The following is a 142,921-nucleotide window of genomic DNA, read 5'->3' as shown; positions in this document are numbered from 1 at the left end:
CAGGACTCCGAATGAGGAATGGCCTGGGGATGGGCTTTGTGTTCCCGCTGATTGAGGGATAAGTCCTGCGATCGCACACACGCAGCCTGCCCTCGGTCTGTGATGATTGGCTCCATGTGATCTCCAGCTTTAGTGCTAATGAAAAGGATGTGCATTAAAACTGACAGCAGCATATGGCCACTCCCAGGATTTCAGTCTGTTTCCTGACTGGATGGGGTATTTTTTAAGCCGAGCGATGGAAGTTGTGATTGTCATAGTAAAAAGAGACCGGAAAAGTGAATAAAGGATATGGGAGAAAATTAGGGCTTCAGTATCTTCCACAGTAAACCAGAAATCAGTCTCTGGGCACCTCTGCCACATTATAAGGTAGGGCACAATCAAAACAGAGTGACTGAGCCATTGCCTTTTGACAAACATCAAAAGAAAGTTTCCAGCCTTCTTTCATTTGCAAAACACAACTATGTCAAACTGCCTAGGACGCAGAGATTATACGAGCTTACAACATCTCCATTGGAAAGCAAAAAAAATGCATATACGGGGTTCTACCAGCCATGGTGATCCGGCGGTCTCCAGAGTTCAATAAAACGATGGACTGGGGGAAAAAAAAAATAGAAATGCTGTGATGAGGCCGGAGCTCTTGAGGACGTTCCTGCTGGAAAGGGTGGTCTTCCAGCACTGGACACCATCTCCGGGAGTTTCCCATTTGTTGCCTCAGTATAATTGTGCCTATTCTGAAGTACTAAAACCTTGATTTTAGGAAGAGGAAAGTTTGGTATTTAACTGTCCCACCTGAGCTTTGGATGATGTCTGACTTAGAGAGAGTAATAACCATCTGCTAAGAAGTCATTTTAAAAAATAAAGGCTGCGACTTTCAAAAGGGCTGATGAGGTGTTTGCCTCAGACCGTGGACTCCCAAGAATTAAAAAAAAACAAACAAACATTTTAAGTGTTCGGTTTATCTGTTAAGTTTTTAAACATAGATCTCTGTAGTGTTGTCTCAGAGTTTCACATGGAGCTTTGGAAGTTCCTGGCTTCTGTCTCCTGGTGCTGCTTTTATAGAAGCACGTATTTCCCCTGATGTTGGCCCAGCCTTTTCCCTCTATGGTGTTACACGATGCGCTTTGGGTAGTGGCAGATTCAGCTCTGGTCTTTTCATCTCCAAAAGCAGCTGATTTTCTTTAGGTACTGCAAGAAGAGACTTTGGGGCTCCTCTGGAGGGGAGGGACTGCTAGGGCAAACTCTGCTCTGTGTTCACAGCTAGAACGAACAGCCTAAGGTAAAGGGAATCCTCCTCTGCTCCAGAAGGTTTATTCCCCTGACCCCAGGCCATGGCAATAAAGAAGTCATTTGAAATTATTGCACAGTCCATGATAACCTTTGTAAATCCCACATCAGGAAGGGATTTGGCAGAGTTATAGTTGCTGGCGGTGCCATTATTCTTTCTTTGACCCTTATCCAAAGCATGTTTGTGTTGCCGAAGACAGAGTGAGTTTTCCCTGAATGCCTGTACGCAGCGTGGCTGGGGAAAGGCTGTGAATCATAGAATAGCCTAGACTGGAAGGGACCTTTCAGATCATCGAGTTCAACCACCAACCTAACTCTGACAAAAACCATCACTGATCGAAACTACATCTCTAAGCACTATGTCTACCTGTCTGTTAAATACCTCCAGGGATGGTGCCTCAACCACTTCCCTGGGCAGCCTGCTCCAATGCTTGATAACCCTTTCAGTGTACAAATTTTTCCTAATATCCAGTCTAAACCCTCCTCTCTCTTCTCTCTTCTCCTTGCTGCTGTGCTGGGCTCCGGTAAGGGTAAAAGCCAATTTTCATGCGATAGTATCGTAATTATTATTAGTCTTGGATGATATCCCAAAATGACATCAAGCTCACTAGAACATATAATAAGTCATTAAGAGGATTAAACCGAACTTAAGCTCTTTCTTGCTGTCAATATCTACTGCCTACATAACTGCATCTGAAACCGAGGAGAGGAGTCTCTGTCAGCCAGAGCCTGTTTTTCATTTCCACTGAAGGCATTTCACAGAGGCAAGTCCATCAGCTTCAGGAGAGAAGCTCTTGGTTTGAACGAGTATAAGAAAGATGAGTTATCAGGCCCCTAATATTTATATATTAACATTCTGCTTGGCTGCCCACCATCGTTCCTTCTCCCTGCCAGAGAGACATTGATGCTGGTGTGATTTCTGGATGTAGTTAAACGAGGGCCCACTCAAGGGATTTTTCTGGGTGGAAACTGGTAGCGTACTGCTCTGTGCCTGCAGTTGGCATAACCGAAGGCTCATCAGTGCCCTATTCTACTTTTTCTATATATTGTCTTTGGCGTACACCTGATAGTGGCTGAGCACTTCAAAAGCATGCAGGGGTTCAACCTCATGATGGCCTTGTGCGATGGGATGGTATCCCATTTTACAGGGGATTACATATTCACACAGACAACCTTTAAGCTTCTGGCTTGGCACGTAGGAGCCTTATGCTCCTTATAGAGTCAGTTGAGTCCCCCACCGCCTAAATTATCGCACAGAGAATAAAAACCCGACTTTCAAGCATGGGTTCTAATTTGGGGATATGCCATTTCTGGTTGTTCCGTGAGCATCTTGAGCTTGATTTGCACATGGTAAAAACAGCGGGTCCCACAGACTTCAGATGGAGTTGGAGGCATTAAGGCCGGGATTCCAACTGGGCAAAGAAAACCAAACACACAAAAAAATCAGAAGTTTTTGAAAATAAGCCCTACAGCTGTCTGCCAAAGGAGGCCTGGGATAACCTGTAGGGAATTGCCCCCTACATTTTGAGCCCAAATGCCGTACCTTAACCACAATACTATTCTTCCCTCTGAATGAGAGAAGTTACAGAAAAGTCTAGAAGTTTTGGGTCAAGCCAAAGTGTTTCATATGGTTTCTTCAAGCAATAATGCAAACCTCAGGAAAAGAATGCATGGTAGATATGGACAGGTACTTGTCAGGCTGGGAAGCTGCCGGCCATTTAAATAGGGTCAAAATAATTTATTGGGAGGAGGGGAATGTGTTTGGCTTCTTCCTACAAATATATCGCTTGTTTGTAATGACCAAGTTATGAATAAGCATGTTATTTCTTGATCTGTAATTATTGAATTTTTTCTGTAAATGTTCTTGTGGTTGCCCTGGCTGTCTCTGAGAAGTGCAGGGTTTTATTGATCGTTATGGAGTTGTTAACTACGTAGCATTGATTTGGTCTTTTACCTTTTCTCTCCTCTTTTTTTCTTGCTAGTGTTTTCTCTTGCTTTCCCAGCAATTCTGCCTGTCTGCTTAACATTGTGTTCTGCTTTTCCTACAGTGAAATATATTTCTCAAATACTATAAGCTATAACACATGCTGGGCCGTGCCAGTAATGTACCTCACGTATATTCACTGCATACATTTGGTGCACCGAGCATCAAGCACTGCTGGAAACTTGCACAGTCTAAAAGGAGCTTCTTGTAATGAAAGAGTAGGCAGAAAGTTAAATTTTAAGGCCACGATCTGCCATGTGTGGCCAGAATAGAAGGAAAACAGGATTCAGAGAGTAAAATACCGTGTAACTGCAGTAGTCAATAGTGCTGGATCCATGTGTAGAACTGAGCTCTAACTGGCAATGCAGGTGAAACACCATAAAAAGCCAGAAAGTAAAAGCCATGCGGCTTGCCGCGGTAAAACAAATGTGAGACCACCTTTTTTGATCTTTTTTTTGTTCCAGTCTCTTCCAGTTACTTTACTCTCAGACATTGCTACAAAGAATGGAAGGATAAAAATAGACAAAATCATGGCATTTTCTTAAGACATTGAATTATTTATAGAACAGCAAAATAATAACATTGATATTAAGCTGTATGAAGCACCTCTTGACATAAACAAAACAAAAGCAAAACCAGTGGGGAATTCTGAGATTGCCAGTCTGAACTACTTGATGATGTAGAAACAAAAGCCCTTTGAAAAGTCTTCTACAAATCCTCAGTAAGTCCTTATGTCTTAGGTAATCCTGAGTTGACTAACTGAACAATAAAAATGTAAACTTTCACAGTGAGGGTCAAAGATGAAAAAAAGTCTTCAAATAACCCTCAAGTTTTCTTGTGAATCTGGTCCAATTTCCTTAATCTCTGCTTCCTGACCAAGCAGAAAACTACATGGGTTACGAGCCTAGGGACAGAAGAAGAAGATTTCACAAGTCTCAAATCAGTAGGTTTCTTCTCTCTATTTTTAAGGTCGTCTGTCTCAAAAGTAGGCAGATTTAGGCAAAATTTTAAACTGAGTTGTCCTTCCTCTCTCCCTTTCCCTCTTTATGAAGTTGAAAGGCGGCCTGAAAAGATTTAAGCTCTAAATCATGTTACCTTGCTTTCCTTTTACCTCATATCGTCTGGATTGTCAATTCTGGGTCTTCACTAGTTTTGCACGAACATCTGCTGGCATCCTGTAAGGATGCGTGTCGCTACTTCTCCCGCGTCAGTGAAAATGGCCAGGAGGAGGTGATGCGAAGGGAAAGATATGCTCAGTGCTGGATGGCTCAGTAGCAGAGGCTTCCTTCCTCCAACACGCTAATTCATTTAAAATCCAAATAGTACAGTGCTTTTTAGGAGAGCGTATGGATGGAAACACAGAGCCGGCGTCGCTCCTTGTAAGCTCCCACCACCAAGTGAATGCTGATGTCACGCGGTCGAGTGACGCAAGATCAAGTGCAGTCGCCTTGTTTATGCTGGGGCTGAATTAGGGCAGCAAGTTAGAGAGCACATTTCAGGTATTCACAAATCAGAAAGAACTAAAAAAAATTAATATCTGTCTTTCAATGTTTACCACATGGCAGGTCATTTTCAGCTGGTGTTCTCTGGTGGCACTGTCGCTTATCCTGCATGCTCGCCTTCAGACTTATTTGGACGTTTTGAAGAAGGCTGTGCTGCTCCTGTCTGTCATCGCTTGTTGGCGTAACTTTTTAATTAAAACCTGACAAGACCAAGACGACTGCCTATGCAGTTGTCAGTGATTGATTTACAAGGAGTTTCTTGAAAGATCTCTTTATGAATGGAAGTTCTTTGTTATTCAACCAAAAGGAGAGCACGCAAGCCATGGACATGTTCTCAGAATCTGAGAAGGCATTAGTCATGACCGAGCGAGAGTATTCATTTGAAGTGCTCGGGAAATTTGGCACAATAGGTCCCATTTTAAAATCAATCCATTTTCTCAGCCTGAGGGCACGAAGCGAGACCCAGAGGAGAAATTTGACATCATCCTGTTGTCTGACAAATCAGACGACTAGGAGAGTTGTTGTTTGAACAAAACCTTGGGATGGGCAAGTGATTCATAACACTATCCAGGGAATGATCTATGTGGAGTCTCTGGAATGTGAAGTTAGTCAGCGGTATTTTTAAGAGACTGATACGTTGCTTACCTCTAGCAGTAATTGCCTATATTTGTCTTAACTTCTGTTAAAATTGTCTACATGAAGTGGTTGGAAGAGATCAACAGCACTTGTAAATGATGTTTCTAATATATTCCTATGATGAATTCTAAATTCTAAAAATTAAGAATGATTCTAAATCATTCCCGTGATGATTTTTTCAGCTTCCTAATTAACCCTTTTCCACTGTGTTAGTCATCTGGCAAAAGATTTTTGTTCCTATAACTCTGCATATTCATCAAATTCCTTCATCAAATGATAATCAGAGTTCATTTTTGCAGAAGAGATCGAAATGTCCCTTTTACGGGTGCTAAAATGAAATTAGGTGTTCCTATGTACTGGTATTCTATCGCTTCCAGCTCGAGAATGCAAAATAGGCCACTGTTGCAGGCAAGGGTGGATGATGCGGTGGTAGAAACCTCATTACCAGCTCCCACCAATCTCCGTATAGCTGGCGCAGTAGAGCTGCATGAGTGGTTTTAAAGGAAAGCATAGTGTGTACAGGTCACTTGTGATTTTAAAAAAAACAGCAAAGTTCTGCCTTTTGGATTGGAATAGGAGATGCTTGCGTTGATCCCATAGCTTCAAGACTCCAGACAACACTCAGCATGTGTATAGCTGTATGGAAGATTACAGGACCTGTATTTCGTCACAGAGAGGGAGGGAGCAGGCTGCTATAAACATGCAAATATTCAGCCTGAAGAAATCAGAACCAGCCGCTCTTTTAACAGAAAAGTGTGGACTACAAAATTGCAGTGTACGGCCAGCGACTGTCACAAGTAGCAATAGGAAATGATAGATTGCAGTGCTGCAAGGGCGCTAAGGAGCAAAGCTGAATTGTCTCCTGATGTCTTAGAGCTTGAAATCAATTTTCAGAGGTAAAATGAAAACTAGCAGAGCAGCAAGCAGAAGCGTCGTGCAAGGTTTATAAGAAAGTTACCATCAGGAGCAACTTAGCAAAAGAAGGCAAATCTTAACGGTCTTGCAGCATCTCTATATTCAGAACCACATCTTCCATACCTCTACTTCCTACAACTGTTGCTGCAGCTCATGGGCTCAAACGTGGGCCACAGTCACTGCCACCTCGCACCACGCAGCTCCGCGGTACCTAAGCGTTGGCAAGCTCCGGTTAGGGCTGGGACTCGCCAAGTTTCCCAGGCTAGGTTTAGATTAAGAACTAGAGGATCTGGGGTCAGCACTTCATATGGGGCTAGCTTTGGGGTCTATAAAGACCCCAGGTTGGAATATTATGTGTGAATTTGCTACTATTTGATATTTTAAAGAGAAGTAACTACCAGCACTGTAGCAACCATGCCGTAGCACGTCTTTTCTGAGAAAGTTTTCCTGGCACTCATACAGACCTTTGTGGTCTGTCTCAGAAGACCCACCAGAATGCAGACACCTTTAGAGAACACTTTCAAGACAGAGAGGGAATCACGAGTACCCTGCGCTGGCTGCTCTACCAAGGCAAAGCTAGAGAGCTCCAGGTGAATTACCCATGGACAAGCTGGACCACCTTTTTGCAAGCATTGCAGGCCGAGGCTCTGAACATTACGTGGTGGTTATCTATTTGCAAAGCACCCAAGGCTGCAGCCCAGGCGCTGGGGACAGCCAAACAAATGACATAAAACCCACTGTGAGCTCCTTTGATCTTGCGTATGCATTGGGATTCACTCCGGAGATTTGTGAGAGCAGCCAGCGCTGCACAAACCAGCGGGGCTGAAAATTGCACAAGAGCCCGGCAGAGAGAGGAATACTGAAGCCAGTGGGCCACTGTCGTGACAAAGTCCTTTCTCTTGCACAAGACCCCTGCAAGGCTCTCTCTGGTTCCTGAGGCTGTAATATCTTTCTGTACAAAGAGAACCGGGGCTACAACGGAATGGCTACCCTGCTGACTGATATCCTCTATTTACATGAGCCACCACAGCCCCCCCCGCCCCATCTAATTGCCCCCTGTGTTGCCATATTCCCGAACATTTCATCTCTCCTACATGAAGACCTAAAGCGAACAAAACCAATTTGGATTACACTTTACTGCCTCGTCTGGGCTCCAGAGTGTGAACTGAAGATGGGGTAGTGTTAAAGGGGGCAGTTTTGCTGCATTTAGCTCGAGGACTGACATTAAGAAAGTATAATTTTAAAACCCTTCCTCTTTTTTTAAAAATCTGCCTTAGGTTTTTTGATGCCACGGCTCCCTCGAAGCAGTAAATAGTGCACACAGATGGATTGGCCAACATGTCGCTCAAAAAGAAAAAGGAGTGAGAGAGGGATCTGTTCCAGGAACTACTGGACCTAACCCAAGAGAAGGCCCTAAAGCATTTCTCAGAGAATCCTCAGAGGACTGAAATGGAGCTCATTGCCCTGGAAAGAGCCCTGACACAGGCATTGCAGGGGAGGAATGTCATGGATTAACAGCTTTTGTGATCGGCGCTAATGACTGCATGCTGGAGTACTGCACTCTGGAGAAGATACACCATTCAGGGATAATTGGAGCACGCCATGTGCCACCTCCCAGAAGATGGACGAGAAAAAATGCATTACCTACATTGGTCATTCTTAACCTGTGGTCTGTGGTTTGCAGACCTCTAGCACTTTTCTTTTCCAGTGGAGGTCCTGATTTGTATTCAATTAGCTTACCCCGTCTGCTTGCTTTATTACTTACCCACCTAATTACCAACAGGCCAGTTTACCAGGGGCTTGTTGAAACAAGAAAGAATGCGCTACCTGTATTTCTACATTTATTTTCTGTCATTATTTAACACAAAATAAACTTATTCTGATACCACTCCATTGCAAAATTTCATTGCAGTACCACCTATAAATAGCGTAATAGCCTTCCTTGTCGTTAACTCCCAAGTATGAGTAAATGCAAACACACATTCTTGGTTACATGACATTCCTTCCCTCTAACTATTTTCTGGTCTCTGAATGAGAGCATAATGCCTGCCCGATCCTGTTTCCCTGACCACAGCGGGCAGCTTGCCAACAGACCCTCTTTGGCTTACGCATGTCCAGCGGATCCTCACCTCCTGCTCCCCACGGTCCTTCAGCATCTTTTCTCTTACACTTACAGGTGCGCAAAAACCACCAGGCACATTCTCACGACGCTGAGAAACATCAGCTTTTACACAGGCGTTGCCACCAACTTCAGCTATTTCAGCGCATATTCACAGCGCTCCGCAAACACGTAGTTTAGAATTAGGCCCCTGTTTTCTCCTGTACGACCAACAGGTAAAAAGTTTTAGAAAGCGGAGAAGCATATGGTGAAGTATCTTTTCTATAATGATACGGGGCACTGAACTGACATCTGTCAAAATCCACTAAGAAATAACCATTCTCACTGATGATGTCTTTGCATGAAAGGTGCGAAAGGAATCTAGGTTTGCGTAAATAACCTGTTCACCAAAGAAAGAACTTTGTGACTTGGGGTCCGTTAATTGAGTTTGTGTGGTCATCTTATTTTTACGTTATTGTTAGTAATCAAAGGATTAATGTGTCACCTGCTAAAGGTATTTGATAAAGCCCACTTGTCTGTCAGCAAAGACTTTTTCTAAACTGTTCAAAATGCAGTGCAACTAATAAGTTCCTACACATCGCTGTGTCTTATGAAGTGCTACAGCAACAACCTTCTCACAAAATCACAAATGCCTGTATCATGACAACCTCCACGGCTGACCCATCATTGAAAAACTGGCTTGCTACAGTCATTAGCAGTCCGGAGTGGCAACTGGAGAGGAGCTCTGTGTGTGTGCCTGTTGCTGATGTGGGTATGAGTGGGGCTTTTCGCTCCCCTGTGGAATAGTCCCTCTCATTGGGTACCCCAGGATGGCATCTGTACCATGATTCACCCACCACTGCGCCCACAGAGCTGTTGCGGCTAAATGCTCTGCTGAACCACTTGCTGGGGTTCGTTGTAACCAACACCTAGAGAAGAAGCAGAGACATCTATTTCCAAGCCCCCAGCCCCTATACTTTGTGGTGTCCATCTCATGGTGAACCCCCAGAGAAACCACCGGGTACAGAACCAAGGGGCATAACATCTTACTGGGGGCTGTCTTCACAGAACGCCATGCCATTCGGTGAAACAAGGTCATAGCAAAGTCAACACAGAGGGCAACAAAGGAGGATGTTATAAACCAGCATTGTGGCTTGGGAATGTTTAAACTCCACGTAGTTTAACGAGGTTTGAGCAAACAAAGTAACGCAACACAATATCTATGTGTAAACTCGTAGTTATCATAGGAAATAATGCAACGTTAGTTCTACAGAGGGGACCTCTGCTTTATGCACTTCGGGAGAGGATTACAAGCCAGCCCAGCAGCTCTCCTGCAAATCATCCTCCCATTAGAAAGAACTGTATGAATGCAGAGGCAATATTCATGAAGATGTAGCCCATGGAAAATGTTTCAGAAGCCCTTTTGGCTGAGAACCAGCCTGGGGACAGCTGAGTGCCTGTGGGAGCGCCGGGCTCCTCACTGGAAGCATTGTCTTTGGGCTGACAGCATCACAGCTGTGAAAAAGCACACCAAGGAGCCTTGGCAGAACACTCCACATTACTCAGTAGGTGCAAACTATTGGTGCAACATATGATGTTTTGGAGTAACTATCTGAGTTATCACTAAAACTCTATAAATGCGATGATATTCCTCCACTGCTGAAGGCTCACAGAACCATCTGCTTATCAGATATGAATGCAAGGGACTGGATCACACTCCAGAATTTTTTCATATTGTCCTAGTACAGCCTGCCTTAAGAAAAAGAGAAATTGAAAAGGAAATTCCTGAATAAAGGCAAAAAGTTCATACCATATATGGCTAGGAATATCTGAGGAAGACTTGCTAATAGAAACAAAATAATAAAGATTTGAGCTACAGAAGAGTTTTGCCAATTTGTTCTGACGAACACTTTTGGCACATCTCATCTGATGGTGTCCAGTACTCCTCCTCATGCACTAAAAAGAACCGTTGTAGATACAATTAAAATAAATGGAATCTGTCTTGTGACTCCATCGGGATTTGGAATTTAAGTGCCAGAACACTATCAGCATTTTATCACAAGCTTACGCACTTCCTAGTGGTCTCTCTGTCCATTGGATTTGAAGATCACACCTCTTCAACAGATCACAGGAGCTCGAGAAAGAGGCAGGCAGGGAAACCTTTGTAATTATATAGTAAGGGAAATGGATAGATCCGATAGACTAAAAGCATGACAAGCATGGGCATGAATAAAGATGATATAATTACTGTACGGTCAGAACGACAGTTTTTTTTTTTTTTTTTTTTGTAGTTAACCTCTAAACTGCAAAGGGTGACATTCTTGCCCCACTGAAACCAGTGGGATTTGTGCCATTGACTTCAAGACAGCTGGGATATTGCCCCATGTAATTAGCTATGAAACGAAGCCAAAAACTCAAGTCCTTCTTGAACTCTTGACTGACTGGAAATCCAGTTTCAAACTTCAGAGCTCACGTTCAGCTTTGTATGGAACAGACGCAAGGCAGGGGCTGTCATCTGGAGAAATACATCCGTAGGGGAGCTTGTCCCACAGACAACTTTGGGGAAAAAGAAAACCACAAGCAAGAAATCTGTTTTTCATGTTGGTCTTGCTACTGCAGCTAACTGTGTTGGAGTCGGCACGCCTCTCCAGTTCCTTCCAATCCAAATGTCTTTTACCCCGTTTTCTTGAAGGAAAGTATTTTGAGGCACCAAAAGCTATTGCCAAAAATTTGCCTGTTAATGTCCCAAACTAATCAGGGGAATTTTTACTAACAAAAAGGAAAAGGTGATTTATGACCATATTTAGAAGATAACTGGGTTCATGATCATTTTTATGGTATATGGGAGTTCCCCGTGGAGAATTTTCCCATATCCAAGTCCCCTTTAATAGAAGAAAGAGATTACTCTGTTAATGATTCTGTAACACAGGAGAACTTGGGGTTTAAAGATCACATTTATAATATGATATATGTGACTTTGCTTGCAAGTGTGACACCTAGCTGTACAGAAAGACAGGGCTGTATCGCTTCATTGGCAGTTTATAATAAATTATCGATATAAGGAGTACGTGCCCAGTGGTTGCAAATTCCTTTCTAGAGAGAATCTGGAAGTTTCTGGAGGAAATCCCCAAGTGCAATAATTAGTAGGCTGGTTTCACTGTCCAATCTCTATTCCATCATTAATCTGTCCTCGTATGTCCACATTCTCATTGTACGTTGATCTCAGTGGGCTTTGGACTCAAATGAAGAGCTGAGAGCCGTGGAATGAGACTCTACTACTGAGGACAGAAAAATACACTGCAATCAGAAATTAATAATGGATTTGGGGGCTTGCCTTCCCCTATTTCCTTCTCCTACGTCTCCTACAAGGGAGATTTTACATCTCCCTTGAGTGGACATTAGCATCATGGAGAATCTCTGCCTCAGAGTAAACCAATGTGTGGAAAAATAAGCCAGAGCTGGCCCGGGGCACGGTTGATGTGGCGCAAGAGGGCTGCCCACCCCACAGACTCGTCTGTCTTTCTATGTGACTAACTGCAAGGAGCCATCGGAAAGTTGGGATGCATCCTGGATGCGTTCCTCACTGAGATTATGGAGAAACACAAACAGCCAGGGAGAAGGAGACTTGCAGAAGGCTCTCCACCCGATTTCCTGACCAAAGTTAGGAAACCTTGTTGTAGTCAGGCCCTGACAGCAACATCATGAAAACATTTAGCAATAATATGTTTCCATTGTATTCACAATATGTTTTAAGACTGCTGTCCACACACTTTTGCCCATCAGCAGCATGACATTATCAATATCCTTTCCCCCCACAACCAGACTAAAGACAGCAACTTTCACCGAAATGTCAGCCCTTTAGCTTTTCAGCAGCTGTATGTTTCTGTTTAGTCTTTTTCTGGATTTTATTAAAATCGCAGTGATACAAGCGCTCCGTGAAATTTTTATTCTGTACTAGACAGCTTGACAAAGTATTTTGCAAGCAGGGAAATACAAGTGAGATTTTAATGGAAGCGCAAAGCTGTCTCCTGGATACAGTATGGTCCATTTACCTGTATCAAGAAGAAATGTCACACTGCAATGCGTGTGTGTGTTACCATGAGATAACACATGCCTTCTGGGAATTAGGAAACACTTTGCCTTGCTTGTGCCTTCAGCCGACTGGCAGGAATTATCTTATGGTAATAAGTAAACCAAAATGTCTAATTCCTGCAACAAAATGGCAAGAAAACAATAAACAATTACTTCATTGTTATGAAAGATCACATTCCTTCCCACTGACAAAAATATTAGTAATTGAAGATGCCTTGAGAATGTAGCTGAGCTATCTACATGCCTGTACCTAGTGTATCTGCGGGTGTGCAGTTTATTATGCATACAGGTATAAATACGCAGTGACAAGTACCATTTTCAGATGTGCATAGACATTTGAAAAGAAATATGCCTCTAGCTAATAAACTATGCACATATATTTAACTTTATAACTCTTTAACATGATGTTTCCCTTTAATTGGAATTTGGAATTGATTTGAACATGTGGCACTATTGCAACTTGCAAAATGCTCTAAATGTTACTGCTGTGAGATGAAAACAGAGCTTTTGCTACGAGGACTTACGTACAGGTTCATGACTCGGGTTTGGAAACATTTAGCAATATTTAATTTTGACAATAACTAAATAAGCATATTTTAAGGGTTATATCAATTGAAATGTTTCTATGAATGACAACTACTATTATTTTTTTACAGACTTTTAGAAAGAAGCATCTTTATTCCAGAGAATACCTTTTGTCCTAAAAAATTCTTGTTTTATAGGTACTGGGTATTGAACCTTCTCTTGATTAGAGCTTCCTGCAGGATTCCGACACACGGTAAAGCACCTGCCTCCATACTTAACTTTTGAGTTTACTGTGGACTTACATGCTTGAAATCTGTCACAGACAGGCAGGTACAGGACTGTCTCATTATTATCGTCTGGGCAATATTCTACCACTCTCGGCCTTGGGTTCTTTGGGAATTTGCCAGAAGTCAAAAAAAAAGAAGAAGAAGAAAAGAAACAAAAGAAGGGAGGATGTTAATATTTGACTTTAGGATTGGGAAGGTTTTATGTTAATTATTGATTTGTGCCCTTTAATGTATATGATGTGCCCCTTGAGACTGAGGAGATAGCTATAGAATACTAACAACCTTTCCCTAGACTAACGTTAAGCAAAATATTAACAACAAAAATTGCATTCCTTTAGTCTTATTATTGGGAAGAGATCAAAGAACAAATTTGTAGCTCCGTAAACATGGGCCTCGAGACACATTCCTCATACCAAGGTGGAGGAATTGGCCCTATTCATCCATTTACAGGATCTAGCCTTCGGTGCTCGTTATTGTTTGATAAATGACTAACATAAATACATTGCAGCCAATGCCTGGCTCATGAACTATGCATTAGGACGACTGCTTAGAATACCAGCTGCCTACAGTTTGGCCTGATTTGTCAGATGGCACTGTTTCTAATCCCTGTCTGCACGACTCTCCAAACCATAGGAAGGTTTCAAGATGGTCAAATCACGCAGTTTGTGAACCGATGAACATTTGCACAAATATTTGCAAAACTTTTCTTCCTACCTAGGTATGCTTGCAAGTGAAATTCTGTTGAACAACATTTTCAGAGGGAGCAAACCCACATTCTTACTGAACTCAAGACACAAAAATATGAGAAAAAGAAAACAGAAGCCTGGATTAACATGTAGAAAATAGGGCTCCACAAAAAGAAAGTCTCGCTTGCTAGGGTAAGAGCCTGCATGTGAGAAGGTTCATTTTTTGGGTGTCTTTCTATCGTAGACTTTCTGGATAGCCTCGTTTGTTCTTTCCATGTTTCGGTTCCCGTTACTATGAAGGGCATAAGATTTCCCAAGAATCCCAAAATAGATGGGTAAAAGTGAATTTTGTAGTTGCATTGAGCAGGTCTGAAGGAAGGAGGACTGGTAAGATCAGTGAAATGCAGATGGGGATAGGAAGAGTAAGAGTTTACTTTCTTTCCCTCTACAAAAAGCAACTGCTCTCTCCTTTCTCCTGAGAAGCAGCAGTCCCAACCTTCTCTTCTGTATCTCCCTTGCTGGTGTGAATAGAGGGAAAGAAGATCGAGATCGTGGCGTAGTCCTGCTGCAGGGAAACCAAGAGCAAAGATGAAGAGAAGGATGGCATGGCATGGCATGGCATGAGACAAGGTGGAATGGGTTGAGACAAGGTGGGATGGGATGGGGAAGGCTTGAAAAGCTGCTACTAGGTGATGGCACCAGTAGCTGTGCTAGTAGGAGGCAGGGATTAGGCTAGGACAACCCACCCCTGGCAGCCTGCCCCCTCCCAGGAATGCCTACTGCTGTGGGCCTGCTCTAAAGCTTCCCAATTGCATGGGATATGAGGACAATTATAAAAAAGATGCTCAGGTGACATGGTAAAAGAGGCTGTATAAGTACCAGAGATAGGATTATATCCCCTTTCACCGTGTTAAGGAATCCCTATGTTCACTGATGGCATTGTTTTGAATCTATATTAAGGGGCCCAGTCAGTACATTTCTCTAGCCATTCATGAGTGGTTTTCTTATTGCTGGTCAGAATAAACAACTCTACAGTGAGTATGTGATTGTTAACTATTACTCAAGTTTTTTGGACAGTCTTCCCTAAACCGAACAATGATTTCCTTGGCTTTGTCCCTCGGTATTCCATTCTTGTCCCGCTAATTACTTGTGCCCATTTATTGCACCACTTGGATTTCAGACTGCTCTTCCATTTGTTCTCCACCTCTTGGCATGCTATGTACTGGTAATGATAATAACAACCTAGATCCATATTCTGAGCCTGTTAACAGACGAATAAACTTCAGGCTTCTGGGTTGGCTTCAGCAGAAGTCTAGAGAGCTTGCAAGGATGTTGATCTTGACACTGAAGTCGTGTATATGCATGGCTTTTAGCGCAGATCTTGTTGTAACACCACGGCTTTTGTTTCTATGAAGCCTTAAATACACTAGGCTCCTGATTTCTCTTGGAGTACGAAAACAAATGAGTGTTAAAAAGAATAAGTAGCACTTGTAATTAGTAACGCAATTAGAACGAGAGTGGAAACTATTGCCATGCACTATTTTTATAGTATTACCATGCATTAATGTTTGCTTTGGCCCATAAGATAAGTCACCCGGAGGACTGTCTGCATTAACGATGATGGGGACCAGATTGTCTGCTAGTATATACTGGGATAGCCCCAGTGGGGTCAACAGAGAGGAGCTGGCTTACAGCCCTGGGGATTATGGCCTTGGGAGCTCCACGGTGAGCCTCACTGGGAGCTGGAGCCAGTCTCCAGCATGTTTTCTCTAGGAGGTAAATAACATGAATAGCTAACTAGGAATGAAAATTAGGGAAAGAAAAAAAATACTCGCACAAATATGCGGTTCCCTTTCAGTGATTCAAATTTACTGTACATGCTACATCAAAACAAATCCTTGCAATTACATTTTTCTTGGGGGAAGGGAGGTTTTCTTTTCTGAACTCCTACACCCTGGTTAAAAGCTTAAAACAGGCTGAGTTGTGCAAGGCCGTGTTGAGACTGATCAGGCAGGAAAGCGTGCTGTGACACTCCCATCCGTGTGAAAGAAGAACGGACCAGCTCCTGAAGTCCGTCCTCGCTGGAGCTTGATCTTCCTCCCACTTGCTCATGCCAGCAGCCCTGACGCAGGAGCAGGAGAGGCATCCATCCAGTCCTTACTCAGCAACCACTGCTATGGAAATCAGAGGGAAGGGCGCCTGCTCAGCTGCTTTTTATCCATTAGGATTTGAACTACTGTGAGTTCCGTTTCTAGGAAGACCTCCATAAAAACTGACCAGAAGGCCTTAAGGTTTGCTTCCGTGGATTTTCAATGTACTTCTGCGGGGCAAATATTGGCAGTGCAGGAGAAGTGCCAAAAGTTAGGCTTGAGACACAAACCTAACCTGAAAAATTTATATACATATTTCAGTTTTGCAACTGAAATAAACTTCAGCGTTCTCAAAGATGGACTTGCAAACCATACTGGAAAATGTTTTGGTACTCCAGTGAGATCTTCTGTCCCGTACTTCATTGCAACCATATCAGATCGCTGTAAAAAAAAAGAAACTATTATCTTAAGTAAACCATTAGCTTACTAAACTTCTTTTCAGATATTTTAGTTAGCTTTTTAGTGCTACTAAAAGGTGCTGGGCTTTACACTATTTTAGCTGTATGTCCTTAATTCATTTTATATCACTATCACCGGCACGGTGTCGCTGACTTTTGAATAGGTTATCCCAGAATAAAGACTGGCATTTTCTTCCAGCACTGTAAGCGCTGGCATCATCACAGAGTGTTTTCACTGGCTTGAAACTAAGTTGATGAGTTACAGAGAGGAACAACTTTTCCTGTAGCAGCAGAAGCATACCAGGTAGGAATGACTGGCCATGGTTAACCCCTGACAGATTTGAACAGTGACCTAGATATCAGAAGCAGCAGATCACCTAACAACATGAAATACAAACATAGTCCATAACCTTTATTAAATATAGTGTTGCACTTCATCCCACTGCAGGTACGTCATCATCGTGCTGTGGGCAAAGATGAAAATAGCATGCCTGATATTATGCATTTATATAACGCATAATAATGCTTAGCATACGCATAGCACCGTTCATTCTCAAAACACTTAAAATCGTTTAAACCTCAAAAAAGCTGTGAGGTAGAACAGTACGTTGCTTCTATTTTTTTTTTAATAATTATTTTTCCCCTAAAACTTATGTGTAAGTGCATCACATCAAGGAACAATAGATCTATTGCCAAATTCTGATCAAATTACTTTGGTGAAACTATTAATTGTCTTTGAAGCCAATGGAAAACTTCCAGCAACATAACCAAAATCAGAATCTGGATCCTATTCCTACATGCCGTAAAGCTGAGCTGTTATTGGATAGCTTGGTACATCTAAAAATAAACACTTTGGTTTATTTTTAGCTCATTCTGGAAATCGGGTTGACATTGTTTCTTACTTCTCTGGCTAGCTGAAAAAGTAAAATCCGACAGCGTGCATCTTTTCTTGTTTGCCGTGTTCTCCCCTCTGTTTACAGGCACCCTCCCTCCACAGGCTGGGAAAGCAAGATGATGCGGTTTTGCAAGATGGTGCTGGTGGTAGGCTACAGCCCCGTACAGTCAGTTATCGCATCTCGGGGGCGACCAGGTAACCCAGAGTAAGGTCCTCTTTCCTCTGCCTGCACCTGACTTCGGGGCGTTGTTTCTGCGCAGTCATTTTAGTCAAGCGAACCCTGCTGCCTGTCATTCTCACCTGGACATTTTACACCCTCTTAGGACTCTTTAAAGCAGAGCCCGGCCTCTTTTAAATCCACTGCTGAAGCTATTGCAGCCAAGGTTATTACCAGCTCCAGCTCAGGGGCTGTTACAGGAGGTCCAGATGGCCTTTCTTTGCTCCTGATAACCTTGGAGAAGGCAGGATGGATTTCAGCTTAGTCTTTGGTTCGCTGCGAGACGCTGCCCGTATGACTCGCAGCAGCAAGCGGTTGTTTGCCATTTTGTTCCGCGTACACATTCTGGGAGGGATAAAATTTACTTTCTCTTGTGGGAGTAACACGTTCATTTGAACAGGCCGTTGTGGTTTAACTGCTAAAAAGTCCAGGAATGCCTGTGTCAGTTCTTCCCTTCCAACATTTTATTCTATCCTGTCATTTTGTCAATTATCTTTAAGGCTATTCTGCCAGTTCAGTGCAGTCAGCAGAAAACAAAACAGGGAGACTGCTTTTTTCTGCCCTTTTTTTTTTTTTTGGTGGGGGGGCGGAGATGGGGAAGAAAAAAAGTTCCCAACATCCGAAGCCATTCTAAGCCTCTAAAGTGGTAGAATGACTCAGTAAAAAAATGAAACCCAGCCCACTCAACAAGGTATCTTAACTGAAAAAAAGATATTATAAAAATATGAAATAAAAGTTGTCCTGAATAAGTAAAAAAATATTCTCTCACACAGACACACACACACACATGCTTAAATCCTGCAGTCAGTAGTTTAGCTCAAATCTTTCTTTCCTTGGTCACCTTAAAATGGGGGCGAGGAAAGACTACTGGAACTGACCCCGCACTCACTGAGGGCTACGTAGGGTCTTTGCAACAGTTAGAGACTTCGCTGCTACAGAATCATTTATTGGATTAGCTCATATCAAAACTTGAAATCATCCCTGGATCAAAAGCTGTTCTAGTTTGGATCGGAATTCGCACTGCTGCTGCAGGATAGCTTTGCATCTTTCTGCATCAACAAGCTCTTGTTGCGCTACTGTAGGACGTGTCTTTGGGAAAAATCATATCCTGCCAGGGACAGCAGCTCCATTTAGCAGAGAGTTTCTGTTTCCACAGAAACCACACCACTGAAGTCTGCAGAGGGCAGATGTAGAGTGAGAACATCTGCGACCACTTAGGTTAATTGCATTTCCCAACTCTTCCCCCACTTCTGGTCTCTGATGGCCCTCTGAAGATCAATGGCAGATCACCCGGCATCTTGTTGCAGGCTTTCTGCCATCCTGCCCCATCTCCGGGGGTTATCTAAAGCTGGTTTTAAATCTGTACCCAGAAGTTCCCAAAGGACTACTTATAGAGAGTCTGCTGTCGCCTTTGTCCCTGGCTTCCTCCCTGTTCCTGGGCAGACCATTTAGGCCCTCCGTTCCCCAGATCTACAGCTGAGCAACAGCTCGGGAAGCTTCACAGGCCTAATGCAGTGGTGCGTTGTGTCCTATGTGATAGTTCAGAAACAGCTGTGATAGGAAACGTGTAAGTACCTGTTTTAAATAGTTATTTTACCCTTTAACGTGCTTTCATAACAAATACGTATTTTCAGGTAAAAGGGATACGAAGATATTGCATTATGTTACAGACATTTCCAACACTGATACTCTCTGATACATAGTGTTTTCTAAGAATGTTAATATTTCCCAAAAAAATGAATATCGGAAAAGATAGTGACAGTGCTGAGGCATGAAAATGATGCAAGCCTTACCTCCTCTGCCAATATACTTAAATCTAAACTCAAGCTACAAAAAGGAAAGAAAGAAAGAAAGAAAATGAGATTTTCAAAACGCAAGTTTGAAACCACTACTGAAAGCCACAACAGTCACAAAAAGAACTGCAGCAAAACGAAAACAAGGGCTGAAATTCACGCAGTTGCCATTGCCCCAGGTTTCATTGTGGTTCTACCTCGGTGCTACCGCGGCTTGCTAGTTTCCTTTTTGAAACTCTTCAGATGTGGGAAGAAGTTGGCTGTGGCTGCAGAGACTGGGGGCGTCAAAAGAAAGATGAGATATCAAAGCTGAAGGAAACAATTGAAACCAGTTATTTTTAGCGATGATTACCAAGAGCCAGTAGAGAGATCTTTAGCAATGTAGGACCAATTTATAACGCCCTTCTGGTTTTTTGGGGACATCAGAGGCATGCCCAGGGACAGAGCAAACGTCCTCACGATCTTCTTCAGACCATTGGCAACCCCCATGTTTTAGAAGTGGTCTTTCTTCTGTGAAATAGATCTGCTGATACTGTTTTAGAGGCCTTGGGGACGTGCAAGAAAGCTCTGTAACCACGAAGTTGTACTATGGCTTTATTCTACTCCTCTCAGAGATCCAGGCTGATCAGGGACAAATGCTGCTTTTATTTACTGTTTTCATATGAAGTTCTTATGGCAGTTCCTCATAATGGCATCAAAACTAATCTTCAGTTACCCAGAAAACGTGAAGACACAAACTTAACTGCATTTAGGGACAAAATACAGTACAACTGACCCCGAGACAAATTCTGGCCTGTTAAATGTATTTAAACCTTTGCACATACATGATAAGAGTATTCTCAAGAGGTATGTGCTCCTATTAAAATGGGGAAAAAAATGTTAATTTGTTTGGATGCGTAAAGTATTTAGGGCAAATTACATGTTATTTAACTTTTCACCAAAATTGTACTTCCTAATGATTCTTATGGCAAAATTGGAATCCTGACTGTGACTGATACATTTACAAAGTGTAGATATATTCAGACTACATATAATTTTGTCCGGTGTCCCTTGTGAAAGTAAGTAATCCATGGATCCCTGTATCTGTTGTTTGTGATGACCTCAGGACTCCTTAATGCTATTGCAGTCTTATTACATACAGCTGGAGGTATATTACTCTCACATTTTTGCCAGGTCTTACACTTTGCTTTCCACACTGTAGTGGATGTCCTGGTGCGATGAGAGGCGATAAAGACCAAGATTTTGCTCTATTTTATTCACATCTCAGTGGTCACTTGTTCCTGTGTTATTTCTGCACCTCTCACCCTTTTGCTGTTGAGAATGAGATGTGAAAATTGTGGGAAAAGGTTTCATTCAAGTTAGCGTTTGAAATCGCTACTACAGCGGTGGGTGGGATTCAGGTGCTGTTAAGGTGGTGGAACATCCACCCTTCCAGCAACTGAAGTTCAAACCAGACACTAAACAAATCACAGGCCATCCGAGGTGGGTCTGGAGGGAGTGCTGGAGCTGGGAAGCCGGGCTGGAGGGACTGGCCGTTTCTGTGCTCGCCTGGCTCTGCTGCTCCCATCCGGCACATCCCTGCAAGCAAAAAGAAAAGCGGGCCTGAGCACCAGCCAGCTGGCTTCGTGGAGGAGGCGGCACGTGGGCTTGGCTTCCACGAGGCACAAAGGAACGAGTCCGATGTGCCTGCGTGCTGGGAAGCTGCAGCTGACTCACTGCTGGAGCTCCCCTTGGGAGGGACGAGTGCCTACAAAGCCGACTGACACCTTAGTTTCCTCGCTAAACAAAGGTGTCTAGTCATAAATAAACATGTAATTTCTGGCAAAAAAAATGTTATTCTGAAATGCACTCATTCTCCACAATGGTGTCAGAGATTAAGTCTTGCGCTCTGCATCCTCTCTCCTTGGCTGAACAACCAGCCAGGAACAAAACAACCGGGTACTTGGGCAGGGGCCTGGGCAGGTGTCTCAGAGCCCCGGGTAAAAGATCACAACCACTACCCAGAGCTTTCTGTTGACACAAGTCGGTCCTTTTCAATTCTGATGTGAGGAGCCAAGGCTTCCTCCTGCCCCTCAAAACGTGAATCCCAAGCAAAACATTCCAGCTGGCTCCTGTCTTCCCAAAATGACAGCTTTCTCCTGGCTGCCTGCTGTTTGCACCCCTCCGAAGCTGCAGAGGCTGTGCTGCTGCCACCATCCAAGCCCAGCTTGTCCGTGACTCACGCTGGGCACCAAGCGGGACTAATGCCACATGGAGCAGCAATAACTTTCTGCATATTTTAGTGCAGGTCTCAGGAAGTTTAGAGCACATGTCTTCCAGGCCGTTTTTGTGCTCAGCCCATTGCCCATCCTCTGTTTTGTCTCTTTGGAGAGCAGCTGGGGAACGATGGGACCATCTCTGTGGTCACCTTCTCCTCCACGCAGCTGCTCAGTTGTTGTCCTTGCATTTTCGCACCTGGGGGAGATGAGAGGCCTGTAGTGATAATCAATCAGAATTAAACCGAGCTATTAAATGAACCAGTGACCTTATTTACGTGAAAGAAGATGATAACAGTAACAACCATGTCCAAAACAACTGCAAAGCAGATCTTCAGATAATAAGAATTATTACATTATTACACTTTTAATTTCTGATGAAACAACATTTTCCTACGAACTACTGACTGAAACAGATTCAAATTCTAAGGCAGGAAGTCTTTTTAAGCTTTCCCTTAGTCAGTGGTGCCATTAAACACATTTAGAACACGTTTGAGTCTACAGTCCTTTCTGCTCCGACCACAAGCGTGCACGCAAATCCATACCATGAGAGGCTTGCATCAGTGGGACCAAGTAAGGGTTGCAGAGTCAGGCCCCACGCAGAGCCCTAGACACAGCCTTGTTCTTATTTGGGATAAAAGTGAATGCATTTTGATGAGCTAAGCAACCAAACTGGGTTAATATCCAGTTTGTCAACAAACATGTTTTGGCATGCTGGCTAGACCATGGATGTTCACCCCGAGTAAACCCAATCTTGGATTATTTTGTTCCTGGAAAAATGAAGGATCCTGAAATTTCCCTTGCAGTCGGCAGTGCCAGCTATGTGAGGAGAGAGCCAGGAGCTCACAGAGGCCCTTGCAAGGATTTGGGCAGCGCTGGGCTGAGGACTAGCTGGGAACTTCTGTCATTGCGGACAGACAAATCATGCACGCTTAGAGCGACGTGATGCTGAATGTGCAGAGAGCGAGGCCAGTCTCTCTGCTCGTACGTCGTGGGATGTTCTCTGCCCGCGCCTGCGTCACTACAGAGGAAGAGTTGTTTTCACAAACATCTGGAAAACTCCACTCGGCTGACCAGAGGTGGGGGCACCTCTTGAATCACACCAGAATTAACATAGCCAGAACTAAATATACTCTATTTAGTGTGTTTACCTATAGATATAGGTGCATATATATATAACCTATAAATATATAGGTAATAAATAGCAATCCATGATCTTCCACAAGCACATCAGGGCTTCCTGGAGATAGACATGCAACCCATCAAGTGCCTTCCAAAGTATTTTTCATAAGGAAGGTCTTTCAGAACCAGGCTTTTGTTTACGGCATTTATGAAGATGTCTACAGCCTCAGCTATAAAAATCTGTCGAAATATTGCAATGGAAATTCAGGCACATTGTTTTTCTTTTGGTTTTGGTGCAGGGGAGGTTATTTTTTTTATTATTTTATTTTTACTGATTATTTTTAGAGTTCGGTGAAGGGTTTGGCTGGTTTTATAGCTGCTGTCATGTAAACACTAGTAACTTCTCAAACACAAAAATGCGTGTATGGTTCTAATTTTAAGCACATGAGGTCATCGGTTAAGTGTTGGAGGACCGCGTGCCGGTCGGACACAAGCGGATGGATGGGTCGCACTGAGTCTTCTTGATCCGATTTCAGCTTCAAGTGGGTGAATGAGGCCGGCTGGCTCAGGCGCCCAAATAAATGGCTTGATTTACACAAGATGCTGACACAGGGTTTTCCGAGCCTCCAGAAAGTCCACGCCTTGTGGGCTTGGAGCTGCGCGGGAGGCGGGCAGGGTTTCCACCGGGGCTTACCCATGGACAGGGCGAGTGGGTCATGGCAACCCACTCGCCAGGCCGCAGCAGTCCTCGTCCCTCACGCACAGCGCGGGGGCTGGGGACTACCGGGGCGACTGACTCCCCGAGCCCCGTTGGCCCTCCTCCTTGGGCTCCCTCTGCATCCCGGCGGGATGAAGGATGCGCCCGGCCGCGCCGGCGGGCCCTGACCCAGCGCGACGCCCCCCTCCCCTCACGAATCACCACACCTGCCCCGGCCCACTTCACCCCGGGCCGGGCCCGGCGCCACCCGTGACGGCTGCCACGGCGGGGCGGGACGGTGGCGCCGGCGGAGCTCGCCCGCCCGCTCGCGTTTGCCGCGCCCGCCCGCACCGCCCAGCGCTTCCTGCGGCGCGGGGCGGCGGAGGCCGGGCGGGGGCGGGGAGGAGGAGGAGGGGAGAGACGGGCAAGGGAGCGGCGGGGCAGTGGGAGGAGGAGTCGGTGCTGCCGCCGGATGCTGCGAGGACGCGCCGCGGCCCCCCTGCGCTGCCGGCCGCTCACCTGAGCGGGGAGGAGGAGGAGGAGCCGGCGGCCGAGCTGCGCGGAGCCCGGCGGCGGCGAGGCGGGCGGAGGGTCGGCCGGGCGGGCTGCGCCATGGCGCCGGGCGCTTAGCGGGGCCGGCAGCGCGGCAGGAGGCCCGCGTCCCGCCGTGTGCGCCCGGCTGGCGGCGGGAGGGCCGAGCCGGCGGCCTCTGCCGCGGCCTAGGAGAGCAGGCGGCCTTCCCCTCAGCGCGCCGGGCGCGGCGGCGCCGTCGCGGCCCACAAGATGTCCACTCGGACGCCGCTGCCCACCGTCAACGAGCGGGACACGGAGAACGTGAGTGCCGCGCCGGGATCCTTCCCCTGCCCGCCGCCGGCTCTCCCCGGCACCTGGCGGCGGCCCGGCCTGTCCTGCCGCCCAGGCCAGGTGCCCGAGGGGTGGGCGGGCGGGCCGCGGCCGTCCCCCGGCCCGCCGTCTGCCCCCGCCCCAGGCTCTTCCATGCGGCGCTGCCGGGGCGGGTCCGGCGCGATGGGCTCCACGTCGCCCCAGCCCGTCGTCGGCCCCGGGCCTCCCCGCAGGATCGGCGGGCGGCTGCCGCCCGCAGGGCGGCCGGACAATCCCTTCCACGCGTTGTTGGGCCGGGCCGGGCCGGGCTGGGCTGCCCTTATATGTACTTGGCTGGAGCCGGCGGCTGTCGGCGCGGACGGGCGGTTGGCTTCGGTTCCCCGCCGGGGAGAGGCCTCCGGCCCCCGGCGGTCTGCAGGCCGGGCTGCCCCGCCTTCAGGCGTCTCCCACAGTGGGCACCCCCCATCCCTGGGTCGGGGCACCCACTCGTGGGCTTTCGAACTGCCGGGCGCTCGGCCCTGTCTCGCCTTTTGGGATCCAGCCGTACTTGCTCTTTGTTTGGTTTGCACCTCAAAGGTGGTCCCCGGCGTTGCTGCTGCTCGTATTCCTCCCTCTGTTTTGCTTTGTGTTGCGTCTGGGAGAGGCTGTCGTCTCATCGTGTCCTTGGTGCCTCCCGAGTTGATTGTTTGTATCTTCCTTTGTGCTCTGTTTAAACATCTTTGAGCTCTTCCTCTGCTCCGCCCGGACTTGATGGACTAGAAGTGTAGCGTTATTCTCCGTTGTGGTCGTCTTCCTGCAGAAAATAGCCAGTCTTGGTTACCACAGATGGTGGACCTGAGAAATCTTAAAATCCTGGACCGTGGCTGGTCCTGTCCATTGGTGGTGATTATTTAAATAGGCGGTAGTTTGGGAGGTGTGAAATTTTCATCTTAGGTGAGGGGACCAATGTTAAAAGAGGTATGTTTGGTATGTGTGTTAGATATCATTAGTTGCCTTTGGAAAGGTGGCAGAAGGCGTAGGAGGGGAAAAAGGAGTCAGGAAATTTAACACATGCAGTCATCGCACCCAACTTCTAGTTGCGTGGAAAGTGATCAGCAGGAAGTGAGGGAAGATGGCCTGGTGGGTTGAAATGGGTTGAAGAAGATACTTGTTTGTATTGCATCAATCCATAGAGGTTCTGGGCAACGCTAGGAGCTCTTTATGTTGTTACCGTACAAGCTAAAGCAGCAGTGTCTGCTGAATAGATTGCTGAATTATATGAAATGAAAAGTGCATATGAGAAGAGGATTTGGAAGACAAAGGTAACAGAAATGAGATAATATAGTTAAAGAAGCAAAACCCTCGCTTTGTATCTTATTATAATGAGCTTTTAGTATCAGTTGCTCAGTGGAAGTTTAACTGACAACAATATCAGCCTGGTTACTAGATAAAGCTTAAAGTGAGTAGATGCATTTGGTGTCTCCTTACTCATCGTGGACTGATGATTCTGTATTACTGTCAGAACGAAAGCAAATCCTTGAGATGGAAATGAAAGTTTAGTTAGATTTAATTAAATGATGAAGTCCAGGTTTGAGTGATACAGGTTACTCATGAATCTCCATTTCAAATGTGTATAGGAATGTAGATGAGAGATGACAGGAAGGGATAAGAAATATTTACGCATATACCCAGTAATATAGTGCTTAAGACTTAGAGAGTACATTTACGTGGGGCAAATGGAAATATTCTTAAACGTCATCAAATGCTATAGAATGAAAACTTCAATTAAAGTGTTAGTAGTTAATTTAGAAAATACTATGTTAATTTTGGATGCTCTATTTTGACACCTAGAGATAAGCAAGGATTATTTATAATTATTATTATTATTTCAGAGAGTACATTGAGTATCTAAAAAAAAAAAAAGGTTTGTACAGGATATTGAAATACTCAAAATCATACACTTGCTCCTGAAAAGCTTGGTACAAGTCTGTAACTTAATACTAATGAGTATACTCCTCCAGTCAGATAAAGAGTAAAGAGCTGTGCAGCAGTAAGTTCCCAAATCTGTACAAAGTAATTCTAGTGCTGTCATTAGTATGGCATCTGCTGGGTTTTGGAGCAGAGATCTCAAGGAGGTTGTCGCTTCTGCCCTCTGGGGAGCCTTGGGAAGCCCTCTCTGGTACCTGTGGTCTCACCTACCTAAGACCTTCTGCTAAAGTGGCAAATGTGGGATGAAGGAGGAGGTGGTCGGTTGCTGACTTCCCGAAGAGCAGCATTCCTTGATTTAAAATGGACTCTGTCAGGGTGAGGTGAGACTCTTAATTTACTTTTAATGTGCATCCTCCTGCTAATAAACACTAATGGACTGGGGATGTGTTTATGTTGATGGGTCTCGATGCGCAAAGTTTAGCTAGTAAGCTCTGGGTAACTGAGGTGATGAGAAGTTGTTGGAAAGAGTGAGGAGTTAGAGAGCAACGTAAGTATAAGTGGTTTTGGCTTGGTAAATAAATCCATCTTTGTAGTGCGTATTTCCAGTTCCCGAGTACCTATATTAGCGAAGCTCTCCCAAGCTCTGCAGCTAATGGTGGTCTTCAGGAGAGCACTCTTTTCTTCCATCTCATCCGCATGGCCATCTCGGCGATGTTGCTCCATTGTGTGACTCCCAAGGGACAGACTGTAGCTCTGTATGCCGGAGAGAGCTGATTGATGGTGCTGAGTACAAACCTACGTATGTGTCCAGCTGTGCTTTGCACGTGGTGTGAGGTCGTTGCATGAAATCATGGGGAGCTACCCTACCACCCCCCCCACCCCCCCCGTCTCTGGGTAGCTGTTTTCAGTGCTCTTTAAAACAGGAAATATTAATAAAATTTCAATGTGTGCTCATCTCAGTAAGTATGCGTGCACGTGTTCTGTCATTTGGAAAAAACAAAATGATTATAATAATCGGATATAGCACCTACCACAAGAATATACATTCCTTGAGGAATTATAGGTGTTCCTGGTGGGATGGGTGAAAAATGTGCATATTTCCGTAATTCTTTGTGTCTTTTATCTCACAGTGCCCTTTGAAAATAGTCTAGAAGGGATAAGACCATGCAGCAGATTACTTGATAAGGTCTTATCAGGAAGCTGGAGTGAAAGGTACAGGGACTGCCGACAACGGACAAACAACAGGTGGAGGGAAATGGTGGTTGTGAAACAGTGTGTGTATAACTGATAGGTCTGCTTTATAGAAATTCACACCCTTTTTTTTTTTTTTCTTCTTTTCCTTTTTTGCTATTCTTTGTCTCCCAGTGCTATGTTTAACTTTTCTAGCATGTGTCCATAAATATTTTTCACTGGAAATGTTATTTCTCTTTCATGAAAGCTATGTTTAAGGAAACAAAATAGAATATGATTGTCAAACAGTTATTCCTATTGAATGGCTTATTGGGAAACTTGGGGAAATTAATGGGTGGAGGCAGTACAGTAAAGATTATTTTCATGCCTATTATCAGATTTATTTCTTTCAAGTGATGGCTAAGAGTAGTATTCAAAATAATAATCTGCCTGTGTTTTGATTTTGTACGTGTAACTATTTACAGCTTCCTCTTGATGCATTTTACGTGGGCTGCAGTAGGTAATGTTTCAGTGTATTCAAACGCTTGCAGTTGGGGTTAGTTTGGGTGAACTGATTTTTCCCATCTCTGCTGAGGCTGGAGGAGGAGAGGGACAGGAATCGAAAGCTCTGAGCTAGAGTAGCTCTTTTGTTTTCACTGAGTTGGTATTAATTGAGGAAAGGGAGGCTTTTATGTTTTCCCCTTCATATTGTATTGTATCATGCAATTAAATTGGGGAATGGTTTTCCTGAATACAACACTAATATGTTCTCTTACATATTTTTGGGAAGCTCTGTATAAGAAGACTCGTAGAGATTCAGCACTTGCATTGGTAAAATTAATAAAAATGAGAATGCTGTAGTTTGTTTTTTCTGACATAAGGACCTCTTGGTCTGGCATAAGAATACATTATTTTTTTGTATAGTAAGCATAATTTAATCTTTTGAAGGTATTACTGTTATTTGTGAATGTATTGCTATTTACTTGTGTTGTGGTGCCACCCATCTAGCTAAGTTTTAAGGTATTATTTTGCTTTGTACTCTTCAGACACATAAAAGTTGGTGTATTCTGCTGCAGAGATCTTGCATGTTTACAGCGGAAGAAGGAACAAACAAGGCAGGAGTGCTGGATGATAACACTGGCCAGAGTTGAGGAAGAATGTGGGAATTGTGGTTTGTCTTACCTAGCCAGTGCCGTAGCAGAATGATTAAGAGATGTCATGGTGGAGGGAGTTTTAAAGGAAGGATAATCCAGTGATGTATGATCATGTGATTTGCTTCATTATCATACAAATAATTATAATTTTGACACACACACACCCACCCATTTGCAGTCTAGTGAGGGAAGGGTGATGCCAGCTAAAGTAGGTGTGGTTAAGGATGACTTTCCAATAGTGGAGGCTACTAGAGAGCTTCGTTTTAAAGAGAAAAAAAATTGATCAGGGCAAGAGATAAGAGGATGGAATGGAGTGGTCAGGTTGGGGTAGTAGTAATTATACCGTTTTTCATTTCTTTCTGGTTTTTGTTGTTTTTTTTTTTCCTTCTGGATTTGCTTTTGCACAATAAGAACACATGGTTTTGATTTGGATGGAGGGGGCGTGGGAGAAAGTATCTGACAAGAATTCTTTCGTTCAGTGCCTTAAGCAGAGGAATGGCCTAGTTTCCAACCCTTATGGGTTCAAGAGTACAGCTGTATCTTTCTTATCCACAGGAGATGGGCTTTAGCAAAGTGGAGAATGCCTGTGTTTTTTCCTTGCAAGATTATTTCTCTTGATCATAAATATACCATTAGGTCGTATGTTTCTTTGGCTGGTAAGAACAGGGCATGTTCTCCTGATCTTATTTTGAGGGTTTGTGTTTTCTCTATGCAGACTTTTGTTTGTTTGTTTGTTTTGGTTCGGGTCTTGAGCAAGCTCCTATGTTGTGGGGAAAAACACTACGTTTAGCTAGAGCATTATGCATGGAGGGAGCAAGGTTCATTTTGTTATGATGTATGTTATCCATTTTGAAATTAACCCTCCGTGAGAATCATAGGGAGCCATGGGACAGATGATACAGATGTTTAGTTTGATTTTCCTTCTGTAAAGAGAAATATTTTGGAACAAACAAATGAAAAGGTAGCTTCACTCTTCAGTGTTCTTTCTAGGCATCGTAAAAGAGTATATAGTGTTAAAGTTCAGAAAGAGTTAAGGCAGTTTGATTGTACTACTTGTTTTATTTCATACTTCATGGGGTTTTTGAGGTTCATAGGTAAACATAAAGTTAGATTGTTTGTGGTTGGTGTTCTGAAAACTGTACTTACACGGTCAGTGGAGTTAAACACTCAATTAGAACAAGGAGATTATGTTTCATGGAGCCTTCTTATCAGTGGGGTCTCTACCATCATATTTTTCTGATCACACGGATTTACTGTTTATATTAATTTTTTTTTAAATTTTATAACTCTGCAATTAATGTTTTAATCATCAGTAAAGGCAGGATTTTTTCTTCCTCATGACATCCAATTATATTTAGAAATTAATGTTTCTACTATAAATATGGTAAGTTTCTACCATCACAATTGCTGCTGTTCAGCAGAGGCAGCTCCTGCCAACTTCTAATTGATATCAATAGTTTAAACACAGAAAAAGTTGTAATTTTACGTAAATCACTGTATCTGCACTTAAAAGAAAAATTAAATTACTTTCTCAGCGATTTGTATTTTCATTTGCAGAGGTTTTCTTCTTGTTCTTAGAATTCAGTATAGACTAGCCTTAATATCTTACTGATGTTTGACAGAGAACTTTAAACACCGTTTTCCAGTAGAGCAGGCTCATTGAGAAACTATCCTGTAAAAAGGAGAGACGATTTTATTGTTAATGCAGAGCTAGAAATCTGTGGTGCAGTTAATGCCCTAAGACAGATTTCTTACAAATTGGCCTACTAACAACTTGAGAGTTTGAGCAAACTTTTCAACTGTTGTGATATCGGAGAGAAAGCGTTTTATTGCTTCTGTTTAGATATTATCTTTTAGTAGCTTCAACCTTTTTTTTTTTCCCCCCCTTTTTTTAAAATAACATACGATTAGGCTCTCTGCTGCCCTCCAGGTTAAATATACTACTTGTAAGTTGCTGCAGACAGTGACATGTTTCAAACTTAGCTTATTTGTTTTGTGGTCATGACACAATCTATTAATATTTTTTTGTTGTTGTTGGAAACACAATGCTTGCTTTTTGTGGTTTGCTCTTTTTTTTTTTTTTAATCTTTCTGGAATTTCAGAATCACCAAAAATATTTTTATTCTTTTTTATTACTTTACAATTTTTTCTGTGTCTTCATTCTCAAATGTTTACTCACCTCTAGGTAGTGGTAAATTAAGAAGAAATGTTCTCCACAGTTGAATGTTTCTGAAAACAATTATGAAAGCAGGAAAGTTCCATCGAAACATTCACATTGTTCAGTGTAATGAATATAATGAGTATATAATGAATATAATGCAACTGAATCTGAATTTTAATAATAAGCTCTGTCTCCACATCAACTACCAAGCCTGCTTAATTGTTAACATTTTTCTACTTTTCTCACATTCTGAATTAACATTTTTTTGTGTTCTGTCTGCTCAGTGCTAAACTGAGCTTTAAATTAGGCCAGTTGTATTTCATCTAAGAAAGAAAATTTCTCCTTTTTTTTTTTTTTGCTTTTCTGTGAATAACTTTGTAAAATAGTAAAATCAAAGGATTGCTGAGATCTCAATGTCAGTTTTAAGACTTCATAGCTGTATGTTATGATGCAGTTTTGCTGAGCATCCTAGCGAACCTAAGGTTAAAAATTCCAAGAGGATAAGATTGTCCTTGTTCTTAACGCTAGTTTCCCTGTGCGTGTTTCATCTCATTTTTTTCTAGAGTAGCGACCAAGCATGCTATAGCTATAATGGTAAAATAGTTTAGGGCAGAAGTACTGGAAAGTATTCTCTGTGCTTATCGTAATCCTGCTTCTTTTTGAATGGAGATGGCAGTTGGAAAAAAAGTTTGGTTGTTTGCTTTTTGCTTTTGGTTGGTTTTTTTTGTTTGTTTTTTTTTTTTTTTTCAGATGAGTGTTTTGTCAGGAGTTTCTTTAGGTATGCTTTCAAAGAAAACACCAACTTATGCTGAAAGACATATGTTCACAGTTGTAGTAAGATGGCTGCACAGTTAAATTCAGCTGGGCTACAATTAACCTTTACAGCAATGAACCGGACGTGCTCATGAAGCAGTGCCATGGCTTAGGCTGTAATGATTGATCAATAGAGTGTATTTATGTAAAACCCAAAAGCGCAGGTTTTCTGGGCATTTCTGTAGAATGGAAGATCATTATGTTATTCTAAAATTCTCAGTCTTATCAGGACAGCTTATTGACAGTCACTTTACATCACTTAAATCATCGTGGAAAGCAGGCTCTTTTCTGCTGGAATGAATGTGTTGTCTGCCTATGTTCAAGTTCTCGTATTCTGTTGTTTGTTGTATGTGGATTCAGGAAAAAGTAATTTTCCTTGTTTTATCTTGCTGTTGCTCTGCTTGTGAGACACCTTAGGTGTAGGCTGTGGGTGTCACAATGGGAAGTGGTCTGCACTCCAGTTGTTTGGTGAGCTTATGATCAAGGTGCCTTTTGTGAAGGCTCCTGCGGAGCTGTTGGAGATTTAAGTGCTCGGTACCAATGACTCCTGGCCCTTTGTGTGCAAGCTAGTTCAAGTTTACAATGTTTTATAAAAATGTAAGATGTGTTATAGAAACCTGTATTCATAATACAGTAATACAACACGTTTTGAAAGAAAAGGATTATTTTTTTCTTCACACTTGCATTCTTCAAAAGAGTGGCAATATATGAGAAAGAGGAATCTTGGTTACTGTAAGCTTAATCCAGTTCCACTGTTTTAATTTCTAAGCTGTATACCAAATCTAAAGAAGCAATTGCAAAAAACCAAAAAGCAGTAAAACATTCTTTAAATTGTTCAGTCATTTTGAATACCCAGTAAGTATAATACCCTGATATGTCTGTTCCTAGTCCTAATGATTTCTCGGGCAAGGATTGATAAACATAGTTGAGTTACACTGAGGAGAGAATGAAATACGTTTGTGACCTCAGGTCAGTGTTTGCCTTGCTCACCGTCACCCTAGTGGTGTGTTAGCAGCCCGTAGAATAATAATCCTGTTTTACGTTTAAACATGTGGCCTGTAGAATTCACTAAATAGAAAAACGTTAATAGGAGCAGAGAATTATATCCAGACTTACGATATATTTTAATAAGTCAACATTAGGAGCTCTGTCCAGTTGTATTGCAGAACTGTATTTTAAACATACGTAGTTGTGATATGGAGAGCCTGAATAAAAAGACAAAACTTTATTTCACCTCTGAGGAAAGCACCTGTGTAGTACATCGATGTTCACATAGCTGAACATACAGAGTTACTGGATAGCCTATGGCAGTCTTTTGCAAGAGCAGATAATGATAATATTACTGGTGACAAAGTCTAATTGTTTTTGTGTTATAAAGTAATAATACTGCATGATAACTTTTAAAATCTCAGGCAGAGACAAAATTAGGCAAGGTTGTTAGAGAGAAGCAGTATCTTTCATTAGACAAATGTGACTGGAGAAAATAGATTAGATTTGGATAGATTAGGCTCTAGCAGGGCTTGGTGTAAAGGCTCCTGCCCGAGGCTAAGCTCACGGTAAAACCTGTAGTGCCTCTGCTCCACTGTGCTTCTCTAGAAGGACCCATGCTTTACTCATGATGCAGTAAAACACGCACCTTCTTGTAAGTGAAGGCACAGCCTTAGTCACTGGGATAGAGCGCTATTTTCGGCTCCCTTGGAAGCTTTCCTCCTGGCTTCCTCTTTTCCCACTGCTGGTTCTTATCTTTTGCATCTTAACCCAATACTTATGAAGAAAATAGAAGAAAAATAAAATAAAACACCTTTTTTTACTTGTCTCCAAGCAGCCTGCTTTTTTAGAGGGGAAAAGGCTATTTATTTGTAATCTTAAAGGTTGTCACGTAGGCCACTTCTTATTTTGTCCCTCACGTATTTGACCAATTTCATTTTAGACTGGGTGATAGTTTATAACCTGGCATCACAGCAGCTTTATCCTTATGTACTTCCCAATATCTGTCTTCCTGAGATTCCATTTACCCATCAATAAGTTGCTGGTCACTTAATACCTATTAATTCCTATCTTACCACATTCTTGCCCCCCCACCTTGTTTTCCCCCACATTTTGCTTACTAATGTGCTTTTGTGCTTGAGCTTGCCTACTGGTTGCCAACTTCCTTATGCTTCTCACTGTTTCTGGGACCTTTTCCAGTTTTGCTCATTTAATGACACAAGCAAAACCAATACAGAGCTTTGCTAAAGCTACGTAACTGTAGCTCCTGTTTATCCTTCAAGTAATATCTTTTTGTATGAATCCCAAGGATTATTTTAGTATGGGAATAATCTGAATAGTAAAGTGAAAAGGAGTGAAGAAATTCTTTGCTGTGGGTGGCTGGGAGGAGTTGTTTTGGGGCTCTTCTTGAAATTATTAGCAAAAAGGATTGTTACAACTTTACATACTTGTCGGTTAGGCTGTATTTCCTCACTCTACATTTCCTTCCCTCCCCCCTACTAAAGTTACCATGCTTTCTTCTCTCGGATAACAGCAGAGAGTAACCAAAGCTTTATAATGGTGACTTAGGACATCACAATTTTATAATGTTCTTTGTAGAGAGAGATTTTCTTCATGAACTCAGTAGATACGTCAGGAATTTAATGTGCGAGAGTTGCAGAGTTAGGGAAGCAAATTGTAGGGCAAGCTGAGGTACGTGTAGCAGCAATGTAAATTACTTGTGCTTAAACAGTAAATATCTGAAATTCCTTTTGAGAGTGCATGCTTGGCTTCAGTTATATATAAGTATCTTTCTAATTCTTAGATATTTCTGTCATTACTTAAAATAAGCAGAGGCATAGCTCAAAAATTCAGAGAATCTCGTGTGTTAAGAGGAGTCTGATTTTTGCTGTGGAAATTACCTTAGCCCGTTAAATGCTACGTTGAGCTCTTACAGAGGATATGGTTGTTTTCCACAAATGGATTATGTGTGTAATGTATTTACTCATATCTCTATCCCAGATAGTATTATCGATTGAAGGTAATAGAATTCTTTAAAGTATTTGAGTTTTTATTTAGCAATTTTTTTCCAACAGTAATCAGATTTTCTTCCCGCTGCAATTATTACAGTAAGGACTGTCTACCAGTGGTTAAAAAGAATCAGGAAAATGTAATTTCTTGGTAAAGGACTAAAATAGTATTTTCTGCTTAAGATCACACTCTAGAAGGAATAACAATTGTAATCGTTCAATACAATGAGTTGTATACAGAAAAAAGTAATACTGTCTCTGAGTAGTCTTTACCAGGCATACCTGTATATAATAGCTTTTCAAATTTGCTTTTCCTAATTTGATATTAAATGAACAAGTCTGGCTGCTTTTTAGGCTTCTTTCTTCCAGTGATGGAGGAACAGAAGATGAACATGAACAAAGAAAATTCATGAAAGCACTTCACAATGAAACTCTTGCTCCATCTACTGCATAGTCTAGAGAAATCTTATCTACAGAAAGTTGGTATGAGCAATGAGGGTCGATCTGATATAGATGCCGGAATTAGTCAAGAGAAGACATAATTATTACCAGAGAACGTATGCCTACAGCAGTCTTCATAGACAGGCTAAGGGAAATCTAATCCCTCAACCTGTGCAAGGCAAAGTGGACTGATAAAATAAAAACTGCATTTAAAGGTCCTTTTTAAGAAAGCTATTCTTGCTTAACCAGTGATTACAGAAGTATAGTGCTGATATCAAAATCAAATTCAATGTTTTCTAAATACTACAAGACAAAATATTGATTGCTGTTGTTATTTTTTGTGTGACCTTTTGTAAAACTGTATTTTGGTAGTGTACAAGCTTTTTCACTTTTACTTGTTAAATCCATTTCCTAGTGGTGTATTATACTTTGTTTAAATAGAATTATTTTCAAAATGAGTGGTGTCAGGCCTTCTGGAGTAGCATAGAAGGCTCAAACTGGACTCCTGTATCCATCTGTTTGTTTTCATTCCCTTTGCATAATAATTACTAACCTGAAGAAGCAGAATTAAATATAGCACTTGACAATTAGACTAAAGTTACTATGACAAAGTGAAATATTAATGGTGCGTGAGCCATTTTCCTAATATTGTCTTGATTTAAGTGAAGATGTTTCTAAGACTAGCTCAGTGGGTGATAAACAGGAAAAAAAAAAAGAGAGCATACCGTGAGACTGTCAAGTATATTGGCAGGTAGTACAGTTATCGTATATTCAAAGTTTACCTCCAGATAATTTTTGAGAGAGGGTGGAAAGCTGTGCCTGATTTCAAGTCAGCTATTGAGTGGTAGAAAATGAATAGGTTCTTTGTTAGCTGCTTGGTGAAATGAAAAAGATATTTAACACAATAGCGCTCATCCCCTGGGATTGTAAGGGTTCCAGTTAGTTTGGTAAATAAAGGAAAAAAAAAATTACAGATGGAGTTCCCAGAGAGCCTCTGATAATTTAGGGATCACAACATTGCATAAAGGGATATGTGTGCTTGTAGCCCAGAAAGCCAACTGCATCCTGGGCTGCATCCCCAGCAGTGTGGCCAGCAGGGCGAGGGAGGGGATTCTGCCCCTCTGCTCTGCTCTGGGGAGACCCCACCTGGAGTGCTGCATCCAGCTCTGGAGCCACCAACATAAGAAGGACGTGGACCTGTTGGAGCGAGTCCAGAGGAGGGCCGCGAAGATGACCCAAGGGCTGGAACACCTCTGCTGTGAGGACAGGCTGAGAGAGTTGGGGTTATTCAGCTTGGAGAAAAGAAGGCTCTGGGGAGACCTTATAGCAGCCTTTCAGTACTTAAAGGGGGCCTACAGGAAAGATAGGGAGAGACTACTTATCAGGGAATGTAGTGAGTAACTACGAGGGGTAACGGTTTTAAACTGAAAGAGGGGAGATTTAAACTAGATATTAGGAAGAAATTGTTTGCTGTGAGGGTGGCGAGATGCTGGGCCAGGTTGCCCAGAGAAGCTGTGGCTGCCCCATCCCTGGAGGTGTTCAAGGCCAGGCTGGATGGGGCTTTGAGCAGCCTGGTCTGGTGGGAGGTGTCCCTGCCCATGGCAGGGGGACTGGAACTACATGATCTTCAAGGTCCCTTCCAACCCAAACCATTCTATGAGCGTGTGGTACGTCATCATCTCTCCTACAGTGCTGTGGCTCTCTTCATCTCTTAAGAGGCAAGGAGCATCTTAGGACTGTGGGTGGGAGAGGGACCCTTGCCAGGCTGTTGGTAAAGACAGAACATAACTATGCTGTCTGACCCATCCTAAGATTTGGAATAATTCAGTGATGTCCGTTTGAAATCTGCATAAGGATGACTCCCCTGTAAGGTTTTGAGGATGGATTCCCATTTGCTGGTAGGGAGATTGATAGTCCCTGTCACTTGCTGACATTGTCCTCGGGTTCCCATGACTTCTCTGCTTTCCTGACTTTCCCTTCTGTAAGACTGAATCAAATTAATTCCTGTTTTAACATGAGACAGCGTCTGATTAGGTAAGCCACCTCAATTGGGGATTTCCAGACTGTAAGACATGTTACTCTAGCATTATCCAAACTGTTTCAATGTCCAGCTCAGGACAGAACCAAGAGTCACCACTACTAATGGTGGGCTGGAGACCACCATTGCCGCTACTGGTTATTTGCTGTATCTCACCATCTAAATAAAGCAGTCTGGAAATGCCTGACACTGACAGCTTGCAGGCTGGGGTACTGTCTGAAGACCATAGCTGGGGATCTGGGATTCCTCAGCCACTGACTGTCAAGGGCTCAATAGAGAAGTTATACGTTTTTTTTTTTTTTGTACCTTTTCTTCTTTCTGTTGGATTGGCTGCCTGTTTTAATGACTGTATTCACTTTGAATACATAGTAGTTTTTGTTCAGCCCTTTAATTGTAGATTCTTTGGCTTGCATTAAGCTTTATCCATATATATAGAGGCACATTATTTCTTCCATATTTTCTTACCTTTTTATTTTAATGGGCTGGGTAAACCCAGCATCTATTGTTTTTAATATTTCCTTTACATCCTGTGATATTTTTCTTTCACTTCCTTTGCTCACTTATGTAACGTGGACCGTTTCATTTGTTATGTTCATTCTTTTTCTTGTGCTCGGCTTTTACATCTCAGCTATACTCACACATGATTTCTGTTTATGGTTTGAATTCAGTACATTGACAGGTATCTGCGTGTGTGTGATTGTCAGTATTCATTATCTACTGTATTACTGCATCTACCAGTTTAAAGCATATAAAGAACTATTTTTTTCTAGCTCTATTACATACTTCGCAAAATATTTGAGGAATATTGCTGCTGTTTGCTTCCACGCACACACCCCCCCCCCCCCCCACCTTTTTTCAGTTTTGTTTCCTAGTAGCATATATTTCTGAAGTGCTAAGTTATGGTAGTTTGTGATCATAAATAATTGAAGCCCAAAGGTTAAAATAGGTGGTTGCATGAGTTTAGAAACAAGGGGCTCCGAGGAGATTGTAGTCTGAGCTCTGTGTAGAGCGCACTCTTTGATCATAAGATATGAGCTGGTCCAAGGGGCATACAGTGTTTGGACAGCTTGAAGTTAAGCATAAATCTGTGCAACGTTGGGAATATATTTGCGAAGTTGAAATCTGGTGTAGCATTATCCACATAAAGGTAAATAGTTGCTACAGCCCAGCTGAGGACGTTTTATTTGATCTGTTAATTAACACTTAACATGAAAAACAGGGCAGAGAACACTCAGCAGAAGACTGTCTTCATTTTGCTTTGGTTTTTTTTGCTTTGAGTTCACCATATTCCACTGTACCGGCTGGCTTGGATACATCATCATAATCTTGCTCTGTATGTAAAATATGGTTTATGCTTTCAGAAGCTCGACTAATTTTGGTGGGGTCCTTAAAACTTTATCTGCAGCTCCTGCCATCAGATCAGACTCTGCTAGACTGTTCTTGGTAGACAAAATCATTGTAACTGAATGCTGCTTGTGTGCAGGCTCGTTGGTAGCAGTATTCTACACCGTCTTAAGGTGCTTCCTTCTCTTAGGAAGGTGGTTGGTTTTCCTGTGCCAAAATATGTGTTACTTCTAAAAGTCAAATTTTGTATCAATGCTTATGAAAAAAATATGTCTGCAGAATGCTGAGTCTGATTATATCCTGGTTTAAATACTAAAACTGCATCTCCTTGGCAGATGGGGTCCAGTAGACACTCTGCACTTCAGTCTTCTGAGGCAAGACTTGTTAATGACATCAGAAGGCCCTTGCTGCAGAGAGGTGGACCAGAAAATATTATTAAACCTTCAAGTTGAAGAAACTAAGCCAGTATGCTCTAGTGTAAGAGGCCATGAATGTGCTTTACAAGTCAGGAAGGATTCCCTGCCCCCTTCCAGGGCTGCAGCTCCTGTGGAAGGGCATGAGATACAGCCTGTTAATCTGCTGTAGGGCCATGCATTTTTTTCCTATTCTAATTCTCAAAATTAACTGGTTGTTCAACTACTTTTAGATGCATTTGTGTTCCATGTACTGTATTGTACGAAGGGAAATATTAAGATGAGGCTGCATACCCTTTAGATCTGTAAAGGTCCATAAAAGCTATATGGCAAAGGAATATTCGAAAATCCTTCTGAATATTGCGTAACTTCATTTGAAACATAACTTGACGTGATCCTCAAACATCAGAGTCCTGCACTGCCCTACGGTTTCTTTTTTAGGACATGTGTGCATCAATTAGTATGTATTGCTATCAGGTTGGATATTTTAATTGGTCATCTCATCACTTTTTAGAAGCAGGCTTTTACTTCAGAAAGTTAATAAGACCTTGGGGTAAAATAGTCTTCAAAATAAGATGGTGATCTTTCTTGATGGATTCATCATTGGATCCATTGGATGGATCCAGTAATGGGGATGTAAAGACTTTAGAAATGCTGTCCAGCTTGCTAAAGGAGTAACTTAATTTTCTCTTTTATGTAACAGAAATGTTAAGAGTGCTTTCCCCATGCATGTCACTCCTAAAGGGTAGCTTCTTAAGGTCGCATTTGTGTGCTCTTCTGTTTCACACACCTGTGCAGGTGAACAACACAAATAAGCAAGTCTACTTACTTGTTTGTGGGATTTCTTTGGTTTGAGTTGGTTGGGTTTTTTTGTTGGGGTTTTTTTTTGGTTGGTTGGTTGTTGGTTTTTTTGTTTTTGTTTTTTGTTTGTTTTTTTTTTTGTCCCAGTCCTTCTGTTTTTTTACCTTGTTGTGGAATGGGAATAAGTATCTCCTAGTTTAAGTTTCACTACTAGTGTCGATTTGCCTCTGGATTACCAAGAAAAGTGGTGTGCTCAATTTTCTTTTCCATGTTGTTCCTGTCCTGCCAGTGTGGTTCCATGAAAGCTTAACATAGAGCTGATGTGGCCCCATCTTTGTGCTACTGGGCTTTCCCTGTCCTCCTCGGGCCTGCGCTGATGCTTGGGAAACTGTCTGGAGGTCTGCATACTCAAGGAGCTGGAGGTTACCCTGGCAGAAGAGTTGCTGGGTTTTGTCTGGCTTGGCTGCCTGTCCCAGTGGTGGTGTGGCTGTAAGTGGGTGTGAGCATGTCAGCAGCATTGGGTTGGCTTCAGCAGCCGTCATGCCACATGTGGACTCTTCCAGAGTCGTTTTAAGTATGCAGTGGGCAAGGAAAAAAATCCCATTTCATAAACTTTGACAGAAAGAATGAGTTGAGATTCAGATCCTGGTCCCAATTAGCTGCATGTATGCTTTTCTTCTGTAGAAGAAACCTCATCTGGCCCAGAAGACTGGTTGTTTGATCGTGAGTATCAGAGACGCTTAGCGCTGTAATCTGGTCTCTCTTTTGTGAGTAAACCTTGCCTCTTGCTGCTGTTTTCCTTGTCTGGAGGCAGGCCTTGGGTTTCCAGATTGTAGAAACAGCCCTTTCCCCTAAGTTTTGAAGTTTGATATTAAAGCATTTTCCACTTCTTGTACTCCTGCAAATGTTTGAGAAGCTCCATGTGCTTGACATGATTCTGAACCGTAAGTTGTTTCATGTCTCTCTTCTCCTGCCTTTCATCAGGCCAGTTGAAAAATGACCTGGCTGCATCATTTATAAGTGCAATAAAAACTCCTGCCAGTTTCCTTTGCCAGAAGTTTCGCTTTCTGGGTGTGTTCGGTGTGTTCCTGTTCTTGTTTGGTTGGTTCAATTAACGATCAACATTAGCATTTCGTTTTCTTTTTGTTTTACTGAGGGTTTTTGAGCAAACTGTGAGTGCTGTGGCATTCAGCAGTGGTGCCCCATAGCTGCCTGCGTCTCCGGGTGCTAGCAGGATCTCCTGGGTGAGCTGGGAATGCTTGCTGGGACCTCTGTGCTGACAGGTTTGAAGATCTCATGAAATAAGTCAAAAAAGGCTGGCGCGGTTAAACTGATCACCTCCTGAGGGAAGAGCAATGGCTAGCAAGAAATGTTGAAAGAACTCTCTCTGCGTGAGCGGCAGTGTTTACATGTGTCCAGGAGGCTGCAGCTTTTCTCCTTCCTCCCCCACAAGTGCTTTTCTTCAAAAACGCAGGATTTTGTTAGGTTTCATGGGTGAGGGACGTTAAACCATTTTATTTTGACAAGACAGGAAATGTTTTACTCTTCTGCTTGCTAGGGATGACTGTAGCTTCTAGTACTATACCAAATGACAAAATAAAAATGAGTAAACATAAGAGGATTTTAGGAAAAACTCCCTTTTTTCCTTTTTTTTTTTTTTTTTTCTTCCCCTCGGTTCCACCTGTGGCTTACTGCAGCAGCTTTTAGCTGACTTGTCTCAGTTTTCACTGAGGCTACAGGGAGGCTTCAGTTTTGTTGTAGCAATTAGTGGAGATGATATGGGCCGACTGTACTGAATTAGCCCTGGAAAATCTTGTTTGTGTGTTTGGGATGAGTCAGGAAGGAAAATGCCAGGTTGAAATAGCTGTGCCAATTCTGAGTGAAATGGAACAAAGGCAGGAAGGTCCTGTTCTGCTGCACCTGCACGCCTGGCTGGGCTGAGGGCTTCAGGCCCAGGGAGAGGAGGAAGCATATTAGCTGAGTTCGGGTTACAAGACCTGATTTAATGCTATGATGGTATTTGTTTTTCTGAAATGTTTTGACTGACTTTTCAGGGGAGGACCAGCGCATGGTATTTTTTTTTTTTATCATTTAAATAAAACGTATCTGTGATTCAGTGTGTTAGTGAGCTTCACCCTTCCATATGGCATATATGTTGTGTTTAAAACAAACAAAATTAAAAAATGGGAGCAAGGTTACTATAACACGGACAGGATTTGTGACAGGTTAGTGTCACCGTATGAAAATTACAAGTACTTGGTGTATGAAGCTTGAAAGCCATCGGTTAGCTGTGGATGGTGCTGCACTGGTAAATGGTGCTCTCTTGTCTATCCTAGATTGCTTTAAGTAGGGAGCTGTAAACATTGCATCCTGTGTAGTTTGTGATTAGAAAAACAATTCTGTCTTGAAGTTGGCAAACATGTTTCTGCTATGTCTCACAAAGCTATGTTGGGCATGTAAAACAGAAACAAACAAACAAAAACCACAAACAAAACAAAAAAACCCACCAAAACTTCTAAGGGGCTTAGACACCATAGTAACAAGCAGGGGGTAAGATTTACTCAATGCTACACATAAGTTTACCTATCGCCAGCATATTTGTATGCTTTTAGAAAGGCATCTTTACTATGTATTGACATTAAGGGATTGTACTTCATCTTGCAATAGAAATATTTTACCATTAGCTTTGAAGTTTGGTTTTTTTTTTTTTTTAAAATGCAGAATATTATGATTGGGGAGAAAAGGAAAGAGATACAAAAAAGAGTAAGGGGAAGTAATTTTGTTTAGTATTTCACTTGATAGTATATATTGAGCTCCATGCTTATAGTTTGGATATTTTTTATTTTTTTTTAAAAATATATATAGTGCTTTTTGGAGTTACAGCATCAGTTAATGAAAATGTTTCCATATGCTTGACTGAGGCCAGCTTTATTCTTGCTGAGAGCTTTGCGCTCTTTCGAAAGTTCATGCTTGGAATTCTATGTATTATGTAAATCTGATATAAACAGAAAGATGCACATGACTGTTTTTGATTATTTTCTTTGTGCACATCTGGAAAGCCTGTGTGAGCAGGCTCAGGGTTGGGTACAAGTTGAAGACAAACTTTTCACAATTTTGTCTGATTCTCTTCTGCCTCTGCCATGCATTGATCTTGGTATCCAATTTGAAATCTGTGTATACATTTTCCATTTCCCTCACTGGGGTTTTTGTTTGTTTGGGTTTTGGGAGGTTTTTTTGAGCAGAGTCCTGCATACTATTCCATTCTAGTAGAGTAGGTTGATCACCTTAAATATTTGGATTTTTTGTAATAAAATTTCTGTCATGCATTCACAATCTGGTATGTGTTTAATTGCTGATAAGAAATCATTAAAAGAATCATGTACACACATTCAGTTTTTTTAATTGCCCTCTCCAAAGCACTTTCGTACATGTCTGAGAGGTAAGGAAGGCTAGAGTAGATAGCGCTCTCTTAACGTTTGGATTGAGATCAGAGGTGCTTTACTAATTGTAGTATGATGTGACGGGTACGTGTGGCAAGAGTAAGCTGCAGTTTTGTGCAGATGTGAGGTTTACATGGAAGAGGAGTGAATCCTCTTTGGCACTACCCGGTGGATCAGGTATTATCATATGTGGTTCAGAGTTGCACCACGCTTCATACCTGTAAACCTGGACCTCTGGGCACTCTTGATATGTGATGCAGAACAAGCTGATCTGAACATCTCTCTTGGTTTCTACCTCGAGGTTTACCAAGATCTTTCAAAAAATTGGACTCTTCTAGTTTAGTTTGACTGTTACTTCAGCAAAAGAAAAAGACTTGCTCGAGTGGTTTGCTAGAAGCTCCTAAAGGAATAGTTACAGGCAGCAAGCAGTTAAAACGTGGAAGCAGCTAGGACACTATTTCTCATCCTTCTCCCCTTTCCTTCCCCTGTATTGTGAATCAAAGCTGTTGCAGATCAGAGCCATTTAGAAGATGGTCTTCTAAACCCTTCAGACGCCCTCTGTCTGGGCCAGCTATTTTGATTACTTTGCAAAATATGACAGCTGTTACAAATGCTCATGTGTATGACACATGCTTGAAAATGTTTGCAGTTATGAATATTAAAACTGGCTGCAAGAAACTTAAGTTCGCAACAGGAGATAATATTGAGAGAGGAAGTGTGATGATGTGCCTTTTCTAGCACCGCATGTGCATACTTTGCTTCCATGTACCAAGGAATTTGCCTTGCCAGTAATTTAAGAAGGGGGAAATTCAGGACTAAGATGTTTGTTTAATCAAGCAAGGTGTATCTGTAGGCAGATCGATGTGTCGAAGTTACCCCTTTACTCAGAGGGACTATAGAGGCCTTCAGTGTTGTTTGAGAAAGACTGTGGTTTGGTGGCCAGAGTAGTTCTGGGCATTTTTTAAGACTAAGCTGTAAGAGCATACATATATGTAATGATGTAAGTTTAATTACAGTGTACAGTCCGTGAGAATACTACCCCAAGTGGCTAAAGGACGCTGAGTAAGCGAAATAGTGGAGCACACGCTTTGTGTCTACTTGGTGGGGTTAGTTCTTCTGCACTTTCTCAAAGATAATGTGTCTGGGCATCATGTCATGTTGTTTTTGCAAAGTTGCCTTGGGTAAACACAGAAAATGATAGCTTTGAGTCTTGGGGAAGCAATGGGTCAGGTTAACTCTCTTGTGATCTTCAGTGCCATTGACTTGCTGTAATAACTCTCATGAAACGTGTCAGAAACAAACCCATCTAGGAGTAATAAGTGTTAACTGAGCTCTCTTCAGTCACAATATAAAATTGAGTGCTAGAATTACTTTTTTGAGATTTCTGAAAAGGTGGTGAATTTTGTTTTGTATGGGGTTTTTCTTGTTTGTTTTTTAAATACTTGACTAATGCGCAAAATACTTAAATGGCTGCTCTAATGTACTGTTTCAGCTCTAAACTTTTGTTGCTGCTGCACCTTTTTGTTTAAAATCTCATTTTGTTTTCAGAAACATCTAATTTTGTATTGCTTTCTAGACATTTTAACACTGACGCAAACTGAACATACAGGGGGTCATGTTTATGAAGTAGTAGTAAGGTAGTGTTTCCCACTAAATTATATGTATATTAAAATAATATAACTATATATAATATTATTATACTATAATTTTTAAGAGAAATATCAGAATCCCTAATTAAAATCTAGTGTAAGAAATGCAGGTGGTTAGCTGGAATTGTTTTTAGATGGCAGTGAACTTCAAGGAGGGTGGTGGTTTTTACAGCCCGCTTGTTTCCAGCACCCTGAAAAATTTCTCAGAATTTAGAGATTGTTCTTCTGAAATGGCATTTTTAAATAGCCACATAGTAGCTGATGCATAATGAATGAATGTATTGTAATGGACCAGAAAGATCTTAAACTACGTAGCCTGTCTTTCTAGACAGTGTGGATATTGCATGCTTCTGTGGAATTCAGCTTTAGCATTGTTTGGAAATAATCTCTGGGATACCATTATTTGACCTAACTTGATAATTTTTTTCCCAACGTTTTAACCTTGTTATGTTTCAGTTTCAATGAATGCTGATTTCTAGAAGTTGATGAGTTTCTAGTTTAAATTCCTCTCTACTTTCCAACAATAGCAAGCTGTTCATGTGCAAAAGATAGGCCTATTGCAAGACTTAAGAAGACTAATTCGAATTTCATTCAGTGCTGTTCAAATTCAGAAGTTATTTTTATGTATGTATGTGTGTGTGTGTGTGTGTGTGTGTATATATATATATATATATATATATATATATATATATATATATATATATATATATATATATATATGGCTCACAAACTAAGAAACTTGACCTTCTTTGTGCATGTTTCCTGTCATCCTTGGGCATAGCTGGGGAGAATAGTTGACTCTGAAGGTAGTCTCTCTAAGAGGGAGTAATTAAGAAATTAAGAAGCTATCCAGAGGGGCTTAGTTTTTCCTGTCACTAAAAGACCAAAATACAGAATTGTCATTACCATGCACCTTGCTACTTTTTTTTTTTCCCTTTTCAGATTTGCTTCTGTGTTATATTGTCATTACAATTAAATAACTGCTTTCCCTGTTAAATCTGCATTAAAATGATCTATGCTGTGAAGCCATCTTTCACTTTGCCTATGGCATTGATTTTGCTTGTCTATCCAGCTGTTTATCTAAAAGATCCCTTCCGGTATCTACTGGAAGTAGGCTAATCCTATGAAGCATACGAAATTGGCAATTGATATTAGGGTTGCTAATGCTTCTGGTAGGCATTGTATTTCAAGCAGTGAAGATCTAATTGTGTGTGTATATATAGGCTCCAAGACTTTTAAACCTTGCTTGTGTAGCATAGTGCTGTAGCTCTGGTTAGGGTTCTAGGTACAGCTATAATATTTATTATTACCACCATATAAATGCTGATCCTGTCAGGGTGTTCTCTTGGGCAAGACTTTTATTTGGGCTCTGGTTTATCACATGTAGGACTAGTGTCCAATGTTGAAGGAATGTTTCAAAGCCTCTTTGCCTGGAGCTGTCCTTCTGATCCTCTCTTTCCAAGTCCACAGAAAGTATTTTAATTATCTGCTTCTAAAGGATAAATACTATTGCTAGCGTGTTATTTCGTGGTTGAATAAGTTTGTCCGATATACAGAATCTAAATGTGCCTGGCTTGCTTGGTTCTGCAGTAATTTGGAAAAAGGTTTAGCAGTGGGGGTAAAGTAGTATTTTGCAGAGAAACTTGGGTAATGAAAAGACAAACAGAAAATTATATTTAGGACCGTTCTCCTGGCCATAGTGAATAATTAATAATGCTGGAGGTGATGTAAGCAGAGTTGTGCTACATTTGGGAAGAACGTTCTGGTTGTGGTATACTCCTTGTTTTTTCCGGTTCTGTTGCAGATGTTTGCTAGTTTTCCCAATTCTACTAGTGCTTATGTCCCAAAATAACTCTGCTTGTCTCAGTGGGACTGTCTGTAAAGCCTGGGTGTTTACAGGAGGGGATTGACTTCAGTCTATAATAATGCACAATGAAGTTGGAAGCACTGCTTTAAATTCCGTTTTGTATAAGAAAATAATTACGTGTATAAGGAATGACAGGTGAGATCAGTATAGACCAACTTCGGTTGGGTATTGGGAGAAACAGCGAAACCTCTCTCTGCCTTCTCGCTCAGCTTTCAGCTTAAGGTCAAAGATCTAGAAACCTTTGGTCTGTAAAGAAGCAGGCTCCGTTAGTGCTCTGTGCAAAGATACAGAGATCCACTTCTTGATTGAAACAGTGAATCAGGGGAAAATACTAAGGTGTCTTGAGTTTGGTTGCCGCTTTATGCTTAGCAACATTTGTACCTATCTGCCACTAATGTTAGAAAGCATTTGAAATACTGAAACATTTAACACCCCTTTGACATCTTCTGTTGTTTTGTTTTCTCCTTGGAACGCTTCCAAGCCCCATCTGTATCTTGCCCCTTATATACTGGGAAGCTGAAGAGGACAGAAGCACTGCAGATTTCAGTGACTAACATTTCATGTGGGATGATGTGTTGGCATGCATTAAAAATAACATCCTTTTAGTTCTTCAGAATTTTTGAATTTTAAAATATATTTATGAGATAGCATAGGGTTTTCTTTTTAAGAATAGATTATTTTTAAGTCATGATATAGATTGTTCATTACTTGAATGAGAACTTCTGTGACTTACAAAAAATTGCAAACAGGTTTGGGGAACAAAACTTACATGGTAAAATATTTCTCTCATAGTGTTATTTGAGATGAATAATTGAGTGAAACCTTGTTTCCAAATATGCCAAAATACAAACATTTTTTGTACTGGGTATTTTTAAAAGACTAAATTTGTTTATGATTAGACAAGTTTATTTGAAACATAGTAGTATAGTGTGTAGTCTGGCAAAAAAAGTCTATAATGGTTTGTTGATTACTGCCTAGGTGTCTCTAGTTTTACTTTTGGAGCTGGTAAAATGTTTCTGCAGACGTTTTTCTTGAGGCGTGCGTCAAACTCTGCCCAAAGACCGCGTGTTCTGCTTAAGCTACCATCCAAAATTATCAGTTATGCTTGTAAAAGTAAATAAATTACTCCCCTCTACACCTTTTTGAGCTTTTAGTCTGTTTTGCTGCAACTGTCTAAAATCCAAGTAGCTAAATTCCCAACTATTTTATCTGTCTTCCAGCATACCTCTGTGGATGGATACACTGAACCACATGTCCAGCCTATCAAGTCAAGTAGCAGACAAAACATCCCCCGATGTAGAAACTCCATTACGTCTACCAATGAAGAGCACCCTCACATTGGAAATTATCGCTTACTGAAAACAATAGGAAAAGGAAATTTTGCCAAAGTGAAACTGGCAAGACATGTGCTTACTGGAAGAGAGGTAAGCCTTTAAAGAAAGAAGAAAAAAAAAAAAAAGGCCAACAGTGTTTTATATTCTCTTTATAATAAGTATTTCTGCTATTATTTTACCTTTCTCTTCTGAATAGAAAAAACACATTTTTTGACATCGTAAAGGAAAACGCAGAGAGGCTGCTTCAGGATATAAGAAAAGTTACCTGAGGAGGGGCCCAAGCTTTGTCCCTCTAACCACTCACCCCCTTTTATAAAATGTAACTTCTTGGCGAAGAGATCAAAACTTTGTTGCATCTCTGGGCCCTGGGACAGGGTCAATTCCTCCCCAAGCATTTGCAAAACTGAAGAGAAATCTATTGACAGATAGATTTCATTGGTAATGATAATCTGTTGTTAGACAGATAGATCCTTGATATTAAAATCTATTGATAGATAGATCTTATGTTTGAAGGGCCTGGTTTTGGAGTGGACGGGATAACATTGTTCTGTCCAAACGCTGACAGAAGTACAAAACTGATTCCTTGGTGGTACCGTCTGGTGGCAAATTTCTGAGCTCCTGCTGGTAGATCCTAATAGGGCAGAAATTTTGCTTGGTGAAATGCATAAAAGCAGACGTATATGCATGTCTTTTAGGCATATCTGTGCTTTTGCTCACAGAGATGCGATACATTTTTCTTCAAACGTTTTTCTGAGTTTAATAATCCATGGTTGATTGTTTTTTCCCAAGGTTGCTGTGAAAATAATAGATAAAACCCAGCTAAATCCTACTAGTCTGCAAAAGGTAAGAATACACCATAATATCTAAAATTCTATAAACAGTTGAACTGTGATCTTTTATTTACTTAACAAAAACATGGAGTGCCTTTATCTTGATCAAAAACATCTTTGTGTATGTACGACCTTGGAAGACAGTGATATTTTACTGCTTTTGCTATAATGTGCATGTGCAATTTGTCTGAGGGCAGTTACTTCATGTGGTTCCTGTATCAGCATTGCTTCTTTGCTCTTCCTTCTTCCTCCAGCCTTCCTCGTTGTTGACAAGAGCATTTGTATCTAATTAGGTACACAAGCAGTTTGTCTACATACTAAATCAAGACATAATGCTGTACAGGATAGTATTTTTCTTTAATGTAGTAATTGGGTTTTGTGGACTTACGAGAGTGCCAGTTTTTATGGGTTTAATGTTGTTTTTTTACCTTTGTTTTTATGTTCTTTCAAATTTAATACAATATTTGTTAAACTCCAGGGACCTGTGAAAATTACTTTTTGTTTATAGAATTGACAAAATGTCTGAGTGTAATCAGAACATTCTTGTTTGTTTGTGCCTATAGATAGAAATTCAGAAGTCCTTCATAACCATTGTGAGAAGTGTTTTAACAAAACCTTGGGTTCTTTGTTTGGTTTGGGGTTTTTTACTATTTAACTATGCATATGTTTGGTTTTGGCTGAAGCACAGAAATGTATTGTCCTACTGGAGGTTGCCCATTATAAAAATTTGGGATATCTTCTGTTTACAAATACTAGACCGCTGCTGTCTGTAGCTGTAGGATGAGAGAAAGAGGCTAGGGCTTATTGCTGTGGGTTTTTTTTGTCTCCGGCTGCTGTTACATTTATTTTATTGTGTAACTTTGGTTATAGGGAGTTACAAACAACTTTGCTTTAATTTCTTTTTTCTTTGATTTAATTTCATTCTTTGATTTCTTTGCTTTGATTTCTCTTCTGTAGTGTTTTTGTTTGAGTGTGAGTTCTTCAGATTGGTTTGTTTTGTTTTTTAATTCAACCTGCTGTGCAGAGTCCATGCAAAAGCTTTGCTATCCTTAAGTCCTGTATCCTATATTAAGCAGATCTCCCTGGTAATATTTGAGCTAGTGAAGAGGGACCCACAGAGGCAGCACGTGATAGAGCATATTGGGGAAATCCTGTGCTGTTCACATAGCTCATTTCCTACCTAGCTTGGTGTTTACTCTTGGGGAGTTGCAGGAGTTTGTCTCACTGTTGAGCAATGAGAGGGTAAAAAAATATTAACTTTCTGGAAAACTAAGCATAAAAACCTTACTTCTGGGATAATTGCTTTAATGAGAAATAAGCTGTATCTCACACAAAAATATTCAATAATTCAATAAATCATTCCAAGTATAAATGAAACTGTCATAGCCTACAAAAGATGCTGTCACACTGCACAAGTAATAAGCAAAATACTTGTGTAATAGTGCGTTGCTCTTTGTTTTTTGAGTGGGAAGCTGATAACAAGAGAAACATTTTTAGGTACAGTTAGAAGCAGCTTATAACAGAACTAAGGACAGAAGTTAAATGTAGTGATTTAAACACAATTCTATTATTTTTCAATAACTTCTAGAAATATTTAACCCATGCATCTTCTACTCATCTCACTGAAAAGTGTGATAACTTGTTGGTATAAAATATTGCTTTGTAACATCCTAATTGTAATTTTCAGAAAAAGTGATCTTGTGTTTTGAAGCTCTAAATGTCTACGGTTTCCTGAGAATTTTGAGTGAAACTGGATATTGATTCCCTGAAAGCTTTTAAGTAAGCTTAAGCACAGATTTTGCACAGTCACTCAAACAGCTGTAGTTTTTTAAAGCACATAACGGTAGGAGGGTGGTTCATCAGCACACTTAGAATTACTTCTTCTGTTAGTATTTTGATAAGTCATTTATGTATTGTAAATAAAATGTTTTTGTTCTGTTCTATGAAATCAGTCATCTTTATTTTTATTTCTGCAGTGAACTATTACATAAAGTTTGTGATTCTTTATGTACTATATAGTATCACTGTAATGTGAATTTTTATAATTTTGTCATCAGACTTACACTGTAGCTAGGACTGTTAAGTAGTCAGTTTTTTCTTCAGGAGGTAATGCTGGGAATGGGAAGTGGTGATAGCGCTGTTTTAATAGGAACAGACACTTTTCTAATGAATGTTTCTAAAGGAATAGTGGAGTACGTTACTGCCACAGAAATACCACTCCTGAGTTTGAACTCATTCAAATTAGTGTGGTTGAGAGGACAATCTCTAGAACTTCCAAGCTGGTAAATTGTACGCAGGTCAGCAAAATTTTTAGGCCTTCAATCACTATTGATTGTTATTAATCAAAGACGACATATGTACTGGTCTTAGGCACAGGGTCATTCACAAAAGCATCCCCTTTCCATTCACTATATTATAAGGGATACCAAGTACAAGTAGGTTTTGCCGTAGTACTTGCTAGTGACCTAATTAAGTAAAATGAGTTGAGGCATCATAGCCTCTCCTGCACTGTTCTGTTTTGTAAACAGAGATACTTGAGCACATACTTCAGTTGCTGAAAGTGTCACGCAAGCTGGGTCTGTAGTTAGTCAAGGGTATGAAAGCAAAGGAAGTGTTTAGTTTGTTCTTAGCCACTCTCCAATGTTATTTATGCCGTATAGTATGGACAGGGTACTTTGGAGACATAGTTATTTAAACCATCCAGTGTTAGGAGATGACATGAGTATTTGTGAATTCTTAATTTTGTATCCTTGTGTATGCAGTGTGATAGTCTTAAATTACATTATATTTCTTGCTTCAGGACCTCTACCTCTTTAAATAGAAGTTGAATTAAGGGCACTGCCTCTTATTTTGTTTTCAATTTGTTCAGTATGTGGTTCCCATCTTATTCAGTGGGAACCTGTTTAGAAGACAGAGCTGGCTTCTTTGTGAACTTGCTGTCTTGATAGTAACATATGGTACTGACTTAGCTTTTTCCACTGTCATGATTGTAATTTGTTCACAAATGTAAGTATTTGGGTTTCATCATAACTAGAAATTATATCAAAATAGCTGTTCTATTTTCTGCATGTCTGCTACGTTGAAAGTGTCATCTCATACTGGCTTCAGTAGGGGTGTTTCTGAAGTAGCATTCTGTTCCTTTTCTGCAAACTGGCAGTGAAGCAGAAGGTGCTTTTTTTTCTGAATAGGTTAGATTAGCAAGTGGCATTTCAGCTTTTCCCTTTTTAGGCATTAGTGGGCTTCTTTTTATTCTTTAAACATATGTAAAGCCTTGAACTTAGATTCTGTTTTTAAGAAAAGCAGAACAGAAGTAAAGAAGTAGTAGAAGATTTTGAACAATTTCAATATGTTACCTGTTGAAAGTTACAGGTTTTTGCAACATCCCTTCTCAGTAATGATTTAGAAACTAGAGAAGCAGTCAAGCACGTCTTTCAAAGCAAACAAAAACCAAAAAACCAACCAACCAAAAAAAAAAAACCACCAAAAAAACCCCCCCAAAACAAGCAAAAAAAACCACCAAAAAGTCTTGGTTAACTGAAGGTTTTTAGTTCGACTGTAGTGACTTAAAATAGTAAATCTTAAACCTAGATGTCAACCTGACAGCAAGTAGCAGTGTTAGCAATGGTGTGACAGAAGATCTTTGTACTTTCTGCAGTCTGTGCCCTGAAATACGAAACTGGAAAAGCAGGAATCCAATTTTCAAGCCTTGTGCCTTTTCCATAGGTACAAGTTCCATGAACTGAGTACGGTGCAGGCTGTCCTCTACTATAAGTGAAGCTATTGAGGCTACAACCCATTTGCAACAAGGAGATGCTTGTTCAAGAGCTTTTTTGAATGCTAGCACTTTAAGAATGAAGAGTAGTCCTATAAATGTGTGGCAGGGTGGGGGGACAGAAGTCAGGGAGCACTTACACCTTGTGAGAGAGTAGTGCACTGCTGCTCAAGAAGAGACACACCTGTGTGAGTTCTGAAAGCTCTATTTTTTATCAGTAAAATAGATCATTATATAACCCTGCAGCTCGCCTCATCACAAAAGCAGAACTAATCTCACTGTTCTGTCCAGATTTCTATAAAATTACCAGACTTGGCTTTGTAGGAAATACCTATGGCCTTGTTGCTTTAATACATCTCTTCCTTTGCAAATAGAGGTATCCTGGGTATTATTGAGGGGTGTAGTAGCTACTGTTTAAAGATATATTTGTAAATACATAGTTATTGACATAAGTAGTGTTTATGACCAGCATGTTTCTGCAAGGGGAAAGTGTGTGTGTGTGGGGGGAGCTTATTCCAAAGTAGCGCTCCATGTAATGCAGAGTTGCAATGTAAAAGAATGTACTCTAATACTTGAATACTGTTAATGCTTTTATCCAAGTGTTATCCATTGTTCAGAGATTTTTCTAGATTGTTTATCTCTTGTGAGAGAAAATTGAAGGTGTGAGTGTTGGCATTTTCTTCATTTGTATAAATGTGCATTTATACTGCACCAAATAAAATCCTGAATATACATCAGGACTCCAGAGAACAGTCCATTTGCCCTGTTTCCATCTTGCTCCCTCTCTGCTGTTTTGAACACCTATATTGAAATAACGTTCCCTGCTCTTTGTCCTCACTCCTCATTTGAGAGACCCTTACACGTCCCCTTGGACCGTATGGGTCAGGAACAACACAAAGTGTAATATGCCTGTGTTTGTGGTCTCTATGCAGTGCTGTTCCATTATTTCTGTTCTTTCAGCCTTTCAAACCATTTCTTTCTTCCTGAGTTGGAAGGTATCTGTCATGCCAAGCAGCTTTAGCAAAGCTGCTTGACTTAGTTACATAGCAGTATTATGGAATACGTAAGTTACATCTGCCTAATTTGCAAGATGCCTATACCTGAGTTACTTCAGAAAAATGTCTGAAAATGTGGGTTGCCAGGGAAACAACTGCCGGAAACTTCTCAGAAGCCAATAACAGCTGTAAAACACAAGCTCTGAGGAACGAGGCGCTCCCCATGAAGAAGGCAAACTTGTGTGCTGCAGTTCCAGTAGTGGGCAGGCAGTTGGGAGAGGAGCCTTGTAGCGAATACGGCCGCTTAGGGGTTTTTTTAGTCTTTTCTCAGAGCAAGCCATTTAGTCAGCAGGTAGATTCCAAGATTTCAACTATTCTTTCAGTCTTTACTCTGCTGATTTCTCTCTTTCCCTGCTGTCATACGTTTGCAGGGAGGCTGACACCATCCTGTCTGGAAAATAAAATAGCCAGTTTCCATTCAGCTTGTGCTTGATGTGATTTGTGTGGATGAGCATCACCTAACATAACTTAAGCTGCTTCAGCCTTGTCCAGTTCTTGCTCGAAGCATGCAAACGCATTTCAACCAACATTAAAAGAGCCTTTGAGTCAACATCCCCAAACAAACAAGCAGCCCACTTCAGAGCTACTAACCAGCAAGAAAATACCCAGATTCACCTTGTGACTTTGAATTCCTTTAGAATTTGTCTTAGAATAGCTGCTTTCTTTCAAAAGGTTGAGACTAGTTACTTCCTCTTGATATACTAATGGTGACTACCAGGACTGTGTACCTGCTTTTGTGTGACAACATGTGCTTCAGTTTTCTGAAAAATGTCTATTCAGCAGGATATATATAATACAAGATGTTGTAAAAAAAATTTATTGGTGTTTGTATGGAATAAACCTAAGCCACCCATACTTTGGGTCTCAGTGATGTCTTCTATTCAGAACCAGAGCGAGTAAATGTTTCTTTCGCATAACAAGGCATCTGCATCAGGTCAGTAACGTTCTGTCCTGAGGAAAATAGACTTTTATGTCTGTTTTCTAATAGGCCTTTTCTTTATGGAAGAAAAAACTACATACAATGTGGAACAAAATTTCGTGTCACTGTAAAATCAATTTGAATCTTAAACCAATTGGTAAACTTCTAAATCCTGTGAGAATATTGAACAGAATAATGCACTTTTTTTTGGCAATTATTATGTGCTTCACTTTACATGTCAGATTGTTTCTTAATGGTCTTTTTTCTAGATACTAAATTATTTTATTTATAGAAGTCAAATATTTTAATCCTGCTTATGAAGACATGCCTTCATTGCTGTAACTTTTATACCAGCGTTAATACTGTTAAGTTAGGAAATATCTTTCCAGTCTTCTGGCAGGAATTTCAGTTTTCCACATACTTGCTTAGAAGCTCTTCTGAAGCCGTACCATCTATTGGTTTAGATTTATTAGCTTCTGACTAATTGAGATTGATTTAGCTGAGAAACGTTTTCTTGTGCAACAAATTCAAATACTCAGGAAAAAAAAACAGAAAAAATGCACTAAGAACAGCTTGGTATGACGTTTTTTCATGGGAATAACTGACTTTATGAGGAAACAAGATTTGCTAAAGTTAATTCTAGTGCATAGTGTTACATATCCATGTGTTACGCGTTGAACACAAGCAAACTGCATCAGACTGTTCATGTTTCCTCAGAGAAATGCTTTTATAATCTCTGCTTCCATCTGAAATTGTTTTCATGGCAATTATAAGGCAAGTGGATAGTAACTAGCATGAAATACTTAAATAATGTAAATACAGAACTGCAATAATATTACTTGATCAAAAGCTGAATTTCAAAAAGTTGTTGCTTTGTAGTCTTAACTTGTAGAATAAATGCAGAATTTTAGAAATGTTATCATTAAGTTGCACAAATGGAGTAAAAAACCATCAGTGTTGTCTAAACAAAAGAACTTTAATTTCTCTTAACTTGTAGCCTCAGCCATCATAAAATAGACACTAAAGTGCTACTCTCTGAGGAGGTGTTCAGTCTCTGGATTGCATAATTGTACCCTTTAGCCAAGGTAGCATCTGAACAAATGGGACTAATTTTGAAAATGGAGGGGGAGATGTCCTCTGAGACATCAGGCGTGCAAAACAGCAACAACACGCTTCTGCGTTGAGCCAAGTTTCTCCATAAGGAGGACTGTAGTGCTAAGAGGTTTCAAAAATGTCTAAGCATTAGACTGAAGCCAGTGAACTTCTCTTCCTTCGTTTCGGCATCCTACTTCAGCCCAATATGGGACTAAAGAGCATGCAGCACAGTAAATAGATTTGATGATGGGTTTATGCTGTTCACGTGAGGGAAAGCAGCGCAAGCTTATCAGTATTGACAGCCTCAAGTATAGAATAACAGAGCTATGTAGTCATTTTGGATTCCTTTCCTTTGCCTTCTTCCCTTTGAGGCCCTAGGTTAGTCTTGCTTCACCTCTTATTTAATCAATAAACCCATGAATGCCAGAAATTTAACAATGGAGACCTCTTGTTTCTGGGTTAAAAAAAATAAATAAATGTTAAGTCCACCATTGTCTTAAGTATATACACTTAAGGCTATAAGTTTGTCCAGTTGTTTTTAATTATGTGGTTCAGGATCAGAAAGCAGACTTCCATCAATCATAAACCTTCAGGCCTTGCTGGGAGGAGAGGGGACATCACTGTTTGTGACCAGTGTAAATTTTGGTAGTTGTGAGAAAAGTGAGCTCGCCCACTCCACCTTTGTGGAGCGGCAGCGCTGGGGGATGTCAGCATTCCTGGTATCTCATTCCATTTTAACATCTGTGTGTTTGACTCTTCTGTCATACTACAGCTTGTATTTGCACCCACAGTTCTGTATGCGTTCAGGGTAGTTAGCTGAGCTTGCCAGTCACCAAAGACATTGGAGCAGAGAGAGAACAAAAACTTGTGTGAATAATCCATTGGGTTTGGTCAGTGTGGATCTCCAGAAAGGGCTATAAAACTTCCCTGTGTCTGTTTGTATAAAGCTTAAAAATTAGTCTGTTTTTGGTACGTAGGTGGTAGTGGTTATTTTTATATGATGTTAGATTATGTTAGTTTACGTTTTCTGGAGTTCACTGCGCTATATTTATCTATATTTTATGCTAATGCTATTTTCTGTGGCTTATGCTGCTCCTTTTTGCCAGCTAAAATTGTATATCTTGCGTAATTTTTCCCTAATAAGCACACTCTAAGAAAATTGTCTTGCTTCCTTGACAGTTGTTTCGAGAAGTACGAATAATGAAGATACTGAATCATCCCAATATTGGTAGGAGCTCTGCATTTCTGCAAACTTTTTTTTTTATTATACTGTTTACATTTTACTCTCTTTGGCTTTATTTGAATGCACTTTACTGCTATTCTTTTGTTCCTTAAACTTTTTTGAGATAATAGGACAGTGAGCATTCGGTAAGTGCTTCATTGTCTCACCTCCTTTATTGACTCTGCTTGAAAAAAGAATTTTGCTCTAAGGAGATAAACTGCCAAGTCCAGGAAAACCTTAACACAAAGTCGGAGATGCTGAGTGCTCCGGTCTACTGAGGGCCCCAACTCCATGTGTTGCTCTTCCATTGGAATTACTCTTGAGGCCAAAAACCAGGAGTTTCTTAGGTGAAAGTAGCAAAACTCCATTAGTTCAGTCTAGGAAAGACTCCCTCTGACTGATATTTTTCAGAAAATTAGAATTACGAAGTATGTAATTTTCCCTTTCTGCTTTAGTTCTTTCACCTACCCCACAGCTTCAGGGCCCTACTTTGTGATGACAATTCTTCTGGCTGAGGAGGGCTGGACAGTCTTGTTCCAGAGACAGTTAATGGTCCTGAATCGGCCAGAGGGCTTGTTGCATACAAGGTACGGATGAGGTGTACAAGTTACTACATGCAAGGCGCTCCCTTCTCATCCCTTGAATTGTTTGTTGCTTTTCCAGCGTTCTCAGCTTCTGCTGTTTTTTTGTTTTCTTGGGGGTGGTGGTCGGGGTGTGTTTGCTTTAAATAAGTGGTTACTGTTACAAGTTGAGGAAAGTCTTTCAGACTTAATGTTTCTGATAGCCACTCGGTTTTTAGTTGGTCGGAATCTCAGGTTTCTAACTGGGAGCAGTTTTCTAGTGAAACACAAAGGTTTGTATGATCTTAAAGATGTCTGTGTCAAATTAAACACTAATTGCTAAGCATGAACTTGTTTGTACAGTGTGCATAAACTTCTGAGAAAATTGTGAATTAATATGCTTTTATTATCAACTGTGATTTAGAAATTAATTTTGCTTTTTTCCCCTCAAAAGAATGCTAACCTAAAGGATATAAAGTTCTCGTATGGATTAGTGTTATTACTGGTCATAAATTATACTCACTTCATGAGTATAACTTTTTTATTATTTTGTGGTGCTTTTGCTCCTTGCTGCAATCTCTCTCTCATTCATTTTTCTTGCAGTAAAATTATTTGAAGTTATTGAAACTGAAAAGACATTGTATTTGGTAATGGAATATGCCAGCGGGGGTAAGTGGATTCTTAATTCTGCTTAAAGGATAAACTGAAATACGGAAAGCCACGCCGCTTGCGTGCTTAGGAACAATTTAAGAATGTTATGGTTAATGGGTTGTTCCAATCTGGCCTTCACAACAGTCCTAGCAGATCTCCCAGGGCAGACTTTCTTGCTTGCATCACATTCTGTAAGGTAACCTATTAGGTTTGTGCTGGAGGGGACTTACCGTTCTGAGGTTTCCAGTGGAATACTGGGAGATAATCTGGTGCTGATTCTGGCAAAAACCTGACTCAGTATTTATCTGCTACGTTTAGGCAAGCACCAGTGCCTCATTTTATCTTGAAAATGTGTGACGAAGCACTTGGAGAGGCAGGTCCAGGGGGCGGGAATAAGGAACATGGGAAAGGCGAGCAGCAGTATCGTAGTGAGATAGTTAGTGGGTGCCTGCTTGAGAAGCTGCTCAGCGTCTGAATGGGAAATGTTTGAATGTGGGAAGGGAATCCCGCACAGGGCTTGTGACCAGCTAGGAAAGGCTGCCCGTCAGTCAGACAGTGCAAAGATGAGGATCTGAAAAGCATTTGAGCAGCTTTATTAGAAAGAGAACAAGAAGGAAAAAAACAGAAAGAATATAGATACTGCTAAGTGAAGCTGATAGAGATATGCAAAACAAACCTGGTACTAACAAGTTGCCTGTTTTCCAGTATGTCTTACATGCAATATGAATGTTTTGCATGATTAAAGTAAATTTTTAGTTTGTTTCACTGTTTAAGTAAATTTATTTTAGAAGTTGAAGAAGCCTTAGTATGAAGGATTCCATTTTTATATGTGTTGACTATTACATGTCTGAAAAATTAAATCCAACAGTAGAAAGGAATTTTTCCTGATTGCTACTATTTCCTTTCCCTTCAAGAAGCTGGGGAGGCGGGGGTGTAAAAGGGAGAGGAGTGGTTTTTTCAAGCATGATTTGACTGTGCATGACAGTCAAAAATAAAACTTGGGCAATAGGACTGATGTTTTGTTCTTGTCGTGATCAGGAGAAGTGTTTGACTACCTAGTTGCACATGGAAGAATGAAAGAGAAAGAGGCTCGTGCAAAATTCAGGCAGGTATGAAATTAACATTCATTCTTTCTTTTGTTTCTATTTATGGTGTTTTCAGATAGACATGAGTGTGAGCCTACTTCTTTTACTTTAAAAAAATATTCATTGTTGTAATAACGTTTATTAAAGCTGGAGTGGAAAAAAATCCCTGAAGAGAAAAATATCTGCTTCCTACGTACTATCTAAAAATAGTAAGACTGTTTTACATTCTTTTTTAGTGGATGTTCCAAAGAGACACGTTTTTTATTGTGACTCATTTGAGGTTTCAAACCTTTTCTGAATATTTCAGAATTTAACAGATGTTCTATCTGGAGATGTTGATATGATGACGTGTATTGCTGTGTCATGTCACACTGTTTTGTACAAAGGGTATTCTGTAACAGGCTTTTATATTCTTACTACAAACTTTCTCATCCTAATCTTTTGTGAAAAGCTTTAATTAGATAATTAAACAAAATTTGGTATTTTTCAGAATTAAGGTATATACTTAACAAGTAAAGAATCTGCTTTTAACTTGCTGTTTCAGACTTGTTTTTTGTTATACTTATGTGAAAGATGTAGATGAAAATATTGAATGAACTATTCCATCAAGGATGAATTGCAGAGATATGCTGCAAATATTTCAGAAGATAAAATCTGAGATGGTACATCTGGCTATCGGGTTGGGGGATGGGGTAATTTCCTTTTATAGTTATTGCTGTTGGGTGATCTGCATTTGAAATAGATGTTTCTCCTATTACTTTGAGGAGTACAAACTAAACTTCTTTTAATAAGAAAATTAGCTGCTTTTAGGGATTTTTTTAGTTTTAGTATTTGAGCTTTAATGAAACTTACATGAATATTTTCTAGAATGAAAGCTTTATTTATTAATTTCTTATGTTCTACTGAATCATACCAGGAGCCAAAATTACTAAATGATATACGAAAACTTATACTGAGATTGAAATAAAATATTTCACTGATGATCTTGATGTTTCAGATTGTATCTGCTGTGCAGTACTGTCATCAGAAATGCATAGTTCATCGTGATCTTAAGGTAGGCTGTTACTTATTTTTCATTTTGCTTGTTGACAGTAAAGACTTAATTTCATTCTATATTTTTGTCCTTACCGCTCTCTGAATGCCTCAAACATGTGAATGAGGGTACTATCACATGTATTTTATTCTCAATTTTCTGAAGCACAAAAGTAATGCATCTTGCCTGTTGGAAGAGGGGAGAGACAAGAATAGAACATGTCTGTCTTTATTCCAGTTATGGCTTTAAGAAAGAGATGCTCTCCAAAGAATTTTATCTGCTGCCATGCAAATATCTAAACACTGAAGTTGCAGAAGTTCAATGATACCAGCCAGCACTACTTAATTAAAATATTTTCAGTTAAAATATTTTGCAAGATATATAAAATGGTCTTTTCTTAGTGATTCATAAGAAATATGATAGGTTTTTAATCCATTTGAACTTCTGGTTTATACTCTAGTGTTTAATTCGGGCAGAAAAATAAATCGAAGGTAAACAGAAATTATTCGAACTTCCTTTTTTTGATGCTTTCTAGCAATCTGTCTGTATAAACATACCAGACCATGTTAAAGAGTTCATCAATTGCAGGTACAACCTAAGCCTTCAGTCTGAAGTTGTCTTTGTGCCAAGTTTAGATATCATGGGACTTGGACACAAGATCTTCACCTGCTTAAAAGCTGGCTTGTGCTCTTGCTTTGGTGGCTTTGTATGTTTACAAAGAAAACACTGGTGTAGGTTCTTTTTTACTACTGTATCTAAATACTTGTGAAAAGCTGAGGTTGAATAATTCCTACGGGTTCTTTTCACCAGTATCTTTTGTCTTAACTTTCTCTATAATACACTGCAGCATGCTGTCAACCTCTTTCTTACAAATCTGTTCTCTAATACCTGTCGATCTGCCAGCTCCTGCATGTGCATATGGTGCTGGATAAATACATCCTTTTCTGCTGAGTCCTCCCTGCCCCAGGACCATTGTCATCTGATGTTGGAGGTGCCTGGCCAACACTCTGAAGTCAGAATGCAAGGAAGGAAAGGGCTGGATCTTATTGAAATCGTGATTTTAAAAAAATTCCTCCGCACCTTGCACAGTGGTTTGGAGCCCATGAATGTTTTGTCAAGCTCCCTGAAGCTTACTGCAGCCGCTGTTGTTGAGCTTTCCAGAAGGCTGCACCTAGGGACCCACTGGCTTGGCTGAACCAGCTGCTTTCACTGGTTGTCTCAGCCCTATACTTGGCTGGGAGGAGGGAGCCAGCCATCTTCTCGTGCTTATCTGGCACTGGCTTGCTCAGCCCAGCTATATTACTGAGTCTTACTGCATTAACCCCTGCAGTTATTCATCATCCTGCACATCGCTCCTTCTCACAAAGCCCATTACAGCCTCCACCCCTCATTCATTTCTTAGCTCTGTAGCGCGCGTACAGCTCACTGCATTGCTCACAGGACTATACAAAACTGCTTCGCAGCATTCGCGCGGGATCCCCTTTACCATCTGTCACAAGTACTCTGCTACTCATCTCCTTCCTATTCGCAACAGAGGCTGGCAGGCTCCAAAAGAATTTGTTTTCTTTGCTTTTCTCTCTGTCTTCTCTTGGGTGGAATTATGCTAGACTCATTTGAAAAGTTCAGTGTAAGGTATGATTGAGAGCCAGTCAGCCTAGCCAATGAAAAATACATTCCCCAAAGAAAAAAAGGGCTAAATATGTGGCTTTGAGGCGGTGTTCTCACTTCGTCTCTTCTTTCCAAACGTTATGTGCCATCTCTGTCTCACTCTTATGGAGCTGCAGGGAAGGAAGAAGCAATTTTAAAGTTGTGTCTGCGTTCCCATCTGCTTCTGTTGACTCTCTGCATGGTATCAGCATGCTGACCAACTGACGTTTGTTAGCACCACAAGGCAGAGGTCTAGCACCACTTTGAAGATTTTTGATAAGCCTTTGTTGGCTTTAGTAACAGAAAGGGTAAACTCCATCAAATATAAGTTACTTCAGATTAAACCAGGAAGACGTGTAAGAAAATATGCAAATTTGTCCAGCCTACTCTGTCAGAAGAGGAGGGAGTGCAAGGCCTGTGGGTACTTAAACTGTATCCTTTTATTTTTCTGTGATTATAAACAGCTTGCATAGAAAGGGCTGTAACCAACTCCCAACTTTGCTCATCCTGTGATGCACAGAACTTAACTTACCTCTTCAGTGGCTGTTAATACTTTTTGCTTTGAATGTGTAACCAAGAGCATAGTCTTTCTGTGTGGCATATTAAAAAGGCTTTTTTGGTGCCTTTGTTTGAAGTAAGAAACCTAAAAGCATGGGGTACTTGGGTAGCAGAGTACTGTTGAACTAGGAGGACTATTGTAATCACAGAGCAGCTGCACTGACAGTAATGTTTTCACCACAAGGAAAATTAAGTCTTTGTGCAGTAATGTAGAAGGCTGTCAAATCTGGAAAATATCTCTGTGAGTCTGTCTGCAGGCACATCAGCTGGAACCAGCTGAGATTGCAGGTCATGAATGGGGAAAACAAAATATTTTCCCGTATAGTTAGTTTGTAAAAAATGTGTTGCATTTTACTCCTGATAAAGGCTAAATTCTGTTGCGCATCTATTGGCGGGATATACTGATAGTTAATTGTCTCCTGTTACATTCATTGAGTGCAAGTGAAATTATTAAAAATAGAACAAAACCAACAAACAAACTCAAACAAAATCATGTTTACTTTTTAAATCAAAGCAACTAACAAATTGATTGCTGCTTCTCTGGTCCTGAACTAAGACATTTTTTAATTTTCTGGGCTCAATTCTGAGCGCAGTATCCAATGAGAAATGGCTGCGTTTGCTATAAAACTGATGTTTGGTAATTAGACAAATCCTCTGCTCTGGCTAATGTCTGTCCTTCTGTTGAAAAAGAAGGATTCCTGCACTGCTCGGTGCTGCTCCTGTGTTGCCGATACACGGATCGGGAGCCAGGACCCAGTTAGACGAGTAAACATCGCCCAGTTCTGCCACACTCCTTGCACAGCATCCTTGCATTTTGAGAAATGCACTTTATTTTTTTCCAGTAACACATTAGTATTTCTCCAACCTTGCTCTTTAAATCTTCTGACCTACCTGTGGTACTAAGTATAAAATACTGTTTACTGGCTCTGCAGGTTCCTGAGTACTTGCGTCGATGTATATGTGACGCATTGCGTTCATATGATGATTGCTGCACAGGCATTAAGATTCTTAGATGTATAATACATGCGTTTTTTCGTATACAGTGTAATACTTGAGTGTTAAACACCTTGGTGGTGTTATTGCTAAAGCAAACACTAATAATAAAGGGGAGAGAATTTTTTGGTACGGAATGCTAAGATACAGTGCATAGCTTGAAGCGTTTCATCTTGTAAGCAGAAGAGATCTTCTTTTAAAGTCTTAAATCCCTTCTAACATTTACCCCACCAAAATGGTAGACGATGTCTGGGATTAGATTTACGCTCCTTGGCGTCAGAAGTTGGTGTCAACCTGTCAAGAGCTGAAACTGCTGTTCTGAGATGTCTAGATACTTCAGTCTAACGCTGAACTAAGTTATTTCTTCCAGAAAAGAGAATCTTCATAGTTGATTCCCTGGCTGACTTTCAAGTCTGTTTAGATGCTTTTAACAGTTATATTTTCCTGAGTAAACATAGTCGATTTTCAATCTTTGCAATGTGTTCGGGGAGATCAGTTTCTTTTGTTCTGCAAGAAAGATACAGATGGTGCATCACTTTAGAAAAAGAAACATTTGTGCATTTATTGATAAATGATGCACTGTAATATATTGATCTGATTCTGATACATAAATCGCCCTTTTCCCCTTTTCTTTTTCTCTTAGGCAGAAAACCTTCTACTTGATGCAGACATGAACATTAAAATTGCGGACTTTGGTTTTAGTAATGAATTTACAGTCGGTAATAAACTGGACACCTTTTGTGGAAGCCCGCCTTATGCCGCTCCTGAACTTTTCCAAGGAAAGAAATACGATGGTCCTGAAGTGGATGTGTGGAGCCTTGGGGTGATTTTGTACACACTAGTAAGCGGATCATTGCCGTTTGATGGTCAGAATCTAAAGGTACAGTTACAATATGAAAGCTTAGCTTTTACTCTCTCTATAAAATCTTCTATGTCATTGGCAGGCTTACCTTTTAAAACTTTGTTTTAAAGGAACTAAGGGAGCGAGTACTGAGGGGGAAGTACCGCATTCCGTTCTATATGTCCACAGACTGTGAAAATCTGCTGAAGAAGCTACTAGTACTGAATCCAATAAAACGAGGCAACTTGGAAGTAAGTAATTTTATCTTAGAAAAAAAGAGTTTTCAGATTAAGAAAGAATAAAATACAATAATTGCTTAAGACTTCTTTATTTTTCACAATAGGTACTGTCTTCCTGTTTTAAGGGCCCAAAAGTCTTGTTAAAAATAATGAGGAAATGTCCCAGATACAGTGCGACTTGAAAACAGAAAGTGTTAATGAATTCAAGTCTAACCTTAGTTGCAGCTGACTAAAGACTATCATTTAAGAGCATTTCAAAGTGCAAACTGCTCCCACTTGTTTCGGTCAGATAATGGAGCTAGTTGAAAACGTGTGGAAAGCAGGACAAGATCGTAAATATCTTCTGCTTGGAGTTTTTCAGAAAAACAAAACCAGCAGCAGGCAGTACCATAAGCATTTTTCATCCAGCATGACTTCTTAAAAAGGATAGACAGAAGAAGAATAACTGCAATTAAAAACTATGTGGGTTTTTTGTTTGTTTTAGTGCCATAATACAGATAAACACTAAGAACTTTTTGAATGATGATAAGCTAAGAATTGCTAGTTATTTCTGTTCGGTCCTTTCTTTTCCCTCTTCTGGTAGCTTTGTTTCTGAATGGCTGGAAAATTAACATGTATAATAATACCTGCTGTGTCCCTCAGCTAAAATCTGTTTTGAGAATTTCTGCTGAGTTATGATGGAGGATTTTTTGTTGGTTAAATTAGGTCTTCTCTTCAGGGGGCGCAGAGAATATCTGTGCGTAACTCGTAAGGTGTCTGAAAAAAGGTTCAGTGCTTTTTAAGGGGCTGTTTTGTTCAAGATTGCTGTATTGGCATGGACTCGCTGGATAACTCAGGAGCTGATATTTAACAAATACTTTGTATAGAGTTCATTCTAAATGCTGCTCTGTTCTATTTTGTGGATTCTTTAACAAAGAGAGACTTTTTAAAATAGCATCTACTTACCATAGAGATGGAAGTAGAGCAGAAAATAAATAGAATGGTTTTAAAATAGTATTTGCATGAGTTAATTGTCAGTGACTTTTGTTTCATCTTTCTGTGCATACTTGTGCAGCAGTGGATGGTGTTCCAGAGAATAGATCCCATTTAAGCAGCTTCTTATTTGTAGTGGCATGACTTATGCTTCCTGGCATGGATGCTACCTGTGCAAAGCAGCATGTATTTACTGAGCTCTGTCTGCAGGCAGCTTATTTCAAGCTGGTGCTGCTTTGTGACGTGTTATACATATTTTTAACTTGTATAAAATCTGTGCTGAAGGGAATAGTGAATGGTGGCGTCTACTTTACGGATACTTATTAATTATGTTGTGTTTATTATTGTCCAGAGGACATAATGATAAGATCGTAGTCACTCTGAGATGGTGAAAGATCGCTTTTTTTCCTCTGCCGCATTTTAAGTTTTAGGAAAATAGATTTTTCCTTTTATTGAACTTTCCTCTGGATTTTCAGTCGTTCTCCTCAGATCTAATTTCACTTTCCTTCTAGATACTGTAGTGTTATCCGGTTCTTCTAAAATTCCTTCCTGTCCCTGGAAAGAGGTGTCGGATAGCAGCTTTGCTGGAACAGCGTAGTTGTCAGATTGTATGAAAGAGCGAGTAAATGTTATGTGTGACACAGGCGGGGGAGGTCTTGTGCCAGTACCAAAATACTAATGATAACGGGCATTGATCAGTATGCTCACCTGAGGGAGAGAGACATCACAAACTTTTTCAAAATGAATGTTCCTGAAAACACATGTTTGTTGAATTAGAAAGCTATGGTACGTGGGTTGGAACAAAATGACTGTTTCTTCTGTCTGAGCACTTCTAAAAATACATCTTTAGATTGAAAGTATATATTTATTAGAAGTTTCTCAAAGTGGAAAGACAATATCATCTTAGGTGGGGAGGACTTTTGTTTGTGCTTTGTCTTTTAATTATTTGCTCAGTCACAGCCATACACCCGCTCAGTTCCCATGCATCTTTTTCCCAGACCATCCAATCGGATGCTTGTCAGTGACATTAGCATCAAAGCTGAGACTGACACAGGATCAGCACCATATCGGTTAGGCTTAGCACTCTTCCTCTGGTAAGGACAAGGCAAATTTTTATTAAAATGGCTCATCTAGACTTTTTCATGGTTGCAGCACAGAGAAAACATTTTAGAAGCAAGAGAATGTTGTTGTAAAACAGTAAATCTCAGGAAGAGATGGGGGAAAATGCATTGTCAGAAAATATGTGGATCTCTTAACTATCAGAATTACAATGAATTCCTCCTGCCCCCCCCAGTCTTCAGTTCTTTGCAAGGCAACACTATGTGAAATTGCTACAGAGCAGATTTGTGCTTACAGAGAGTAATAAAATAAATAATTTTGAGATAGACAGGTCTTGAGCCAGGCCAGATTTTTATTAGACATTTTGCCAGAAAATTGAGGGAAGCCTCACTAATAATATACAGGTGGTTGAAATACAGTTTAGGTCAGATCTTTAAATACCCTGACCAAGGTGACTGCTCTTTCATCAGCTGACTGGAAGCCCAGCTGAACTTACGCAGATGTAATATTGATCCTGGAATTGCATCATTTGTGTCACTTCAAAATGCTTGATTGTAAGAGCCTGTTTTAAGAGTTGTGCAATAACTCAGTACGCCTATGAGATCATGTATTTTAAAGACAGAAGCTAGCAAAATTTTAGATGTTTAACAGATGGAAACCTAGAGCAGATTACATTGAACTATAGATCCACCTACGGAAGAGACATGAAAAACTGTAAGTGGGAATTGTTGGATTTGCCTGTTAATTCAAGAAGAATCAAGAAAGGGGTGGGTAGGATTTGAGTGGTGTGATTCCTGTCATCACAACACCTCATCGTGCTTAAACTTTAAAAGCAATTAACAGTATTTTTAAAAAAATTGTAATTGCAGATACTGCATAGTACTCTTGGGGAGTCTATAACGTTACTGGAAGGCTATAAATACATAACCAAAGTCTATTGTCAAATAGACGTATGCTCTGTAGGCCAGAAGTGCGGTATGGCAATACATGTTCACAATCCCTTTCCCTCCATCCCCCCAAAAAAACCCAAAACATCAATTCTGTGACAGAACTTTGAACACATCTTTAAGTTTTATTGTCAGCAAAACATTAACTGGCCCAAGTACCAAGTTCTGTATTGTTCTTATAAGGATACAGCTATTTGGGTCTGTAATTTGGCAGCAGCGCTACCTACAAAGAATTTGGTTGTATTAATGGAAAGCTGAGTCTCTTGCTCTTTGTGAGAAATAACTTAATTCGGTGTTGGCGAGGCGTATTTGGAGCTTGTGGGAAACTTGACTTTGCTGGCACTTGTTTCACTCTTCTGTCAATCTAGTGAGCAATATTAGCATCTGTCCCTAAAGAGGCATATGTGCCTGTTGCTGTAGGAGGGAAAATGTTTTTAGCTGTTTTAAAAAAGATGAGTATGTCCTTAAGGAGAAATCGTGGTGGTGGTTAGGGATTCCAGCTGATCAGTCTTGCAGGAATATAAAAGATCCAGGCCACAGCAGAAGGAAAATTTCCAAAGAATGCTAGAGAAATATTTAAAGCAAATATCTGCATAGCGTAGAGAGAGTTAAGAGGCATTTCTCCCTCCAGCCAAACTGTGAACATATTTAGGTCAAGCACAGTGAGAAGATCCATAGGAAAAAATGACCAGTTGGCATCACAATCTTGAAATAAATGACTGTAGGAAGCTTTGGCACGCTCCTGAAATATTGCTTAGTTTCTAAACACTTCCTCTGTTACTATTTGAGAGAGATTTTTTTTTTTATTGTGATAGAGTTGGTATTTTAGTAACATCTAGGGATCCTAACCAAGTTTAGGACATTGAGTGTCAGGCCCTTGGCAAGACGAGATTAAGAGACAGTGGAACTGAAGGGTACAAAATTAAAGATTTTTGTGTGTTGGAACTGAGGGGGGAGGGGGGCGGGTTTGCTCAGTATTTTTTTTCTGATATTTTGGGTGGGAGTGTTGTGTTGTAAAAGGTAAATAGTCCAGAGGAATGAACTAATGGAAACAAAAGGATGTGACAGATAAAAGAAGAAACTAAAATGTGAGGGGGAAAGTTGTAAGGGAAAAAAGCAGTATTCAGATTATTATGAATTTTAAGTTGTTTTTCCCCAGATCAGCTAGCACAGATTTAATCGGATATGGCAAATGGCATATTGACCTAAAGCTTATTTCTTTTCTTAGCAAATTATGAAGGATCGGTGGATGAATGTTGGCCATGAAGAAGAAGAACTAAAGCCATACACTGAGCCTGAACCAGATTTTAATGACACCAAGAGAATAGGTAAGACTTTACAAGGATTTTGGTTCTGATGTACATAGGGAATTTTATTGTGTAAGACAAACTAAATTCTCTTATCAAATTTGAGATACAATCTCATTGTACGAGTAAAATGTTTCCTTTTTATTACAATGAAAAATTTCATTACAATGCCCTCCTTATAACTACTGTTGTGACTTCACTGAGCTGACATGAATCTACAAGCACAGCAAAAGGCAAATAAGATTACAAAATTCAACAGGCAGAAGGAAACAGATTTTGTTATAAGGGCAACAGTTCTTATCCACTGTGGCCAGAGAAAGATACTGTGTTGGTCCTGTAGCTGTTCATAGTTCCTATTTGCCAGTGTTCTGTTTGTTTGTTGAATAATATTTCATGTTGAACTACGTTGAATAACATAGTTGAGAGTTTTCGAGAAGAAAATAACAATGAAAGAGTGGTTGTAGGGGTGTTTTTTGGCTTTGCACAGCAAAGATGATGCTGGTTGAGTTGAATCCTAGGTACCCGTAAAACTTTAACGTTTTTTTCTGTTTTCATTGTTCTTAAGTTGTCAGTAAACCCAAGCACTTATTCTGCTAATGTATCTAACTCTTTTTACTTCTAGACATTATGGTCACAATGGGCTTTTCAAGAGAAGAAATCCATGAATCTTTAGTAAACCAAAAGTACGATGAAGTCATGGCCACTTATCTGCTTCTAGGTAGAAAACCACCTGAAGTAAGTGCTACCTAATTTACATCTTCTGTTTGGCCTTTATATCTGGCTGGGTTGAATATTCTGGCTGTTGATGTTTTTATGAACGATTTTGTAACCTCTTTTAAAAAAAATTGTGACTGATAACTTATAAATGCCCGTCCCTTTACATATCTTCTTGGATATCTTGTTAGTTCCCATATGAAGAAATAGACTGAATATAGTGTCTTCACATTTGCTTGTAAAAATGTTGAATTGCTTTTTTAAAAAGCTAGCTGTTAATCTGAAGTGACATGACTTCGAAGTGCTAAGTCTTCTTCCTGTCATGTGTGTTTACAGTTAAAATCTGAAATAGTTAATTTGACTAGAGCAGTTATTCTTCTAAGATGTGGCTTCCTCTATGTCTCAGAAATGTACTCGTACTTTCTCACTCGTATTATAGTATATTCTATTAGTTAATAAATAACTGCATCATAGTCATTAATAAATTTGTGATAGAAAATCTTTTGACGGTTTTGGAACTGGAGGCATCTGTAGATCTTTTAGTTCGACAGGGATTTTCAAGAAATCAAGCCGAGATTTCTTTTTGAAGAAAAGGCTTTCTTTTTGAAGAAATTTTTTTTTCCTGCTGCTTCCTTGGCCTTCCTTCATTTCCAAGATAATGTAGGTCTGATATGGGCATCCTTGATTGCAGTTTCCCACATCTCTGAACCAGAATTCCCTTGTGGTGGCAGAGCATGGAGGGACTCTCTCTAAAATGACTTTTAGAGGATATTTGTCTTTTCCACTGCGCTTACTTACGACTTACGCTTCTTAGATATCAACAAAGCAGTGGCTGAGTTACATACCTTATAAAGATGGGTTGAAGGCCATAAAGAATCCTAGAATCAGTAGTACTTGCTTTTTTAGCCCTGCTGACTCAATCTGATGCATTCTGAAATAGTTCTGAAGCTATAAATGCTCTAGAAGCTTTAAAACAAAAACAAAACAAACAAGCAAAAGGCTAGGAGAGCCATTCTTTGACTTAGGTTTTAAAATAGCACAGTTTTTGTTAACTGTCAAGATTCTTAAATTTTATTTTGAGCATTCTTAACTAATTATCTTTAGCTGTGTGTTTTTAAAGCACATTAAACACAGATGAAGTGATAAAATTCATCTTGAAGAAAATTAAACTCTGGATACAATTTAAAATTTAAAAAAAAAAAAAGTCTTTGATTGGAACTCTTGCCTTTATTATGCCATAAAAGTACCAGTAATGTTGAATTTTGCTTATGCTTTGAAAAACTGTCTTTCCTGTAGTTTGAAGGAGGTGAGTCCTTGTCCAGCAGCAACTTAGGTCAAAGGTCTCGTCCTAGCAGCGACCTCAACAACAGCTCTGTGCAGTCTCCCGCTCACCTGAAGGTCCAACGGAGTATATCAACTAATCAGAAACAACGGCGGTTCAGTGATCATGGTGGGGATGACATTCCAACAAGTAAAGTAACATACACAATTTAAGTCTAAATGTGCAGTGTTTTGTGAACCTGGCAGGTCCACCACTCTGTGCATTTGTTGTGTATCTCATCGTGCTCCGCTGTGATGCTTTTATTTGTATGAGCGCTTCTATGGTAAATCTGGGTCAGTGTAATTTACAGATTTAATTTTTTGGGCGTGTTACTTGGTTGACTCACTAAATAAGAGCTTGAGGATGTTTCCTGTTTTAGGAAGTAATGGCAAAATAATGGCCTGGATAAACTCAAAGGCAGCAAACCATTATGTTTATCAGTACATTTGGAGTTGAGGCCAAATTGTTTGTTTCCAAGAGACTCAGGAAACATTGTCAGGTGAAAGTGGTTACATCAAAAAGGACTGCATATTTAAAACATTGAATGAAAGGTGTTATTTCCAATTTTTTCCCCATTATTTTTTTTTTACTATTCTCCCTGTGTGTTAGTGTGGTGGTGTTTTTTCCAAAGAAGTAACCGATATTGTGAAGATCATCGGCTGATGTGATGATTATTTCAAGGGAATGTAAAATTCTACTGATGAAGGATTTGCCCCAAAGCATTTTAAAGAATGATGAGGGGAAGGAACTGTAATATTTCCAAGTATAAATACGCTCTAAAACAAAGTAGTTCTAGGGCTTTCAGGGGAAAATGATTTTTCATAGGATTTAGAGGAAAAGATATGTGGCAAAAAAGTACTAAAAAAAGGTAATTTGAAAAGTATCTTCTAATTCCTTTTTTCATAATATTGCACAAATTGCATGGGTTTAAAATGAGAAGTGAAATATTCTTCTAGGTTTTACATACTGATGTGAAATGGGAACTAATTCTGAACTGCAAATTGGTAATGAAGAGAGGGTGGGTAAAAAGAACATGGGCTGGCAAGGCTCAGTTTAATAGGTTGGTATATGCGTTGAGTTTGCAGTCATGGTTGCTCAGATGCTTTTTTTGGACTAGGGGAATTATATTTAGACTATTTTGGCCAAGAAAAATGCGGTGATTATTTTTAGGTATTTATTAAAACTGTTTTTATTTGGCAGTTGGTCCCTCAATTCCTCCTGCTGTGTCATACACAAAAAGGGCTCAGGCAAATAGCGTGGAAAGTGAACAGAAAGAAGACTGGGACAAGGATGTCTCACGCAAACTTAGCAGCACTACAGTGGGATCCAAAGGAGAGATGGCTGCAAGTCCACTTGTCGGTCCAGAAAGAAAGAAATCAACTACAGTTGCCAGTGTGAGTGTGTGTGCTTCTGGCTTCTTATATTTATTTTTTTGCCCTGTTTAAACAAAATCTGCTGCATAAGGTTACTATAGACATAATGGTGACTGAATAAGCCACTGAGTCTATTTCTGGTAACTTTTACTGGCAGACAGAAATAGGCTACAGTGGATGTCTTTTAAAATAAACCTTTCCCTCCCCCCTCCATCTTTACTTTTTCTAACACTAACATAACAGTAAGCACAACAATGTCTGCACTTGGGCAAACTGAAGATCTGTCAAGACAAATAGGAGATATTTCAGGAAAGAATGTAAGGACAGAGCCAATATGGAGCGCTCTTTTTCTGGTTTCTAATGCTTGTGTATCTACAAGGAAGTCAAGGGACTTCCTGAATCAGAGATTTCATCTGAATAAATCTGCATAATATACCTCATGAACATTTTCTCTAAATTTGTCTGTTCAGCTTTCTGAAACTGCTTCATTTTGTGCTTCAGAAATGGGATGAGGTGAGGGGGAACCACCCACTCGTTCCCTGGTGTGTGTGTGTGTGTCTGCTGATGTTATACATTACAACCTGGTTCTTGTATTAAGAATGATTAATTGGCTAGTTCTTCTGTGATGATATCATTCGTAGTATAGTAAGCCGCTATCGTATTGCTGCCTCAGACATCTTTGTTCCAAATAGGAGAGGCTGTCTCTCCTGTTACGAAAGCATCTACTTTGCGTTGTGGAAGTAATATCGGTGTTTAGGATACGCAATGAAAAAGTAGTGCATAGTGTTTAAACAGCTACTTAGGAGCATGAGCTCATATGAGCGGGGGGGGCCAAAACAGAACCCCGAAATACACATGAATCGTAATTTAAGATTTCACTATACTTTTGCTATTTAAGAGACCCGCTGTATTAAATACAAAAATTCTGGCCACCTTTTACTACAGTAGATGAGCAGCAGGCATTCTCATTGTCCTTTGGGATTCTACGTGCTGGCTCCCATCGTGGATATTCTGGGAAGATGATATGCATTTCTATTAGTATTCTCTTCAAACAAAATAAATGCTGAAGTTCGTTTAACTCTTAATAGTCTGCAGGCTGTGTCTTCAGTACATCCACAGATGCTTTAAACATTTTTTTCAAATTTTAAATAGGGGCTTTTTCCCCCTCACAAAGAGTCTTTGAAATTACGGCTGTGTGGATTGCATGCAGGAACTTTGAGTCTTCTAAGATTAGATTTCATATCTGAGCTTTCCCAAGACTATATTGCCCCAAAGCTGATTACGGTCATGTATGGTAGAAGCTGATATGTCAAAAGCATTTCTCTGCTTTGCGAGAACTAATTAAATGGAGTATCTTTGCTATGAAGAATGAGAAATTGATTTACTTGCTAATGGCAACTTCAGTATTTGTACATTTTTAGCTCTGTTACTATTTTGGGGACTTTGTGAAAGGCTTTGTGATGGACATGATTAAGGACTAGCGGTGTCTGGTACTGCAACAGCAGTTAAGGTTGAGCAGCTTACACAGGAAAAAAGTCAATTTGTTTTTTAAATCTCAGACACTTAAAATGAACAAAGCTAATTTAATGTGGGTAATCTTAAAATACTTTTCTGTAACTTTGAGGGTAACATGATGTTAGGGAGGGCAGGATTTCTTAAAAACATATTTATCACCTTCAGTCATACTAGTTTAACTTAAGAGAGTTTAATTTCAAAATCAGTTACTGCAGTTCTTAATTCTCGTTACAAATTGCCTTTGAAACCATTTATTCGGTAGTCTCTGTGGGGTGATACTAATGCTGCGAAGCTGAGATGAGGGAGACCTAAACACACAGTAAATCTTGCAGAGTTCGTGGTGTCCTACGATACCCAAGTTAAGTGTATTTGAAATCTATTGCCAGCATGTGTCAGTATGTAATGTTAGCACTTTGCAAACCTCTCCCACCCCAAATTGGAGATGTACTATATTACAAACTGAGAATTGTACGTCCTGTACTGAAAGCAAGTCTTCAGCAGCTAATCTCTGCGTGGCAGGGGGAGGAGGAGAACGTTTGTAAGTATTATACAAAGTGTGTGCAAACTGAAATGAGTAACAGAAAGTCCCATCAGTGTTTGTTGCTACAAAACCTATTTGCCATGTTATCTGCACTGTAATTTCTGGGTTGACTGACGCAGATTGATAATATTTGCAGTTTTCTCTTGAAAACTGTTTTGACAGGGGGCAACAAACTGTAAGGCTGGAGGTCTAGTTGGCAACTTAATCTGCACAGGGAAGCCTTTCAACCAGCCAGATAGATGTCTTCTCTGGGATTCCACTTTGTTCCTTTGATCCCAGGGACAAATAATTTATTAATACAGTATGTGGGAACTAGATAATAATATTTGGTAAAGCAAGTGTCGGCAAAATTAAACTTCTCTATGTTTTCTTTTAGCATACTCTTAATGGTACAGTAATGAGATGGTGAATGACCTATTGGGAAAAAAATAGCTGATGATATAAATTATTTTTGTCAACAGATTAACCTAGTACATTTAAAGACATCAAGAACATGTATAAACGGCTGAAACTGTTTTGATTTGCTTCCAATGCTTACATTTCTGTACAACATAATATTTAGTAGAAGAAAGTATTTAATTTAATTTTAGTCTTTTCTTTCTTCTAGAATAATGTATTTTCTGGCAGTGGAATGACAAGGAGGAACACTTACGTTTGTGAACGTTCCTCAGATCGCTATTCTGCAATACAGAATGGGAAGGACAACAGGTATTCTTCAAGTTTTCTTGCTTATTAATTTGGGTACAAGAACTGAGGCGTGGAAGAAGCAGGTTATGCCATTAATACCGTCACGAAGCATGGTGTGAAATACATAGACTGTGTTTCCATCTCGTTTTCCACCGTGGTTTCTGTGTTTGTGATGAAATTTATAACTAGATGTGTAGCTCTGCCTTTGCCTCCCCTTATAGGATCACATTTATTAACTAGGGGTTATCTTCCAACGCAGAGTAAAGTAACTACACTCACAACTAAGCAGGCAGTTCTGCTGTGGAGACCTTCAGATGGATTGCCCTGACAATGTAGCCCAATCCTTTTTCATTTCTACTAGTAATCATTCAAAGTTGAAATTGTTAAGACTTGTTGATCCTTTCTGATATCATTCTTTTTTTTTTTTTTTGCCTAAATAATATTTTAGTAGAGGTGGTAACCAATATGTATCTGTATGTGGGATGATAATTACACTCAATTTGGTATGTTTTGTGAAACACACATTTAAGATTGCCACAATTACTTTTTTTTAAACTGTGTTCTTTGTTCATCCTTGGTGTTAGTTAACCCCTGTACCTGACTGAAAAACAAAATATCAGCTTTAATGGAGAGTAGTAAAAACTGGAATTTTTTTAGTTTAAAGCAATAGATCCTACTGTGTTTTTTTTTTTTAAGCTACTTAAATAAAACAGTTACGGTAAAATGAACCAAAAAGTCCCTATCATTAAATAAGTATCTAGTAAACTTGGATATCTAGTAAACTTGGATATCTAGTAAACTTGGATATCTAGTAAACTTGGATATCTAGTAAACTTGGATATCTAGTAAACTTGTTTGGGGTTGTTTTCTGTCTTAGTGCTTGAATTTTTTTTAAATGCATTTAATTTTGGAAATAGGAAAAGTATAGAGCTGTTGATCTCTATTAAAATGATTAGCTATGGAATATGTAAAGTACAGCTATTTAAATGGCTTTAAGGAGGTACATTAAAAAGCAGAAAACTAATTTTCAATATTTAATTAATTTCAAATTATTACATGGATGTTTTCAAAAGTGTCTTTCCAAATTATTGTGTGTAGTTTAAAATATTTGAACGAAGTTTGTAACGATTCTTTTTAAAAAGGAAAGAAAATAACATATTTTTTTAGATTTAGGTTAAAATATATACTAATATAATTTTTCTGTTCTGACAAAGTTTGATAACATTTTTGTTTCAATATATTTAATACCAAAAATACTATAATGAGAAGGATTTTATTTCAAAGTTTTTCATTTTACTCTTTATAATTAATTTTTTTCCATAGTATTGAAAAGACGGATGCCTCTTAATCCCTGTTCCTCTCATGAGTGCAACGAATATGCTCAGCTCTTTGAGCATCTTCGGAAAAATTAAGGAGAAGAATTTTCTTTTGAGTTGTGTATTTGCCTTTCCTACAATACATTGTGTTGCAGTTGCATTTGGATTTGGTGTGGATGAACATCTTGTGCTATCGGATTATTTGTCTGAAATCTTTAGCTCTTTGCTACAGATATTATTTAGCTTTGGGACTTCTGTTGCTAATACATTATTAATGCAATTTAGTTTATGCTTCTAGAGGCAAAGCTGTAGTTTGGCCTAAGTCATTTGACTTTTGTTTTAATAATTAATGACACAATAGTTTTGCTGCTACTTTCATCTCTTCCTTGCCACTTAGGCGAAGCAGAAATGAAAGTACTGGTAGAAGGAACTGTTATCTTGAAAGGGTGGAATAGTCCAGAGAAGTACAACATGGTCCTTTAAAAACACAGCCACTTCCAAGTGATAGCGTGTCACAAATGTGACAGCGTTTATAGATGTTCGAAGTCTTAGATGTTTGAGTGAAAATACGGGTATTCACTTCACAAAAGCAGAGTCTGTTTAATCAATTTATTTAAGTCTTTTGCAAATTTCTTTTTCAGTATTTTTTACTATTTCCATGTACTATTTGTAGTCTTCCTTCATTACTTTGAATAACGTGTGTGTAAGCCTTAATCTTGGGAGGAATGAAAAGGCCTAATTTAACATATGTGGTGATTTGATTTATGGATGAACATAATTTTCTCAGAATTCTGGTTTCTTTACTTTAACTGGCTAAGGTAGCCTGGCCACTCAGTCTTCTGGTTATTTAAACAGCACTTGCTGTGTTCTAACAGAAAAAATTAGTTGTTGTTTTCCCTGTTTTCTCTGGGGTTTTACACTAACCTTTCTTTACCCTTTTCGTTTGTCCATCCCTCCTGCCTTGCTGCCGTGGCGAAAGCCTGACAGAAATGTCTGCGAGTAGCACGTCTTCTGCAGGCTCTGCAGTAGCTTCTGCTGTGTCGACACGGCCTCGACATCAAAAGTCTATGTCCGCCTCTGGTCATCCTATCAAAGTTACACTGCCAACCATCAAAGATGGCACTGAAGCTTACCGACCAAGGTAATAAGTTGGTTATTATTTCTGTAATGCTGTGCACTTCAAAAATGTCGTTCAGTTCACGATATACTTCAATACGTTTGTCATCTATTCAGAACTGTCATTCTGTTTCGAATAGTAGCGTGGGTATTACAGATGATTTAAGCCTTGATTTTGTTCATCAGTCATGTTTGCATACAGTTAAAGAAGTGCCTTGACTGCCTCCCTCTGGAAGCTTCTGGAAAACTTAAGTAGTTAAAAATTTAACTAATTTAGACAGGAGCATACAACACAGGCCACCATAAATCCAAATGAATACTGAAATGTTAAGCTCTTGGTTTGGTGTAAATTGCTAGGCTCATTTCTATCTAAAAGCACCATAGTATAGTAGTTCTTACTATTAATTGCCCAAATAGCTTTATACATTTAGTTGTGCCAGATGATTACTACTTAAGAAATACCTGTTAAATTTTTGGAGTGCTTACGTGTTAAAAGGTTTGGATGAATGTATTTTTCCAAAGGAGGGCTGGGAACACTTTCAGATCTTACTACAGACTCTTCTGCCTTTTTCCTTTGTTCTGTTATCTGTGTGTACTTTTTTCACTGCTCTTAATACTTGAGATAATTTGATTTTTACAATGAAAATACCTCTTGATTATTTGTAAGTATGAATCATAAAAGCAAATCGGTAGCAGATTCAGGTTTAAAAAGAAAGAATCATGAGCGGGGTTGGGTTTTTTTTCCTATCTTTGAGAAATGGTTGTCATGTAGGAGGGATTCCAGCAGAGTCTTTCTCTTTATTTATGCTTCTGTTTTCCCAGCAGTGCAACTCAAAGAGTGCCTGCTGCTTCCCCGTCTGCTCATAGTATTAGCACTACCACTCCAGACCGAACCCGCTTTCCTCGGGGGAGTTCAAGTCGAAGCACTTTCCATGGTGAGCAGCTAAGGGAGCGGCGTAATGCCACTTACAATGGACCGCCCGCCTCACCATCCCATGAAACCGGTGCTTTTGCACATGCTAGAAGAGGGACATCAACTGGTATAATAAGCAAGATAACTTCCAAGTTTGTTCGCAGGTTAGTACCTCGATTTTTAAGAGAAAAACAAACAAAAAGAAGCCTAGCCTATAACTAGGGCCATAATTGCAAAGTCATTGAGAATTGCCAGTTTAAGTCTGAAGTAAATGTAAATTTAGCTAGAATGATGCTTGTTTTACGTGTTCCTACCAGAACCTGCCTTGTTTTACTTCTCTGTGTATATTTGTAACCGTTACGTTTGACCAGCTATTCTGCTGCTTTATCTTAAAGGAGCAAGAGAACGCTACTCAAAAGAGGTTTTTTGCTCATGCTTTCCAGCTGAAGTGCAAAGATGCTACAATTCATTTAAAATCAAATGAACGTAAATACTGAAAGCAGTGCCTTAAAAATTAGTTGTTATTTAATGTTACAATATTTTACTTTTTTTAACCAGATGCGGGTGCAAGGGCTGTACTTACAATTATTTTATTGCTGTGCTTAGAGGGAATAACAAATTATTTCAGGGAATTCTAAAATCTGTGAATAAATGAGAAGCTTTGAGGTGAGCAGAAGTCTGGATGTCTGGAAATACTAACTTTTCGGTATCGTGCAGCCTCCCATATCATGTACCAGCTTCTTCAAATGTAAATTCAGGATTCTGAAAAAAGAAAACCCACCCATCCTGGACCTGCATTCATTCCTGTGATGACGCTAAAACACTAATAATACTGTGAGGAGAGGCACTGGGAAAGATTTTCAAATACAGTGTGTAATATCAAGTGACTGTTGACTTAGCAGTCACAATAGCTTTCCCAAAAGGGGACTTAATTTTCAGTTTGCCTCTTTCTAACAGTGATTTTTACCTATAATTTTTAAGCCTACTTATGGATGTGTCCATACTGCATCATTATTAGTTTTACAACAGAATTATATCTTGTAAAGCTCTATTTTCTTCACAGAATCATGCTGTTATGTACTGAATTCTATCATTTGTGTGTAAAGCAAACAAAAGATAAATTCAAAGCTAGGTTATGCTAGCAGTTGCAAGTTTGTGAGTAAAATATTATGAATTGCATAAGGTGGTATTACAAGGGAAAAGAAGAGAAAGCTAGAAATGCAGTGACGTTCCTCATAAAATTGATTTAACCTGGTGAGCTGATAGTTTGTCAGTATGTATGGAAGTAATGCCTCCTATGATGACCCGAAAGAAAAAAAAGTATGTGAATGATTTTCTTTCTTCAGAAACCTGAAGATACAGGACTATGATCCTCCATTATTGGTATCTCCAGCACTTACGTAGTTGGGGGATACAGACTTCATTCTCTGGTTTTAAAAATAAAAAATAAATTAAAAAACTTACAGCAAAGTTAGTCAACTGTGGTGTCAGTGTAGATTTCCAAATGGGAAGAAAGGTATTTTCTGTTAAGTAACTAACCAATTTCAAGAGCACAGGCTATTTTTTTTTTTTTTTGGCTTTATAGCTCATTGCTATTTGCAAGGAATGGTATCTGGAATTTTTTTTCAAGAGTCAGATCAAAGAATTAATATTTTCATTATGTTAAACCACAATATTAAAATAATACTGTAAACTATGTATTTAGAATTAATATCTTGTAAATTGATGTCTTTTTATATGATCTTCATTATAGAACATTTTTATTCAATTTCCTATTACATTTTAGACTGCTAAAAATACATTTTCTTGTAGGGAAGGCCTTGTAGGGATTTTGTTTTGTTGCTGGGGTGGGGGGCGTGTTTGGTATTTTGGTGTGGTTTTTAAACTTTGGGGGGTTTGAAACTTTTAGTGGCTGGGATTATGTGGAGAGAGGTTCGGGGAGGGTTGCTGTTCTTTTAGGTGAATCACATAACTGCATGCTTTTTACCTTCTGTACTGTTCAGGAAATAATGGTTTAAAGTATACTTTGGTTAGAAGGTGTCATGAAAGACTTTTTACTGTCTTTTTGGCAAAGGTTCTGGTAAGTATGTAAAATAAATGTATAATGAGAATACTTAATGATCAGGGCATTGAAGTGTTTTGTATCAATGGTTTATGTCAAATGGTACTTCTCTGATGTTAGTTACTAAAGTATTTGTGTGTTGAAGGTATTAAATTAATTAGCTTATTTAAATTGGGTGCTAAAATGTTTGTACAGCAGCACTAGAACATACCTAGGTGGCTTGTACAATCTATGGATATTTTTTTTAAGTTGTTTCAGACTAAAAAGGCATTATACAAAACCAGTTCCTTGGTAAAGTACAGGTCTAATTCAGCAAGATGAAAAAAGATGTGTTTAACCTCAAGCTCACTGAGAGTCTTACCAAAGTCAATGTGACACCTGATTTGCTTAAAGTTAAGCAGAGGTCGAAGTCACCTCTGTGAACTGGGCTCCAAACATTTGGTCTCACAAACTCTTGGGCACGTCTTATCTGTAGTGACTTGAGTGTGCTTAAGCCTGGGCATGTGCCCAAGCGTGTTCAGGACTGAGGTCTGACGGCCTGGCCCAGAAGGGTGCAGAGCGGGGGCCCCCTGGACCACCTTGATCGACTGCTCCTCTGTGCTTGCTGGAATTACGTGTGGCCATTGCTCTGTCTGCAGTAGGTTGGGAACAACGTGTTAATTTTACCATCAGTTTAAAAAAAAAAAAAAAAAAAAAAAAAAAACCACAAACCAAAAACCCACAACATTAAACAACTACAGGTCAGAGCTGAAAGAAGTTAAGGTATCATAAAGGGAAATTAAAACTACAGCTGTGAAAAAATACTATTAAACAGTATTAGGTTTGACATTATTATACTGATTTATTTAGTTTTATTTTTTGTTCAGTAGCTATTTAACGTTGTTCTAGATGTAGGTTTTCTTAACTTTTATTTTTCACCTTTATCATTGAATCTCAACCTTAACTTTGTTTTGAGGGATCCAAGTGAAGGCGAAGCCAGTGGCAGAACTGACACCTCAAGGTGAGGAGCCACTATTAATACTTCGCTCCTAGGTCTTTCGCATCAAGGTTTAAGTCATTTCTTAAAGATTTTTAATCAGGATGTGAAATAGAATAGTGCTTAAGTAATCTGCATTTCCGAAATGTTTTTTATTTGGGGGGAGGGGGGTTGATGAGGTCCTTTATCCCTCACTTTTGCTTTCTTGCGAAGTATTTAATATAAAACTTTACTTAAGTGTATTCCTTGGAATAATAAAGCCCCCTGTAGGAGTTAACCAGTCACTTAGGCCCTTAAAATCATGTTTTGGCTTATAAATATTTAATGGTGTTTACTTTTGGTTTCAGTGGAAAACGTAGTATACTTCGTGTGTGTCTGTGTGTATATATGTATATAGTAAATTTATACTATAGTTACACTGTATTCATTACTAGAGCTGCTGTTTGCCAGAAGTAAACACCTTACGGTCCCTGAGAAATGAATGTCACTTTGCACTGAGAAACAAAATAAGTGACATTCAGACGAAAAGGGTGGCGACTGCTAAATACTGAATTTGTACGGCAACCGCTGTACGCAAATCTATAGATGCTTTGTTAGTAAGAAAGCATTCCTTCATATGCTTATTTTCCAGTATATCTGCTCTTTTGCCATGTTTTCAGCATTTGGTTCTGCATTTTTGGTGTGCTTAGCACAGTGCGTAACTTTTTATTTTTATGCTCTCTAATGAACAGGCATTGTAGTTTGCATTCTAAACTGGTCGCTTACAGAAAGCTATCAACTTAGTTTTCAAAACAGAAAGCCTTTATTTTAAAAAAAAAGCACATTCTTAACAAGATACATTGCATAATACACAATGCATTTTATCTGCGTTAGCCCTTTTCAATTCAAAGTCTATTCACTGTTGAATTCTTGATGTGGAAAGGGAAAAGATATTAATCAAATGTTCAAATGAAACGAAGTGTGAAGTTGCTTTCAGCTCTTGCTTTCATTCTCTAGCTTCCTCTACTTTTTGTCATCCTACAGTGTCTGTTTTGGGCTAAAAGTTGTTTTGAGATCTTATCCCTGCCATGCTCTATCCTTTAATATTGATGTGGTTCTCTGGGGATCGCACTGAAAGTTAAATTAAAAATGCTTGTTTTGACTCCTCTCTGAATAGCGACAGTTTATAGACTATCAAAAGGAGAACAGCACCTTTCCCCAGCGGCGGATGGGGAGACATCAGGTATCTTAACTACCTGGGACGAGAACAGAAATAGTTGGCAGTGGAATTACTTTAAAATAATTAGTGCTGTTCCTCAAAATGCTCATTCGGTAAGGAAGTGTCAGAGTAAGAACATTCATTGGAAATCACTCCCTTTGAAATTTTGTCCAAGTCATTGTATCAACTAAAATACTTTGTGTCTACACGCGGCTGTTTCTTCTGTGAAAAAGCTGCTGGCTGCGTACTGAACCGACTGGCAAACGAGCTGTTTACAACCAAATTACAGCACAAAATTCTGCTTCGTCAGAAGGTCTTTTTACAGAGAGAGGTCAAAAATACATAATTAATTCCAAAGGGGGGAAAGGCGGAAAAGAGGGGAGGGAATTAACCGAGGACTTGTGAATCGCAGGGTGGGATTTCTTCCTCTGCTGCTTTTACAGTATGATTTATGCTTCAGGACTGTGTCCCTCAACTTCAGTTTTGTTGGTGTATGGCATGCTCCAGACCATGAAATCAGCAGAACTTCAGTCATGCTTTTACATAGATTCCACTTTCTTTGGAGCAGTATGGAGTAACGTGTGTCTGCTGCAGTTACCATTGCACATGTCGTCATCAGAACGTTTTAGAGCAGGGGTTTCCAAACTTGCTTTGCTTCTGTGACGGCTACTGGGAGCTGCGCCAGTGCTGGTAGCAGCTCCCAGTGCTGTGCCGAAGCGCAGATGCGTGCCGGAGATGGGGCACAACTCTTGCAGCAGTATCCATCTCACTCTTTCGAATTAGCTTTGCCTGTGACTAGCGGTGTGTCGGTCGCGGTTTAGAAACCCCTGTTCGAGAACTGTATTTCTCTTCTGTCTCTCGGCTCTACTGCTTTTCTTTTTTGACTGTGTTCTGCGTGTCGCTTCTTCCAGGAGTGCTTCTGGGGAGCCGAAAGACAGAGAGAAGGAGGATAGCAAAGATTCGAAGCCACGCTCCTTGCGCTTCACGTGGAGTATGAAGACCACTAGTTCTATGGACCCGAATGATATGATGCGAGAGATTCGGAAAGTGTTAGATGCTAATAACTGTGATTATGAACAAAAAGAGAGGTTTTTGCTCTTCTGTGTTCACGGTGACGCGCGACAAGATAGCCTCGTTCAATGGGAGATGGAAGTCTGCAAACTGCCGCGATTGTCGCTCAACGGAGTCCGCTTCAAAAGAATATCTGGGACTTCTATCGCCTTTAAGAACATTGCATCCAAGATAGCAAACGAGCTTAAGCTGTAAAGAGAACCTAAATTTTTTGGGATCAGGGAAGATTCATACATGATCTACACTTTGAATGTACTGGTTATGCCTAATGTGATTGGCCTGTGAAACTCCCCATGTAGAAATTGCCCTTATTGCAATAAGGTTATACATAGTTATTCAGAATTGTAAAGTTAAATCCAGTATGACCTATATTAAATAACTGTAGCTAAAGAAGTTATGTTCACATGTACAGGTAAGTATATAGAGCATTCTGTTCATTTTATGTTCATAGAGTTGTATAATAAAAAGATGACTGCTTAAATTCAGATCTTGTATAGTTGTCTAGATTTCTGCACAGAAATGTATGTTTGACGCTTTGAGTTGGAAAAGTTCTTCCCTACCATTTACATTTTTGGTGGTTTTTATAAGTCTTACCTCTATCATGCGTTTTTTAAAAAACTTGTGTCCTGAGTCAAATGCACAAAAAATAGTTTTCATAACTGTAGCATGACCATTTTTAATTATTTAAAGATTGTTCATGATTTGAACCAAAAGTCGATGAATAATCGGCTTTTTGTTCTACACGAGACTGTTCCTGCTTATCTTTGGCTCTTATCCTTGTTGTTGGACAGTGTTTAGTTGAGGAGGAAAAATAAAATAAATACAAACATGTTTACAGTGTTGGCACTTACAGTTTAAAAACTTTGTTCTGCCTTGGGCCAGCTCAGAGCTGTGGGGGGGGAACAGAAACCAGGCGTTACGTGATGCTCCGTCTGCAAATTACAGTGCTTACTCCCATGGCCCGTTAACAAATGTAGCACCGAAATGGAGAACCGTAATTATTTCATTTGAATATCGTGGTGTAAAATATCACTTGTTTGCTGCCTTCAGAATACTACCAATTCCATTTTATGGAAATATGTTAATATTGGGACTGTTGAATAGCACAAGGTAATCTGAAGTGTTGACCAATTGTGTAAGTTAATAATACCACCTCAGGAATTAGCTTGGCTTTTTGGAACATGTGCCCCTGAAAGAGTACATGCAATTCCACCTAATATTTTACAGCTAAACATACATTGTTTATAATGATAAATTGTTGATTTATGCTTTCGTGGTTGTACAGTTTGTTCCCATGTAACCTGTTTGTGTTTAATATTTTACCAGATTTCTTGTATTTATTCCACATCATTATGCCTGTAACGTGCAGCTTTGTAATTAGGCACTTGCCTACAGAAAAGAAAAGAAAAAAAAAAAACCCACATTTTTTTCCCTTCATAATTAATGACTATAAACTATGTAAAACCACTAGTACTGGTACATTTTAATACTTGTTATTTTGTACTGAATTAACCATAGAGGTTGGTTGTGCAATGTTATTTAATGTCGTAATTACTGTAATATCAACATATGGGCCCCATCTGCACACTCTTGTGAAGAATAGAAAGTTCATTAAGAAATTGTCACTTTAAAAAAATAAAAATTAAAAAAAAAAGCTGTGGTAAACTCTGTAACCCTAAGTTTAGAAGGCTGTAAGTGTAGTAAATGTGCCATTCTCTAATGGCTTCTTGACCGAGATGGACTTTACATGCTGTACTGTGATGTAGCTTTTCCTATGTAACAGTTATGTTCGGAAATGGACGTGTATTGTTGCCTTAGAAAAAGGGTGGTGTTTGGAAAGAAAGAACTTGTAGCCCCTTTTCCTTTTTTTCTTTTTCTTTTTTTTTTATCTGATGTTCATTGAAACAAAATCTGATGCAAGTCATCTTGATTCACTGGTGCACTCTATTAAAACTTACTTGAACAGTTCTCATACTAAAATACTTTGTTGTTTGCCCTTTATGAAAGCGCAGTCATTACTGCAGGGTAGCAAACTAGTCGGAAGGCGGACAGCCTTCATCCTTCTACGGCGTGGGAATTCAGGGTTAGCAGTGCGTCGGTTCCGTGGTCCTGCGCTCCCCAGGAAGGATGGGTGGTTTAGCGCTTCTTAGAAACAGACGGGCAGCAGCTTTTCCAGAAACTTGCCAAAAATCAGCCTTGGGAGGGGTTTGTGTGTCTGCTCAATTTAACCCTGAATATCCATCAATGTTCGATTATCCTTGGAAACACACCACTGGAACGTAACTGTGACGTTAATCCAAGCTCGTGTATGAACTTGGTCATGAAACAAAACCCTTTGCCTTTTTGGAAGGTTCAGTGGCAAAAATATAGGTCATGCTGGGAGAGGGTAGATTAAGTTCTTAGGCCAGCTTCCTGCTTCCCAGGCTGCGTTTTTGCATGGCTGACTTTGCCCTAGATCGGCGCTGGTTTTCCAGCGCTTTGCGTAAGCGGAGCTGGGTCAGCATTGCACGGAGAGCATTGCCGGGGGGCACAGGTTACAAACTTCAGTTCAACCCTCCTGTGAAATGTGGCACCCTGAAGCGCCGATTTAATGCGTCTGTTTCTAAATATGGACAGTTTGCAAGGGGTGTTATTTCCAGTAACTGCCGGCAGTGTGAAATGGCTCCGATTCCCAAACCCTGCCCATCTCCTTCCTTCTTTTGCTTTGTTGGAAGACGAGCTGGGAGCCGTGTTACTCTCTCGGTAGCAAATACACCCCAGTGCTTCAGTGAGGGCACAATCTGAGTGCAAAAGGTGTAAGCTGCACCCCGTCCCCTCATTTGCCTTTCCCAATCTCCTCTTCCTGGCAGGAATGAGATGGGAAGACCTGAGAAAGAGACTTTTTCAGAGCTGCTGGTTTTACTGGCAAGCAGAGTGTACTTTCTATGGGAATCAGTCAAACGTTGCATACTGAGTCATCAATATCTGGTTTTTGGGTCCCTCAATAGCTGCCTCGTTACGTACCTGTTACGTATAAGTTACTGCTTGGGTAAGAGTGGGATAAAGAACATTTGGATCTGAAATGCAGCCTGACTTCCACATGGGAGGGGATCAGCGTGGCATTTTTGTCAGCGCGGCCTCAACTCGAGAAATCCGAAAGACAATGAAATGGCCACAGCGTGTTCCACAGCTCCAGGACGGGATGGGGATGTCTCAGCTCTTCGGAGGGCTTGCATATTCCATTGTAATTTCTTGGCAGCGTTTCCAGGGGGTGTTTGGGGTGGGCGGGGGGTGAGCAGTGAGGCTGACGTGTGGTTCAGCAGGTTGGGGTTGTTTTGCTTTATTTCTTTACTTAAGGTATACAGACACTTCCAAACTAAGTAGATCCCTCTCCCCGCAGTCCAGTTTAAAACATTAAGATGCGTATAGGTCAGTGAAAGGACAATAAACGTTCACTCCTGCGGGTGAAAAATACTGCTTGAGAACCAAGTGGCGTCATTAATGCTGTATAGTTAACGATGGTGCTAAAATTCCACGCGCTGTTAGACCCGAGACTTCTGATACCCAGTGTCGTGCACCGAAGAGGGACCTTGGACCTCTTAGAAGGCGTTGTGGTCCCCTGCCGCCATGCAAATGGAGACGGTAAATCCCCCCTGGGAGAAGTGTTCCCTGAGGTTTTGATCCTTGAACTGTGGAAAATGAAACAAACCCCTGAGGTACAAACCCTGTCCCCGGGGAAAGGCCGGCCCCTCTTGAGAAGACAGATTATCTTTCACTATCTTTGCACTTCTCATTTAGGGGCAAAGTCTAAATTCCGCCATGATCTATAAATAGAAAACCTCGATGTAATCGATTTTCAAAGTAAGTCCCATAAAAATACTTAAAGCATTTTTTTTTTCTTTGAAGTTTTTCAAGGTAGCTTGAGACGAACAAGGTGAAAGATCCCATTCGGCAGCTGCTGGTGGATTATTGATATTTTGTTTCTCGATGCTGCTGCTTAATCAGTGTCAAGCAATCACTTCATCCCTCAAACTATCTAAGAAAGTAGCACATTCAAATCTGCGGGAGGTGGGGGGGAACTGGGTGGCCCCCGTGGGCGCAGCCGGAGCCCAGAGGAAGGAGGAGCTCCAAGGGCCACCCGTGCTCTGCCTGGGTTTAGGTCTGCACCTTGGCTTTCTGGAGGTTTAAATTAAAAACCTGACGATTTTAGGAGGTGGTGACGCCTTTAATATAAAACAGGGGAAGGGACAGAGCGCTTTTGCCGTAGTGACAGACTGGAGACTTGGCTCACGTCTTGCACCCTTCAGGGCTGGCCATGCTGCCCATGCACAGCTTTCTGGCTGGAGCTGGGGCGATGGTGAAACACCATCCGTGGGGCAGAGCGCTACGCCAGCTGCAGGACTGATTTGCTGAGCGTTAAGGGCACATCTCAGGGAAACACGACTTCAAGGCTGAGTTTCTCTCTGAGAAGAATCGACAGTAAGGGATCAGCCTGTCCCCTTACCGCATCTGCTTGCCCGAAGTATTTCTATATGTATCAAATGTTTTAATAAATGATCCTCCCGGTATAATTTTGCTTTTCTCGATCTACCCCAGCTACTCAAAGGGTGCTCAGGAGGTGCCGTGGTTAACCCACAGCCCAGCCAGCTGCCGGGGCGTGCGGCTGTCGGCCTCCCCCTGCATCTGGCACAAAACCACTCAGAAACTTTGCCTTTTAATGACGGCTTTGGGACTTTCCCCTCGGCCCCGGGTAGCAGAAGGGAGCCCTGTACGCCGGAGATGCTTTTCATCCGAGGCTGTAGCGGGATGAAATACACACCTATAGCGGAGGGATTACCAGGGCTTTTTCTTTCGGGGGGGAAAAGAGCGTGATCCGCTGCGATGCCGGGGAAGGTGCCGTTTCAGCCTTTCACCCGCGCTGGCAGCGCGGAGGCCGAAGCAGCGCTGGGGCCGCGACCACCCGTCCCGCCGCCAGCCACAGGCCGGGCTTCCTCTCTCCCGGGCTCCCCCCGGCAACTGACGCCGCGGGGCCGGGGGCGCCGCTGCCCCGGGGCCGCTTTCGGCGGGCAGGGCCCGCACGGCAGCGGGGAAGCCGCTTCCCGCAGCCGTCCCGCCCCGGGGAGGGGGCAGCGGCCGCCTCCGGCCACACCTGTGCGGCGGCGGCGGTGGAGGAGGAGGAGGAGGGGGAGGAGGAAGCGGCCGCAGGGAGGTCCCGTCCGCCCGCCCAGACGGGTCAGCGCCCGGCGGTACCATGACGGTGGGTGCGCGGTTGGGCGCCAAGGCGAGGGGCAGGTTCTCCCGCCGCCGGCCCGGCGACGACCAGGTCTCCATCCTGCCCGGAGACGAGGAGGAGGCGGCGGCCGGGGGCAGCGCGGTGAAGGAGGAGGAGGAGGAGGAGAAGGAGGGGGAGGAAGGCGCTGGCTGCAGGAAGGTGCGCTTCGCCCTCCTGCCCGACTCCTACGAGCCGCTGCGGCCGCCGCGGGCCGCCGCTAAGCGGCCCTACGGGAAGAGGCTGAAGAAGTACGGCAAGGTGAGGACGGCAGAGCCAGCCCGGCGCCGGCCGCCCCGGGGCAGCCCGAGCGGGGACCGCGGGGCGGGCGGCGGCGCCGGGGGCTCGGCACCGGCTTTTCCGAGGGGCTCTCGGAATCCCACACACACCCCCCCCACGATCCTTCAGGCTCAGCTCCGGGGCGGCTGGTAGCCCGCGGGCTTGCTCTTGCCCTGGCCGGGGAGGAGCCGGTGCGGCGGGGTTGGGTTGGGGGGTGGCGGGAGGAAGGCTCGGCGCCCACCCTCGCCTGGATCAAAGAGGAGAAAATCTGCCCGTTTCGGAGTGAAAACGACACTAAGCTGATCCATGTGACGGGCACTTTGCCTTTCTTTGTTCGGCGTTTCCCTCGGCGTCATTGTTTTGACACCGTTCCTTAAAACTTCCAGTTAATTGGCCTGCTTTTTTTATATTATTTTATTGTTATTCTACTTAAGTGACCGAAAGAAAGGGTAATAAACACCACCACCACCACCACCCCCCAGTACACCCATTTGCCAGTTCACCTTCTAGGTGTCCCCTGAAAATCACTGGTATTAGTTAAAGGAAAAAGAAGAAAAAAAAAAAAAGCAACATGTTCTTCATTGTGTAACTGCTATTTTGGCTCAAGATCGTTCTTTTGCTTTCCTGCGTGGAAAGTCACAAGTCCCGGAGTCTGGTGGTTTATTTCTTTTCCCCCCAGAGGGTGGGTGGTGCTTTTGCTTACAAAATTGCTATTTGGAAGAATTTGATATTTTTTTTTCTTGTTTATGTCACTTAAATACAGTTCAGGGATGTTTGGTTGCAAAAAAAAAATAATAAAATAGGTTCTGTCTTGGCAGGAAAAACCTTTCTGGAGCCTGGAATCTTTTCCTGCCAGAGAGATTACAGATGTCCGTATGAGACCGGACTTTCTACTGCATTCTTTAAAACCCGATGATTTTGGTAAAGATATGCTTGCTATGTCTGACATGCAGAAAATGCCAGCTAGCTTGGCGAAGTTACTTACTTTTGAAATTCACAGAGTTTACAGGTGACAGCGTAGTCATGAGCTGTCTCACAAATACTACGGTCTCATAAAGAGATGAATATTTCATTCTTTTCATGCCGGGTTTGATACTTTGAGTTTCCAAGGCTGTGATTTCTGAGTCGCAGTAAACGCACGCTGGAAGAAGCGGTCTCAAGTCCGAAGAGCTTCCCGTGTAGGCTTGATTTATACAGAGCGGCTTCGTGAGCGTGGTTATGTCGCAGCAGTCAGTGGATCTGCTGATGCGCCATTGCTATATGTGCTGTTGGTATAAGGGCGATTGGAACAGCGTTTAACAGCACAGGGTGATTCTTAAAACGCTGCATATTCCCTTCTGGATTGGCCAGACGACATCCCCGCGGGGCAGGTTTGACAGTTTAGCTGTGGCAGTAAAAGACCGTGTCCTGAAAGCTGGTGAGGTGCAGGCAGGTACGTTGTATACGGTGTAGGAAGGAGGGAAGAAGTGGCGACATAGTAGGACAGGGGCAGATAAGGGAAGGGAAGGCACCGTGTCTCCTCCTCTGTCCCCAGGCTCAGCCCGCCGGGATCAAGCTGCCTTTTTATTTTACCATCTGAACTCCCTTCCGTAGTTTCCATAGGAGTAAATACAGCAAAATTGAGCTACGCAGTGGCATCACGACAGCTGAAGGTTTTCATGTGCCAGTACTGCTGTAATCCAGCTTTAAGAAATCCTTGGAATATAATAGATATCAACTGGATTTCACCAATTTCATTATATTTAAATATATATCCTCTGTTTCGGCGTTTTCCATATTACAAGGGGAAATTTTGATCTAGTCCCAAAGCAACCGTGAAGTGTTACTAGCAGTTAATTCTGATATTCCTCCCAAACTGAGCACATTGTATTAACTCCCCAGTCGTGACCAGCCATATCAGCAAAAACTAGCAAGAGTGAAATTAAACTTTGATTAAGATTCTTAGTTTGAATTACCTGTAGCAATTTACCTCTAATGCAGTACATAGATAAGTTCTTAAATGTGTACAGATGTGAAAGTGGGTCAAAACAGACTTATTTTGACTAAAAAAAAAAATTGTTTCGACAAAAAGCAATGAAATTTCTATAAAAGTATTCTCAGTGATTTATTGCCTTCTTGCTCAGCTCCAGTTTTAAACAGCTTATGTGCTTTTAAGAGTTACTAACATACTTTGAACGTGCGTGTGTGGGAAACACCTCTACAGATTAGGTGTGAATTTAAACTAATTTTATTCTTGACTAGAAGCCCGCATAAAAGCCTGGCTTCCTGTGGAGGCTGCATCCGTTGGGTTTAACTCTCCCCTGTGGGTGTGTGTTTCTAGATAAAAATGGTTGTTCCATGCTCAAGCCCTCATTAGCTGTGGGAGAAGTTAATTTTCTGGGTCGGTGACATTGGCTGTCGGAAGGATTTTATGTGAAGCTATTTTCTGTCACCTCTCCTTTTTTTTTTTTTTTTTTTTCTTTTTATCCCTTTCTCCCCTCTCTCTCTGCAGAACGTCGGCAAAGCCCTGCAGAAGGGATGCCGCTACTTGGTGGTCGGCCTCCAAGGATTAGCAACGGCTTATTCCGCGCCCTTTGGGGTGGCAGCTCAGGTGGCGTCCTTCGTCCGCTAGCGCAGCTCCACACGCTTCACCGGGGAGGACGCGAGGCCATTGCTGCTCTCCTAGGATTAAATCTGAGACCCGCACCTGAGAAACCTCTTGGACAATCTGTCCCTGCCCCCACCCTCTCGTCCAAGCCCCTTCCCCCGGACCAAGTGCTCTTCTCTGCGAAAACTTCCAGGGCTTTATAAAATTGGATGGGGTTGAAGAAATGCAAGGATGAGGAAGTAATCTTTTACTAATTGAGCTGAAGTTTGTTCTCAGACGTGGTTTTCTGAAGCTTTGGGCTATGCGTGGAAGGGAGCCAAGGATGGATGGAAAAGCAAGTCGGTGATGGAGAGAGATATAAAGGGAAGTAGAGGACGGGGGGGCAGCTGGGGAGGTGGAGGTGCGGGTCTGGCTGGTGGGAGGAATTGTCAAAGCAGTGGAGGAAACAGATAATGAGGGATCAGGAGAAGGTACTCTTTGGTTTTCTGATGTCCTTCCCCCTCCCCGAGAGGGTTAAGATTACGAGTGTACTTAAAAATATACTCAGATATAAATGGGCTGTGGTCTGAGACATGGTGAACTTTGCTGCATCGGTGGTGTTCATCTCCAGCACTGGAAATCACAGGCCTTTAAATCTTAAGACTGATGTAAAAATCCAGAAGGAAAATGAGGTGTGTTTGTCTTCCGATTTTGGGGCATTAAAGGTTCACTGTGATTAGTATTTTAAACTTTTCCTCTGCTGCTGTGAAACCTGCATAGACTTCTCTTACCGAGAACAGAGTTTACATCTGACATACCTGATTCTGGAAACTGGGGCTGTAAGAACACAGCTTGTGTGGTGGTCACCGGAAAAGAAAATGGATTACCAGCTGCATCTGAAAAAAACCCCAAACTACATTCAGCGTTTGGTATAAGAATGTACAACTGTTTCGTATAAGAATAGGGCCAAATAACCTGCCAGCTCCATCTTCATTTCCGTAGGTGGAAGTTGTAGCTAGAGAATGTCAACATCAGATGGCTGAGCTCAATGGGGCGGATGGAGCAGCTTCCGTGTCACACCTCCAGGGATATAAATCTTGTGGGGATGACACAGGAACAAGGAGGGTTACAGGCCTTCAAAATTCAGTGGGTTTTGATGTTTTTATTTTAATTTTTTTTTTTATATCAGTCTTTCACGGTAGCAGTAAAGGTTTTCCCTGCTAGTGCTTTCTCTGTATTATAGATCTTTCTAGTTTTGATAGTGGTTTTGTAATCAAGGAGTTGACTTATCTGGAAAGAAATGCTGTTCATTTTTCTTTGCCTTGTTTGAGTGAAGAGGTTTGCGTGTCTTAGCAAACCACGCTGTATTTCTTTTAAATGTAGCAACTGAAACAAAGGTGGATTTTTTTTTTTTTAATGCTCTTTTCTAACGGCACTGTAAATAAAAATACTGTGATCCATGTCTTGTGATTACCTACGCGCATAAGTAACGCGCAAAGGAGGCATTTCTCAGCGGTGCCCAAGCAGCGAGGGGAAGCTGCGATGTAAACTTCCCCGTGGCGTTCCGCCCGTGGCCTCGGCGCCCTTCTGGAAGGATGTGGTTGTAGCCCAGAGTCCATGGCAGTGCTTGGGAAAGGCAAGTTGTGGAGATGAGGTTGCAGAGGATCTAAGGCTGTAGGAGCTGGGGTAGGAATAGCCAAAAAAGGAATTTCGCTCATTGATTTCATGCCTTTGGTTGTTTCTCGTGAGCTTTCTTGTGGGGACAGACCTGTCCCTCTGATCTGCCCCCACCAGCATGCCAGAGGGTATCGATAACTGCTGTGTCTTCTGCAGTAGGCACGGGGCTGTCCTAACACCCGCATACCACACCAGCTTGTACATTTGGGGATTAACTTCAAATTTTGTTCCACCACTCGATGTTTTACAATGTGAATCATTAGAGATTTTTTTTTTGGTAAATGACTAAAGCAATGCAGGGGGGGATTTGTGTCTTCATTTTTCTATGTGAAATGAGAGTCCACCTGTTTGGCTGTGTGTCCTCTGAATAGCGAGCCTGCTCCCTCATTGCAACACCCAGGGTTCAACCCATTCAGTGCAGGGACTTTCCACGAAGGTAAACATGAACTTCAGTTTGTGAACCCTTCGGCACGACGGTGGCCACTGACTTTTGCCTGCTGACCTATGGTCTCTGCTCACCTGGTGCGACATTAAGGGAATAACCTGGCTTCCACTCATACAGAACCTGACTGATGCGTTAATGCTGCTTCCGTGTGAGCCTGAGAAAAGAAAAGCTCGATGCGTATTGGCAAGTCAGCTTCTGCTGGACGGTGTTTCTAAAATAGACCAAAAACAAAGGAAGAAAGAGAAAGAAGAAGCAAGCAAGTAACCTGTGCTGTTGCTATAGAACAGCCGGTGATTCATGGCAGCCTGTTTTCCTTCCTCAGGATGAACTGATGGTTCTCAGGGAGGCTACCAATTAGTGCTGCTTATCAGTGCTCCTTGAGCAGTAATTCATTCCTCGGCTGGTGGAGCGAATTGGTGAGGCTGGGCCTTGGCCTGAGGGTTTGCTACTCTCTTCAGCAGCCCATCTGGCACAGCAGCGTCTAGAAAATGTGAATCCGGGGGGGAGGGGGGAAGGGTGTGAGGTTCATTTTTCAGCAAGGTGGATGGCAGAGGACTGTAGTTCCTGTCAATCGTGGCAGCATCCCTGCTGTGCCAGGTCTAGGATGCAAAGAGGTGGGACAGGGCAGATCCTGCAGCCTTGTCGCTAAATGTTGTCTTGGTGACCTGAGAGACAAGAGGAAACATTCCCCGACTCGCTCGGCATTGGGTGGCAAGTCATCCTGCTCGTCCGACAAGAAATGGCAACCTCCATCCAAAGCCGAGGCGTTGTGCTGGAAGCCTGCAAGTGGCTCGGAGGAGAGCCAGACGTTGGTGACGGTGAGGAGGCTGGGCTCTCCGGGACAGCCCTGACCCTGATGGCGTGACAAGCCAGGAGAGCAGTCGAGGAGGAACTCTCGGCTTCTGCATGGTCTTGATGTGCTCTTGGCGAGGCTGGCCTTGGAGGATTCACCTCAGCGGGGTGCGCTTTCAACCCACGGGTGCAGACAAGGCTTGTCTGCGGCTTGTTTCCAGGTTCCTTTTAGGAATACAGTGGACATTTGACCCTCTTGTTAACACAGGTAGGATGGCTGAAATGCATTCCTGTCTTCAGGCGCTTGCTTGGCACCTTTACCCATCGTTCCACCTCACAGGTTTGTTTTCCGTGGTGTGCTGCTGTGCTATCTGGTTCCCTTCAGGTTTCTCCCTGCCTTTCACCATGTTTTATAACAAACGGCAGGATAAAGAAGTTTGGGAAGTTGAATGCATGCAGGAGTGGCAAGAAGTAGTCAACTTGTCCAAGCTTCTCTCGGGAATGAACTCCACTAACCTGACAGCTTGGCAAGTCACTTTTAAATTAAATCCCTGGCTATTGCTAGTGCCTGCTCAATGAGTCACGGAGCAGAATAAAACTTATTTCTGCTGTTTTTCCCAGAACATTTAATTACTACTCTGGCTCACCGTAGGCTCTGAGGAAATGGCAGAGGACTCACAGCTATTGTCCTTTGTCCTGCAGCGTTAGCAGCAAGGAAGCATTCTTGCACAGTTTGTTTTTGAAGTGCTGTTACCGCGGAGAGCCATACCACGCCACACCACCGCACTTCGGCGCTTCTGGGGCTTTGCCAGTCCCAGGCCAAGGTCTGTTTCAGGGATGAATGACCTTTCTGCCCTCTGCCTGTCTGTAAGACTGGCAAGGGGACAGGCTTTGTGGTGGGGTGCTATAAAACCAGTTGTCTTTTTTTTTTTTTTTTTTTTTTCTGTATCCTGAGTCCTTTGTTGGCTAGGCATTGGCCTCTTCTGAGACAAAACTGGTCCTAAAATCTGTACCAAGCTGCTGCAGTTGCCTGGACGCAGTCTGCTTTGGAAATCTTGTTTTCTTCAAGGAGCAGTAGAGAGCCTAAAGAGTTTGTAGATTAATGGAGATAATTAAATTAAAAGAAAGTAATGGAAGCAAATTCTCCCCTTCCTTCTCCTTGTAGGAAAGAGCTGTCAGGCTGCCGAGCCTGTTTCGGGGTGAAGTCTATCCTGAGCTCAGAGAGGGTGGTGCTCCTTCCTGAATCCTCTGTCATCTATGAGGAGAGGCTCAGGGCTCTGGACTCATTTAGCTGGAGGAGGGAAGACGACCTAGGAGGTCTTCTTCAGCTTTTCAATACTTAAGAAGGGGTTGCCAACAAGATGGAGTCAGGCTCTTTACTGAGGTCCACAGCCAGGCGGCAAGGGGTGATGGTCATAAATTGAAACTGGGGAGTTTCCAGCCATATATAAGGGGGAAAAAATCAGTAATATGATAATTAAGCATGAGAAGAGGTTGCCTGAGGAGGCTGGGGGGTCTGTGTCTCTGGAGGCTTCCAAGGCATGACCATACAAAGTGCAGAGCAACTTGGTGTGGGTTCAGTGTTGACCCTGCTCTGTGAGCAGGAGGCTGGAGGAGAGACCTCTTGGGGTTCTTCCAGCCTGGGTGACCCTCTGAGGCCATGAATGGGATCCTGCCATGATAAGCAGAAAGCTTCTATTTACCTACTGTATGGAGATGTAAAAGCCAGGTATCCTCACCCTTGCTAAAAGCACAGATGCTAAGAATAACGCTTTGCTTCTGATAACAAGGAGCGGCTGGTGAAGATCGCAGCGCAACTGCCTGAGTCCCCCAGCGAAGTTTACGCTGCATTGCACGATGCCGGCTGAAAGGCAATTGTCCTTTGGTGCCATCTCCTGGGAAAAAATCAGATTTCCAGCCTTGTCAGCCTGCCTCAATGTTCTGTCTCATCTCCTGCAGGGATTTCCCTGCCCTGCCCTAGGCTGGCCTCCGTGCTTTGTCCAGACCCATCTTCAGGATGTTGGGCACCAGCAGTGTAAGGTGTGTCTCTGCATACCGGTGTTTTCGACCCAGCTGAATCCCGAGCCTCCTGTTTGCAAGGGTTTCCGATGTAAAGCCATAGGAATATTGTTCTCGTGTTGTTTTTTTTTCCTTCAGCACCGTAAAATTCATTACACTGCCCTGAGGTTCTTGCCGTGCCTTAAAAATGTTCATTAAGGATGCTTCACTGGAGGAAAGGGGATGAGCCGCAGCCACTTCTTGTTTCTGAATATCATCCTCAGCTGGAGAGATCTCAGCTGCTCAGGACAGCATGTGTAATTTCAAACATGGGGGGAACGGAGGACGGCAGACTGGAATACCCTCCCAGGAGCTGCCTTGGACCCCAGCGCCTGCACGCCATCTGTATTTGCCTCCTGGTGCTTTCTGTTTTCCCCTATGCCTGCTGCCCGTGAAGCAATCCTTACTCCTTCCTTTCCTGGGACACTAAACTAACATCAGATTGCTTTTCCAGCTGTGCCTGAATGAGGGTGGGGACTTTCCTGTCCTTGGTGAATCCCATCCTCCCCCGGATTTATGATTCTCTGTGAAGGAAAAGCTTCCCCAAAAAAAGATCCCTTTATCTCATTGCTCCGAGTCCATTAAAAGGCATTTATCATTAATGACTCTATTTTTAATTCTATCATCGCAAATTATTCGCCTGAGATTTTTCCCTACATGAATTTCTCTGAGCTCATTTCTAGTGCATGACTCACTGAACTCTGATTTCCTTGAAGATTATAAGAGGAAACAGCAATGCTTTTATCCTCCCCGCCTCTCTATAAAGGAATTTTTTTAATTTATTGTTTGTTCTAAGCTTGGAAGAAGGATATAATTTTTATCATAGCTTGCTGAAATCAGCATAGGATGACTGCACGCTCGGCCGTGTCATCCCCTCATCCCCAGCTTTTGCTGAATTACCAGAGAATCACTGGAAAAATACCTGGCCCTGGGGTGGGTGTTTAACCCCTCTTCCTTCACCAAGATAAGCCCAGTCTACATTGAGCTCTATCCTGACACCCTGTCACCTAATCCAGGCAGTGTTTTGCTGTCTTTCTTACTGGGATTTTTTTTTTTGTAATGTCCATCCAAATCACCCCCTCAGTGCAGTATTTTATGCCCATGCTTTTTAACAAACTTGTGGCCAGCATAAATATTATTTTTTTGTCCATTTATTTCATTTGATGCAATATTGTTAGATTCCAAATTACAGCACTGTGCGCATAACTGAAAACCTACAAGTTCCCCAGTCACTTGCCTTTTTTTTTTTTTAGTGGAAACAAGTAAAATTCTTTAAATCTTTCTTCATCATTCACCTTTCTTTGACCTCTGATTGAGCCATTGCTACAAGAGTCTGGGATTGCCTTTAGAATTATCTCCAATTGCCCACAGCATCTGAAGGCAGATATGTCATTACTTTTTCCAGAAAATTTGTTCCACCAGCAAATTTGTCACGCAGATGCTTCTGAGCTGACAACATGCTCTTCCAAGATACGCCAGCAATCGCCTGCTTCCACGACCGAGTGAGCCTGGCCCCAGTTTGCCGTGGGATCGGCGCTGCGGGATCGGACACATTTTAAGCAGCCTGAAGCAAGGATCTGGCGCAGAGAATTTCAGCACAACTGCCCTGAAGTTTGGTGAAGTTACAAGCAATTGAAAACACGGTCGTTTCCTTTTAAGTGCAGGTTTACCGCGCCCTCTCTGGCTACGGCAAATACAATCCTGTTGCACAAGAGGCTGTAAGAAAAGCAGTACCTGTGTTTTGTCTGAATGGCTCTATTCCCATTGCTTTAGCAGAAGGAGTTGGTGTCTTCTAGGTAAGCAAGGGTGTGCCTGGGATGGAGGATTAAACAAACCTGCTGGTCAAGCGATTTACCGGAGGCTTTTTGAGAGGTGCCTGGTGTGTGGGTGAGGAGGGCTTTTCTCAAAGGCTGCAGTCTTAGGCCTGAAACGTTAAGCCACAACCATGCTCTCTGCAGCTATTTCTAATTTTATGTTCCTCGTATCACAGCGGGAGAGGAGACATTATGCAGATGCTGCCGCCTTCTGTTTTTCCTCTTTAAGCTCCTTCACGCCGTAGTCTCCCAAGAAGAGTCCGGGCTGAATGCAACAGCTGCTTTTCGGGGCTGGTCTGAACAAAATCTCCTTAGGCTCCAGGCTGGTAGATTTAGGGAATAAAATATTAAGGTCCTTCTTGGATTTAGAAATAATGTTTTCTCTAAATTAATACGCGATTGTTAGCAAAGGTGAGTTATTTCTGAATTTAGTTAACAAATCCTTCAAACTGAAAGAATCTGGTTTTGTACACCATTGTGCTGCCCATAATGTATAACTAAGGAGTTATACCATCACATTATATAGGTCCATACATCTCCGGATTCTCATGCTGGTAAAGTATAAACACACTCCAGACCGCTTTTCTCTGGCACCCAGAAGAAGGGAGCAAGCAGTAAATTACCCCAAATTTTTTCCTCTTATTCCAAACCCTGTCATTTTGATGCCTTGTAGACCAAAATTCAGAGCGCAAAAGCTTTCTGCACTTTGTGATTTGCACAGTGGAGAATACTACCAGTGCTTGAGAAATCACAGGAGATAGTTACTCATTTTTGCCTTAAGATTGTGAAAATAAGCATCAATGTTTGGTGGGAATGCCCAGGCTTTTTTAAAAACTTGTGGCCAGCATGAATATTAATATTTTTTTCTATTTATTGCGTTTGATGCATTGCTTTTATTCTTAGATTCTAAAACCACTTTGTGTTTTTGTGTTTTTACCTTTAGTACTTCCGTTAATTTGGTTTGATTCATGCTTGTAAACACTGCTTATCAGACAGTGCTTACTAATTAGACAGTTGTTGCAGTTTTGTTGAACGTTTGCCAATACATTAGATGCCTGGTTCCCCTTGTAGCGTTTTTTCTGCTCCTGTGGGTGCAGTTGCAGATTAAAGATCTCGGTGTGAATTCAGTTGAATTACAATATATTGACTCCATGCTAAATGAGAAGATTGATGGTTATCAAAGAGCGCGCAAGGGGCTCTCAGTCTGCTCAGCAGGGCTGGCTCTCCTCTCGTGTCTGTGGCAGAGTCATAAAAGTCATCAGGAGTAATTATTTTTGACTCAGTGGGTCAACAATTTGAAGGTGGCGGTGGGAGGTCTGGTCAAACCAGACCAAGCAGTTTAGCAGCTGTGACTTACCTGGTGCAATGGGGGGGGGGGGGTCTCAGGGGTATGGAGGATGGGGTGTCTTGCCGTGGGTGAGTGGTCACAGCCCGCCTGTGCTGCAGCGCGATGGCGTGGGGTGGATTCAGCCTTGTATGAATTGGATTCAGCCACAGCTGCCAGGAGCAATGGAGGAACGAAAGCCAGTGTGTGAGGAGATCGGCTCTGCCGGAGATACCTCTCAAGTCTTCGCTGCATCGGTCCCATCTCAAGCGCACCAGTTCTGCTCCGTTTCAGACCGGCCATTTAGGGTTACAAGCAGGAGCGGGAGGTGAGGCTGTACTGGTGAATGGAGGAGGAAATCTGCAGTCCTCGGCACAACTCCATGTCCTCCCAGGTGTCCTGGGGGGCTCACATGGACCTGTGATCTTGAGGCCAGACAGTGTGCCTGAGCAGGATGGAAAGGAAACAACCTTCAGAAGGTTCTGCCACAGATGCAGAACAGGTAACTTTTCTTGTAAAAAACCCAATTTGCTCAGTAAAGTAGCGTTAAGAAGGGGTTTCAAATGATACAGAAGGTGGGCAGGTGGCAGACCATCTCTGTATGTGCCTCCCACACAGTCCAACAGCAGCACAAGGCTCTGCTGATCAATCATTAATCTCCAGAATGAACTGGGCTTGTTCCAGGGGCAAATTAAAAATAAACAGTAAGTACTGCTTAGGTCTCAAAAACCATGAATGGCATTACAGCGTGATTTCAATAGCAAAGGCATAAACAAGGGATGCCCTCCCTCCCGTCCTTTCCCAAAGCTAATGTTATCAGAGTCCTTCACCCCAAAATCAGTCTGTAAAATGAGAATAACAGGGAGCAACTTCCCAAGGTGGCTGGGAGACCACTCGAGTGATACTGAGCATCTTGATGAGGAATGTAGATATAACTCCCTTCTGCACCACAGCTGGTCAGGTAGGCTGTTAACCCCCTCACCTGAAAGAAGCAGACAATGACATTTGCAACAAAATCAGGTTTATTTCCCTTCTCTTCTCCATCAGCAACCATGCCCCTATGCTCAGGAGAAGATGCCTCTTTGGCACTATTTGCTTCATGCATTCATGCCCACAATCATATTGTGGACCTTTTGGTTGAGGGCTCCTCCATGGACTCCCTTCTTGACCGTGAGGAAGATCAGGGCTTCGGGGGTCTTGCCAATACAGATGGATCTGCTGTCACTGCCTTTGCTTCTGACATCCATCACGTTGTCTTCATCCACCAGCAGGTTGTCATGAATCACACTGCACTTTTTGCCAGCTATGGTGATTCCCGTTAGCAGGAACGTTGTCTGATCCTGGCCCGTGATCAAGACCACTTCTTGGGGTGAGATGGCTGCGAGGAGACCTCCTGGCTTGGCCTCCCACATGCAATCATTGTCAGGGATAGCCACATCTTCAATGTTCCTGTCCTCCAGGATGCCATTAAGGTAGTACTTCCAGTAACCCACCATGGCTGGGCTCTCTGAATCTCTCAGAAATGCCCAAGACCGAGCTTCCCTGTCTCCTGCCTGCTGGGACTTTGGTCCTGGCACACCAATCCTAAACATTTAAATTTGTGAGTTCGACCTTCAGATCCCTGCGAGCCTGAAGAAGGGGTGAGCTGGGGGGAAAATCAACTTGCTCTTGCTTCGCCTGTGAGGACAATGGCGGTTGCCACTCCGTCCTGTTCTACAATGTCACAGTGGCCGGGTGTCCCACAAAGTGACTTCCCCGTGACCCGAGGGATGCTCTCAGACGGGGGTCTTGGTACCAGGCACATGCCCCAAGGCCGCCAAACGCCACGGGACCCCCCGCCCCAGCCTCAGGTGCCGCCATTTGCCGCCCTCCCCACACCAGCTGTTGGCCTCCAGCCACCGGTTTCCCACCTTTTTCACCCAAACGGCTGAATTGCACGCGCTCACGTTCATACTTTTCCTGCCACGTTGCTTTTCACAAAACCCCACGTATTAGAAGAAACGCATTTGCTGCCTGTATTTTGTCACGCTGGACACCGACAGCCTGCGCTCAAACGTTTATTGTCTGCGCTTGTCTTCCACGGAGGGTCTCGCCCCCGCAGAGGCCTGGGACAGCGGGGCAGGTGCCGGCAGAACGCCGGGCAACCAGGCCCCTTCCGCGCCAGGGGCGGCGGGGCCGGAGGGGGGCGGCCGTCGACTCTCGTCCCGCCCCCGGCCCCTTCAGGCGCCGCGCCGCCGCCGCTGAGGCCCAGTCGCCATGAGCGGGGAGCGGGGCGGGCTGGGCCTGGTGCTGCGGGTGCCGCGGCCGGGCTGGCTGTGGCGGGGTGCGGCGGCGGCGCTGCTGGCGCTGGGCGCCGTGCTGGGGGCCTGGCGGTGGGCCGGCTGGCGGGCGGCCGGGCGCCGCCGCCGCCTGCAGCGGATAGGGACGGTGTTGAGGCTCTTCGTGTACCCGGTGAAGTCGTGCCGGGGGGTGCCGGTGGGGCTGGCACAGGTGACGGCGATGGGGCTGCGGAGCGGGGAGCTGCGGGACAGGTACGGCGAGGCGGGACGGTGCTGCCGGGCCGAGGCTGGGGCAAGGCCCTGCGGCCGGGCCTCCGCTCCGGTTCCCGCCCCCGCCCGCCTCCGGGCGTTTGTTGGGTGTTGTGGCGGTCTGGCCGTGCCCGGCAGGGCCGCGGGGGGGACCCCCGCGAACGGCGTCGGTCTCCAGCCGTGGTTGGAAACGCGTTTCTGTTCCCCCCCTCCCCGCCTTTTGTCACGCTACAGGTTTTGGCTTGTGACTAAGGAAGATGGGCACATGGTTACAGCTCGCCAGGAGCCGCGGCTGGTCCTCATCTCTGTCAGCTGTGAGGACGGGCAGCTGGCCTTGGAGGCCCCGGAGATGAAGAGGCTGTGCGTGCCTGTAAAGCTACCCCGGAAAAACCCCGTGCGGAACTGCAGGTACTGAAGAAGAGGGGTTTTTTCTCTCTCCTCCCTTCTGTCTAACTGTCTGTCACTTACATACGTGCTTTGCTTTTTAAGACTGCGTGACTGTTTCCATTTTCTTATGCAGAAATTGGAGGGTGAAAGTTGGGTATCTCTGCTTCTTTTCTCTTCTCTTTCAATGTCCCCATCTGTGTAATGGAGAGAGACTTCAGACCAGGGCCTGCGCTGACAGGGCAAGGAGCAACGGTTTCAAACTGAAAGAGAGGAGATTTAGATTAGATATGAGGGAGAAATTCCTTACTGTGAGGGTGGTGAGACGCTGGCCCAGGCTGCCCAGGGAAGCTGTGGCTGCCCCATCCCTGGAGGTGTTCAAGGCCAGGCTGGATGGGGCTGTGAGCAGCCTGGTCTGGTGGGAGGTGTCCCTGCCCATGGCAGGGGGGCTGGAACTACATGATATTTAAAGGTCCTTTCCAATTTAAACTGTTCTGTGATTCTGTGAAATTCTGCTGCTATGTGTTATGCAGGAGGCCAGGATTGACTGTCATAACAAAAGGTCTAGTTTTAATCTGCTAAACACTAATGAAAACAAATCTCAGGAGTAGATGGCACAATATTCAAAAACCATAACATTATACATCTGCCAAATGAACTGTGATCTTCTTCATAGAATGTCATGTTTACTCATTTGTGTTTACTTCTAGTGTTTTCATTTTTGCTTGATGAGTTGCATCTCAGAGCCTCAGTCGTGCATATTGGTATTTCTGGGTCACCACTACTGTATGCATCAATGTTTTTGGATACACACTGGCCACTTGGAATTGTTGAGATGTCGGGGTTTACATTCTCTCACCCCTGTCTGTAGGCATTTAATTGAGTTGCCTAAATTAGTAATTTAGTTGCCCGAGGCTCACTCTGTCATCGCAGGGGAAAGACAGGCATCCCCAGAGAGCAAGTAGACGCTATCTCGAAACGGGTTTCAGGTGAACAGGTTACAAATGTAGTCATTTACCTGTGTGCAGGCCTAGTTATTTTATCCGCATATTGAAATCCATGCTGGAAAACTGAAAAGGGGAAGGAGAAAATCTTTTCCCTGTTAAGATGTCAATTAATATATAAGACTGTTTAGTAACCATAAACAGTGTTAGCCCCTACAAAGATACTGGTGTTTTTTCCTTTGGATAGCAGAGAAAGTTAATGTACCAGCTGCTATGGTTAAAACTGAAAGAGTGCCGGAAAGGAACTGCATTCACTAGCTGTTGGCATAAATCTGTTGCTGTGGAAACTCTTGATAAGCGTAGCTCAGTATCTCTGTTTATACAAGGCAGGTGCAAGTTAGAAATTATAGCATTTCTCATGGAGAAATAGGACAGTCTTTTAAAAATCTGTCTATAATGCATCTATGTTAGCCAATGACACATACACTACAAAAACATGCAGTTTTCAAAATGTTATTTTTCTAAAATTTGTTGTGCCATTAGAAAAAAAAATATTTAAATAGACTACATGCATTTCAGTAATGAAAAACTACCTTGGATTTTCCAATGTTAGATCTCAGCGACTTGTTTTTCTCTTAATTTTCTTCTTTCTTTGCCTTAATAAAAGATTGCACTCTATGGCTTTAAAATTGCTAGAATTTGGGAATGCAGTTAAGTAAAAATTAGATGCCTGTAAACGGACTTTAAAGACTACCAAGTTGTCTGGTATTGTAGGTGGTGTCATAGGATGTGAAATTAGCCATACCCATAGTTCAACATTGCCTGGTACGTTTCAGGGGGAATCCTGAGGTTTTATATGACTCTCCTGTGCTTAAACAACTTGCCATTTGTCAGCTCAAGGCTGATTCTTTCTCATCCATTCAGCCATTCTTAAGAATGAAGTTTGGGAGTAGTACTGTATTCAGGCAAATGAAGATTTGGCTTTTGCTCTGAGATTCTTCCCTTCTGGCTTGTGCGAGGGAGTAGCTGTGTTACTGCACGGTACCCTGTGCCGGCAAGGCCCTCTGCACAGACTTATATTTATTCCGCCACTGAGCGAGAATGGTGCCTTCAGGTTGGTGCTGGCTTGCGCCCGGTAGTTTGGGGCTAAGGCAATGCAATAGTGCGTCTGGCCGCAAAAGCCTGTGCGGATGCTCATCATGTTCAGTCTAAGTTGCAGATTTTAGGTGGATATTTAAAACCCCTGTGTTTGGGGGAGTTAAATGTAGGGTTGAAGCCAATGTCTAGGCACAGTTTCTATTTGTGCAAATATTAGAGGGGTTCTTATAGCCCTCTGGTTAAGAAGCCTAGTGTTCTTCGTTTGTGCTCTCTGTCAGTACGTGTTGCAATACTGAAATTGCATGATCGGTGCCCATGGATACCTATACCACTGAGTGCTCAGAATAGATCTGCGTCGTGGGTGGATAACAGTAGTGTTGGAAGTTGTAAGACCCTCACCTTTGTGGTCAGAAGGCACACAGGGACTGAGAGAATGGCGGGAAGAGAAAGGCAGGTGAATGCTGTCTGGGGCAACAGCATTTAGTCCCAACCTGTGCCATGGAGTTGATAACAGGGATCCCAGCAAACAGAGCAGGGATATTGCTGCCAGCAACCTAATGATCCATCTCTCCCTGAGGTGAGTAGAGGAGGGCTCCTAGGAGCTGGGCTTAGGCTAAATGAACTACCTGGGCATCTCTGTGCTTTAAGCTGTCCAGTGTTTGATTGCAGAGGTAGAAGAAAGTGTAGTGCATTTGGGTCAAAATCACTACTTTGAAGAGAGTAGTAAAACAATTCATGATTGGTGTTGAAGTTTATTGGAAGGTTGAGTTGAGATTTACTTTTCTGTGCCAGCAAAGCGTTCCTTGCGTAAACTTGTTTGTATTCTGCTGCCAGTGGCTTTTTATGCCCCATGGACTTTGCTTCCATTATAAATCTTTAACCTCTTTTAGCATATAGAACAGCTCTGGCACTAAAATCTGAAAGCTTCCCTTACAATTAGGGACACTTACAATTAATAACATTTGTAAATGTCAGTTACAGTAACTAACCACATCCTTTGAAACTATCGTTCACTTTCTGAAATTAATTAACTTTCAGTTGATTTCTGAGTAGAATTCTTTTGGTGTTGCAGTCATGTGCAAATGCAAGAGTAGACACTTTTTTTGCTTGGAAGTATGGCAAACAGTTAGGTTTGTTACTGGTCATTAATGTGACAGTTAGCTCTGGGCACCTAAAGCTGTTTCATGGCTCATTCTTTCACCAGCTGCTATCATCCGGCCATGTCCATGTTACTTAGCTTCCAAAACAAGGTGACCATAAAGAGACTGCACAGGGAATGATCCTTTTGCCAAATTCAGAAACCAGCTGCCACCTCATTATAATTCAGGCATTTTGTTTACTGTGTCTTGCTGCTACTTTAAAACAAGTTGTTTGCCTTTGAATAATAAGCATACTTAAGCCTTCAGCTTTCCAACTAACTTGCTGACGTGTCTTGTGATCCTTCAGGGTGTTTGGAATGGATATCCAAGGCAGGGACTGTGGAGATGAAGTGGCTCAGTGGATCACCACTTTCCTGAATTCAGAGCCATATCGACTGGTGCACTTTGAGCCCTCCATGCTGCCAAGAAAGTCAAAAGACATAATAAACCTTTTCCGAACCACAGATGAGGTAAATGAATGTTCTCTTTCTTAGTACTTTGTTTTAAATATTTGCTACCCACCCACTAAAACCTGCCCATTTTGGCAGTGGAGCCCTGTTGAGCAAGGTGTGTAGTCATGTACTTAAACCACATGAGTATCTCCTTTTCTATGATGAGATGACTGGCTTAAATTTTGCTTTAGATCTGTCCTAAGCTATTGGCCATTGTAGGCTAAAAAATCTGATACTGATATTTGAAGAGGAACTGTTACATTGCAGAATAGCATTCCTTTTGTGCCTCAGTGAATAGAAAAAGGTTATGTTTTTAAAGATGTTTTGATGTGTAATCTGTTACACAGGAAACCTCCGTTCCCTATCCCTTGTTAGGTCTAGGAGTGTACTGATATGAGTTGCGTTACCTTGTATTTTGTTTAAAGGAATGATGCTTAACCCGGGCCTCTATAGCTGTGGGCCTAGGAATTAAAATCCAAGGAATGTTATGGAGGTTTCATCTCTTGCTGTGGGAAGAGGCTTGAAGGTGTGATACTAGAGAAAGTTAATGCAGGTAGGGAAAGGACATGTTGTGCTCAGACGTCCTAATCACTGGAGCCACTGATGCCCTTCTCTTTGTCTAAACAACTCTCTCGCATGAAGATGGTTTGAACTGTACCTGATGAGCGTAAGCTTTTTAAGTAAATGCAAATTGTGAGTACCTTGCCTTACTGATGTGATGTTATTATCTATAGGGCATCAGTGTTTTGCTTGTTCTTGCACAAAGAGAAGAAGGTATATTCCATTAGGGACTCTTATGCATTTATTATGTAAGGGCACTGAGACCAATACAGAAGACTAGGATTCAGGAAAAGGGATGTCGCATTAGGAGGGGTGACATTTGGAAATCCTAGCGTGAGAAGAGGACAGAATTGTTTGTTTAGTTATTTCAGCACTCATCTTGTGTTTGTAAAGGCACGTACAAGGGGGAGGGGAAAGGCGAATATAAGAGAAAGATGGGGGAGGGCTATACATTGAAATTCTTGCCAAAATTCCTTTTTTTTTTTATGTAGAACTAACAAACACATGAGTCGTCTTTGAATACTGTTCATTGTCCTTCTTTGCTGAAATGGCAGTCCTTCCACTTCCAAGCAAACCTAGACTGACAAGTGGACAGTTGCAATTTAGTATTGCTATTCTGTATGGGAAACTGCCTCTGATGTTGTGATAAGATAGATTCATTATATAGAAAAATCCACTTAGTTGATTATAGTCAACAAGAGAAGTTCAGCAGGTCCATAAGCATCTTAAGTACCTTTCATAACTTAATTTTTTTACTGATTTACTTAGTTCCGTCTGCAACACCTAGAATAAATGTGTGGGACATGCATGCAATATTACTTTGTAAGAAGCTATGGTAGCTTATATAACTTTGGTTTAATTCTATAAGTAGAAGTTTAATTTTGCAATATGAGCAAATGAAACTTGCTGTGGTTACTGAAATAGGAAGGGGCATGTTGTTTTACTTGTTAACCTACTTCCAGGAAAATTAAAACCTGAATGCAGCAGCCTAACAGTCGGGCCACTGGTTCCAGCATATCCAACATATGGTCCTTCTGCCATTCAGTAACTTCGCTCCCATGCTCTTACAGCAGCCTTACGATTTGTTTGTGTGTTTGTTGTTTTTGTTTTTTTTTTATGTAGGTTGCCTATCCTGACTGTAGCCCAGTCTTGATCGTCTCAGAAGCTTCACTGGATGATCTAAATACCAGGCTGGAGAAGAAAGTTAAGATAGAGAACTTCAGACCAAATATTCTTGTGACAGATTGTAGTGCTTTTGAGGAGGTAAAATAGCTTTCTTAAATGTTTTTTTGAAGGCTTGGTTATGTTTCTTTTATAACTCAATTTCCTTGTGTGATGGTCCCTACAAGGATGAGGAAAGCTGCTATTCTGTGGTTTTTATTTTTTTTACAACTGGATTCTAGAGAGATACGGTTTCTGCGTACCTCCATGTATGTGAAACATTGAGGGAGGAGACAGGTCTACAAATGCCTATTTAGCTTAGCAAAGGATAAAATAAGTGTATTTAAACGACAGGCTGCCACTGAAAGTTCATCTTTAAGTGTAAAGTAAGGAAAGCTGTGCATGCTATAATCGATCAATTGATACAAATGAACAGTTTGTAAATTGACAGTGTGGTGTTTTATAGCCTTTGGCACAAGAGTAAAACTGACCATTGCGATATTATAGTCTATCACTGCATCTCTCACGATATTCTGGTAGTTCAAAAAACACTATCTGGGAAGGTGCCTGGTGATGAAGTGAACTGGCGATGGTGGCTTTTAGGTGTGTTTATGTCAAGTTGCCATTTTTCCAGAGAATTTGCTCTGGATACATCTGATAATTTCCCAAATGTAACAAGTTCCTAAAATGAGACTGGGTTTTTGCCTTCCAAGAAGGATTGCAATAGGAAGCTTGTGTAGATGAGAAGCGAGAACTTACTTCCACTAAAAATTTCCTTTCTGCAAAAACGGTGGCTTGCCAGAGGTCACAGATCAGATTAACACACATACAGTAAGAATAAGCTTACTTTAGGTTCAGACAAGTGCATGCAGCAGAACAGGATTTATTACTCATGTATCTATCTTTCCATATATAACTACTAGTGGGTCCTCAGTTGGATGACTGCAGTGACTGTAGGGTTTTCGCTAAAAAAGTACCCTAATATTTACTTGTTTTGAAGGTGAAGTAAAGGTGATCATCAGGAATGGTACTGCTTCTTCTGGGAGTGACTGTGCCTCTCCTGGAAAAATGGTTGTCTGTGGATACACCTAATCTGTGCATAATGTTTACCTTCCCTCAGGACACTTGGGAGGAGATTGTTATTGGCAATGTGAAGATGAAAGGGACAGTGTGTTGTGCCAGGTAAACGTTTGAGAGCGTTATTTTAAATAGATGTGTAGAGATCTATAATAAGAAGCCGTTATTGATTTAGCGCTCTCTGTCATTGCAGGTGTATTTTAACAACTGTTAACCCAGACACTGGAGTCATGGACAGGAAGGAGCCCCTGGAAACACTGAAAAGGTTGTAAAAATACCAGTGCTTCTTAGGCTGTGTGAATGGATTTAGGCTAGGTCCCAATAGATGTTAGACTAGTGTTTTAAAAGAGGTTTGAAGTATGCACGGGACATAATAATGTAGTGTAAAGGTCTGTGTGTATTGGCTTCCGTTCTACTTTCTGCAATTCTTTATGGTAAGAAAATTCAGGAAGTTCTCTCTTGGTTCTTGCAAACTTTACATTCCCTGTCCCTTTCATCTCTGCTAGGGCGAATGCCTGGGGTAACAGGTATTTAAAGCATTTAAAGGTCTAGCTTTGCAACTTTGGTATTTCTTTTTATAAAGTCTTTTGTATGTGTATTATACAAGGATGTGTGAATACAATTAAGTGCCTTTTCTCTATTTTAACTGCTTGGTTCTCTTAATTGTAATATTTATTTAGTTTTTAGTCTAGTATGGGGACCAGACCACTATTCATATGTCCTCTCTCTTATCACTGGTATTTTGATGTTTAAAATTTGCTAAAGAAGTGCTCTCTCTCTGCAGTTACCGCTTATGTGATCCATCTGAGCGACACATATACAAATCCAGCCCTCTCTTTGGAAGATACTTTGCCGTTGACAAAACCGGAACGATTCGAGTTGGAGACCCTGTGTACAAGTGGGTCCCTGTGGACCAGTAACGAGAGAGAACTTTGATCAGAAGATGCCTTTTCACTTGGATATGCAAATTGTTTTCCCACGAACTCAGTCACCAGCATAACTTTTTCTTATTTCTTGCAATATTTTTTGTGCTATGTTCCTTTGTAAGGTGAGGGGGGGTTGTCTTTCAGGCTATGAAGTGCCAGTCATTTCAGATTATGTCATCTACTAGCATGCCTGTAGCAATCACATCTTTAGTTTTTCTGGGGTCTGTGATAGAAGAAAATCTAATCCAAGACAGACTTCACAGCACTACTGTGAGTATCACACCTCCTAAAATCTTAAGTCAAGCTTGATAACAGGATCCAAAATTATGTACGAGGGCTTTGCAGCATGTATTGGATACATTGAGTGCCTATAAAGAACCACAAAAACAGTCATGCCAAGTGTAAAGTAAGTATGTTGGTCACGGAGCTGCCTTTACAGGTGAAGAGGGAGTGCAGATGGCACGGCTCTGTCTTGGATTCCACCCTTCTTTGGTCTTAAGCATGTTACCTTATCTATGTCTGGAGGTACTGTCTGGCAGTGTTTCTTATCCTGCAGTGATTTCCTGAAGATCGCTCCTGTCTTTTGAGACTGGAGCAATATCAGAAAGAGAAGGGTTGTGAGTTGACTAAATGCTACTCTAATCCTAGAGGTGGGAACACTGGCTAATGATGTGTAGGACTCGGGGGTTCATTTAGTTTATGACCTCTGCTTTATAGAGTTCGAACCATGAATTTTTTTCTCTTGTGAAGCAGGAGTGATGCAGTTGCTAATGTATCAGTAGAACTTTAAATTTGACTAAAAGAATTAGGTGTTCACTGTATCAGAGACAGCTCATTGGAGGGGAAGAAAACCTGTTCGAACTGCCCCTTTCGGATTCCGAGCCTGCCCCTTTCAAGCTGATGTGCAGAGCTCTGTGTTCATGCATAGTTCCTCTCTGTTACTGTAGACAGTTAGGCTGCTAAGCAGATGTTTGGGAAGCTGTGGTTTTAGACTGAACATGTTAACACCCTTGCTGGTTAAGCATTTAGATCTTTGGCTGCCCCTCTACTCTAAACCAGATGTCATCTGTTTGTATGATAATTATATTTTCTGCTATATTTCACACTGCATAAAACAGGTGGGGGGGGAAAAGTAGTTGGACAATAGCTATAGTATCTTTTCTTTAAATATGACAATATTTTTTAATTTTTTTTTTTTAAAAGTGGACTCCAAGACAAAAGCCCGCCAAGCCATCTTTCAGATGCTTGACTGCCTGTTGCTTTGTTGCGGATTGCTAGATCTAGAAAGAGTGTTGAACTAGCCAAAAGGGGAATCTAATTAACTGTGAAGAAGGACAAATCATGACTCAATTTGATGTTTAGATTCTTTTGTTTTCTTTTGTAAATGTAAAAATGGAATTCTGCTGTATGTTCATAACTCAGACCTGTAAAATGAAGAGCCGTCGTGCCTTTGAGCAAATTCAGACGGATGTATGGGGCAAGCCTGAAGCAGACATATGGGGAAGGTAGTTTTCTGTTATTTGTAAGCTCAGGGTTGCTCTGTATATCCTTTCGTTAGCAGAATGCTCTGTAAGTATTAAGTTTTCCTGTGACATACAAGTGCCCAGTTCAGACTGCATGTTGCATATTTGTGTATTGTTTTGCCTGATGCAGCAACTAATGGGAGGAAGTGAGAGAAAGAGCATCTTTTGACAAGGACAATAATCCTGAGGTTCACTTTTGAAAAGCGGATGTTGAATATTAATATTAGAATCTGAAACCTTGTGATATTCCTAATGGTATTATTAAGCAAAGACAGCCTGCTGGCCTGCCAGAGCAGTTAGTTAAGTGTGTGTCACTTTATTAAGTCAAAGAAGCAGAAGGAAAGAAGCACTGTTGTTTTAGCACCACATTAGGATTTGTGTAACACAAATTGTGTGGTATAGATCATCTTGCCTCTCGTTAGGCTGTTATCAATTGAACTAGTTTCGAAATGAGGCTGTCTTTCCAAGGAGAAACTGCATCTGCGTTCCTGTTAAGAAAACGCCATGGATCTAAAACCCTGACAGATCCCTGTAAAAGCCCCTTAAAAGAATGTGGCTAGAATCCTAAAATAGGTGTGCGTCGGAGTACAGCACATTTCACAAATGACACTTAAATCAATTATGTTGTGAAAGAGGGCCATTCTGGGAAGGGGAGAGTGTAACTTAGGAACATTACAATATAAATATCTTCATATAAATGTTGAACTACTGTACCTGTAGGAATTGCATTTGATTTTGCTAAAGTCATGCAGGGAATTGACTGAGAACATGTTAATCTGTTAATCGTAAAGCACTATTTTTTAAATTGTGTACTTAAAAATTTTAATTGCTTTTTTAACTCTAGAGGAAAAAAACAAAAGTATAAGCTTTTATTGAATCCAAACTCTTGTGTAAAATTTGTGAATCTTCTTTATTCTTTGTTTGTTGTTTTGTCATTTAACTGCCGTTGCTCTTTCTAGGACCTCATATATAATTAGCAGTGATTTTTTTTTTTTATTATTATTATTTTTTTGTTTTAATCTTACCTCTAAGTTCAGGAAAATATGCAGTTAACCAGAGGAAGCTATATGTGTAAGAGAGCAGAACCGTCAGATCTGAGTAGTCTTCAGACTCAATTTTACAACCCTTATGATCTAGATGATAAAAAAGATGTTTACAGACTATCTTCTTTTTTCCACAGGTGTATGAAAGTAGGGGAAAATGGGTTTGAAGGCAGGAAAGTTTGGTACGCTCAAGTCAGCGCAAGGGCATGTTTCCTATTCAGGTCTTTAAGTATAAAGCCAAAATCTGTTTTGCAGCGCTTACTGTACCAACATAATTCTTGCAGAAGACTCTGTGAGTGGACAGTCCTTGCAGGCAGAAATTTCCCGGTTGCTTAAGATTTGAGGTGGGTACATCTTCAGCCAAGTCTGCCCCCCTGCCCCCTCCCCAGAAAACAACAGAGAAGGATCTGTGCTTCTGCATCTTAAAGAGAAAATAAGCCTTCCAAAGGCATTGCTCCGCTTCTCCGTAAGAAGAAAAGAGATTCCTGGCCCTTGCCACTACAAATGGCAAAGGCTTCAAAAAGGACTGCCATAGGGTGTTCATTGATGGTCTGTTCTAGCATCTTGAATTGCCTTATTCTCACCTGAGATCTGTAAGAAATTCCCTGTGCTGCAGGGCTGAGGACTACACCTGCAAAGTCTTTATTTCTTTTGGACAGAAGGTTCTTAAAAAATAATGCAGGCATCAAAACAGCATGTATCAGTCTTCAGCTGGAAGAGAGGCAGCATTCATATCTCTAAAGGTTCCTATTTTTACATATTCTACATAGCCTTTGTGTTAATGTTAACAATCTTTAATGAGAATGTCACTAGTAATTATTTTTGCATTTTACCTGGAGAAACTGGTGAAGTCAGTAAGGGTTTCAGACACTGGGCCTCTTCTGAAACAAATCTGCTTACTCAGCATGACAGTATTTGGGTTCTGGAGCCAGAATCTTCACTTGTATTGACTTTCCTGGTGTGGGATAAGGGCTTTCACCTGTAGATGTACTTCTGATTTTCTTCACTTTTATTTATTGGTGTTTTTTTTCAAGTATCGTCAAACAGTGCCGTGCCTGCCCACCAGCTGGGCTGCTCTCTGGGCAGGGATGAAGAGGGTGCCCCCAGCAGGGAGGGCTGGGTGCTGCTGTGTAACTGCATTGTGTTGCATGGGAGCATGTGGTACTGGTCAGTGCTGGTGAAGCAGGGGTTAATATCTCTTGGTTCCTCAGCTGGTAAATGCCTGTTTGGGATTGTTGCAACCAGGGTGTGGGCAGTCAAGCCTAGCAGTGGAGCTTGGACTGAACTCGTGGTGAAGGTGGATATCATCTGCCACAGCTGAGACTGGCGTGAAGCCATGAAACAAGAGACCTGAGGAGATGCCCGTCTGCAGCGAAGGGAAGGATGGTGTCAGCATGGCAAGTGTCAGTTTGCTTGGTTAGGCAGACCAGGGAGCAGGAATGGTGTGAAGAGGAAAGGAGGTGAGCAAGGCTCAGGCATGTAGAGGGTGTGTGTGTCAGGGCTGGAGCTGCAAGGGACGGGGCTGTGAATCAAGGCAAGGAACTGGGTGATTGCACATTCTCTAGGTGTTTCTGTGCAGACAGAGTGAGAATGAGCCTTAGTTGTGAGGTCAGCTTTTAATATTCTTCACAGCCGCTTGTAGCCTGTCCTGAGGAATGCCGCACTCCCCAGTGGGCAACAGCTCATCATGTTGACTTCAGGAAATCAAAACACGAGTAACCGTAGCCTGAGCTAAACAGCAGGCAGAGACTACGGGACCTCATATCCTCTGAAAGCTGAGTACTGGAGAGGAATTTATATTGCACCCTGTCAGTATGGACTGGCTGCAGTGCCTGTGGAGGCTTTAGCTAACTGGACTATCTTCTACATGCCAAGACCACAGACACAGAGTAGGCTGTGGTATGTCTTTGTGAAGATTTTGGGTGGGAACCTCTCTCATTTTTCTGTAAGGCTAAAGCATCTCCCCTTTGCTCTTGGGCCATTATCCACTAGGCACCTAGCTGGCTGAAATCTTGCTTTCCTCCAGGCTCTTGCAGAGCAGAATTGTATCTCCTCTACTGCACGAAACTGCTCCGAGAGCTTATCACTGCTTGTTTACCAGGGGACTGCTCTCGCTTTCTTTAGGGGCTAGATGACAAGCACAGTGAAACAATTGCTGTGCTTCATTGATGTGCTAACCCTCACAGCTTCTTCACTATTGAACTCCAAAAAACAGCTGCATTCGTTGTTAATTGAGGTTTGTCTTCCAGAGATTCTGAACGATGATGATTCTTCAGTCATAGCAGGCGTGATTATATGCAGTGACTCATGAGCAGTTATTTTTGGCAAACATACCTATATTGCCTTTGCGTAAGTAAAAGGTGATGGCTAAGTCTCTTCATTTTATCAAAATTTCAGTTGTAGAAGCATAGGACTGAAGGAAACCAGCTGGGTCACAGAGTGCGGTCTTGTCTAACTGCAGAAAACAAAGCAATACACATTAAATTCAGACTCGTAGAATACCTGCATCATCTGTCTCCACGTAACTGAGCCACAGGGCACTTCTGTTATGCGTCAGAAACTTTAGATTTTTAGTAAAAGATCAAAAGCCACAGTGATAGTTGGACTGCAAGAAGATCACAGCAGAGTTCTAGAGTACCAACAATGTCCTAGATCTTTCCAAAGGTAAAGACTGAGCTGCTCAAAACGGAAATCTTCCACTGTATTTACAGCTGCGTGGTTTAGTGGTCAATATTAACTCTTCATTCCTTGGGTTCATGTAAGATACATGAAGGAATATCAACTTTTTTCCAATTAGCTCAAGTGGTAGATGACGGGACCTTTTTTTTCCCCTCGCCTCTTCTTTATTCCTTAATTTCTGTGTAACAGAGCTAAAGCTGTACGATTTCTAGTTTACTGCATCCCAGGCTGTGTGGCCTTTAGCAGAACTAACTCTCTTCCAGCTGACATTCATGTGTTCAGAAATGTGAGTCACAAACATCCTAATTGGGGGTGTGAGGGTTGCTATGTAATTAACCCTGGAAGGGCACCAGGCAGCCAAATAGGTCCATCAATCTGAACTTAGTTTTAAGAAGTCTGGAAAAATACCTGATCCTTTTAGACTTCCGTAAAAAGTGCTCAGCCCTAGAAGTGGTTGTAGCCTGAGGTTACTTGAAATGCAAGGGCATAATTTGAATCCTTCAACAAACAATTCACAAAGGTGAAAGCTCTTGGGCACTATGTCTGATGGAGCAGAAGGTCCGTGCTCAACCTCGCTTCTGTGCCAACCCCATGTGTAACTGCTCTCTAACTGGGCGAACTGTACCATGTTGGGTGACCAAAACGCCTACATAAGTAGTCAGCTGGGATCTCTTTGCATGACTCTTCATCTGGTAAATGGGGTGGCAGTGTTGGCTGTGCCCTATGGGAGGACCTGTCTGGGAGCAGCAGGAAGCCACTGTGACTTATCAGCCCCTTGGAGGATGCTGAGAAGATACAACTTGAGCAGCTTGCTAGGACTTCTGTGGTGCTGCTGAGAACTTGTCTTGGTTTATCTTCTGAACTCAGCTCAGCCTTGTAGAGTCTGTCTTTGGAAGCGGTGGTGGCAGTGCTGGAGTCAGCGTTGTGCATCATGAAGGGGTAAGCAGCGTACGTACTTGCGTTTAACAACAAAACCAAAGTCCATCCAATTTCTTTTAATGTGAACGTGCAACGACCTGAGGGAAGGCAGGCAGTACAGCGGACAAGGGAAAGCCGCTAGAGTAAATAAAAAGATTAGCATGCTTTCTCCCTCTTAATTCCGCGCTTACCGGCTGTAGAGAAACTGCAAACGTGGATGGTGTGGCTAAATATTCTCCTTGCATGGGCAGCAGAGGAGGTGCCCCTGCACCTGGTGAGGTTAGAGGTAGCAGCACGTCTGAAGCACCGCGCTGCCGAAGTGTGCCTGCAGCTCGGGTGCTGCTGGAAGTGCTCTGGAGCCTCGGTGCCCGTGGCCCTGGCTGAGAGCATCCGAGACCCAAACGCCATGGGAGCTGCAGGCAGGGTGGGTGCAAGGCAGGTCCTGGCTGCGGCTTCTTTGGTTTGGATGCTTTGAGTATGGCAGGTTTCCTCCAGAGTGGCAGGAGGCTTTTTTTCATTTGTTTTTCAAGAGGGCAACAGAAAATTATCACTTCTTTATTTATGTAGGCGTGTTAAAATAGGATTTCATTTAACTTTAAAAAAAAAAAAACAAAACAAAAAACAAAACACCTCCCCCCCCAAAAAAAAACAACGCCCAAACAAACAAAAAAAAACCCTACTAAAACAAAAATATCCTGGCTTTTTGTTTGTTTGTTATGAAAAAGATTCCCAACACCTCGGCTCGAAGCAGCAGAAAAGCTGTATTGCTGATCAACAAGTGCAGCCCTTTATTTAATACGTGTAATCATTATGGAGCCATCTACCAGCATCTCTTTACTAAAAATGCATTTTCCTAAAAAGCCCCATCAAGTTTAGCATCCTTACAAGAGCCTTGGAATGCCAATGCTTGCCTTGCGTTCCTCTGACCTTTCTGCAACTCAAAAATAGCTGTTCCTGCCCCACGGGACTTTTCTACATACATAAATACATTTGATGCCAGCTACATTTGAAGAGAATAGACTATATTTAAAGCTGTTAGTTAGCATTGCAGCTAGTTCCTGCCCTCCCTGGTCCCCCTGGGATTGTTTGCCCTTCTTAAATGAAGTAGGTTTGGACAAAGTGAGTGTCTCTGGCATGCCTGTTCTGATGAGGACTCCCACAGACGCTATTTAATATATCCTCTCTTAATTCAGGTAGGAGAGGTCGGTGTATTTTATCTATTCGTCTCGATGGAGCTGTCTAAGTGGATTTGGAGCTGGATTTGAAGACATCAAGACCCGTAAATTTAAAAGAGGTGGAAAGCATGCCCACAGGTGAGCCTGAGTACAACCACACTCATACCAAGCTCACTTATTCTTTTTTAACAATAAAATTTGATTGTGCGTTACTTATAACAGACTTCAGATAATGCTTTTGATTTTGTTTAGGTCTTATTTGTGGAGTGTCAATGTTTAGTCTGCACGTTCTCCCCAAAACTACAAAATCCTGACATTCTCCACAAAAATCATACCACACAAATGTGGTTTTGAAAAAGCAACTGAGTTGTTCTTGTCCTTTCTTGCTTTCTTTAGGGGGGAATGCAATACAGACATTGCGGTTCCTTCCCTCTTAAACCCTTACTGTAGTCAGCTGTTCATAGAGTGTGTGTACGTATACATATATGTATGTATGCATATTTATCCTTGAATGTACAAGAAATCAACCTTTGTTTCAAAATGGCATGGTTTGCACTTATACTCAAATACTTTGTTTTGTCAGGCTCCCCTGCCCCAAACAAATGTCTGAAGGCATCTCAAGTTGGCAAGATAATCGGCTCTGACCACTTTATTTCCATTCCTGATTGCTTACTTTTTCCCATGAGAAAATCCTTTTGAATGACATATTTAACTCGTGTAAGGGAATGGAAGCTCTGTTCCTGCAAAATGTGAAGATTCCCTGGCTTGCTGTTCTTGTGTTGTGCTCACCACAGATTATATATCTCTGCATGGATTTTTTTGTTTTCTTCCCTGGCAGGTTTCCACCAAAAAAATGGAAGCATCACTTTTTGGTGCACCCTCTGGACTAAAAGGCTCCTGGCATCAGGGAAATAAAGCAAGATGGTATGTAGAGTCCCAGCCCTGGATTAAGTTTTGATGGTTAGCTTTTGAACCCTTAAAACTTGTCTTCTTGCCTTTGCTTTTCTTGGTTTATCTGTCTTTCTCCTTTCTTTCTCCATCTTTAGTGACTGGAACATGAACCTGGTGTAAGGGACCTTAAAGGAAACTTTCTCTAAATGTCCAGCCTCAGTGCTCCCTGCTGCACTTTAAATCCCAGCGTGATATGCTGTCCTATGTGTTGACTGTGCCTCTACTGTCACAGAAGCTTTTGATTAATGTATTGCCCGTCTTCTCCGTAGATGTGTGCCAAATATCTACCTCTTAAAGATGATATACTGAGGAAGAAAGATGCAAAATCAATTTGGTATATAGGATGTCCCAGGCTTATTGGGTTAGAGTGAATGTATTTATGTCTAATCCCACTGGTGTCGGGAGTTCTGCTTCTCTGCTTTCAGTCTTCACCCCATATTGAAATTAAAGTCTTGGCAATCAGCAGGGCCAAGAAATAAGTAACCAGGATTCTCTCTTCTAACCTGTCCCAAGTGAAGTTTTGTGCATGGTTATTTTTGTTTTGGTTGCATCTGTGACTGGAAGCAGTCCCTGCTGGTGGCATGGCTGAAGAGCAGCCTGTGCTTTAGGGAGCCTTCCATCAATTGGGTGGGATGAGCCCAAGCCAGGCAGGAACGCAAGAGTTACAATAAGCACACAAAGGTGTCGCACAGGTCACCTTCTTGAGAATGCTGTGCACACTGTCAGTCTCTGAGAAGGAATAACTATGTTAGGCAAAATCTTGGCGGCTGCTTCTCTGTTTTGTGACACCCTTGCAGATTCTGCAACCGGGACTGAGTAAGTGGGAAAACAATCACTTAGGAAGGAAATCTCTGGGAGCCTCTTTCAAGGCAGGCATAAGAGACATCGCAGAAACAGTGCTTCGTTCAACAAAGCAGTTCTTTCAGGGAGTCTTTTCTAAAGCCAGGGCAAGATTTATCTGTAATAACTTGCAATTGCTGAATTGACACGTGAATAATTGAAATAACCAAGAAGCTATCTGTGAACACACGGGCAGCGCACCCTGAGTGAGGGTGCTGCGGTGATGGTGTACCTGGGGTGTGCAGTACTGGCGAGGGAGGAGAGGGGACAACTGTTTTCCAGAACACAGCTTCTTGGAAATGGTTTTCCTTCTCAATATGCCTTCCTTTTGGCCAGAGGTTCAGTATTTTTAACATCATTCTTTTGACATCCTTTTGATGGATGAGAACAAATGGAAAAAAAGCACTCTCCATGTGTTACAGAAAGAAAAAAGCTGCACTTCCACTACATTTTGGAAGAGCACTGGGGAAATCCCTCCTCTGAGCACCGGGATGCTGCGGCTCAGCCCCGGGCACCAGCCTGCTTCATGTTGCTGCCTGGCGGTGCTGCGCTGGCTGCCTGCAACGGAGGTGGTGGAGGGCACTGAGGATCTCCAGTCTCTCTTGGTTTTTATCTCAGTGGAAACAAGCTCGTGAAAGCCTTGTTGAGTGTTGTGTCTGCAGCCAACTGGCAGAGCAGGAAACCACTTCTGAATTGGAGCCAGGAGTCACTTGTAAAATACTCCGGTGGCCGCCCTGTGAAGGGCTTGCAGCACCTGGGGCATGTTAATTCAGCACCTGGCAGGCTTTGGGCTTCTTACAGATCCCAAGGGGAATGGGTAATCGTCCTCTTTTCCTGGGAGAGGGGCGGATCGAAACACAAGAGGTGAAATGCTCTGATAATGGTGGTTGGCTTCTGCCAGCATTTCGCAGCCAGAAAGCGGTGGCTCCTGGAGGGCTGCCAGGGGTTTCTCAGAGAGCGGCAGGAGCCTCTAGCGTGCAAACTGCATGTTTCCTGCGTCTGGAAGCCCTGTGGTGGTGCTGGCCAAGGGACTCCAAGGCAGAAGTGGGTGAAGGCTGGTGGCCAGGGCTTTGCTAGGTTGAGTCCAGAATGGAGATAGCACATGAATCCTGCTGAGGACTATCTTTGCTTGGTACCTAGCTGCGCTTAGGTACCAAGCTGTAGAAGCTTCTTTGGTGCTCCAGGGAGTATTTTTGTCTTGTGCTCGGTTTTGTGGGGTAGAGACGCCTTTAGCTCCACTTCCTTTGAGGTGTGGGTTGTAGTTGTCTCCTTTTCTGAAGCAAAGGTTGGCGATAACGGTGTGTTGTCATCACAGGTAGCCAGGGCTGTTCCACAGCTTCTCTGCAATGGAGGGAAAATTGCATTTTGTTCCTTCGTGGAGGGGGGCAAAAGGCTCATCCAGGATTTAATGCTGTCTGCTGGAACAGGAATGGCTTCTCTGCGAGGCACCCTATCTTCCTAACTTTATTGCAGCCCAAGCAGCCTGGCCTCATAAAGAGACAGGATTTAAGCAGACACATTTCTACAGCAGCCCTCAGTTTGTGGGTAACTGAGCGGCAGAGCTCGTCCAGGTTAGGCATTGGGAAAACCTTTCTGAGTGGCAAAGAGGGGGAGAAGCTGGTCTGGATTGTGCAGGCATCAGGAGAGGCTTTGCTATTGGAGATCTTTACGGCAAGTTTGACAAATCTTTACCAGAAATAACACAGTAGTGGATTCTGCCTTAGGACAGGGATTAAGCTGGATGATTTACCACAATCCTTTCCACCCACTTGTTCTGTTTTTTTGAATTGCTACGTTAGTCTGTAAATTCTTTCTATGTGTGCAAGTGCAGTGCCTACAGTAGTGATGTCCTCTCTCAAGGGCGTTGGCAGCATGGGCATGTTATGACCTCCCTTTTCCCTGCTAATAAAAACATGTGAGGCTGTGCTGGTGCGCTCTCCCAAACAGAAGTGGTCTTTAGGGGATGTAAGTAAAAGGTATGTGTAGGTATAGCACAGTGGGCAGGGCCTGGAAAGCTGTTCAAAATGTCATAGCTTACGGGTTCAGCCACTTAACATTATAGATCTGGAATTTTAAGTCGTTAAAAATAAATGCTAATTTCTGCCTATGCTGGAATAAATAACTTTGGATAGAAAACTCTGTACAAAGAATAAACAGGCTAAAAGTGATTTAGCTTGTTATTGAACTCTCCTTGCACTTTCTGGAAAAAACAAAACAAATAAACAAAAACCCAACCTCGGGTATATGTAATCTGTGGATACAATGAAAAGCTGAATTAGCTTCACGTGTCCAGAGAGCACAACAAACCTGTGTGGTTTTACTTCAGTTTTCATTTATACTTGTCAAAACTCACAGCACAATATGGGACATTTTCACCCTCAGTTTCCACTGGAAATTGCTTTTAGAGTGACTCATTCCTTCTTTGTGTTCTTTTTGTGGTTCCTGACATGTTCCACATTTCAGTAGCTCTTCATTTGAATACACGCAGCCTTTAGTTACCTTCTTTGAACTGTTAAGGGTTTGTAAGCCCTAACAAGCCATACATCCGCCATCTCCAAGAGCGAGACCTGAAACTGAAGAATCATTTCACCTGCATGAGATGAGTAGGGTATGAGTTTGGTTGGATTAGATGATCTGGAAGGTCCCTTCCAACCTGGGCAATTCTATGATTCTATGACTTGAGATCTCAGCGTGCTACAGATGATCTTTGCTTTTCTCCTTTCTTCAAGATGTTTTCGTTGAACAGTATTGCAGGGATTTGTGCTGTTTCTTCTTCAGAGCTTTGGGTTTTTTTGCGTGAGCTGTTTACCCTGATAAACTTTCCGCACAGGAGCATCCCTGGTTTTGTTACTGTGTTATGTATATACAAAAAATGCAGCACTGGAAACGTATCACTTTTGCTGCGAGACGTGTTCCAGCTGAAGTCCCCATCCAAGAAATCCCTATGCTGTCTGCTGCTGTGTACCTGCCCACCAGGACATCTGCGTGGGTAAATGAGAGCTCTGTCTATAAGGGACTTCAGTGCAAATAAACTGAACTCTGCCACTTTCGTCCATCTTACAAAACTCATAAACTTCTCGCAGATAAAAGAATTCAGCATGAGCTCTCTAGCCTGTCTTAGTACTGTGCGTGAACTTTAAGCTCCCATAAATATAACAAAGTGTAGGTTTCCAGGAAAGGGAATCATTAATTTGAGGGACTGATGTCCTTTGCTGCATCCTGGAGGACAGATCCAGCTGAGGATCCTTCACTCTTGCCTGGAGAGGCTTTGCATTTGGCAGCCCTAGGTCCTAAATCTGTGCTAGCTCTACGGTTGTCAGCAAACTGTTCTCCTACCCCTATCCTTTTCCAGATGTTCAAGAAGCAATGCTGCATTTTACTCTTATTGTCAGCTGTTTGACAGTGCTGCTGCTTTTTAAATAAATACAAAAGTTAAGATCTTAAATCACTGATAAAGTATAAATACACTTTAAAGCCACATTTGAATAGAGTTGCTGTTGCTCACCTGTCAGGGCTCTGTTGCTGTTACTGGAGCTCAGATCACCCTTGGCTGAAGGTTTCAGGGAGCTTTGCCTTGCTCCCCTTATTATTTAGATGTTTGGATATTACTGGAAATGCAATTCTTTTGGCTGGGATCTTGGGAGAGATCTCCCTCTCCCATGTGCTGCTTGTGGTTGTTTTAAGGTTGAATTGCCTGCCCTGGGTATCAATGCAAGTTTTGCCATTGTTTTCAACAGCAAGAGCATCAGGCCTTTAACAGTTGAAGTTTTTATGTGCTTTCCTTATTCTACATCATTTCGGTTCACTCACTGAACCCTAGGAGAAATGTATAATAAAACTGCTGAAAGATGCCAGCCATACTAGGCAACCTGTAGCCTTCCAAATTCTCCCAGATATACCTCTCTGCTCCTTGCGAATCCAGAAAGTGCCCAGCTCTTTTGGTACTGAACGAGGGGTTTCTAATGATGAGCTGGGAGAGAAAGCAGGGCTTTGCATGTCCGCAAACAGGCATTGCAAACACATTATACTGCAATATATTTAGCTCTCTTTTGTGGCTGGGGGAAGAGAAGTGCCAGCTAAAAACTGTGCTTTAGAAACAGCGTTTCTGCTTTTCTGGTGGTGAGTTTGACTTTTACTGGTACTTGAGGCATAACTTAGATGATCTTTCTCTGAATCATCTTAAAAAGCCGGTTTCACTGGTCTTATCTTAAAGCATCGGCTGCTTGGAGATGCCTTCTTGAAAACTTCCCACCTGGCTGCAGGGTCCAGCAGAGGAGTCGGGAGTTAGTGAGGCCAAACCACCCTCAAGAGCTGCCTCTGTCTTTCTCCTAACTACGAAGAAAGCAAAGGTAGTCTGGTATGTGGTGTTGGGTGGGAGGAATTCAGGCTCCCACTTACAAACTGAGCAAGGGAATACAGTTTCAGCTATCTGACAGTATTCTTTTTCCTGAAATAACTACCCAATTCCCTTCTGGTTTGGATTTTGCCTTGCATAGACCTCTGGAAAAATATTATCCCTGTACAGGTGTTATGACTTGACATACTTTATTTATTCTTTCCTGTCGTGTCACCAAGTGATATATTGATGTTCGATCTTCAGGTTTTCTTTACACCGTGACCTTACTCCTAGTAGAACAACAGTCCTGAAATGAATATCAAGAATATTTTAGACCATATGTTTTATGTGATCAGCAGAGTAATAAGGCAGAAGGAATATGACAAGGAAGGCAGTTCTTGTTTACTGTACCCTTTCTGGCAGATCAGCACAACTAGAACACGGCTTTGCTTTCTTTTCTGTGCCATTATAGCTTGGACAATGTCCTGAAAAAATACCGTCAAGCAGAAGGAATGTTGTAAAATGGCTGTGGTGAGTCATTTCGTCATGAGCATCGCTATCTGTATTTATTCATTTGCTTTCCTCACCACCTGTCTGCTCTCCCTACACTAATCTGTCGTTGTTTTACTTCGTCTTTACCCACTGGTGCTCGTATGGTTGTTCCTTGCCCTTGCTCTCTTTCCTAATAACACCCACGAGTTACTGTACCTGGTGGTGGATAATTCTTGCTCGGATTCCCACTGACTTCCACAAGACCTTGTTTTCACCTGCTTTTCCTAAAGGAGTAGATACTCTCGCAGGTGCTACAGTGGCAGAGAGCAAGTGCCACAGCACCGGGCTCTGCTGCCCTCTCAGAGATGCCCAGCAGATCCTTGGGCAGGGCCTTGCGAGCTGGAGCTTGGAGTGCCTCTGTGCAAGCCCCGAGAGGAGGTACAATCATAGAGTTGTCTAGGTTGGAAGGGACCTTTAGGATCATTGAGTACAACCATTAGCCTAACGCTGACAAAACCACCAGAGATGCGCCCTCCCGCAGCCGGCCCGTCGCTGCCTCTTTGTAAGACCCTAAAGCAACAAACGTGGCTCTGTCTGTGAGCCTAACCGCGTGCAGGAGAAAGGAGAGGAAAGGCAGCGTGATCTGGCAACAGGATATTTAAACAAGAAATGCTACATCAGCCTTTGAGATCTAGTGATTCTGCTACAGGAGCAGCTTTTATCAAAAGAGGGGCTGGAAACTGTTCAGAGAAAGTCTGCTGAGGCTGGAGACGTAGGATCTCCCAAAGCGAGAACGAGCACACAGCGTGGTAGCAGGTGTGGGTATCAGTGCCGGCTTCCAGAAATAAAGATGTTGGGGCAGCAGTTGTCTACTGCTGTATCACTGATGTGCCAGGTATAGTCAGCCCTTTCTCAAACCGGACCGCTGGAAAAGAGCGTGGTCAGAGCACCAGAGAGGTTTAATCATCTGGGACAAAAAGGGGTATGGGAAGGTGAAATAAATCAAAAGATGATTTAATGTACATTACCATGTACATAATGTACATTTCTTGTACATTACTGTCACGTACATGACAGTACCAGTCAGCCTTTTTAGGAAAAGAAAGCAAAGGCCTCAATCTTTTTGCTAGTGTAGCCACATTAGTGTAGCATTAGTGTAGTGGGTATCAGGAGGATGGGGCCAGGCTCTTTTCAGTGGTGCCCAGTGACAGGACAAGAGGTAATGGGCACAAACTTGAGCATAGAAAGTTCCATCTCAGCATGAGGAGGAACTTCTTTACTTTGAGGGTGGCAGAGCCCTGGCACAGGCTGCCCAGAGAGGTGGTGGAGTCTCCATCTCTGGAGACGTTCAAAACCTGCCTGGACGCGTTCCTGTGCAACCTGCTCTGGGTGACCCTGCTCTGGCAGGGGTTGGACTAGATGATCTCCAGAGGTCCCTTCCAACCCTATGATTATATGATTATTTGGTTCCATTAACTCATCCAGTCATTATTACTATTGAAAATGAATATATAGAATGAATTTTTCCACCTATCTGCATAACATAGTATACTTTCTGTTGCAGATGGGGCTGTAACTCAGATATTCAAAAGGTGGACACTCTTTTGAGGATATGTGACCTGGAGAAGGCTCAACCTTTTGTGAGTGATAGCTCTCACTTTTTACTCATGACTGCTTCATTCTGTGGTTTGAATAAGCAGATCAGTCCTTGTGCAAAGGAGCGATATTTTCCGTGTGTATATTTACAGTGCATTTCATGCATAAGCGCTCAAATCAATTGAAATGCTAAAAAGTTTATTTAATTCACATATTATTTTTTTCGAAGGAGTCTAGATATACGTGACTTCATGTTATGGTTTTTCATTTTGATCAGCTCCTGGCCTTTATGTTGTATGTGTTTTGCACACCTCCATCCCTAAACTTGGTCTGCAGCCACAAAAAAAAACCCCAACCCAAAACAAACCACAGTTCTCAGGTGAGTCATGCACTTGAAAGAAGAGGTGATTGCCTTTTGAGGTAAGTCTATCCAAAGCAACATTGACTAGATTCCTTCTACACAGACTTTTGTATTAGCTGGTTAAGTATCTTGAGAAGTAGCTCATGCTAATGGAGATAAATGTGTTGGAAGGGTGGTGATGCACATTTTATCCATCTCTTTCCTGGCTGTAGCTTCGTGATGGGAATCAGGATTTCCCTGTTCTCCTGAATTTCCTCTTTGCAGTGGCTTACACAGAAGAGCCGATAGTCTTGTTCACTTTTTGTTTTCTTAATGATTATCTCTTCGTTTTTCTGTTAGTGAAAGTAAACAGGTGGGATTTTACCTATAGGCAGCCTATAGCTTATAGAACTGGAGTAGTCATTTAGAGGAGAGCAGTGGAGTGAAATGGATGAGGCTTTTGTTTAGACGGGGATTCTGTTCCTAGCTCTGCCTAAAGTGGCCCTGCGCAGCCTTTCTGAGCTCTCCTGTATTTTATCTCTGACATGGGTGGATTGATACTTGCTTTCTTCAAAGTAGGGAGGTGGAGCTGTGCTTAGTAATAAACCGTCCGAAGTGCCAGTATCGATAGGCATACCCGGGGGAAGAAGTAAAAGCAGGACTCCTGGATCTTTCCCTCCAAGCCTTTCCCTGGTTTGCAAGGCACTTCTGCAATCCAGCTGCTCTTCCAGTAACTGGGTTTGCTGGTTTTATTCGGTTGTTTTTATAAACGATGGAGAAGGCACAAGTGGGTTCAAGAAACATGCTCGGAGTGGGTAGGTAAAGCCTCTTTAGAAGTGCTTAAAAAGCCTACAAAAAGTGAGATTCTTCTTTTTTCAGTGAGTGGATTTCACAGCGGTGCCACACCACCGCTCCAATCCTGCTGGACTCTCTTCTTGTCAGAATCTGAATTCTTACTACAAACCTAGAAATATAACAAGCTTTTTAAAGTTACCCTGTTAAAACAGTGTAATTTTTACTCCTTATTTCTAGAAGTAGATGCAAGTCAGTGTAAAGGGTGAAATATTTCCTAAAGTATGCAGGCATTTTTTTTTTTTTGCATTCAGTCTGAAAAAGAAAACAAAAATAAACTGAGGCTGATTGATCCGAGTAAATATCAAAAAGTTAGGGTGGGGTTTTTGATTTGCTAGCAATTTTGAAAAATCAAAATCTCTAACTCCATAATCACTTCTTTTTGGTATCGCAGATGGCATCATGAGAATCTAGCCTGAACACAACAGGAACGTCAGCATAAAAGGCTTTACTATTTCAGGTTTTTCTCAGTTTTATTTCATCTAGAAATATTAATTGAGTTCAGATGTAATTTGGTGGAGTCCCGAGTAAAGTATTTTTCTGCTGTCTGCATTTATCCTAAGCTTTAGTGTTCCTCATCAGCTTTATCATGTAGAGGAAACACTTTAAATAATAATAGTAAAAAAATCTTAGCTCTACTCAGAGCAGCTCTTTTTATGTGCTTGCTTTGCACTTGATTACACTGGGTTTATGTCCAGATTTTCTCAGTTCCTTTTGTATGGCAGTTTTCTGTGGTTTGGGTGCTTCTTTCGAACCAAAGAAGGCAAAAAGAGCATAGATTAAAGAGAGCTGGAGGTGTGCTATTTAAACCGCTTTAAATCTTACTCATTTGTGGTTGAAAAAGCTTTCAGTGTAACAACTTTGTTAGGGTCTAGGGTAAACGACCACTGCAAAATGAGAAAAATGTAATTTAATCAGAGCAGATTACTTACGTGTATTATTGCGACCAAAATGTGTATCTGTATCCTCAATACGCCATATACAGGGAGGCTTACTGGGGGTTTCACGGGCTGAATTTTGAGCAAGAGCTAGATTTTTAGTTGCTTGAACGACCTTTTCTCTGCCCCAGTCTCCCATCTCATCATCACCCCAGCCCCGAGTCTTTGATATTTTGACACCTGCCGGTTGAATCCGGTTAATTAGTCCATATGTTGTTGTTTATTTCAATAAAAATACCAGATTACTTACTGAGAAATTAAGCAACGTTTTCAGCCTCTGAGCACAGCCTCATGGGACAGCCAAGGACAGCTGTAAAGTTCTTCTTTTTAAAAAGTTCTGGTTAATGTCAGCTGAGAAAGCTCTCAGTAAACAAATGAATAATTGATTGCTCAGCTTTCACATAGCTACTGCGTTTCTGGGCTCACATGACTCATTTGTGAACCATTCCTGTCGTCCTAATGCCATAACATTGGAGAAATGATGATTGTTTCTTGGAGGATTCTTCTGTGGACATAGTTGCCAAGACCAAAGCTGTAATGGTTTGTTATTATGACCTTTGTTATTCCATTAGGCTCAATAGCTTTAAAAAAAAAATGATGTGTACATACTTTAGGAAAGTTTTTACCCTTTACATTGACCTGACATCATAGTTTATACTACAAAATGTATTAATGACAAAGTAGTGTTTTCATGTCAGGAGGACAAATTTTAACAACTATAATCTGCCCTTAGTCATCATAAATACAAATGTATTGGTAAAGCAGACCTTGTTAACGCAGCCAAGACAAATGCTACACCATATTTCAAATCAATTGAAGCGCTAGTCTATACAGTCCGCAATTTTTTTGTGTAGCTTCAAATACATTATTGTCAAACCGCTGTTAACATGCGTGTTCCAGCGGGTATTGTAGAACAGTAATGACCTGTCGGATGCAAACAACCTAGGTCGTTTTTCTCAATTACTTGAAGATGTGTAAATGTCTTTGAGGACGTGGAAGGGCACAGGGAGCATCCAATTAATATTATTTCAATGGTTCTTTTAATACTTGAAAAATCAACAGTAAAAAAAAACCTTGTGAACATGACAGTGCTTGCAAATTGCCTGGCACAGTAAACAGTTTAATTTGCAATAAATTATGTGCATTGTAGTTAAGTGAGGTACACCCTATTCAGAACCCCCTGCTCACTGCAGTGATGATATAAAGGAGGCTAGCTGCTTTCGCTTGCTCTAGCTCTTCAAAGCCAATAAGCTGTCCGCGAGTGCTCCTTTCTGCTTCTGCTTCCATAAATTCATTAGCTATATGCAAAAGGCAGGTTTGCTTTCTTCCTCGGCTTACACCCTTCCTCAGGCACACAGATCTCTCGGGGGGAAGCATGGCACTCTGGAAAAAGCTATGGAAAGGAAAGGGCTACCTGCTTTCTTCCAGCTCCCATTCGTGTTTTCTAGCTAGCGTTTGCAGAGCCGTTGGCATGTGGATGGACCTGCTCTGAGAGGCCCTGAGGAAATGTGTAAGGAACTTCTGGTCTCTGTTTTTTCCAGTGTCTTCCGGGGGGGGAACTGCCTGTCACTGTACCCATCTCCGACACCAGCGTGCTAACAACACAATGGAGTCTCTCCTTGTGGAGGCTTTGCTGTGAGGAGTTCATGCAGAGAAAGGAAGTAACGAGCTTCCAAAACTCTTTCCTGGATTTGCAAGGAGGTAGATTCGAGGCAAATCTGTGTGTTTGTGCGTGGGGTTGGGGCAAAGAGAAGCTGCTTCACTCTGCTGGCAGGAGGTGTTGAGCTGACCAAAGAGGCGTTTACGGGAGAAATGCACCAGAAGGTCTCGCTCCTGTTAACAGTGGTACTGAAGAAATATTTCTGTCACTTAAAATGACGCTGCAGTGAGAATACTTGTCCTAACCAGAATGTAAGCTGAGGAAAAGGTATTTACTGCTACAAAAGAGTGATGAGGAATTCTTAATGTCAGGGAGCAAGAAGAAACTTAGCTTAGCATCTCTCTGCAAGGAGAAAACCTCCAGTGCATGTTGTTCACCCGTGCAAATGGATAAGAGAATATTTAGAGACTCATTTTTCTGGTTTTAGACCCTAAATCCTTGCGGAAAACAGTATGGGTCTTAGGAATCCTGGATGCAAAATTATCATGCTTCTGCTTGGTGCTGTTTAACTGCTGAATTAATCAAGTACAATTGCTTAAGGCCCTGGAGGAAAGGATGTAATAAATCTTGGGAGTATTTGTTCTGGTTTATGGCTGGGAGAAACTGCGTAACATTAAATCAGATGTTATAAACATTTGCAGTGGCACATTTTCCTTGCTGGGGGCATTGTGGCATGAGTCTTGAGAAACTGAAGAGGGTATGTGCCTATGGGCTGCGTGCATTTCTTTGGGTTTTTCTGTTGTGTTTTTTTTTTTTTTTTTTCCCCCCTATTCGACGGCATTGCTTTGCCGAGGGGTGGGATGGGGCTGGTGTCTCTGGGAGCCGCACGCTGTACGTCCGGCACCGCCGGGTAGATGGCAGTCAGAGACAGCAGACGGTGCGGGGAGCCCTGCTCTGGGCTGAGCCTCCTGCCTGCTTCCCCGGCCTGCCTGCCCTGGGCATGGGGGGCAGACAGCACCCCCCCATCCCCAAATCAGCTTGCACTTAATTGGAGAGACAGGGAGATTGACTCATTGTACCTAGAATCTGATATTCCTCTGGAGTCGGGCAAATTGCTGATGGTACGTGGCGCTTTTCCTTGGCACTGGGAGCAGGAACTGCAGGGACACGCAACAACCGGTTGCAGAATTGTCCTTCTTTAAACTTGTATCTTCCCTGAGTGTAAAACGGAGCTGCCTTGCATTGTTTTCCCCGCTGCAGTGGGGGACGGTCCCGGTGTGCTGCGCCCAGCAGAATGTGCGCTCTTCTCATCCGCGGCACGTCCTGCCCTGTGGGACCTGGGTCGCTGGAAGCAGAGGAAGGAGGCAGATCCTCTTCTCTCAGAAAAGACACGTGCCTCCCATTCCAGCAAAGGGAGCTTTGTCTCCACTTCAGGGGACAAATGCCCTGAGACAATTGTGGGGGTTTTTTTCTCCTCATTTACAAGTACCTGAGCAGCCTGGTTGCACCACACTTGCTCGGTGCCTGCTATGCTCTGAGCCCTTCAAGGCTGCTTAGGACCTTTAGAAAGCGTAAATGTTGTCAGCCTGGATGAGGTGCCGAGGCTGGACCCCTCTTGTTCCAGGGAGGGGGAAGGGTGAGCTGATGTGTCCCGGTGAGCCCTGAAGGGCCAGCCCTGCTCCTTCTGCTGCAGCCAGGGATGGGTGAGGAGCTGCGGCTTCTGTGCCCCAGCATCCCTCGACAGGAGTCGCTTGTTGGCTCACTGGGAGAAGGGCTGTGATTATGGCATTGCCCTGGGACTCTGCAGCCCTAGACCTGGTGCCAAGAGCTGGTGGTGGTTGGTGCTCCGAGGCCAACACCAGAACTGTGAAGGCCTGGGCTGTTCCTCAGGGAACGCCAAGCCCCCATGGCACAAGGTCGTCTTCTTGCTCGGGTATTTGAGAGCCTCTGCGTGAGGGGAGGATGCAGCTGGCTGAATTGCTGGAAAAGGGTCCCTTGTGAAATGGCTGCAGAAGCTGCATTGCAGAATTCGAGATTTTATTGTTCCACTTGTTTAAAGGGAGACAGAAGAGGAAAGGTGGATGGGCTCTTGTGGTGGGGAAGAACCTGGTGATCCCAGTATAAATCAGCATGTTTTCACAAGTCTGAGTCTGCAGCCAGCCTGAAACAAAAAGTGAACAGCCCTGTTTACATCAGGGCTACTTAAAAAATGTCAGTTCCATCCCTTGGCTTACTGCTTAAAGGTGTAGCTGTTGTTTCAAGTGTTTCAGTATTTCATGGGCACACTGCTGGTCATGAGGTGGGACGGTGGGCTGGGCAACCAGGGACAAGTGTCTGCTGACAAGGCTGAGCAGATGCTGTTCATCCATCTCCTTGGACTGTAAAAGCCCAGCAGGGACCAGTGTCATTACCTTTCTTGTGCCAGTCCCCAGTCTGGTCCCAGTGCTCCTGCGTGTGCTGGGTCATCTCACCCAGCTTCTGCAGGCTCCCCAGACCTTCCCAGTAGGAACTGCGCAGTCACCAGGCAGCGCATCAACGGGGAAATCGGATGTGCCTTAAAAACGCAGCTGAAAACATAAGCAATGTGAGATGGAGCTGCATCTGGGGAGAGAGCCGGGGGCTCTTCTGCTTCACGCCTTGCAGTGGCTGCAGCATAAAGCACATCCCTAGAGCTGCACAGGGATGGAGCCGCCTGCCACAGCAGCCTTGCAAATGCCCCGGCTGGCTGCTTCCCACCTGGTGTTGGAAATCTCATTAGGAAGGTGCTCCCAGCTGAGGGGCTTTTTCTCATTAGAGTGATGTTTTTGCCGTGTTTCCTATAGGGTTGGTGAGAGCACAGCTCGCGAGCATCTGGATGTGCTTGGGCAGCGGAGGAACTTTCGGGCGGCCAGGCAGGAGCTGCAATGCTGAAATGCCTTGGGTTTTGCCTATCGCAAAACCTCAAATTTAAACAAATACATTCCCGGCTCTGGTTGCGGCTGTGCCGGGGATGCTGCTGGTGCCTGTGGGCGCAGCCTCGGCCGGTGCCACCGTCTCTCTGCTCCCTGGTGCCTGCCCTCCCCGTGCCAGCGCAGCGGGGGTGCCTGGGACACATGGGACCACGCGTGCACGTCTCGTACCTGGTGCCTCTGTCCTGACAGCGCAACACCACACCGGTTTTGTTTGTAACAGCTGTAGAGAGCAGCAAGGCCACACCGTGAAGTATAATCATTTTTTTTTATTAGAACAATTTCCTGGGGAGCTTTTTTTTTTTCCCCTCTTTTTTTTTTTTCTTCCTCTTTTTCCTTCTGTAACTTTGCTTTAGGTTTTAAGAGGAGAAGGAAAATAATAAATAGTCTAGAGAAAATAGATTGGCGGGACCGTGTCGTATAACACTGGAACAAAGGGGCATTCAATGAAATTAAAAGGTGGCAAATTCAAAACAGATCAGAGGAAGTATTTTTATACAACCTGTGTTCAGACGGAGGAGCTCCCTGCCACAGGAGATAGCGAAGGCCAGCAATGCGGTGGGTTTTGGAAAGGGATGATGTTTGGGTGGGCAGTGTGAATGCTGAGACTTAGCAAAGTCAAGAGAGGATGGGTTGTATTAATGGGGTAGAAATACTAAGCTTTCAGGCAAAAGATGGCCTTTGATTGTCACCGGCTAGGATCTGAAGTGGGACAGGTTACTTCAGCACTTGGTGGGACTCCGGGAGCAGATCTGAACATCCCTGGGGCACAGCAGTGATGTGGAAAGGGTTGTGCAGGGAGCCTGCGGCAGCACCAAAATACAAGCACGGGTACCCTCAATGCCAGGCACGGGGCCGCCCTTCCTCTCGCAGCCAGGCTCTGGCTTTCAGAAGTGCTCTTCTTGTGGCCAAGGTGAGCAGGGCTTGGCCACAGACACTCTGGACTTGCCTCTGGTGAGAAATTGTAATTGCGAGTGTCAAGAAACTTGGGTTTTATTCCTCTGCTTCAGTGTTGTTATAAAAATAAATCTCTTTGGAGATATTCATAAAAGTTAATGGAAGTCTTGAATAGAGCTTTTTTTTTTTTTTCCTCCTACCAACCTAATAAAACGTATTGCTTTTTCTCCCAAGTATTTTTATATTAGCAGGCGGTGGCTGCCGCTGGAGGAGAACCGTTCTAGCACTACAAAATGACTCCAGATGGAGACCCTCTCGCCGGCCGCTGACTTCAGGCCCAAGCAAAGCCGAAATATAATGCTTGTCCTGATGGTCACCATCCTCGGCCAGGAAATAGGGGAATGCGTTTGGCTCGGGGAGCAGCAGCATTCTCCCCTTACGAGACGTCTGATTTATTGTATGTCTGTTAAAACTATAGTTTTGGAATAATTTTTAGATTTGCTTTAAGAAAAGGAAGAAAATGAAGATGAATGAAATGGGACTGGTGCTCTGGGCTTGACAGGCGTAGCACAGAGATCAGTCCCCATAGACTTGGTGCTAAAAGTCACACTGAACGTCTGCATCCAGTGTTCCTGGCAGAGCATTTTTCCATCTGCTTGGGAAAGTCACCGCCGCTCGCTCCCAACAGCTGATGCGGGGATGCAGCCAAAGCTTCCTCCTGGCAGGCTGAGCCTGCGAGGGATGTGGTGCCCACCGCCACTGGGACCAAACGCCATCAAAAAAAATTAAAAATATAAAACCTGAGTGGTGCCTGCTGTGCAGGGAACGAAAAGAAACCTTTTTCCTGCGTGCAGAGGTAAATCACTGCTGCGGCAGCAGCAAGGCAAGGGGCTGAGCAAGCCCAGGACAAGCTCAGCCCTGCTCGGGACATCTCCGCAGAGCATCTGGTGTCCAAACACACTGCTGCAGCACCAGGAGGGCATCCAGGCTGGAAAGATGATACAACCTCCAGGATACGCAGCAGCAGTAATGGGATAAGGATTTTCTGTGCCTCAGCACTGAAGTGCTTTAGGGTTTACCTATCACGGTCTCAAATCCAAACAAAGAAAATCCTGTCTCTGGTGAGGCAGCGAACAGATGCTGCCTCTTGTTCCTTCTGCTCTGGAGAAGGCAAAGGAAGTTATCTATTAGCTGATCCAAGCTAAAGCCTATAGTACAAAGGATCTTTGCGTCACCCCCCATTTTCACTCTTGCAGAAAACCCACCCGTTCTTGTCTCGCAGACGCTTTGTGCGCGTTGCGTGTTTTCTTTGGCAATGACTCGCGCTACACTAAATTTTGATTCTCTCCTTTTTCTGTGGTCTGCCAGGGTTTCTGCGCTTTTCTAAGTGACCCACACTTAAACAGCATGTCCTGGCTGCCACGCCGTTGTTCTGTACACGTGTGGCATCGCCGCTATTGCTGCTGGACTGTTTGTCTTTTGATTAGGTGGGGCTTGATGATTAAACCTCGACAAGCCGTTAGGTTCGCGTGAGTTTTCTTCTCCTGCAGCAGCTGAGCCTGGCAGGTGACTTGGGCATCGTCGTGCCGTGGGGGGCTACATACACATGTAGGAAGTTCGCAGGGGAGGTTTTTCTAAGCTTTCCTTTAGAAAAGGAAATGGTGAGCTGTAAACGCGGTCTCAAAGCCAAGCATTTCATTTTTCTGTTGTCCTCATGGCAACACGCTGAGGATCAGCTGTGCGCTACCATTTTTTCCCCCCCTTCAGAAAAAGCTGAGATTTCAAGGAGGTGGATTGTAATCCATTGTTGGTTACCAGTTCTGTCGGGTTTCCTTTCGCCGCTGAAAACAGCCAACAGGAAAGTAATTACAGGAGCAGATGTGACTTGTGACGTAAATGTTACTTCTGGCCTTTTTTTTCTTTTCTTCTTTTTTATTTATTTTTTTTTTTTTAGTAATCCAGTGGGGTGATTCCAAAGCAAGTCAACTGGTACGTGGGACACATGAGCCTCTGGTGATCATTTCAAGCTTTTCCTTGACTTAGTCAGGCCCAGGGACAGTTTGCAATACCTTCAAGGCGCTTTTTCAAATGAAATTAGTAAGAAAGACACATTTTTCCACGCAGCTTCAATATGTGCATCCTGTGTAACTGCCTGTGAGAATCCCACTGCTCTGTCTGCTGGCGTACTGGTGTCTCTGTCCTGAGCAAGATATTGAAGTGCTGCTTGTAATTCCTTAGGAGTAGTAAATCAGTAAGTATTTTACATCTCACGTTTCTCTTGAAGCCAAGTTAATTACATAGTCTAAAGTCTGGAAATAGAGACTTTTAAATCACCTCGTTTTCAGGATGTCATGTAATTTCTGCTGAATCAGATGCAGCTGTATGAGAGTAAGTGTGTTTGTGACCTTTCTAGATGCTCACTTGCCCAGGCTTTTTGTAAGGATAAGCCCAGTGAGTTGTCACATTTGATGACCCTCTATGCCCGTGTCGAGGCTAGCAGTCCAGCTGACCACTGGCCCCTTGGCACAGCCCCTTCCCCGAGGGGTCTGGCGTCAGTGGGTGACCTCGGGGTTGTGAACTGTCCCCCCAGGCAGCTGCAGGCCCACTGCTTGTGTCTTCCTGCACCAACAGCTGGATGTGTCTCTGAGCTTCCTTGGTGCCAACGCAGCAGTGCCTCGGTGCTGTCCTCGAGCTACACCCCAGCCTCGGAGGCTCAGAGCAGTAACCACAACTGCCGGAGCCCCAGGAGTCAGGCCCTGAGGATGCACATCTCTTTATGCACAAGACTTTAATTCTTACAGAATGGTTTGGGTTGGAACGGACCTTGAAGATCGCATAGTTCCAACGTCCTGCCATGGGCAGGGACACCTCCCACCAGACCAGGCTGCTCAAAGCCCCATCCAGCCTGGCCTTGAACACCTCCAGGGATGGGGCAGCCACAGCTTCTCTGGGCAACCTGGGCCAGCGTCTCACCACCCTCAGAGCAAACAATTTCTTCGTAATATCTAATCTAAATCTCCCCTCTTTCAGTTTAAAACCGTTACCCCTCATCCTATTGCTCCACTCCCTGATCAAGAGTCCCTCCCCATCTCTCCTGTAGGCCCCCTTTAGGTACTGGAAGGGGCTATAAAGTGTCCCTGGAGCTTCCTCTTCTCCAGGCTGAAAACTCCAATTCTCTCAGCCTGTCCTCATAGCAGAGGTGCTCCAACCCTCCGATCATTTTTGTGGCCTCCTCTGGACTCACTCCAGCATGTCCATGTCCTTCTTATGTTGGTGGCTCCAGAGCTGGATGCAGCACTCCAGGTGGGGTCTCCCCAGAGCAGAGCAGAGGGGCAGAATCCCCTCCCTCGCCCTGCTGGCCACACTGCTGGGGATGCAGCCCAGGGTATAGCTGGCTTTCTGGGCTGCGAGTGCACATGGCTGACTCATGTCCATTTCATGCCCTTTTTGCTGGCAAAGGGTTTGCTTTCATGTCCTGGGGAGGTGGCAGAGGACAGGAGGTCAATGGCTTGTCTGTGGCAGGACAAGGCTGGCAGCCACAGTTGGCAGGAGTGGCCACCAGCGCCCTGCAGCACCGAGTGGCACCTGTTTATATGAGGGCGGACTTCGTCTCACGTTAAGTTACTCATACGCTCTTATTTCTGGCCAGAAAAACGTTCTCCCAGAATGTGCCCTGCCTCATTAACAGTCCCCACCCAGGGACCTCCTTTCAACTCCGCCAAGCTTCCCAGCACCTCGCCGCAGGGACCGGTCGGGGACACAATAGCTCCGGCGTGTTTATTTCATTTCACTTTTCCTCTCCGCTTGGCCGGCAGCCAGCAGAGATGTTCTCTGCAAAGATAATAGTTTCAACTTAATCATTCACCTCTTGTGTGTCTAAAAGGAGTTAAGGAGACTGGAAGTTTCCAAGAAAAATAAATGAACAGAACTCGTTCAAGGGGGCCTCTTTAAGGCTGTTTTATTGATTTAAAAAAATAAAAAAATAAAAAAAGAGAAGCAGCAAGCTGTTCCTGCACATCACCCATGCCCTATTTATTTTTTAAATGCGTGTTTAAATTTAGAGGGACAGACACGAATAGAAGGATTATGAAGTGTTTCTCTTTGCGAAGGGATTTGCAGCATGTTTGGAGAGATGGCTCCAATGTGAAATTCTAGTCGTGTTCATTTTGGGGCTTGTAAAGCTGGATCTGGACCTTCGTAGGCCTGCATGTGGGTGACAGGCAAAACCTCGCCCATTTATTTGGTTTTGCCAGTTTGTTTTTAAGGGGACTGTGATTCTGTCTGGTTCCATTTGGGGGTCGTTCATTTCGTCACACCCTAAAGGTTTGATGTTTCAGGAAGCTGGAGGGCCCAGATCCTTAATGATGGAGCCCATTGTGTTGTCTCTAGTTCAGCAGCCACTATCACTAACTTCTTTTGGAAATAAGGCCTTCGTTTAAGCCACAGAAAAAACATCTTCCTTCCACCTGGCCTAGCTGAAGGATAGTGATTAAAACCCGTATCTTTCTCACTCACATATCCTGTCCATAGAACAGTTGAGAAAAATGCATGTCCTTGGGAACTGCTGATAAAGGTTTCTCTCTCAACAGCATTTAACACGGACACTTTCCAGTTTTACTGGAAAAACCTGAAAAATGGGATGTTTTTGGTGAAGAAGCAAGAGAAATCCCTGCTCCCTTGTAGCTGGGGGTGGATTAAGACACCAGCAGAAAGCCTTGAACCCGAGGGATGGGCTCCTAACACGACTTCAGGGGAATCCGGACTTTTATTTAACCATCAAACTGAAAGCAATGTTACGGTTGGGTCTAAATCACAGGAACATGCCCTGGGAAGAAACGAATGCCGGCTGGAAGGAGCTGGCGGGCTGCCCTGGGCTCAGGGCATGGAGCCCAGCGGTGGGGGCTGCTTTTCTCCCCTCTGCTTAGGTTTTCCGGCTCTCTGGAGCAAGGTGGTGGGTGGCATCTCCAGAGCATCTCCAAGAGGAGAGATCGGTCCTGGCATTACTGTCGTTTCAGCCAGAGAAGGCAGAGCGGAGCCATGGCAAGAGAGCAGAGTGCAATCCACAGCGGGGATCTGCTGTAATCCAGTCAAACCAGTAACGCAGACAGGTCCCTCCTCCCCTGCTGTGTCTATTTGGTTTTCCCTACCTTCGAAGAAGCTCCTTTCTGGAAAAGAGTGAAATACCTGAATCCTTTCCTTCCCTTTCACCACCCCGGCTCCATCCTCCCAGCGAAGCGTCTGTGCGGTGCAGTGGGCTCTCTGCTGCGGTGCTGCCCTTTGCCCGCGTGTGTACGTGCATGTGAATGTATTTGTACTCAGCACCTTCTCCCCGCAGGTATGGAGGGTCTCTGCTTGATCCCACCTTCGGAAAGAGGGCTTTCTTGCGGGTACAGATTGGAGGACTCACTTAAATCTCCATAAAATACTGGAAAAAAGGAATAAAGCGGTAACTGTCATCACCTATTCAGAAAAATTCCTGCAGCACAGACACCCATTTTCCAGCCTTTGATGACTAGAGGAAAAACTATCTTGCCAGGTGGAGTGTGATTTCTAATTCTTCTCTTCAGCAAACGAAGAGCCGAATTTAGCAAGTTTGGAGTGAGATGGAAGTGGAACATCCCTCCTCCTCCTCCTCCTTCTCCTCTCCTCCTGATTCCCTCTTCCCCTGGGCAAGCAGCACCCTCCTCGTTAGGGAACACAGCTTCACAGATGTGTTAATTTTCGTAAGGCTATGATGAGGCTCTGGGCCGGGCGCTTGTTTCCCTTCCCCCTCGCCGAGCGCTCCAGTAACCACACATTACCCAAGCCGAGCACTTTCTGCATGACTCAGATGTACTTTTTTTTTTTTTTTTTTAAAACTAGAATCCAATGGACGTTTTCCTCGCTGATACCACTGGGACTAGAAGGTCTTTTTTTTCCCACCAACCTTAAAAACATGCCGATATGCTGCAATTCTTTTTTTTCCTTTTCAATATTTTGTTGTTATTATTATTAAAACAGTACCAAGTCCCACAGCACCAAAGGATGGGATCTCTCCTGCTCTTTTCTCCCTTCGTCAACAGTGAAGGAAAAAAAAAAAAAGGGGGTAATTATCCATAAAAGAAAACATTGAGGGACACTTGGACCATCCCTGGTGTCTGGGCTGAACTGGGGGCACTGGTGACACAGGATGGGGCCATGGCACAGGTGCCCACGGCCTGCATCTGAGCCACCCCCACCACCATTTGGGGTGCAAACACAAGGAGGAGGGAACAGGCAAGGACTGGCGTCCCATCATCACTGCCATCCTGATGATGGGTCATGCTGGACACAGCCTGCACTTCTCTTAGACCTGAGGCACCCGACTGAGCCTGGGCACGTGTTGGCCACAGGTGAAGAGTGGAAAATGCCTTAGTGGAGGCAAAGGTAGTGACCTGCAGACCTGCTGTAATCCAGGACCTTGGTCCCAAAGACAAAAAGTGCTGAAGAGACAATTAGGTTGAACGGCAAGGCAGTGAGCTCCCACACGGAGGTGTCTGAAGCCAAGGAGAGGGGTTTTGCAAGGGCTGGCACCATCTTCGGTCGCAATATAGTGCAGCACATGCAACCCGCGTGGCCTCCCGTGCTGGAAGCGTAGCTCTGTGGTGGATGTGTGGGTGACTGCGTTCTCCTGTCTGCTCGGCAGCGGGGAGAGCCCAGCCCTGAGCTTCCCCTGAAACCACAAGCGACACGCGGAGCCAATGCATGTTTTCTCGTGTGAATCCCGATGGTTTCAAATGAACAGGTTTGGGGCCATGGTTCCCATCTGACGTTGACTGCTCGACGTGATTATTCAGCCCTGAATTACTTCCATTGACAGCCGCGCTATTTCCAGTCTCTTAGTCAGCATATACCACTCCGCTTCCCAGTCTGATGAGACCTGGATTTTCCCACACTCCCCCTTAAATGGAAACACATTGTTCATCTTCATTTTATTTATTTATTTGGTACAAAAAAACAAGATACTGCTCTAACTTTGAAGTGCTGGCTCTACAATGGTTGGTTCCTTTTCGGAGCAATGGGTTTTCCTAAAAGCCACTCTCAGCAAGATCCTTATCAAACTTTCCTTAGCAGGAGACAATGAACATTTCACAGCATGAAGAAAAAAATAAAAAGGTCGGTGAGAAGACAAATGCTCTATGTGAAGAGATAGCCAGGGTGCAGATGAGCTTCCTCAGCCTTGTAAACACAGATTATCTTCTGTCTAACCTACACTTTCTAAACGTTTTGCTCATTGAGTCCGCTCCTAAGTTTATTGAGGGGTGACAACAGGGACCTGAGCATTGTCTGGATACTTCCATCTGAGACCCATAAACGTCACCCTGATGTGTCCGAATGCCAAGGGCCTTACAGCCGGGGGTGGCAATTAGGATGGGATTTGGAGGACGCATGTGCCTCTGCAAGCTGCTGGGGGTAACTTTCCACCACAGGTCACATTGGACCAGTTTCCCACTAGTCTGTGAAACCGGTGGGGGACCTGCGTGGTGGCACAGTGCTTTCCTGCAACTTGGGGTGGTGGGGAGAGAAAGGGACTGAGGAAAACTCCTGGGTGAGCCTGGCTGCCAAACCTCATGGTGAAGGGGCACCATCTTCTCCCACAGCCTACCCAAAACCTCTCCTGTCTCAGGTAAATGCCAAAGGATGTTCTGAGCGGGGATGGCCCCGGAATCAGCTTGAGACCTGACCTCCCCCAGAATTGCCAGTGCCACCGGATAGCTGATCTGGGAGACAAACAACACAGTAAGGGGTTGTGTCCCCCCCTCAGGACCTGCCAAATTTGACCTGAACCCCACAGCTCAGCTCCATGAGAACCTCCGCGGGGGCAGGTACCGGGGGTGGCCAATGCTCTGGGTCTAGGTAGGGGCTCAGGTGTTGATTTTGCTGGGAGCAATCACTGCTTTGCTTTGGCCGCATTGGAGCACCTCCGTGCAGGCAGGTGGCAGCTTTGTGTGGAGGAAACATGTCAGCTGCCGTCCGCCGTGTTTTTTTTTCTTTTAGACTAATTGTATTTTTAATTATTTGGCGGATGGTTTCGAGCCGAGACACTGTAATCAGTCAATGTTTGTTGGTTAAAATAGAAGTAAACACTAGGTTAATATAAACAGAGGAGCGCTCTGGTTTACTGCCCAGGGATAACACCGGCATTGTTGCGTGGATCCTCGTCTGAAGGCTTTGAAGATTGCTTGCTCTATTTGTTTTTCCAAAGATGGGTAACTTTGTTCTATTTGCTCAGCTTCTTACGGGCTTGAATAGACGAGAGGTAAAGTGCGGTAAAGGTGGGTCTGGCTCTGAAGGGGCCTGGAGGAAAAATGTGTTTTTGGATTCTGATCTCATCCAAAAAATGTCCTGCATTTCAGTACCCTTAGATAGCTTACACGTTGGAAATGCCAAGGAACCGGAAACTTTCGCTCCAAAGTCAACTCTGCTTTCATTAGTAATTATTTTAAGACGGCATTCAGAGAACAAAACAGTACTATGTGGAGCAGAAAGAGACCCGTGGGGAATGCGGGGCTGAGCAAGAGTTCAGCCCGCCATCCCCACTCTCACGCTGGATGTCAAGGATTAGCATCCTGAGATGCAGGCGAGGTGTTTGGGTGAGGTGACGGTGAGGGGCACAACGAAGGGGAGAAAGGAGAGCTGCCCTCCAAACCATACCAGTGGCAGCAGAGCCCTGACACTGCTGGGGAAGGCAGGCGGTGGGACAGGTAGGGCTGTGCAGGGCCATGGAGGGGCTGAGTCTGGCTCAGAAGACCCCCCCAGCACTCACGAAGGCAAAGTCTGGGAAGCACTTGTCCTCCTCATCTCTTCATGTGGTAGAGACGTGTGCTTGGACCCATTTTACAGATGGGAAAACTGAGCCGCACGTGCGGCAGAGTGAAGACGCACATTTTACTGACAAACGTGGGACTTGACTTTCTCCTTTGGACCTGACCTGGTGTCATCCCTCACCTTGTTTTTCTGTCATTGAGTCACCCCCCTGTGCCGGTAATCTGCTTCTACAAATCCTGTAGATCATTACAAGTAATATTAGATTTATCACTTCTGTATGTAGCGCGCCAATCCTGGCAGCGCGTTTTGAAAGCACAACAGCAACAAGAAGCATATGTTCTGAGAGTTGAGTTAGTGGGATTTTTTTTTTTCTGCCAAGGACAATAATTTTTTTTCCTCTTTTTTTTTTTTTTTTTTCTTCAAAATAAACATTGCGTTGGAATGTGCTGCAGCAAATGGCTTGGGCTCTATTATATTTCATGCAGCTTTCTAAACAATTTTCAACCCTGCTGGCCCGGTGTCAAACAGAAGGCAACCAACAATAGCAAAATCCCATTAAAGCTGAGAAGGTTCCTTCCTGAGGTGAACACGGCCAGAAATAGTAATCTTGGCTCTATTTTCAATTTGGCATTGGGGACTAATAATGCCTGTTCTCCTAATGGAAATTATCTAATTTCATCCAAGTGCAGCTCCAGAGAGAGCTGGGCTGACGCACAAACAGTCAATATAACAACATTCTTCTTGAAGAGCTGAACAATGGGCCTTTGGTGGGACCGTGATTAACAACGTCAAACTAAGAACAAACAGAAGGTGTAAAAATAGGCATCTGAGGAGTTGACACAACAGACTATTTTTCATCTGTAAGGCCAGAGGAGAATAGCTTGTTAAATTGTATGCTTGGAGCACTTCATCAGATGTTGTGTGGAAGGACAAAAAAAAAAAAAAATCCCATTTCCCATCTGGGTCTGAATGTACTAAGGAACTGCACATGCCTTATTAATATAAATCACGCTAGGAGTATAATTCCCATTAGCATT

General features: G+C 42.6%; 4 protein-coding genes across 14 annotated transcripts; 3 read left to right on the top strand and 1 right to left on the bottom strand.

The window, feature by feature from the left end:
- The first annotated feature begins 23,942 nt into the window (after positions 1-23,942).
- Positions 23,943-85,464, top strand: MARK1 (microtubule affinity regulating kinase 1). 11 transcript variants are annotated; one of them, XM_074579078.1, is made up of 18 exons: positions 23,943-24,370; positions 47,795-47,998; positions 48,698-48,751; positions 56,759-56,807; positions 57,965-58,030; positions 59,051-59,121; positions 60,095-60,151; positions 63,972-64,208; positions 64,301-64,420; positions 68,615-68,714; positions 69,316-69,428; positions 70,704-70,857; positions 71,929-72,122; positions 74,765-74,865; positions 77,140-77,301; positions 78,102-78,353; positions 81,207-81,251; positions 83,337-85,464. In XM_074579078.1, the coding sequence occupies exons 1-18, from the start codon at positions 24,320-24,322 to the stop codon at positions 83,689-83,691; spliced, it is 2,385 nt and encodes a 794-aa protein (XP_074435179.1). In that variant the 5' UTR covers positions 23,943-24,319; the 3' UTR covers positions 83,692-85,464. The 11 variants fall into 11 exon arrangements, 10 of the variants coding, with proteins under 10 accessions (XP_074435179.1, XP_074435178.1, XP_074435177.1 ...); XM_074579077.1 differs by having other exon boundaries at positions 78,099-78,353; XM_074579076.1 differs by having other exon boundaries at positions 70,704-70,878.
- Positions 85,465-88,648: 3,184 nt separating this feature from the next.
- Positions 88,649-93,049, top strand: C3H1orf115 (chromosome 3 C1orf115 homolog). Its single transcript, XM_074579073.1, has 2 exons — positions 88,649-89,005; positions 91,515-93,049. Exons 1-2 carry the CDS (start codon positions 88,727-88,729, stop codon positions 91,632-91,634), a joined length of 399 nt encoding a protein of 132 aa, XP_074435174.1. The 5' UTR covers positions 88,649-88,726; the 3' UTR covers positions 91,635-93,049.
- Positions 93,050-100,713: 7,664 nt separating this feature from the next.
- On the top strand, positions 100,714-112,405 carry LOC141740412 (mitochondrial amidoxime reducing component 2-like). Its single transcript, XM_074579071.1, has 7 exons — positions 100,714-102,230; positions 102,462-102,635; positions 106,100-106,262; positions 107,928-108,068; positions 109,087-109,148; positions 109,237-109,308; positions 109,828-112,405. The coding sequence occupies exons 1-7, from the start codon at positions 101,956-101,958 to the stop codon at positions 109,961-109,963; spliced, it is 1,023 nt and encodes a 340-aa protein (XP_074435172.1). The 5' UTR covers positions 100,714-101,955; the 3' UTR covers positions 109,964-112,405.
- On the bottom strand, positions 100,797-101,291 carry PFN3 (profilin 3). The gene has a single exon (XM_074579072.1). The coding sequence runs from the start codon at positions 101,289-101,291 to the stop codon at positions 100,797-100,799; it is 495 nt and encodes a 164-aa protein (XP_074435173.1).
- Positions 112,406-142,921: the final 30,516 nt, after the last annotated feature.

The sequence above is a fragment of the Larus michahellis genome, chromosome 3 (assembly GCF_964199755.1).
Source record: "Larus michahellis chromosome 3, bLarMic1.1, whole genome shotgun sequence".
NCBI lineage: Eukaryota > Metazoa > Chordata > Aves > Charadriiformes > Laridae > Larus > Larus michahellis.
The sequence above is the reverse complement of the archived record's forward strand: the minus strand, read 5'-3'. Positions and strand labels throughout refer to the sequence as shown.

What these genes read in the sequence shown, in the direction of transcription:
- MARK1 (XM_074579075.1), top strand. Translation starts at nt 24,320, where the DNA reads ATGTCCACTCGGACGCCGCTGCCCACCGTCAACGAGCGGGACACGGAG. An exon ending in ACGAGCGGGACACGGAGAAC is followed by an intron (nt 24,371 to 47,794) that starts GTGAGTGCCGCG and finishes TCTGTCTTCCAG; the next exon opens with CATACCTCTGTGGATGGATA. An exon ending in CAGAATGGGAAGGACAACAG is followed by an intron (nt 74,866 to 77,139) that starts GTATTCTTCAAG and finishes CCGTGGCGAAAG; the next exon opens with CCTGACAGAAATGTCTGCGA.
- C3H1orf115 (XM_074579073.1), top strand. Translation starts at nt 88,727, where the DNA reads ATGACGGTGGGTGCGCGGTTGGGCGCCAAGGCGAGGGGCAGGTTCTCC. An exon ending in GGCTGAAGAAGTACGGCAAG is followed by an intron (nt 89,006 to 91,514) that starts GTGAGGACGGCA and finishes CTCTCTCTGCAG; the next exon opens with AACGTCGGCAAAGCCCTGCA.
- PFN3 (XM_074579072.1), bottom strand. Translation starts at nt 101,291, where the DNA reads ATGTTTAGGATTGGTGTGCCAGGACCAAAGTCCCAGCAGGCAGGAGAC.
- LOC141740412 (XM_074579071.1), top strand. Translation starts at nt 101,956, where the DNA reads ATGAGCGGGGAGCGGGGCGGGCTGGGCCTGGTGCTGCGGGTGCCGCGG. An exon ending in AGCGGGGAGCTGCGGGACAG is followed by an intron (nt 102,231 to 102,461) that starts GTACGGCGAGGC and finishes GTCACGCTACAG; the next exon opens with GTTTTGGCTTGTGACTAAGG. An exon ending in GGGACAGTGTGTTGTGCCAG is followed by an intron (nt 109,149 to 109,236) that starts GTAAACGTTTGA and finishes CTGTCATTGCAG; the next exon opens with GTGTATTTTAACAACTGTTA.